The sequence below is a fragment of the Emydura macquarii genome, unplaced genomic scaffold (genome assembly GCF_026122565.2).
Source record: "Emydura macquarii macquarii isolate MOO-44397 ecotype Brisbane River unplaced genomic scaffold, CSIRO-AGI_Emac_v2 contig_374, whole genome shotgun sequence".
In the NCBI taxonomy this organism is placed as follows: Eukaryota; Metazoa; Chordata; order Testudines; family Chelidae; genus Emydura; species Emydura macquarii.
The window spans coordinates 5,373,354-5,503,220 of NW_027130511.1; the positions used below are offsets into that span (position 1 = coordinate 5,373,354).

Sequence of the window (129,867 nt, forward strand, 5' to 3'; positions counted from 1 at the left end):
AACACACCATGGAAGAAAGAGACAGACAGGCACACACATCCCTAAGATAGATACACGAATTCATTTCAGCGTTTGCAAAGTAACCTACCAGACACCACAGCTAACACTCTTCTTTGTAGTAACCAGCCAGCACATGCACAGGCCCACTCTGACATTCAGAGATACTTTCAGAATCACGGACACATTCACACCACACACTGGGCATGTTTCCGACTTGCATATGTTCTCTCCCTTGCCCACAGTGACCGAGGTCCACATGCACTGTGTCACAGGCCGACACTCACCAGCAGTCATACACACATTCCCTCACATGGAAACAAGCCTGCGTCATGGATGGGCTTTCAGACACATGGCAACCAGGAAGTCATTCTCTTTCACAAGCAGCCCCTCCCCAGTCCTTGCTCTCACGTGCTGACAAGAGCCTCACTCAGTCAAACCTGTTGATAGTGCAGGCTGCTCAAACAGCTCCTTTGTACCCAGCGGGAGAGTCGCCTCTGGTGGAGATGGTCCGTAGGGAGGCCTGAAGGGAACTGAGAAGCCCCTTCCTTCCCATGACCCCACATGTAGTTTGTTTCCCAGCATCACCTCTTCAGCCTACCCTGACAGTGGGGTGAGGATCCCACAAATATGACCACACTGAGCCTCTGTCCATCACTGCTGTTTGCAGGAAGCTCCACAGGGAGCAGGAATGTGGGAGGAGAGCCTGTGCCCCAGGGTTCCACGGCCTCTGCCTGAGTTGTGTGCTTAGTGAGCAGGCCCACACACTGAGCAAGGGGCAGGTTTCCGTTTGAGCCAGGAGCTGCACGATGTCACAAGCAGTTCTGAGAGGAATTGCTCTATGGTTAATGCTACAGCAGTGCCGTCTCCATGCTCGTGACAAGGGGGGCTAGCTCTGCATGAATGTGTGGGGCAAGCGTGATGGGTCATCCAGGCAGAACAGCGCAGGTTCCATCTCCGCCATCGACACACATGGCTGAATCAGCAGCAGCTGACCTTGAGCTTGACCACGTCCATCAGACAGGAGGAGGTGGTGGAGAGACCTGAGCAGTGGTGGATTTGGCTTGTAAGGGACTAAAAGCACAGAATGACATGTCACACCCAGGGAAAGGAAGAACAAAGAATGGGGCTGTGGGAAAAGGGATGGGCAGCAATGCACTTCTCTCCTCCCACGACAGGACTCTAATATGACACCCCTACTTTATTTTCCTGTGCGACAGTACAGTACAAATACATCATCACAACAAGATGTGAGTTTTCAGGTAAGACTCCACAGCACCTTCTCCCTGAGGATTTCAGAGGAGGATTAGTAACATCACCTCCATATTACATATGGGGAAACTGAGGAAGGAAAGCACTTGCCCAAAATGACACAGTTGACTCCATGGCAGAGCTGGGAACAGAATCCAGAAACACTGGCTCCCAGGCCCTTGCTCTCACCATTAGTTCCCATTCTCTCTCAGAGCTGGGAATAGTACCCCAAAGTCCTGGCTCACAGTCTCCTGGTATAACCAGTAGATCACACTCCCCTTAAAGAAAATCCTGTAGATTTAACAGGAATTAAACAATTAGAATTCTGTACAAACTATTGAATTTTATAATGAATGATTTCCTCTCAAGAGGGTTTGAATTATCCAAGAGAATTTGAAGGTGGGGATGCATTTCTCTTCAATGCTATAGGATAGTTTAAAACAAAGGGGAAGGGGGATGGTCTAGAAAAAGGTTCTCATTTCCTATTCAAGTCTATAGGATGTTTTCATGATACTTCCCAGAGCTGGGAAAAGAGAGACTCCCAGGCCCCCGCCCTGCCCACTAGATCATACTCCCATCTCTCTCACTGCTAGAATAGAACCCAGGAGTTCTGACTCCCAGAGCCCCTGCTCTTACCTCCCTCACTGCTATAGAGAAGCTTATGCCCTGACAGCCAAGGCCGGCACCACGTGTTACAAGAAAAGAGTCTTGACATCTTTTGTGGAGTACAGACAGAAATGATCAGGAAGGCAAGTGTGCTGCAGAGAACAGAGCGAGCAGTAATTGCCCAGGCTTCTCCCACCAGTTCCTGTCAGTATGGAGAATGGTGCATCCGGCTCAGGAAAGCAATGACCCAGTTCCCCAGCTGGGACCCCTTCAGCCACAGGAAGAGTTCATACAAGTTGATCTGCCACAGGCTCAGGGCTTCTAAGAGAGAGATCTGGGCCTTTCTGTACAGGGAATCGGACTTGCTCCTCTGATACCTGGCAAGGGAGAGAAACAGTTGCATTAATCCCCCAGGACTTAGTCCAGCAGCAGGGTAGCCCATCTTAGATCTTGAATACCAGGAGGCCTCCCCTTCAGGTGCCAATCATCAGCCATTATCCCAGTCTTAGTGTATCCCCAACTCTGAGGGATCCCAGCTGGCTGGCAGGTCAGAGTTTCCTGGGTTAAATGTTCCCCAAGAGGGGAACTGTACCTCCCAGTAAAAATGGGAGAGAGGAGAAAGGCTGCGTGAGTGCAAGGAGATTGAGATCAGGAGTTAGGAACTCCGGGGTTCTGTTTCCACAGCTGGTGCTGACTTGCTCTACGGCCTTGGCCTTCCCTGTTCTGTGCCTCAATCTACCCATCTGGATAGTGGGGCCATAGCACCTCCCTTCCTCCCTCCCAGAATCATTATTCATTAGTCAGAGTGTCTGAAGTTGCAGAGGGCTAGCCATTATTATTATCATCATCAATAACAATAGTTAATGATAAGCACTCACCACATGGTTTGTGTTTATGCAATCAGATCCCCAAACAAAACAAAATTCAACTGGTCCCATAGAGAACCATCACAGCTAACACCATTGCTCCAGAACCTGTCGCCTAAGGCTCTCAATGTGCTTCAAAAGTCCTGAGGAACGTGGGGCACTGAGAAGTTAAGCAATTTGCCCTAAGTCACACAATAGGCCAGTGGTAGGGCCAGGAATAGAATGGGGCGGTCCGTACTCTCCTGCTCTTGTAAATTTAGTACTGTGCCCCTCTCCAGAAACACAAGTTAATGGAGCCTCACAACTCCCTCGTGAGGCAGAGACATAACTGTTATTCTTATTGTGCAGCTGAGGAAACTGAGGCGCAGGGAAATGAGGTGACCAGCCCCCAATCAAAGAGCAAGTCGATGTCAGAACCAGGGATAGAACCCAGGCGCTGCACCCCTAATCACGAGGCCATGCTGCTTAGACAGGCAGCTGTGAATTTAGATTCTTTTTCCATCAGCCACTTCTAGTGGTGACATTAATGACATCCGGGTGGGATTTTGATCCCCAGAATCAAAAATTGAACACAAAATCCCCAATGTTTCCAACTCCCTCCCTATTCCCAGGTCTGTCTGGCTCCAAGTTCCTGCTGAAAGCTCCTTCCCTGTGGAAACTCTGGTGGGGGATGAGTTGGGGGAGAAAGAAGACCAGACTGAGAAAGAAAACGGAGGGGGGGGGGAGAGAGAGAGAGACCTTGACAGACATGCAAATGAGGGGAAAGGTTCCTGTCAGCCGGGGCAGTTTTAGAAGTTCCAGAGCTGCCATCTCTGCAGAATCTCACTAGGGGACAAGAGGCAGAAGGATGCCCAGTGGGGGTCAGGGCGCCTGTCTCAGAGACATAGGGACTCACGTGGAGACGGCTCTAATGCAGCAGCGAGACATGTTGAGGAAGGAACTGGCACTGGCCCGCGTGTGTAGGGCTGACTCAATCCCCCTTAGCAAATCATTGGTCTTCAGCAGCAGCAGCATCTGGCGTGGGACATTGTTGAGGAGCTGGTTGATCTGAGGTAGGTAAGCAGCAGCATTGGTCCGGATCTCCACGTCCTGAGCACCGTCAGAGCACAGAGGTGTGGGGAGAGAGGAGAGAATGGTTAACAGAGCCCTGGGAGTCTGCATTCCTGCATTCCTACATTCAGCGACTGCTGAGCAGATTGTGTCTGTGTTCCAGAAGCTAACGGGCGCCAGCCTCCTCCTGCTGCCTCTCTGCAGAGGCCTGTCTGCACAGGCAATTGGGGCAGAGCAAACAGAGCAGGTGAGGAGCCAAGCTCACCCACGACAGCCTGGACTGAGTCTGTCCTCACCGACTTTGCAATTCATTCTCATTTGCTGCCTTCAACTGACTTCCCAGCCTGAAGCTGGCTGCGGCCCCTGGATCAGCCAGAGGAGTTGTCTCTGCAAAGCTCTCAGTGCTCTATTCCCTGCCCCCACCCCCGAGCCACAGTGTGATACGGAGACTTCCCCAAGAGCCTTTCAGAGTCAGAGGCAGAATGGTCTCTCCTCTTGGGCCCTAGGTGTCAGGAACACCCGGGCCTCTGTAATAGCTCATCATGGCCCCTGCTGCCTTCAGCCTGAGCTGACCCTCAGCAGTGGGACGCTGGAAACACTGACTGCAGTTGGAGAGTGCCGCAGGCACTAAGCGGGACTTAACTGGGTGTCTGGGGGGGATTCCTCACACCTCCAAACATGTCAGATGGCTGCCCAGCCCAGGCATTTTACCATTCTACTCCAGCTAGGAGTTTATGTTTGCTGACTAAGCAATAACAGGGTACGGAATATTGCTGGTCACAAATTTTTCAATGGCCCTGTTTATTGTAGGACATTACCAATTGGTCGAAAATGAAATTTTTCACAGGAAAGAGCCAGTTTCCACTGAACTTGAGTTGAGAAGGATTCTCTCGTCCGGGATGGACTCTCTGGGCAGAGAACAGCCAAGAGCATGGGGCTCAGAGCGCTCACCTTGGAGGTAAGAGGGCTGGGCTGCAGTCCTGGCTCCAAGACAGAAAGGGCAGGAACTTGAAGTTGGGTTTCCCACATCCCATGAGAGTGCCTTAGCCACTGGGCAATTGGCTGTTCTTCTTTGTGGGGGCTTTTTTCACTAAATGTCTCTGTCTCAATGCAGAACAGGAAAAAAAGCTTGGAATCTTTTTTCACAGTGCAGGAGAACTGTGTCCTGCCCAGCTCTAGTACTAAATGGATTGTGCCCAAAGCCTGGCATGAGAGAAGTGTCCCTGAGAAAGCACTGTAACATATACGCTGACACCAGCCCAAACACTCTGCCCAAGAGGAGACTGAACCTGAGAGTTACATGAGGAACATCCTGGGAAAGAGAGGCCATGTGATGAATCCTGGTGATCACCACCAGCCAGACTCTTTGGGGGAGTTGTGAGCCACCAGAGATAGGCTCTCCCTCCAAAAACAAACCAACCCAGTCACAGGGATCATCTGAATATTCCCTCCTTGATAAAGCTGGGCCTGGACTGAGACAGCCAGGGGAGGTTAGAGGTGCATTGGCAGAGCTGCATGTGTGGGAGCCCAGGACTGGACTCACAGGGGGAGCTGCACATCAGGAATGAGGTGCATGGCTGAGCTGTTGGGGAGGAGATTTTCCATTGCCTGCCCGCACTCTCCTGGCTCTTGCTAGAGCTGTCAGTCCTACTCAACAAGAAGCCCAATGAATCTAGGGCAGTGTGATGGATCATCTCACACACATGAGCTTTCCCTGCATCCTCCAGCGGCTATGGCATGAACCAGAAAATCCAGAAAAAGGTCACTGGAGCATTTGAAAGGATCAGAACTCAGCATGTCACATGCAGAATGTAGCAAAAACAGATTCTTACATAGAACTAGGGTTATGGTTGGAAAAGGAAGTGGAAAGGGACTATAAAATAATTTCTCCTTCAGAGTGGATGTGACTGGAGCTGTACATTTCTTCCATACTGGCTTTGAGTCCCTATATTATGCACATAAGACCTGCAGAATAATAACAAACCTATGGTTCAGTTAAGTCTGGTGTGCACCTCCACCAGATCAGACCAGTGGTGCATTTCATCCAGTACCCTATCAGCTGCTGCTTTGTTCAGACAATGATCCATCTAATCTGGTGTCCTGTCTCTAACAGTGACCAATGACGAATACTTCAGAAGGCAGCTTAATAACTCTCAATGCACCTATATGTTTAACATTATCCCATGGAGTGAAATTCCTTCCTGACCCACCTTATGCCTTGAAGCACGAGAATCCTTTTCATTTTATCCCAACTACCAACACTGCAAAGAATATTCTCTCTTATACAAAATATCTAATCCCTTTTTTTTGTTTGTTATTCTTAAACTCATTGCCTCATTGATATCAAGTGGCAAGTAGTTCCACAGGTTAATCATATTGCAAAAAAACCAACAATCCTTCCTTTAGGCTAAATGTTACGAGGTGACAATCTGTAGGCCTTGACACCTTGTGAGATGACAGTTCCAGAGGCAACAAATTCAAAGATCACAAAATTGTGTGTTTGAGATTATCACCGTTGTATTTTTAACCTTTGCTTCCAGGAAAATCTGGGGATTTGATCATGGGCCTGGTTATTCAGTGGGTTTCCTAACAACAAGTTAAAATGGCAAGTGGAGTCTTGAACTTGTAATGGGGCAATGTTAGCCCTTCGGAGTCAGAATAGAAACATGGGTGTTTTGATGCATGGTGGGTGAGAAATTCCACCATGATTTGGTGGAATGGGCACACATTTCACAGGATAAGTACTATTCATTTTCTCTCCCTCTGTAGGGATTGGTGTCCCAGCAGGCTTACTACATTACCATTCTATCTGGGTGTGGATCCCACACAGATCACAATTAAATAAATCTGGTACATCTCAGTCTAGAGCTAAGAAAGGGTGTTTGTCTGCATCACAAAACAACCACATTATGTCCTCATAGCTGGTGTTTTCTGACAAGGACAGAGTCTGGAATAGCAGATGGTGCACAAGATAAGGCCTCCAGTATGTCAGCAAATCTGGAGTAGCAGAGGGTGCTGCAAGACAGGATTTAGGAGCATCATCAGAGCTGAGTGTTACATGGTACCTGCCTCCACAATATCTGGTTCTTGCTGCTGCTATTAACCTCTCAATTTCACCCCAAAACCTAAAGAAAGGAGCTGCCTTCCCCTTAAACAGAAACTCACTTCCCAATGCCATAGGGGAGTTGTATGGTATTTGTGACCCACCAGAGCAAGCCTTAACTCTGACCACAAAAATCAAGCATCAACCCGCAAACAGCAATGAATTTCCACCACATAATTTCACATCAGCCAATTTTAACCCTTCCTTATGAATTCTTACCTACATAGTACAACTGCACAGGAACAGCTTATCAAGCAATTCAAAGTCAGCTCATTCTGTTCTCTACCTCCTACCTCCCCTCACACTTTGCCACTACAATAACACAAGCTTTTACACCCAAATTAAAAGAAGCCAGATGACACAACATGCTTCTCCCCACCTATTACTACCTTAGTGCTGCCTGCTACCTCTGCAACCAACATGGTTGCACATTTACTAGTTAGCGTGATGGAGTGGGAGTTGTGAGTAGTGGACGGACGTAGACGAGTATAGAAGGATTCATGACATGTGGATAGGAGGGAGAAGAAAAATTTAACTGGTGATTTCCTAGATTTTTAGTGATTGGATTAATGGGATTTGCACATTAACAACCATGACTTACCTCCCATACAAAACAATCTCGGTCATTTCCAAGGGTTTTTTATAAGCATGTATCAGTGCTAATAGTCATTCACATGACTAGCAATTAACAATGATATGTATTATCCTCCCCCACTGAGCCCCGATGTCTCCTCTGCCCCTCACCCAGCCCGACATGCCCCCTGCATAGCTGCACTCAGGAAAATCTTCAAAAAAGGGCTAATTTACAAAGGTTTCCCCTGCCAAAGCTGATAATTTATTTAACCAAGCAAATCTTATGGGAAATACAACTGAACCGTGATGAGTGCATGTGAGAGACTAGGAGACTAAATTCAGCCGTTAGAAGTGCACAGCAAAGGGATTCCAGGCCACCTTTAGTTCAACTCTCAAAGCAGCCTCTTGATAGGGCTGTTAGGGCAGCCATTAATGTTAATGTCAATTAACGAGGTGATTATAATGGAGAAAGACACCACAGGAACACTGAGCACAAACAGGACGTACCTCACTGGCTGTGACTGGTGAGCGGTCGATGCCCCTGTTGACAGAGTCCCAAGACCTGGCAGTGAGCATACATGCAAAGAGTGGGTACAGGTCACCCGCGCCTAGCCGCCGGCTGTACTTTTGCACCCTCTTCATATCAGCCTTGATCAGAGACTGCCAGAGGCGGCAATAGTCCAAGCGGAACTTCTGTGTCAGGACCTGGGGAGAGAGGGCGACGTTCCCCAAAGGAAACCAATCAACAGCACCACGGTGGTAGGGGGAAAACCTGTCCCACCCAGCAGGCATTTTTAATCACCTCACTGTCTGATATTTCAAGCTGCCAAACATAAAATCTCGTTAAAGGCGTGTAGGAGCTATAGAATAAATATACAAAGGGGATCTGCAAGCCTAGGCCACATGACATAGGAGGCTCTGACCTCTATTCTAACCTGATACACACAGGCATGAGTGACCCCTCCCCAAATGCAGTGCATAGCATCACCCTGCTGGCTCCCAGCACTCTTCATACTCACATACCTGGTAGAGTCCATGGTCCAGCAGTATAATCTGGGCCTTGCCAGTGGCTGGGCACTTCCTCACGAGCACATTGCCCGGGTGTGGATCACAGTGTACGAAGCCGTTCACGAAGATCATTTCACTGTACAGCTTCCCCAGACTGCGAGAGATCTGAAAAGTGATAGGAGGCAGGCACGGCAGGGGAGGGGGCTGTCAGCTACTCAAGGGTCTAACAACTACAGGGGGGGGAGAGTCTGCCCCCAGCACATATGCCAGGGACGGAGCAGTGAGGAGCCAGCCCTTGGCATGTACACCCTGGGGTCTGAAGGCCTGGGGCATTCAGAAATATGGGGGTGTCCATCCCAGGGACAAACCTGGAGGTGTTTGTGGGGACAGGTCTGAAGTATTTGTCTACAGCAGAACTGGGAGGAATTGGCTTGAGCACAAAGGCTGGCATCCATCTGGGTAGAAAGAGGGACATCCATTAACGGAGAGGAAAGACACCGGGGCAGATGAGGAGGTACATGCTGGAACAGCCATAGAAGGTGTCTGACTGGGGCATCTGTCAGGACAGAACTGGGCATAGAGGGGCAGACACAGGGGCAGCTATCCTAGGGAAGGAGCATCTGCCTGGGGACGGCTGGGGCAGAACCAGGGTGCACATCTGAGGCAGCCAGGACGGCATCTGTCTGTCTGGGTGGGGTCTGTCTGAGGGAGACGTAGCCTGTGGCTGGTTTCTATAAAGGGAACGTCCCTGCCACTGTTGCTCGTCCCTTCCCCCACCCCCTCCTCAGTCCAGTGCTAATCTGATTTATGATGTCTGGGAAGATGAAGCGACAGCAAGAGGCTGTTTAAATCATCCTGTCACAGCCGTGTCCCCTCCCCATGCTGTGGCCCGCCTCATCGCAGGGTGATTTTATTACAGTTAAAAGCCTCCTTGGAGTAAGTAAACAGCCCCCGAGCCAGTGTCTCCCTAGAGTCGGGGGGCACCAGGCCCCCCCACGCACTCGTACAGCCCCTCAGTAACACACACCCCAGACCCAGCCTGGCAGCTCCCTCTTCCCTACCCCCAAAGTTCCTAAGAGCTCATAGCAGGGCACCAAACAGGCAATTAAAAGACAATCATTATAAATGATCCCTAGCACTCCTCCCTCTCCCACCCCTGCAATGCACAGTGTAACCAGCACGCTAACACCCATCACCGCAGGCAGTCCCATTGGAAGGGGGAGGAGAGCCCAAAAAACGGGCAGCAGAGATTCAAATGCCAAACACCATTGTGCAAAAAAAGATTGCACAGTACTTTGCAGGGATCACTTTGCCAGCCACTGAAATGCATCTGTCTCTGGGGTGGGATGAGACAGCTGCTAGCCAGCCACACAGCAACGCTGCGCAGCAGTGTTACACTAGGACAGGAAATGAAGATTCCCACATTCTGTTGACTCCACAAGATGACATCCAAGGATCAGAATGCTACCCAAACTGGAATTTGGAACAACACCCCAGTTTTTATGGAAAGTGCCTAGATGACTCCAAGTGGCCAGGAATCTACGTCATCATCAGTAGCACAGCATCCCTAGCACTATGCTAAGGAACGGGGGCCAGTACTGACCCCTAACATCACGTGGGGCATTATTACTAGCACTGACTGAAGGGAGAGAGCATCACCTGAATCACCAACACAACTCACTGCAACAACTAGGTGATATTTAGAGTGATCCAAGCACTGACCCAGATCAAACTTATTTAGCTTGTGAAAGCTGGTGGGACCAAAGTACAACATGCTGTGGTGTGTTAAAAGGGCCAGCTAATAACTGCACAAAGATCAGGGAAAGTCAGCAGAGAAGGTCCTTCTGAATCTGCTAATTCATTTAGATGATGGGAAAGAACCTACACTGGGTTCACAGACCAGTTGGAATGGATCCAGCTTCACCTCAGATTGTATCAGCTTTTCAATTCAGGACAGCTGGGTCCAAATTTGATCTTGTATCCAAAATGCATTGAATTTTACTGTCTCAGACTAAACTATGTAGATTTTGGAGGCTTGGAATAGCAAGGATTACTGCAGGTCAGGACTGACGGGCATTGGCAAAGCTGTGTGTGAGGGCCCAGGGCTGGAATAGCTGGGGGTACTGTAGGTCCGGGCCCAGGGCTCAAATTTCCAGCCAGTGGCTAATAACATACAGAGTGAGACAGAAAAAGAGCGTAAGTTAGAAGGACAAGAGTCCCAGCCCAATGACTGCTGCCTTAACGTGAATTCCCATCCCCATGGCCCATGTCTTATGTCCCGCCTTTCCTTGCCATGCTTTGCCAGGCCAGGTGAGGACCTACAACATGAGTAGACATTGCCAGTGGGGTGGCAAGTAGCTCCTACTTGCAAGAGAGCTGAAATGCTGGGAGAGGGCATGAAGCAGCCATGTTCCTTCCTAGCAGCACAGTATCCCAAGGGAGCAGGCTGCCTGCACATCTATCACCCAGCCTGCGTACTCACTGCACGACCCGCCCAGGGCGTCCTGCTGCTCAGGGCGAGGAGATCTCTCTGCTGGGAATGCACGTGTGTGGAGGCAGGGAAGTCTCTGAGTGTGTGTGTCTAGGGGGAAGAGGTGTGTGCGTGATGGTCTCATCGTGTCTGTAACAGGAAAATAGGTTGTGTTCAAAATATGTTAGCTAGCGCGTTTAACCTAACACTTGTTAAACACAAGGTACGCAGGCGTTAGCCACTCTGCAAACATGGCAGCCTGTGGTGATTGACCCTGGAGGAGAGGAAAGTTATTAACTCTGGGACGCAGGGTCATTATTAACACAGAGGGGAGAGCATTCCCTATGCAGTCACCAAAACCAATCATGACAGCACAGCGCCCCCTAGTGCCACACTGCAGTACTGACGTTAGCGCTCACTCAGATGGGAGGGCATCTTCTACTGAGTCACCCAAACTACGCCCTATAGCACAGCGCCCCCTAGCACCATACAAAGGCATTAGGGTCAGTACCGACAGACAGAGAGTGCCCCCTACTAGGTCAATCACCATTCATAGATACGTTACCATACGGACCACTCCGTGATGGAACAGAATAACTTTCAGGACCTTCCCTCCCATCCAATCATAAAGAAAGAAAGGGTGGCCGTGGTCCTGTCCACGATTCAGGTTGTGAACCCACGACAGAAATGGATAGAAGGCTACGATTCCATCAGGAGATCCCCTTCCCTTCCTACTGTCCCTACACACCCACTTTACCTTCTCCTGCCAGTGAAGCTCTGAGCCACCAACGTGGCACATCCGAGCCTTTCCCTGAGCCTCCTTTAGAGACGCATAAACCTTTGCCCAGCTGGAGTGTGAGACCAGCTAAGCTGGCAGCTGCATAACCTGTCACTCCCCTTCCTGCCCTGCAGACTCAGGGGCCAGGCAGCTGGAGCTCAGGCCATCCAGCTAGCTGCATGGAGGCCTTCCTGAGCTAAGCACTAGAACTGGGCTCTCCATGGGCTTTGGAGCAAGTGGTAGAAAGGCGTATGTAATGTGTCTGAGTACAGCTCTGTGTGTGTATAGAGTGTGTCATTGGCAGCATACTGTGTGTGTGAGCCTGTCAGTGTGTGTGTTGTTCAATAAGCATATGCACGTGACTGTGGGTCTGTGCCTATTAAAGCTAGCAAATAATGCACACTACACTTCCAGTGAATGTGGCTGGAATTTCAAAGGGAACTCACTTGTTTGGCCACGCTTGCCTTGTTTGTGCTCACTTTCCACCAGTGCCCCCATGACCAAGCTTTCCTCTCACGACCATTCACAGAAGGAGAGTGTCACAGTCTGTGCTGGGAGTGCTCACACACTCATCCAGCCAGGGAACACAAACAACAACATAGGATTTACCTGACCAATTACCACTAAGCAACACAGCTTGATTCTGGAATATTCATGATCAATGCACTGAATATAATTCTTTAAACAAAAATAAAAAACTCTTGGAAAAATCAATTGAAGGAAGTTAAAATCTACCCTGTCAGATTCTTCAGCACTGCTGGCTCTTCCTTCTCTCACAGGCTCAGATGTCCCACCCTTATCACTGCTGACCTTTATCCTTCCCACACTGACATGGCAGCCAGGTAAATAACAGAGAATAAAATGAGATTCACCTTGGAATAATGCAGCTAACAGATATGGGAAAAATAACCCCTGGAAACCAACTACTCACTGGGAGGGAGAAATCCAGAAAGTAGCAAGGCTGAGAGAGTCCTACCATAGGGGTGATGGTGGACAACAAAACAAAGTAGATAGGAGGTTGCAGTGATCTATGGAAGCACAGCACAGCACAAACACAGAGGCATGCATGGCATGGTAACTATGTGATGTCCCACTAGTCCCCAGCTCACTCCAGCTGTTGACAGACTGATCATGCAACTTGGTGCTCAGTGCTTGTGATTGATACCTGGCTCCAGCACAAGATGCAAAAAGCAGGGATGAAAAGAACGTCAGCTCCAATTGCCTACTAAACTGCCACAGCTTTTGGGTTTGGGGCCCTAATTAGCTCTGATTAACTACAAAATGGACATGTAATGAATTTTTTCCCTCCCTGAAAGCTCTTAGCTGGATTTATGGTCATTTAATAACAGCAGAGCATCTCCTTCCAACACAGTGAGGCCCCAGTCAGCAGCAGGATCTTTAGATGTTGCTGTGATATAAACAATAAATAATAATAAAAATAATGTGGCCAGGCTTGGAATCCTGCATTCACTTCTGGGCAGCTCATTAACAGAAAGATGTAGACAAACTGGAAGGAGGTCAGAGAAGAGCAATGTAAATGATTAGGAGGCAGGAGGGATATACTTAGGATGAAAGGTCAAAAGAGCAAAAGATGTCTAGCTTGGTTAAGGGTCACAATTGGAGTCCACAAACATCTGATGGGTGTGAAGGCTGAGGAGGCAGAGGAGCTACTTGGTACAAGGGGTAGAACTGGCCTTTGCCCTCTATCTTTCAAGAGGCATTTGCAGGGTGTGTTACGAATAAATCAAATTCAATCAGGTGTCCATGTTGCACTGGAACACAATGGCACAAGCAACCAAGGGGTATCGTAGCATCACCACATCACAGCACAGCACAGCAGGATTCCACCTCACTGATATATGATATCACTAGCACCATGCTGTGCAAAGACCAGTTTCAACATGACCTTGCCACTTCACTTGGGAGAGGGGTGGGCCATTGGGAAGAGTCTAGCTGAAGAGATCAGCAGACGGGAGGTGGAGAAGGGGAGGGAATGGGGTCTCTAGAGCCTGCTGTGAAGTACACTATGATGGAACAGGCTGCTGCAGGCTGAGACACATTCTAGCAATAGATACATGCCAGACTTTATGAAATTCTCTCAGCACATATGATATGGTAATAATGACCCTAGAACACATGAGCAAACTCACAATAACGAACCAGCATTCCCAGGAGTCATGAGCAACCCTACAACAGTCACCAGTCACCATATCCACTAGTCACATGCAACCCTGCCATAACAAGCCAGTGTGTCCAGCTGAGACTTCATCAGAAGACTACCCTACAATAACAAAACGTTGTATAGCCCATCATAAGTGAGTAATCCTGGAATAGCATACCATTGCACACCCAGTCTGATGTTCACAAGAAACCTGTCAATAATCAGTGTGTGCAGCTCTGAGTTTAAGAGCAATCCTGCATTAGCAAGCCAGCTTGCACAGGTGCATTGCTCACATGTATCCCTACAATAACAAACCAGCACAGAGCATCTGGGAAAAGTCATCAAGATCCATCCAGAGAACCACATTGCTGACACTCTCCCTGTCTTGTGAATCAGCTGAAGAGTCAAGTGAGTGCTGGTTCTGACTGCATCCCTCCATGCTGCCGTGGCTTCAGGATGGATCCGGAAATGCTGTAGAACATGTGATGTGTGCATTGGTGAGCTGAACTCTGCCTGCCGCAGAAGGATTATAGGGGGAGCTGGCCGATAGGGAAGCATCCTTTCCTCTCTCTCCTCTATTTGTTCCTGTCTCTTTAGATCAGGAGCAGATACTAGCTGTTTGCCCTAATTCGTCTGTAATATTTGCTAATTATTTTAAGAGATGGCGACACTAACTTCTATTGATCTCATTAAAAGTAAAGGTCGTCGTGCAGCTCATTTCTCAGGGCTCAATATTACCTCTTCAGGCCAAAAGAATAGCATTGATTTTGGAACCTTAATCGAAGGTTAATTGGATTTGTGAGTGTGTTGGTTTTCTGGTCATTTAAAAAAAAAAAAAACCCTGCCATTGCAGAGACCCAGTTAAACTGGTGTGAAATTAAGAAAGGGCACAGGAGACGTAAAGCCCTGATTTGGAGCTGCTCCATATTGCTGCTGTGAAAAGGTCCTCAATGAGGATTTGGAATGAGAGGCCGTAGGTTTTGAGCTTTCCTCTCCAACACTGAGTTGTTGGAATTACGACACAGCCTCGTTGTGTAGTACAACATTATCACTGCACATTGATACAGTGTCACATTGAGACAACGTTAAGATATAGGGATGGTATTTAGGACTCCTGGGTTCTATTCCTTGCTCTGCCTTTGACTCTCTGTGTCATCTTGAGAAAATAATTTCCCCTCTCTGTGCCTCAGTTTCCTCATCGGTATAACGGAGAGCCACCTCCCTGAGGAGTTGTGAGACTAAACTCATTAGAATCTGCAAAGTGCTACAGAGAGGGCTAGGGAAGGGCTGTAACTTTGTGACATCTGAAACGAAATCAGGGTTCACATTCCCCTAGCTTTATATGAAGTTATATTTCTTTGGATTTAATGTAAAGTGTCTCCTCGAGACTCCTTGGGACCTGATTGATGTTGATGCTTCAGATTGATTTACAGTCTGAACATCCCTCATCTCTGTTTTAACCATTTGCTGGGTGTCTTTGCACTGCTCAGGAGCCTGTATTGCCAGTGGCGGCTCTACCTCTCCTTATCAGTGTCTGGCACTTTTTGCACTAAGCTTTAGCAGGTGGGAAATTAAGATCTTCAAGGAAACTGCTCCCCAAAATGAAGGATGAGGTATAAGCAGCAAGAGCAGCTGATCTCTTCATGGACAGCATTTTTTTCTATGCTCACTTTCTGCAAACACTCCAGCATTACGAGCACAAATGCTGGAGAAATGAGAGGTTCTGGCTCTAGTATACACAACAGAGGACTCCGCCTCTGTGCAGTGGGCTAGCCATGTGTGCCACGGAAATCCCACGTGAGTATAAGCGACGCACAGGCCTTACGTTGACATTGTGCACAGAGAGGAATCCCACCTCAAGAGAACATTTCACATCGTGTATTTTTCAGCACTCAGAAGAGTGCCAGACACTTTACGAAACAAAGAGGAAGACATGATCCCACCCCTGAAGAGTTTCCCATTTCACTGCAGATTTGATTCAATGAGTGGAGACAACAAACAGCAAGAGGGGGATGTGGTGGCAGAGAACAAGGGTTATAGCAACAGGCGCATGCAGTTACTCAGCTCAGGCCCCTTGATAGTTTGCTTCCACTTTTGATTAATATCAATACATCATCGACCTAATGTTATTTGTGACAGTCACAATCTACATGCAGCTGGCTAGTGACAAGAGGCATATGATACCATTTCTGTTCCCCAGCGGGATGGCTTGTGGAAGTAATTGACACAGCACAAACTACAAGTTGTGAGTCTCTCCATGGAATCTACAATTGGACAGTTGAGCTGTGCTACAGTGGCGTACCGAGGGTCCCCGGGGGCCAAGCCTATGTTTGTGGGCCCCCGTTCAGGGCAGTAGGGGTTCCAGCGCCACCCCCAGCTGCCCCGGGGAGGGAGGATCTGAACCTGCAGGGGGATCGTGAGGCTTGGGGGGGATGAAAATGCAGGCTTGGCTCTGCCGCCACTCCTCCCCTCATTTACTCGCCACACAGCACCCATCTCTCCCGCTGCAGCCCTTTAGCCCGATGCCAGCTCGGACAGGGCAGCCACACACCCCCAGCTTGGGGAGGGAGGCTGGGCCAGCCCTTCATGATGCGCGGGGGGAGGCGGTGAATGGCGCCCCTCAGAGCCTCCTTCACTCCCCGCCCATCGTGAAGGGCCGGCCTGGTGCTTACCCGCTGCTCCAGCCCTGCAGCCTGACGCCAGTTTGAACGGGGCGGCCTCACATCCCATCCCAACCGGGGGGAGGGATACTGGGCTGGCCCTTCACGGCACACAGAGAGAGCCTCCTGTGTCCTGTGCCCTCTGTCCATCGTGAAGGGTTGGCGCGCCCCCTCCTGCACTTACCCGCTGCTCCAGCCCTGCATCCCAGCACCAGCTTGGACAGGATGGCTTCACCCCCCAGACTGGGCGGGGAGGGCACTGGGCCGACCCTTCATGACATGCGGGGAGGATGTGCTGAGGGGCACCCCTCAGAGCCTCCCACACCCCCCACTTCCTGAGCATGGTGAAGGCCGGCCCAGTGCCCCCCTACAGGCTGGCACCTGGGAGCCTGGCCCCCCTGCCTCTCCCCTCGATATGCCACTGCTGTGCTAGTTAGTTACACCAGTTATAGTACAAACTGTGAGCTGTATGTTCATTTACAACATCCACAGCTTGCACAATCTGCCGACCCAGAGCTCTCTGGGCAAGACAAGTGACACAACCTCCATTGGGATAAACAGGAGAAGCCCAAACAGAAAGGTTCCAGATAAGAAGGACTGTGCGTTTTATGGGGACAAGTCGCTTTTACTGAGTTGATTAACATCTGTCCGGGTGCAGCATGGGGGCACCTGCTCCATGGGGGAGGAGGTTCTTTAGAGGAATGGGCTCTGAACAGCCTTATTCTCCTTTCTTTTCCTGGATCCCTTTTTGCTCTCTCCCCATCCTAGTCTGCAAATGCTCTGATCTCGTGAAACAGAGACAGTCCCATTTCCAAAACCATCCCAGGCTTATCTCCCCACGCTCCCTTCTTTGTCTCTAGATTACATGAAGCTAATTTCTTTGAGACAGTTCTCCCCATACTCCTCTCCCACTGTCAATATCCCAACTGCATTCTCATCCTAGGCTGTGCTTGCACATGAATAGGTAACTGTTCCACAGGCAGATATTTCAGTGTTTGCACTTGTCTTTAGAAATCAAAGCCTTCCCTGATTAAATGCCATTACAGTCCAGCGCTCGGACAGCTCCAGAGAGAGTAATGTGCTTTTGGGCAGCTTTAATGATAATCCCGCTACAGACGGTATTAAGTAAATGTCAGTAACCTGGTTTGAAGGAAGCTTTCACCTCAGGGATCCTTTCCATTAAGAGGAGAGAGGCTCAGCTTTTTTTCAAGGCTGCGTTACTGCATGAGAGAAATCCTGCTTGGTGAGGACTCCTCTCCCCCACATCCAGCTAAAAATGGTATGGAGGAAGTGTAATTGAGAGAGAGATTTTACCCACAGGTCTGGACTGGTCTGTTGTTGACAATTAATAGTTAGTCATTGAAAACAAAAAACTGCACGTGTGTAACTACATGGTGTCTAGAGGAACCGAGATCACCTGGGCAAATATCCCATCTAAGCACAGAGCTGCAGCAATTGGCCACACTGAACAAGTAGTCTCCGTGAGTTTTTGCACCCTGCAGAGGCAGACCTTTTTTTAAAACCAAGCACTGGAAACGTCACGGCAGTATCTTTGGGGCTGGCACAAAGCCAGCATGCTGTGAGGTTTCATCTCAACATGGCACTAGCATGCTGAGATGCGGTAACACAGCCAGAGGCATAAATATGGATGGATGAAGTAAGAGCCAGCTTGAATTTTCACCAAGACTCCAAATAACCCCTCCCATCCTCCACACCAACCAAAGCTTTGTGCGTTAGGAAAAGTGCAATTATTCTGTCACATTCTGGCACCAAAATGACCCAGAGAAAGGCTATGCCTAGAGAGATTTCAGTCTTACTGAGAGCAGGAAGCTCACAAGAATGCCTGCCCCCCTCGGCTTTCCCAGACAACTTTGCAGCCCCAAGCAGTTAGGCTGAAAGTCAGCTGAACTTTAGGGAGCTCCACTGCACTGACTTGCCAGGCTTCCAGAGCTAAGGTGGATCCACCACCCTAGTGTGATACGACCCGTGCCCAGGGTTGCCAACTGATAATGCCAAGGTCAGGGCAGGCTGCAAAAGGAGAGCAGATTCTCCCCACGCTGGTGGGTGACACTGAAGCCCGGCTTCCCAACCAAAGTCCATTTACATCAGGTTTCTGGAAGAAATGTGGATTTGCAGGCTTGTGTAGTTCTCTCTGGTTCACATCCAGTACCTGGATGGGTCTAAGTCCTTCGGTTCAGTTGCAAGATGAATTGGTCCAGAGATAGGTGTATGTCTGCAGACTGGACAGGAACAAAGACAAAATGGTTTCTCTGGCTCGATCTTATAAACCCCCTCCTCCGGCCATGCGGCTTGTGGGCAGTCACAAGACCCAAAATGGAGTCCATAGTCACATGGGCCAATCCTGGTGACTCCTCTGGTGTACCTGGAGTCCATAGTCACATGGGACAATCCTGATGCTTCATCAGGTAGGCTGCCTGCAATGGAGTCCAGAGTCACGTAAGCAGGTTCTGGTGACTCAGTGGTGAGGCTGGCTTCTCCCCTTGCACCTGGGAATGCCTTAATGGGCCATTATGCAGGCCATTGTTCTGCAGCCTTCCTATCTGGGGTGTTGCCCAGGCAGAACAATTTGAAATACAGATATCTCAAATACATCTGTAACTTCCATTTCAAATATTACACATGAACATAAGTATTATTATCTTACTTAGCACATTATAACCTTCTTAACAGTACCTGACATGACATATCCCACATGGATTATTATGATTCTGCTATACTGATGTCACCCAATATACTAAATGCCCCCCACTCAAACCAGCCCACATGACACCTAGAACCTGGGAAAGCTCAGTTCCAAATCTGGATCCAAACATTGCTCTGGGTCCTGTTTCTAATGAGCCAAAACAAAAGCCCAGATCCAAACTCCCTCAGGCTTGGGAAATGTTCAGATCTGGATCAGAATGTTGTGGACCAGACTCATGTCTGCTTCTGACATTCTCCCATCACCAGGCTTGGTGCAAGGACTATATCTCTGGGGCAAGAGAGCTGCAGAAGACATCTCCCCAAAGGAAGGGAGAAGGCACCTCTGCATGGCTGGTTATTCCTTGTCTGGAAGCAGGCCAAAACTAAGCTGGTAGATGGTCACATCTTTCTAAAGGCTACCCCTACGTCCCCACCCCCAAAATGTCAATAAATCTCCTCGTTGACTTGCTCCTCTGCAGCAGGATCTCCTCTGTGCTGGCCAGACCCTGAGAATACAAGATACAGGGCTCCAGCAGCAGGCAGGGGCGGGAAGGAGAGGACAGTTTTAACCCAGTCTTTAAGAAAGGTCACCAAGTGTCTGGCTCAGGGGCTTGGGTATGAAATACAGAGTCTTGCTCTTCTGGGTTATCAAATCCAGTGCAGCCTCAGGGCAGAAGCAAGGAGCAGGGAGGATCAGAGGGGTCAAGGAATGACAGGATATGAAGCTGTCTGCTCTCTCTCTTGATCTACGGTGTTTTTAAAGTGCCTTTCACTATGGTTTTTAAGTGCCAGACCTCTAGAATTCAAGTCAGGCTTGGGTCAGAGTTGTTCCCAGCTGATGTCTGTTCCAGGACCTCTGCCTGAAATAATCTGCTGTGTCCCAGGCAAACTCCTATTCCACTTCACCAAACCCATCCACACAATTATTCCCCTCTATTCGGCATTGGTGAAGCCGCATTTGGAGTATTGTGTCCAGTTTTGGGCCCTCCACTACAAAAAGGATGTGGACAAGTTGGAGAGAGTCCAAAAATGATTAGGGGACTGGAGCACAAGACTTATGAGGAGAACTAGGCTTGTTTAGTCTGCAAAAGAGAAGAATGAGAGGGGATTTGATAGCAGCCTTTAACTACCTGAAAGGGGGTTCCAGGGAGGATGGAGCTAGGCTGTTCTCAATGGTAGTAGATGACAGAACTAGGAGCAATGGTCTCAGGTTGCAGTGGAGGAGGTCTAGGTTGGATATTAGGAAAACGTTTTTCACTAGAAGGGTGGTGAAGCACTGGAATAGGTTACCTGGGGAGGTGGTGGAATCTCCATCTTTAAAGGTTTTTAAGCTGCGGCTTGTCAAAGCCCTGGCTGGGATGATTTAGCTGAGGTTGGTCCTGCTTTGAGCAGGGGGTTGGACTAGATAACCTCCTGAGGTCCCTTCCAACTCTATGATTCTATGATTCTATTATTCTAATTGGAGCTCTAAAGTTACCAGCCTCAGCAGTGAGGCCAAAGACTGAACAGGTCATGGAACTTGAACTCCCCTCTCCTCCCTAGAAGGCATTACCTCAGTGCAATGAGAGAAGTTTTCCCTCCTGCTACCCATGCTGCACGTATCTGAGGGGGGCTGAGGGACCGTCAATTTGGCACCACACCAGCACTAGCTCGCTCTAAATGGAGTTTCTCTTACAGAGCGGCTTGGATGTTGAGGAACAGGCCCCACCACTGAGATTAGTCCAACAGGAAGGGTTGGATCTCAAGGTTAATTGTGCTGAGATGTTTCCTAGTTATGATTCTGTGACTAGAGCTGGCTGCTCCTGTTTGGAACAAACTGGTGGCCAAGCGTGATTATGCGGATGATCAAAGCAAGGCTCTGAAGTCCCTACTGGGTTATGGTGAATGGAGGTGTGTGCCGAATTTGCTGGCTCTTTTAATCTCCCTTGATAGCAAAGTCATCAGTGCCATGTGAGTCACACTAGGACGGCTCTTCACAGACCAGACATGTCACAGTGATTCGCTTGGTAAACACAAGGTAACTTTCCTGTACCAAAACATACTCAAGAAAGGAAATGTATGTGCTGTGCTGTGCTGATGAGACACAGCCCCAATGCTCGGGGGGAGGGAGAGGAGAGCCACCCTCAACCAGTCCATGATGGGGCATGTACCCCACATGGGGTAATGTGGACATGAGAGGCCAATCAACATACCTGGCAGCACCTGTGAGAGAGAGCGAGCAAGCGCCAGGCTGAATTGATAAGGAAGGCCAGCTGGGGAGAGGATGGGTAGCGAATATAAAGCCGGGAAGTTTGTAGTACAAAGGGGCTGGCAGGAGAGAGTCTGCAATCACTCTAGGGGGGATAGAAGAGGTAGGAAGCCACCAGGAAGGCAACAAGGATTCTGGAGAAGCCGACCTTGCTACCAACTAGAGGGCACCTGGCTGGCACCCGGAGTAGAGGGATCCCCCCTGAGATAAGGAGTGTAAGGACCCCAGAGCAAGATGGGAGACATTCTGTAAGGTTTTTGGACTATAGCTTGGTTGGATTCTTGTTACTCTGGAAGGGGTGGACTAAAGCGCAACCACGCCAGCGACAGGGTGACTGTTGGCAGGGGGTGCCATAAAGGGAGACTGCGCTGTGCCACGCCTGGCCATAGGGAGGTGCACCTGCAGTGAGTGAACCCCTTGACACAGCCTAGGGACACAAACATGCATGGCAAGGCTACGGGCCTGAACCACAGCTCCCCTGCACTCAGGCGAGTGCTCTTAGAGAGGCTCCCCTTGGCTCGGCCAGCTGCACGTGACGTGCAAGGAAGGGTGTGTCTAGGTGAGTGAGAGACTGCGTCGTCACCAGCTGGGGGGAGCTGGGTGAGGAAGTCCTCTGAATAAAAATGGCGGCCTGACCACACATTTTGCAGGGAAAATACAACGTACTCTGTACTTGCCCTTGGCTTTTGGTTTGTCCAACATGACAAGAAGCCTATGGCTAGGAGGGGAGTGTGCCTCCTTTCAAACTCAGCATCAAGGTTCACCTTGCTTTGATCCTCGTGCTTTCCCAGCTGAATTCCCCAGCAGACATGTTTCAAAAGGCAGCTGCCTCCCTTACTGGGCAAGGGACTGTGGGTAGGTTACCAAGAGCCTCTCACTGGCTCATGCTGGCTACAATAGCAAAGGAACAGGTGAACTGCAGGTCAGCTGGGAGGGGTCGGGAGACACCGGTCCTGGCCCCCATCTGCCCAATGCTCCCCTGCCAACTTCGTGTGCCTACAAGGTGTCTGATGCCTTCTGGTGACAGTTGTGGGGATACAGACACCTTCCTAGCTGGGAGAGGGCTAACACACGTAGTTCCCCCTCCCCCTGGCAGTTCTTTGGAAATTCCTTAATTGACGGTGTGTGAACTCTGCCATGGATAAAAAGGCAGAGGAGGGACAAGGCATCCACACTTCAGAGCCAAGCGGACGGATAGATTAAGTACAATTGATTTTATGCTATAGCTCTTTGATAGCTAGTCAACCAAGTGGTGCTTTGAGGCTCATCAATAGCGCACAGGGGAAAAGGCTGGCAGCACCGACTCAATCAACAGTCACAGACTGGGAAGGAGGGTTTGACACATCATTCAATGGCTCAAAAACCTTTCCCCGGGCTTGTCCTCAGCCCTTGCAGGAGGTAATATCTTGCTTTCCTTCAGTCCCTTTCACATCAATGAACCCAAAATGTTTTATCAACTTCATGCCATACACAGAAAACACTTCACCCATCACTGAAATGCAGCCACCTCTGGGATGAAACATGGCAGCTGTTTAATAGTGCACAGCAACATTACACAACTGTTTAGGACAGAAAGTGAAGAGCAAAACTGTATCCAGTTGCAACCACAGAGGGGACTAGGGAAGGAGATTTAGGGAAGCAGAATATAATGATCCAGTTGGAATCTGGGCAGCACAAGAAGGTTAACACTGTGACTCTTGTCAGAGCTGATCGTGGTTATTAAAGAGTCTGCCTCTGTTTTATGGCTCTTTCAAAAGATACTTCTGAAGCCATGCAGAGACCCCTAAAACTGGCTAAGAATGTAAGCTAAATTCCAACAGTGTTGGAACATAAAGACTAAAGTCCCACTTGCACCCCCAGTTTAGAGAAGGTTAAAGTCCTGCCAAAATGCAGAAGAGAGAAGAGGAAAGATGCTGTGTCAGTAGGTGACCCTGTTTCCTAAGGTAACATGAACTGCCATCAAGGAACAAACCAACAGTCTACCTAACGTCAGAGCAAAATACTCACACAGTGTCCTGTCTCCTACAGTGAATCACAGCACATGCTGCAGAGGAAGATGTGAACTCCCTTTAGTCAATCCATACAACTCTGCAGTCCTATGGGGTAGATGAGCTAGGGGGAACCTTTCTGATCCCAGCAAGCGGTCATATCTCATGGCCTGAAGCATAAGGGTTGAGCGTTCTCACAGATGAGTCACTGTCAATGCTGTTCTATTTATGTGTGTGTCGTCCCTTTTTGGCTCTTCATGGACTATCAGTTTCAGCAATACCACATCTAATAACATCACCATTTCCATCTCTATGCAACACCCTCAGTGTCTGACCTCAGAGATGTGTGACAATTTACCTCATTGACATCAATGCTGTTCCTCTCCATATAGGCCCTGTCATTCACCTGCCCGCCTTCCACAAACTCCATAAGAAGGACACGCCTGGTTGACAGCTCCCAATAGATTCTAGGGACCTGAAATGGGACAAAGGAGTATTAGGCCAAATCATGGAACAGCAGCAGCAAGAGATTCATGCCCCAATCAGGAAGAGAGGAAGGAAGGAACTTTATAGCGCAGGTGAAAAAGGACCCACGTTCTCTCCTTACTTGCAACATGGGATGCCATCACATCCACCCTCTTGGTTACTTTAACTGCATTTAATGCTGGTGAAAACCACTGGAAACCACAAGCCTCTCCCACAGCACAGCGAGCGTGGGCAGAGACAATGCACCTACACAGAATACCAGGAAGTCTCAGCAACTACATCTCCTGTCCATATTTATGTCCAAGGCACTGAGCCCCTGCAACATGTGCTGGCGTCAGTGGGTATTGTTAAGATGCTCAGCACTTCTCAGGATCAGGCATTTAACCATTACCTGTTGCATGTGTCTGAGTCACACTGTCGGTTCCTCCAGGCAAGAACCACGGTTCTTATTCGTTGTGCACACTTCACACTTACAAATTACGATTACTTATCATTTATAGAGCTGTGTATCTCAACAGTGCCCTTTGCAACACAAATGCATCCAGGCCAACAAGCATCATGCACTTCAGGCTGTCAGTAATTGAAATGGAAGAAAAATGAAGCCTCACAAATAAGGGATTTGTCATGGAAACCCTGGGAGACCCTTAAGGATCTCACTGCAAATGTGACACCGTAACACAACTTTCTGCAGGAAATCAAACTCAGTGAGATACGAAGAGGTGGAGTAACTGGCCCCAGCATCGCACAGTGATTCAGCAAAACAGGAGTCCTAAAGCAGCTTGGCTCCTTTTCCATAAGCACCAGCTTGCACTGCCTACCAAGTTCTGTGCATGCTGAGGCGCCTGCTGTCACCGAGCAAGCCCATTGGCTAATGCTTCCATTGGAAAGAGCTTCACCTCACGGCACTCTCTGGTAGCAGAGCTAAGCAGGAGCCACCTTAGCGGTCTAGACATTTGCTCTACACTAAAGAGTGGGCCCTCTAACTCCCACAGAAATAGTCCCAGAGGCAAGCCTGGGAGAGGGAAGCAGTGCTGCTCATCTAGTGTGATTGAAGCCAGGAGCACCAGCCATGCCACTGTAGCTCAGCACAACCCCTAAGCCAGCTGCATTTGTTTTATAACTTCCGTTCTGTGGGGCAGTGGTTAGTGAAAGTGCCTCAGATCTCACCTGCAGCCCTCTGCAACTCCTGTTCTTGTTCTCCTCACAGCTCCATGGATGCCCCTCACTCCTGCCCTGCTGTTCCAGTCCTATGCCCACCACTCTACCACCACACCCGAATCCTGTCCCATAGCAACTCCTGTTATTCTAGCCCGGGTCCCTTTCACAGAGCTCTTCCAGTGCCCCTCAGTCCTGCTGTGCAATGCTCCCTACAACCTTCATGTGTTAAACCGTCTGGGATTTGAGGACAGGTGTTGAATATGACAGGCAAGTGCACTTACCCCCAGTCTCCCCTAGATCCATCCCATATGGACTTTTATTATTTTGAAACTTGTCAGGAAGTTAAAAGCCCCACAGCCACTGTACACCAACTCCAAAATTAACAGGTTCCTTAGTCCCTGCAGTCACCTGGAGCACTGGTTCCTAAACACACTGATCCCAATGGCCTTAGAGGATTTCAGCTCCAAGCCGACACTCATCCCCGTCTTGAGATTTACAGTGGTGGGTTAGGAGGGTTATTAAGCCGCACACAAGCATTTGGAGATGCGAGGCAAACTCTTTGGTGATTCTTCAATTACTCACAGATGTTTGGCTGTAATGCCAGTGCATGGAAACAATTTATCTCTGGCTTTAAAAGCTCAACTGGGTTCACAGCAAAAAATCCACTTCCTAGCTTAGTTGTGTGTTTAGGAAAATTAATGATACAGGAGCCCAATTCTCCTGTTGCCTATGTGTTGATGAACACATCACAGAGTTGGCAGGTCAGATGGAAGAATCCATTATTTAGCTATTTCACAGTCATTTGTTACTGTTACCTGTATCAATATCATCATTGCTCTTTAACCCATTGAGGACCTGATTGGCTGTCTCCATGGGAATTTCCTCCACAGTCTCCTAATTAGGACAACGATGGACATAGCTCTCCAAGATGCATCACTTTTGATAAGCACCTGCTCAGCAGAATTCTTGGTCCTTAGCCTCCTGCCACCCGAATGTCCCTTTGGCTTGTAAAATGAGCTTATGGAAAAGCAGTCATATGGTGCCGCCGAGCTCCAAAAGGATCGTCCCATGCCCACAGCCAGAATATTATCAATCTCAGCACAGGTAGGAGGGACAAGGGGAGCAACACACTGCAAAACCTGATGAAAACTCACATGGTCTCAGGCATCTGTCACTTTCACCAAGAAGTGAAAGGCAAAGGGAGAGTGTTGTGCTGATGCATGTGTGCACACATATGCTTGTATCCATGTGAGTGCATTTGTTCATACATCTTTGTGTGTGTGCAAATGCATTAGTGTGCCAGTTGCTGAGTGTGCATATGACTATGTATGTATGTACGCACATGTGGAAGTATGAGGATAGATGTTGTGCATGCACATTTCAGTGTGTGCAAGTGGCTGTCTATATCGTGGTGAGCATGAGGGGAATATGTAGGTGTGTGTGTGAGCAAATGAGTGTGTTGGTTTTTGAAGAGATAGATGTGTGTCTCACCATAGCTGTACATCAGTACATAGGGTGTGCATAGTGTGTGCACAGGGGAGCTGTGTGTTTGGCTGTGGATGTGCACGCATGGAGAGGGGTTCTGTATGTCTGTACCTTGGGTGAGGAGGGGGTCTGTGTGCAGAGGGGATGGATTCAGGGAGAAGTATCCTTCCTCCTGCTGCGATACGCATGGGCTCCCTTGCTCAACATCCCTGCTCCCACCTGATTTCATTAGCTACAGTCCAGTTCTTCTGCTTTAGCTCCATTTCTTGCCCTTGGTTCAGAGGAAATCCAGGAAAGGGGCCATCTGATGGCCCAGCAGCTCATGGCAAATTCACAGAGCTCATGACAAGGCGAAGACCTGATGGACTCAATCTCCCTGGCCCAGGAGGGGACTATCTAACCCACATGCGGGCAGGGCTAGATGGCTCAGAGATGATGAGTCACAGGGCACAGGAACTTTCATCCCCACATCCCAGATCTGACCCACCCCAGGGCGGGAGTGGCAGAAAGCTGTTACCATCTGCCAGGTGTTCAATGGCCTGCCCTATGAAGATGAGCTGGAGAGTCTCAGCTCAGGTCCTAGCCAGTCTCTGCAGAGAAGCCCAGGACCAAATGGGCCATGGGGACTGAACTCCCCTCTCACTTCCCCTGTTCCTTCATGGATGAGGCACACTGATGGGCCTGCACTGTCCCTGATCTGGCCGCCAGTCTCTGGGGCTGCTGATCCAGTGCTTTCACCAGCATTGCATTCACTTCAAAACAGAAGATTGTTGCTATACATCATTGTCCAGCAGCGAGCCATCCCTGATGTGCCATCCCTGACTCTTGCCTGTGCATGTACGTATACATGAGCCTACAGATGCGTCCACACACGTGTGACATGTGCATTCTCCCCTACCTTCAGGAAGTCAAAGTCCTTGAGCATGTGGGCCACCTTTTCTGCATTCATCCCCTCATTGAGGAAGTCCAACTCCAGGGGCAAATTCTTCTTAGCTTCATCCACCAGCCACATGAACTCAAAGTCTGGGAAGATCTGCTTCACAGTCAGCAGGAGAATCTGAAACCAAGAAAGTGACTGATCAGCATCACCACTGTTCCGGAGCTGCTCAGCAGGCAGCATACAGGGCCAGGCAGCAATACAGAGCTCTCTGCAACCAGAGCTGGGCCTGGCCTCTTTCATCTTCAATCAGGAGCCCCTTGCTCCTAATTGACACTCAGTACAACTCCCACCTTCAGTGCTCCCAACCTGGCAAGCAAGAAAATGAGTCACAGAAATGCACTAGCATCCCTCCCACACACTAGCTGCAGGTGTATTCACTATGGAGGGTCTCTCCCCAACCCGCCCCTGTTGTTGCAGGGCAGACCTGCTTTGTTCCATATTGCCTGAGGACCAAAACAAAAAAGTCTCCAAATACCTGTTGGGCTAATGCAGTGTCACAGTGCAACAGGGCGATACAGTGGCCTTACCCTGGAAGACAAGTTCTGGCCCACTGCACCCGCACTAGCTGTGACCAACATGTATGCTGAGCTGTTGAATGGTAGGAAAGTCACGCATGGGAAGCAATGGGAGCATTTAAAACTAGACAAGGTAAGGTGCTGGAGAATATGCTCTACGGTGTGATCACACTGCCCTTGAAGGGGTCAGACTAAGTGACCCGCAAGGTGTTTTCTGAATGTCTAATTCCTGTGATTTGATGAGTCACTGTGCAGTTTCATTTTAATGGCCTACAGATAATGTGAAATAGGAACATCTAAAATAAGGCCTGTCACCTTTACGTTACTCCTTACACTGCTGAACAAGAACTTCGCTGACACAGGAAAACGCCACGGGGCAGTTCAGAAATGAAGGCCAATTTTCTCTACAGGTAAAAGGCTGCTGCAGCAGCCCTTGCAAAACCCACTCCCTATGAGGGTCATGGCCCACCCCTCAGTAATCCTGGTGCTTTGACTTATTAACCTGTCAGAGTGAAATTTGCAATGCTGCCTAAGGGATCTGGATACCCAGTTCCCATTAAAATGAAGAGGTAATGGGCAGACTCTTTACGTGACTTTGAAAATCTCAGCTTAAATGTTTTATGGAAATTTCTGTTGATAGAAATGTTTAATAAAGTACTAGACCAGAAAGAGAAAATCTAGAGGGGCAAATGATGGACAGTCTTCCTAAAGGAAATGGAGGATGGTCCAGCAGGATGGTTCTTCAAATACAAGAGACTGCATTTGGGGGAATAATCCTAGTTATAAAATGTTCCCAGCAAAAAACTCCTGGGTTCAGTTAAGGGACATAGTCAGCATAAAACTTAAGTAAAGCCATGTCAATCGCTGCACTTCTACTCATATCAGTGGCCAACTGACAGCAGCTGAGAATCTGGACCCATATCTTTAAAAAAAAACCATTCCATTTGTTATTAAAGCCACCTGAGAGTTCTAAAACGGAAAGACTTTTTAAAAAGTAATTCACTTTGCACTGTTTATACCATCTGTTTTGTTCTTCACTAAGCCAGGAAAAAGAAAATGGACCTGTCTGAGGGTGAAGCTATACAGTCTCACTTCCTGGCTCAACACAGTTGAGTTAGGGTGTCTGCACTGCAGTGGGAATGTTTGAAATGCATATAGAAAGGCAGCTGCCATTGAAATGTAAAACAAACATAAATGTATGAATAATTTCTGCTCCTGTTCAGCTGTGTGAAACCATTTATTCATCACCCCAACTTCTCTTATCTAAATCTCAGTCCTAAACTCAGTCCAGAGTGTCCTTTTAAAAATATAATCACCAAGTTTCAGTTCTTATTGAATGATTTTCTCCCATTATGTCTGGGGGCATAAATCCTCTGAAATTTATGTCACCCAAATGAAATTTAACTAGTGATATCCATGTACGTGTGCACAAACTTTCCAGGGTTGCAGGATTAATGCACTGGTGCTTGTTATCAGAACATCTATACGTTATTTTCTGCTTTTTTAAATAATGATGCCAGTCTACTTGCTGACTTTAAAATTAACAGAGACATACTTAATTGCAATTTGGTCTGGCCCTTTCCAAGAGCTGTGTAGAATACTGTCCTGGAATAAGAGTGGATGTAGGGAGAATAGAGTGGGATCTCTCTCTGGATTTATCATGTGCTGCTCTGTTTTTTAAAGAGTCAGCACTGATGCTATGAAACCTGCAAATAAAGGCAGTGAAATTAGAAATTTTCCATCTAGCTTTTCTGATTCTCTCTCGTCACTCTCTATAGGAAGCTGTATCAATCAGTATTTAAATGGCACACACAAACGACCCTACAATAACAACAAACCAACCTGTGCAGCCCAGCACTCACAAGAGACCTTCCAAAAATTAGACAATGTATGCAGGGAGCATTCATGAGCAACGGTACAGTAACAAGAGCATGCAGCCCAGCAATCACAAGTGACCCTATAATAACGTAAGTGCGTTCATAACAGATGCTTGCTGGCATCCTGATCAGGGCAAACCAGAGTATGTGAACAGGAAGGAGAATAATAAATTTCAGGGATAAAATAGATTTTTCTGTTTCAAGCTTCCCAAGGGGATTATTCTAAAAACAGAGAAGAAAGAATCATTGTAAATGTATTTACTTTAATGTCTCCTAATAGTACAACAAGCAAAAAGAAATCCAATCCACAGCTTCACACTACACACTGGAGACTCTGCTGGTAACACCTTATGGTAAAGGAGAGAATATGCCATTGGGTGTATCTACACAGCCTGCAGATCCAGGCTTCATAGCCGGAGCTGAAACTTCAAAGCGCTGTCTACACAGCTATTTTTAGAGCACTAGAGTGAGCCCCGCTAACCCAAGTCTGTCAATCTGGGCTGGGGAGGCTTGCTTTCTGGGGCTGTGTAGACATTCTTAAGGGTCTGGACCTTGGATCCTTCACACACAGTCTCCGCTTGTCCCAGTCTCACACTTCCTCATCTTTCTTGTCCTTCCTCCTGCTCTGACTGACTCAGTCTCTTCCTGGTGGTCCCGGGCGTAAGTGAAGCATACCATGATCATCCTGATAACCATTATGCAACTCGCATGCAAAGTGCAGAAGAGACCTTGTCAGAGCGCCTGATACAATCAGAGATATGGTGCAATGATTTTTTCATTGCAACTTTTACAGCTTTGACTGCAAGGAAACTGCAGGCTGAGCAGATCTGGCCTTGCCAGGGGCACTTACCTCTCCTCTTCTCACCTGGGCTATTGCAACTGTCTGATCCTCAGCCTGCCCAGGTCCTGCTCTCTGGACCCCTACATGTGCAGGAGGCCACTGCCCACCTTCTCACATGCACAGGAGAGCACAACCTCTTCAACCGCATGATCAGAAAACTCCAGTTACTCCCCAGGCATTTCAGAATCCAGTCAGCAAATGCCCTCTTTGGGCCACATCTTGAAGTTAATTGGAATTGGGCCAGTGTAAGGACTTCAGGACTTGGCCCCTAGTTTCTGAAACCCTCTGTGGACTTACTCAGGTCTTTCTCACAGACCTTCTCGCTCTCTTCCCCTCCCCCGTCCCCAACTCCCTTTCTCCCCTATCTGCTCATCCAGCACCAGACTCCAATCCCTCCATCTACACAATCCCAACCCTAATAGTGCAAGGGCCTCTGTCTCTGCAGCCCTCATTGATTTTGTGTTTTATTTTTGTAAGCCTGTAACCACGTCATTTATCTTTGTAGAACATTTTGGGATGCAGGGCTCGGGTCACTATGCTCATACCCCCAAAGATAACAGTGGCAGTTTGCCACCTGGGTGAATTTGGCCCATCATGTTTGCAAGGAAGCTGCTCTGGCTTACCTCCATCAAAAAAATGTCCTTGGAACTTTGAGCCTGAACCTTCGGGTGCTGGACTTTCACTGCCACTGTCCTCCCATCCTGTAGCACTGCCTTGTGGACCTGGGCCAGGGATGCTGCTCCCAGGGGAGTGTCCTCAAAACTCACAAAGAGCTCTTTGATCTGCCAGAAGAAGAGAAAGAGACTCAGCATGCTTGCAAGGATTCACAGAGCCAGTCCCACAGGGAAACCTAGAGACTGAAACCCTCCATTCACAGACCAGGTACAGCATGGGCAGCGGCTATGCAAGCTTACCCCTTCGTCTCATCCCTGACCTGGAGGGGCCCCTCGAGAGCCTACTCAGTACTTGCCGCTGTTGTGAAGATTGCCAGCAAGAGAGTAGGGGTGCGATTGTGATGCTGCCAATTGTGAGGTGGGCACCTGTGTCGCTAAGAACTGGGCAGAGACCCAGCCGTTCCTTCACACAAGACACTGAACAGCCAGCAGGTAGTAACAACTTTCAGTCACTACTGAGTCTAATCCCAAGGCTGTTTGTGTGCAGAGTGGGGTGATTACACTGGGCACTGGGCAGGAGTTGATTATGCTGGGTGAGGGGCCCAACTGTCTGTCCCTTTACACAGAATTCGACATTTTTATTGAACATGACACAACGTGGCACACCATCTGATCCTGAACACCTTGACAGCACATGTGCGATGGCGCCTACATTACGGAAACGATGTCAGAAGACTGTAATGTGTTTTGTTAAAGCCAGCTAGGTCAGCATGCGTTACAAATTTGTAGCTGGGGCCCAGCTTGGCTGTTGGGTTACTGAACTGCTCTTGCACCTCTGTAGATCTGCACTTCAAATATTTTATCTCACAAGGTAATGGGTAGCTCCCCAAGGGTCATTTTCTCAGTCACAAAATTAATCTGATTGACACCTCAGCTCAGGAGAGGCCCAGGATGGGATAGCTGAGCATGTTGTGGGACAGACTAGACGTGTGTCGGCAGCACTGTGCGTGAGGAGAGGCCCTGCACTGGAATAGCAGGGAGGGTTGCGGGTCAGGAGTGAAGTTTATCAAGCGTGTGTGTGTGTATAGGGAACCCAGGTTTGGAATAGCACTGGGGTAGCGTCTCAGTTTAGGACTGAGATGCATTAGCAAAGCTAGGTGGGGGATGCTTACCCAACTCCTTTTTCCACTGTGCTCAGCTCACACTAATGGGAACAGTGGAGGAGCACATGATTTATAGGGGGTGGGGAGAAACTGAGTGCCCGTGCGTTTTTAACCTGCTTTTTAAAAGGTAATTAAAGATGGGAGCTGCAGCAAGTTGGCAATTAAATATGAATAAAGCCTTTTCTAAACAGGGCCTTCGTGCAAAGCGTTAAACAGAAATTCTTTATGCTGATGGAGAAGGGGAAAAACCCACTATACCAGGAGCAGCTTGTTCCCTGATGCAGCTGCTGAGAACAGCAACCCCCTCCCAATCCCCGCGGCATCTTCCACTAAAACTATTGGTTTCAATTGGATTCAAAGGGAGCTTCAACCGCCTCCAGTAATTCACTGGGAAGGCACCCTTTTTTATTTATTTATTTTATTCCTTTTGATCCTGGTGGCAAAAGCAATTAAGTAAAACAACTGCATTTAAAAACGACGAGTTGTGTATTTTTTAATTTCAAACTTATCAAAATTCCTGTCTCCAGAGAAAAAAAATCAAGTTTCTTTCTTCCCAACAATTCACTGGGTTTGGGGTTTCTGAATTCAGATTATTTTAAAGAAATAAGGACTTGTCAGAGAGATCGGATGGCTTTGGGAAGCTTAGTGGTCCATATAGTCCAGTATCACACTTTCAGCCACACCAGACAAGATTACTGATCCATCGGATTACTGAGGCAATGTGATATAGTGGTTAAAGCATAGGATTGGCGATCAAATAGCCTGAATTCAGTGTTGAGGCACATTCATGGGGGGGCAGTATGTGGGATAAATGTATACAGGCCCCAACCAGATGGTGCCTGCCCTATAGTTTTAGAGGCCTTCAGTCCCCTGGGCTATCAGCCCAGCCACTTTCACCAGCATCAAATACACTCTGAAAATAAAAATGCCATCATAGGCTCCTCCCAGCAGTAATGGCTGGTGTGGGGTATACACCTCCCCCTGAGCCTGTGGTTTCCCAGTACAGACAGCTGCTTCCATGGAATCTCTCAGACAGAAGGGTCTATTTTTATAAATAGCCTGAACTGCTGTGATTACCCAGCACAGGGAGATCCAGGCTAGCCACAGTGGCCAGCTGAGCTTGTCCAGCCAGAAAACCACAGACATACACACGCATGCGTGTGTGCACGCTCCATGCTAGGGCAGCCAAGGGAAGAGCTCTGGCGTAGCAAGAGGATTGATGGTCTCTCCAGGAGCTGCGGGGAGGGGAGATGTATTGGCAGCAGGGACATCACGTGAGCAGGTGTGAGGATGAGATAAAGTGGCAGCATAATTAGCTTTGGGCCACAGGCCCCCTGCTCAACCAACCGCCCTCATTCATCATGAAAACGTTCTTTCCAGGTCAAGTGCTTTCATAGAGGGCAGCCGCTCTTGCCTCTGCTGCAGGTCACTCTGCTGCTGTGCGTCCCAGAAGGTCCCAGGCAAGTGAGTGTGTGTGTGACCGGGTGCTGGCATACCCTCTGACATCCCCCTCCCATTACAGCCCATGAGAGTCCCTAGATCTCTGCTGGCTCACAGACAAAGCACGCCAGGTGGGGAACAGGAAGTCAATTCCTGCTTCATCTCTTCCTCCAGCAGGAGGGATCAGCCACTCCACAAAGGCAACAGAGTGAGACAGCATGCTCAGCAATATCCTTAGGGGATGGCAGGAGGGAGCGCCTATGTCATCAAGCACCCAGCCCCTACCATGCGGCAGTAACAAGCATCCTGCCCAAGCCAGCAGAATCGTGAAGGAAGGTCTTGCCTCCCTCAGAGACCGTGCTCTAGGATATCTAACGGGCTCCCAGGTTTACGTCACACTACACCATGTCTCATGAAGACCAGTCAAGCTTGCTGATGCCATTTGTGACCTGGCAGCAGGTGTGGAAGCTGTGTAGGAAGAGGAGAGAAAGCAGTTTCCAAACAGGTTTAATAGTAAGAAGGGGAACTTCAGATACCCAACTGCATGCATAGCAACTGCAGCCAGACAGGTGAATGGGATACCTGCATGCGCTGGGGTCTCTGATTAGCCATCTGCATGTGCAGTTACCTGTTCAGCACATACTCTCCTGGCAACTGCACGTGCCATTGCACTTAACTGGCTTGAAAATGCAGCACTGAATGTTTAAGCCTTAAAAATGAGGCTTGTTTAATTTTAAACATGCAAGATCTTTTCATGATTACTACATTAGTATTCAAGCCACAGGGAGCTGATTTAAAGTCTCTTCCACTATCTATCGAGGTACTTATTAATTATTATTATTATTTGTATTGTGGGAGTGCCTAGAGGCCCCAATTAAAACTGGAGCCCCATTGTGCTAGGTGCTATACAAATATGTAGTAAAAAACCAGTCCTGGCCCCAAAGAACTTATAATCAAAATAGACAGAGAAGATACATTTTACAGATATGGAATGAAGGCAGTGCCTCTGTGATTTAGGAACCTAAGTCCCATTTTCAAAAGTGACCTAAGCACTTAGGCATCTAAGTCTCATTGAAATGAAAACAGTTCAAAGCCTCAGTTTCCCAGTGTAGATGAACCCTTCAGCCCCCTCGTCACCCAAGGATTTCTATGTACGCTTCTCTCCCACAGTTCATTAACTCAGGGCTGGTCAGCTTTTGTGGACAAACCAGTGGAGGTGTGCGCACTGAAATGCTCCTCCCGCAGATGTAACTCTCCTGCTATGCACATATAATAAAACCACCTCAATGAGAGGTGTAGGGCAGAAGGTCTGTGGAGTTAGGGCGACACAGTGTCAGTGTAGACACTGCTCTCCTTAAATCTGCTGTCAGCTGTCATTCTTGTAAATTTCACAGCTCCAGCTAGCTGGACAGCTGTGAAATTGACAAGGCTGCCTGGCTCCTGGGGGGCAGCCTAGGAATCACTGGGAGCCTCATGTCTCCAAGACACTCATCACAGACGATGATGCAACAGTGCTGTCATGGGATGACCAGTAGCTGCTAGCTGTCTCCTTTTGGTCCCAGACAGTAGCATAGCCAAATGAGTCTGGGGAAGCTTGGGTAAAGTCATTCAAGAAGTGGGGGATCATACAGTGAGGGGAGGAGACAATGGGGAATCATGCAGAGAGAAGGATGAGAGCATGGAGAATCATACAGTGATGAAGTGATGGGGGGGAAATAAATTTTCCTTATGTTTGTACGAAGGCTATTTCCTATAGTTTCTTCCCAAGCACTGGAAGTTACGGGGACACAGTGGTTGTGCTGACACAGTGGCTGTGCTAATATGTTTCACTCCTGAAACAGACAGCACTAAACACTCTCACCTCAATCACAGCTCTGGGTGTGACTATCTGGATTTCAGGGGGTTACGTGAAAGATCAGGTGCCAAACACCACTGTGCATTCATAATTGGGGGCAGGATCTAAGGCAGTTACTAGTGGGTCATTCACCCAACCAGGTCTTCAGCCTCACTACGGGTTGGACCCTAACAACCCTCTGACCACAGTCAGAATTCTGTTTTCACCAAAATCCACCGGAAAACCAGAAAATGCGGATTTCCACTAATACCAGGCTTTTCTGGTTTTCCCATTTTCACCATGATCAATAGGATTCTGATGGGGGAGGAGCAAGGTGCCGGGCTGAGCGGGAGCTGACCAGAATGGGGTGAGGGGCCCACTAACCCTAACTCAACCCTCACTCTACACCCAAACCCTGAGGTTACTGCCTCACTCCTGTATCCAGAGTGACTCTGCTCTCCTCCCACAGGCCTCTGTGGGGTTACCACCTCACCCCTGTATACTGAGGGACTAAATGATTTTCGTGGAAACCAGGCTTTGCCAATTTTTCAGCTTCCCCAAAACTGAACAGGGTTCTGCCAATTGCTGCCATGAACATTCCCGGAGACTTGGGAATGGATTGGACGCAGTTTTAAAAAGTGATCATGCTACATACAGACAAAGCGAGGAATGAAATGGAGCTGAAGGTATGGCTTCACGTTGCTCAGCAGATCTACGAGGGGTTAGAATTAGGACAGACTTCTTGTGCCTGAGGGACATTTGGGAAATGCAGGAGCTCAGCACATCAGCTACCTTCAGTGGATCCATCCCTCACTGACATGGGTTAGGGTAAGTGGTCAAGCAGGCCTCCCCTACTGAGCCTGACCCCACACACAATGTTCATCTATCAACCCTAGTAGGAGGCAGCACATCTCTCCTCCAATTTCAGCAGGTAGAGTGAAAGTCTGAAAACATTGGGGAACTCAGAGGAACATGGATTTTGTAAGTACTTTAGACACATGCTAGAAGTTTAGATACTAAGAGGGGTGAACATGAGCACCAGGTATTAAATGAGGATCTGGATATCATAGGCATTACAGAAACCTGGTAGAACAATGTTAATCAATAAGACACAGTAAGACCAGGGTACTATATAAGAATGACAGAGTTGTTTGCACTGGTAGGGGAGAGGTGCTGCATGTGGAAGAAAGCATAGTCAACTATAGGAAAAAACTTACATGACTCAAACTGTACCATAGAATCTCTATGGATAGAAATTCCATGCTTGAGTAATAAGGGCATAGCAGTAGAAACACACTGCTGATCAGGATGGTGAAATGCTCAGCGACATTAGAGAGGCTATAAAACAGAAAACCCAATAATAATAGGGATTTCACCTATCCCCATATTGACTGGGAACATGTCACCTCAGGACAGGATGCAGAGATAAAATTTCTAGACACCATTAATGACTGCTTCTTGGAGCAGCCAGTCCTAGAATTCAAGGGGACAGGCACCTAGCAGAACCGGGCACAAAACTGGCTCAGAAAAACTGAGAGGGATGCAAACAACATTCTACAGTACTTTAGGCCCAAGATATATGGGGTTTCTTTTTTAGGCTCAAGATATATGCGGGGTTTCTTTTTAAGCAGAGATTTACAAACTGTACAGAGCCAGATCCTGCCCATGCTAAGGCAAATTCCCACTGAAGTCAACAGGAGTTTTGCCTGAGTAAAGACTGAGTGAGATTTATTAATATTAATTGCTCTTTTTTTTATTGACAATAGGATTGTTGGTTTTTCCTCGTTTAAACGTCCCTTTGCAATGTCACAAGCCCAAACTCAACAGCACCAACCAGTGACTAGGAAACACATCGTGCAAACAAGCAGGCTGTTCCCTGTTTCAAGCAGAGCAAAATGCATAAAAGAACACAGCTTCAACAGAACACAAGTAAATTAGGTTTTTAAAGGGCAACTGGGGTCAGTGAGCTCGTGTTGCAGGAGCCCTCGAGGAGTAAAGGGAGTTCATATAGCCTACTCAGTTCTTGGTCTCGCAGTTGAGACAGCCAATGAGGGGCCCAATTAGTGACAAACATGAGAGTGAAGTTTGTGAAATGGATACCTGCTCACTTGGAAATAGATTGAGAGCCACCAACTCATCTCATTCTGCGGACTGTGGGGGGTCTGCTACTGTATTTCTAAAGCCTCTTGGAGCCAGGCACCTTTGGTATTTTCACTTTTGAGGCTAGCATCTTGTCTGAACACAAAACCTGAAGTTTGCTTGCTGGAGCAGGTCCAGGATATGTCAATATTCATTCTGCTTCTGTCACCTTTTCGCAAATACTTGGCCATCTGTGGATGGCACTGTGGGCTCCTCGTTCCCCGTAGTCTACAGGACTAGGGCTGATGGGGCAAGAACATGTCATTCCAGGGCAGGGCGCCCCATTTCCCAGACTCCAAACCAAGACTTTTATTGGTTGTGTCTGCTCTCTTCCATCCCAGCTAGTTGCGTCTCCCACCCAGAAACAAAAATGTCACAATGTTACTCAAGGAGTTATTAAGACACCAAAAATTGAAAGATTAGATTTATGGCATCAGACAGTGGATTATGAAAAATAATTCATCAAATGTCAGCGCAAACAGCCCACAATTTATAGAAGGCCTGGTGGAGTCAGTGAAATCTGACTGGACTTCTCCCTCGCTAATGAATACCAGACCTAATTGATGGGACCCAAACTCAGCTGTCGACAGTGTGTATTTATTAACTCTATTTTTAATAATAATATCTTATATATCTACAGTAGAGTGGCTTTCATCCCCACCGATCCTGAAGCACTCATATATATTTCATCCCCCTTGGATTATTCATTATGACAGTCTTTAATGACATGATCACACAGAGTTTGTTATACAGGACCCCTGCCTCACTTAGTGCACAGTATGGTCAGTGAATGAGGCAGATTTCAAGAGGAGAAAGGATGATCTCTTGTGTAAGGCACTACCCTGGGATCCAGGAGAGCTGGGATCTAATCGTGATTCTGCTACAGATTTCCCATGTGATATTAGGCAACCCTGTATCATAATTGCAGAATTAAGATTGCCCAGAAAGCCATAAAGCTGACATTTCTTAAATTTTGAGCACTCGACTTTGTATATATCCAACATACAAAACGCTAATCTAAAAGAGTATTAAGACGGCAACTATGCATGCAACTTCAGCCAGTACTGAAATGCATCTACCTCTTGCATGTAACATGGCAACTGTTTAATAATGCGCAGCAACATTACATAACAGTTTAGGACAGGAGACTAGTGAAGAAGAATAGTGTATCAGTTCAAACTGCAGGGAGACAGAATCTGGCCAGTATACTAGGGCCAACACCCCAACTCTTGCAGAAGGTGCAAAGAGATCTTCATTGACAATAAAGAATCAGAGCCTCCATTTTAAAGTCTCGTCTGAAAGATGGTACCTCCAGCACCACAGCATCCCTTAGCAACATGCTGAGAGACTGAGTAGTGACTCAAAGGGAAAAGCACTGAATCAGTAGCAGCATTTCCCGTAACACCTTAGTGTCCCAGAGAATCATCTCCCAGGCAAGGGACATTGACTTCAATTTGCACTGTGAGGATCTGCTACTAAATATTTACCAGTATTTACTAACCTGTATTACTAACTAATACTAACCAGGCCCAACCCTGCTTAGTGTATATGATCTGAGGTGATCACAGCACAAGATGAAATGGCTGCTGGTGCATAGCTGACCTAGGATGGCTTCTTAGCTTCCTTAAGATCACACTTGTTCACCACCCTAAAGATATTCCTTACCCTTCCCTTACCATTCCCTTACCCTTATGCTACAACCATGTTCTGGACTTACTACTTTTCACTGTGCATTCATGACCCAGTCCTATCTGTGTCTAAACACACAGAGGTGTAATTTCCACATCCTGTAAACCACACCCAGATCCTTCCCCTTAGCTAAGGTGGAGAACATCCTGTTTTCTCTCTCGTCATGTAAGGAAACACAGGTGAACAGCCTTTGCCTTTTCCCAGCTCTTTCCACTGGACACAAACTGTTGCTCATCTATATGACTAGAAGTCCCATCTATGCCATGATGCCAATTCCCCATCAGTGGCATATTACAAAAAGCAACACCACTTGGATGGTGTCGTCAAACAGGTAGCAGGACTTCTCCTTTCACCTCTTCTCAGTGTTACCTATTAAATCCAGGGCTACCATGAAGATACAAGGTTTGATTCACTCAGAGAAGTCATTGCAGACCCTGGTACAGGGCCCCAGGCAGCATGATGTCCTCCCATATGAGGATCACATGGTGCTAGATGCTCATAAATACCCCCATTCCACTGGGGGGCCCATAATCAACTGATGCAGCCCCAGAAATGGGTGGTGATGACCAGAAAAGGGTGTGACCAGGGCACCTAGGAACATGTCAATTCAGCATATAGGGGTAGCAGATCCCAGCCACAAGATAAGGCTGCCACACAATGGAAACCCTAGGGAGCGCAACAGTGCAAATGCCATGCATCCTACTGTGGGAGGAAATCCTTACCTGCCTGCCCAGGATTTGTGCTTTGTGGAGCCCTCTGCACCAAATCAGCATGAATCAAGCCAATGGCTTCTTCTTTCCTCTCCTGGGATAGGGCTGCGACCCTGATGGAGCTCTGAGGTTCAACCCCCACCCTATTCCCTTGCACTTCTCTACCCACTTGGTGCCCTGCACAGCGGAAGACAACCAATGGGGGTTCCATCAGCGATGCTTCCTAATCACAAGGTCATCAACAGGAGAGAAGGAACAAACTGTACAAGGTGCCTTCTAATCCACTTCCTGAAGACCAATGCAGGGTTCTTCCCCTACAGTCCATTGTCTAGGATTTTGTCTAGTCTCTGTTCAGTTGCCCTTCCCTCGCCTGTCACCCTCTTCTTCTGGTCTCCTCTTGCCAGAGAGCCTGGTGAGACAGCTTTTGTGCAGCAAGCCCCCTGCCCTTGTCAGTCCACAGTTGGCTGAGCCATACAGCAATGAGCATTAATTATTATCCTGAGTGAACCTCTGACATAAAGCACACGTGCAGCTGAACAGTGGGACATGAAAGGGTGCAGAAATTACTTTCAGGTCCATCCCAGCACATCCTGCAGCACAAACAGTTAAAGTAGGTCAGGGACAGGTAACAGATGATCTGTGATATTTAAGAACCAACCTCTAAACTGGCCTTGCAATTTTGTGCATGCAAAATCTCCACACTTGTGCTCACAAAGTCAGCTATGTCACTGCCCACTCCGCACATCCAGATGGGAGGCCATGAGAGGAAATATGGTCATCAGTCCAGATCAAACCAATACCACTTAAAACATTATAGATGGTTTTCTTTGATGCCAGCACCCCAAGTTCAGGTTCAGATTCAGAAACCCGGCTGGGCTCTTTCTGCCTCATATGGCGACACCAGTAAGAAAGATTCTGTAGCTGGGACTTAGCTGACTGTTTTGCTGATGATGCATAAGAAGGAAAATAATTCAGGTGACTCTTCCATAGCTATGCTGGCTCTGCAGGACAGGCAGAAGGCAAAACTTTGAGTCAGTGAAGTCAGTGGATGTATCCTGCCTGCTGCTGAATCATAAGAGACCAACACGCCATCTCATCTGCTAACCCACAATCTGTTATGCTAGACCAGGCCAATGGTTCATCAAGGTAGTTCTCCTGCTTCCTGCCATACCAAATCAGATCAATGATCCACCCAGTCTAGGACCTCACTTCTTGCCACACCAGAACAGATCTTTGGTTCCACCTATACTGTAATGTAACAGGTCTCCAACAACAGCCAGTATCAGATTCTCCTGAGGAGTGCTAACCACCATTATAGTCCTACAATAACCAAGCAATGGTTTGTGGGGGAGAAAAGAATTCCTTCCTGACAACAGCTGGTAGTCATCTTATGCCTTGAAGCCTGAGGATCAATACCCCTTATAAAGCATATTTAGTGCGGCTTTGAGTCCTATAAGCTTTTTACCCTATATAACATTCATGCAGGTCTAAAAACAAAATCAGAAAGGAGGAGTGTCTTTATGCAGCACCAGCAGGGGTGAACATATCCCCATCACACCCATACCAAAGGGCCAGTGACTTGTAAAGTGCCTTGATCCTTCTAACACTGCCTTCCCCAGCAGGCACAGGCACAGAGGCTCCACACTGCCATGGGTTCTACCTCCCCATTCTGCAAACACACTTGCCTTTTTTCTAATTTGCTCTTTTATCTTGAGCTGTCTCTCACTTGAATCGAACGATGCTCATTAAATCTGCTGCCTTCTCTCTCTCTCTCTTTTTGAAGAAAGCATTTTCCTCCTCTAGCGCAACCTGCACCTGCCCAGAGACCATGGGAGGGGGCAGACCACATAGTCCAAATTGAGATTCTTCTGGTCTAGAGTTCTGGCAGGCTCTTGGCAGCATCCCGGCTCCCAAGCCCCGCACCTGAAGGCACAAACATACCAGGAATGTCCCTGCAGTCTGTCAGAAAGAGCAGAATCTCCTACGAATTAGCTCATAATCCCTCTGGGTCATGTAGGGGCAACTGAGGGGAGGCACCACGCTAAGCAGCAGTGGAAGCCCTGGCTAGAAGCAGAAGGGGAGGAAGCGAGAGGGCCCAGCTAGCTCCTCCAGTGCCTCTCCAACTACTGCCCCATCTCCCTTCTCTCTAAACTCATGGAACACGCTGTTTACAATCACTATCTGGAGTTCTTTCCCCCCAGTTCCATTCTGAACCCTGTCCAATCTTGCTCCTGCTCCTTGCAATCAACTGAAATTGCTCTTGGCATAGTTTCTAATGACCTCTTCTTAGCCAAATCTCAAAACCAGCACTGTACTCCATCCTCCTCCTCCCTGATCTGTCAGCCACCTTGGGCAACATTGACCATGCTCCTCCTCTTGAAATGGTGTCCTCCTTGGCTTCTGTCCTCTCCTGCGGGTTCTCCTACCTCTCTAACTGCTCCTTCAGTGCATCCTCTCATGCACAGGAGAGTAAGGAAGGTGTCATGGACATGTGTGGTTGAGAAGGTGCATGCATGTGTGAGGAATGCATAGATAAATGGTGAGTGAGGTATATTGTATTTGCTTGGGTGGGATGTGTGTGGCTGGTGGGATGACACCGTATGGGTTTGGGAGCGCACGGGGAGGAGCGGTGTGTTGGGTGGGATGTGTTTATGGCACGCGGGATAACACTGAACGCATTTGGGAGCGCATGGGGGAGGCGCAGTGTGTTGGGATGGAATTTATGTACGCCTGGTAGGATGGTGTTGTAGGCGTTTGGTAGTTCCTAGAAACTGAGACAGAGAAGCACTTTCTAGTGTCCAAAATACAAGGGAGTGTATGAGAAAGATATTTCCTCAGACAATCAGGAATGTTTACAGGCTTCTCATCAGAAAACAATGAGTCAAAAGCATGCCTGACCCTGGCAAAAGAAGTAGAGGAACGGCAAAGATGCCATCACACTATGCAGCAGCCTGCCATTGGATCCGAAACAAACAGACTTTGGAGATCAAAACCCAGCACGTGAAGTCTTATCTGAAGCAGATTGCACCCATCTCTGTTCCTTCCTTACACTTTCACAATAGTTATACAGATTGTCATTATAATAAAGCCTTCTTGAATTGAATTGCTAGGGATGTAGGAATATGGAGTTTCATGGTGTATCTGGAGATGTACTGGATTGTGTGGGTTGTCTGTGGTGTGGAGTGCATGTGTGGGGATGAGGGTGTGATAGGGCTACTACCGAAGACATGCGACTTCATAGCTAATTTAGATCTTCTAAGCTAGATACTGAAGATGAGTGGCATCAACAGGACCTTGAAACCTCTCTTTAGAGATGTGCCAGTGCAAGCAATAGAGCCACACCTATACAGTATGCTACACAACCGCTTAGATCAGATGGAATTTAGGGAGGCAGAATGGAATATCCCACAATGGAATCTGACCAAGACACTGAGGTTAACAACCCTTGTGACCTACTCTTGTGAAAAGGGCCCTTGGATCTATAAAAATTACAGAAGGGAAAGTACTCTCTATTGGACCACTCACACCACTACCTATAACACAGCATCCCTTAGCACCGCTCTGGGGCATGGGGTCAATATTGACTCAGGGAAGAGCATTCCCTATTAAGCCATCCACAGACTCCCTGAAGCACAGCACCCTCTAGCAGCATGCTGAGGTCAGTACTGACTCAGCAGGGGAAGCCCCCTGAGGAGTCAGCCACTTCACTCCCTGCAGCACCTGCCTTTTCCCTGGTGATTTCCCATTCAAGTACTGAAGTAACCTCCTTTCCTCTCCTTTTCCCTCTCCCATATCTTCCTCCCTTTCCTGTCTCTGTCCCCTTCTCTCCTTCCCCAGCTCTCTCCATCACTCTCCCTTCCCCCTTCTTCCCTGTCTCCTTGTTGAGCTGCCAGGGCTCTGTTTCAGTGTTGTAACTCAGCTGATTTACTCGCCTTAAAGCGGTGTCTGCTCGCATGTAAATCATCCTCTGAGCCCGGCCTGTAAAATGGGCTTGTTCACTAAACTCTATGAATAGGAAAGTAGGCACAGCTGGCCTATTCATAATCAACATAAAAAATAGATTAGCACTTTACAGATTAAACATTATCGTTTCAACAGTTAACATAAATCAACTGCACTTATGGGCCCAGCACTGCTGCTGCTGCTGCTGCTGCCGCAGTGGCAGGGCGACACTCTCTGCAAGGAAAGGGCTTCCAGGCTGGAGGTCCAGTGAGGCGGATGGTGCATTTCTCTTACCCCTCAGACATGGGTTTCCCCGTGCAAGGTGTGCCGCCAGAATGCATTTCAAGGAGCAAAGCTGGGCTAAGCAGAAGGAGGTGGGAGATTAATCTCTAACTACCTACCTGCCTTTCTATTGCACCCAGCACCATTGCATCTAAAGACCAACATCCGATCCTCCTACTCCCCCATAGCTGACAAAACTGAAAAATATTTCCTGGGTGAAGCAAGGGAGGGGCCTGCCAGTCACTGGCTCAGTGGCATACCGTGGGATGTCCGGCGCCCAGGGGTCAATACTTGTACTTGTGGCCCTCCTCCCTCCACATTGGTGGTAGGGGCAGCAGCAGCAGTGCCTCGCAGGGGATTGGGGGGGCTTTGCGGGTCCATTTCCCGCTCTCCCCCATTCCCCACCCTCACTGTGGGGGCATCGGGAGTGGTGGGGAGCGGGAGTGACAGGTGCAGATGCCCCCGAGCCGCCCGGTGGTGGAAGGTGGGGCTGCCTGGCCCCTGCACGGCTGGGATCCCCGCGGCTCTCTCATTGCGCCCAGCATGGGGACAGAGGGGCCAGGTCGGTGTGGCTGCCGGGGATGTCAGCAGGGGGCAGCTCCTCTGTGGAGGTCTCTTCCAAAGTCAGAAACCAAAAGATGGACATCAGGAAGTCAGGCCATGCCTGCCACACAAAGCTGGGCTTCCAGAGGCAGCTTGGAACACACCAACCATTCAGAGGCTTGGATATGGAGCTTCATTCTTTAGCAGGGATGAAGACAAGATACGGGACAGCTCCCAAGGGGAGGGGACTGAGGGAAGCACAATGGTTACCTACAGTTGAATTTGGCCTCATCAGCTCATCCTTCATAAAAGGGCCCTAGGAAATTTACTCACTCTAGGCCTCTCCAGGCCTCTGACAAATAAGAAAACAAGGTTACTTACCAGTAACTGTTGTTCTTCCAGATGTGTTGCTCATATCCATTCCAATTTAGGTGTGTGCGCACCCAGTGCACAGATTCCCGGAACCTTTTTTCCTAGCAAGCCCCGCAGGGCCAGCTCAGGCGCCCCCTGGAGTGCCGCGCTCATATCGCGGTACAAAGGGCGCTGCTGGCCCCGCGGGTCCCCAGTCCCTTCTTTCTGCCAACTCCGACAGTGGGGCCGGGGGGTGGGTTTGGAATGGATATGAGCAACACATCTCGAAGAACAACAGTTACTGGTAAGTAACCTTGTTTTCTATCTTCGAGTGATTGCTCATATGCATTCCAATATAGGTGATTAATTAGCCATACCTTGGAGGTGGGTAGGAGTTATCGGTGACCTGCTCTTGACAGCACGGCTCTGCCGAACCCCGCATCCTCCCTGGCCTGCTCCACGATGGCGTAGTGCGACGTGAACGTATGGACTGACGACCAGGTCGCTGCTCTGCAGATGTCCTGCAGGGGAACCCGCTCCAGGAAGGCTGCGGAAGAGGCCTGGGCCCTAGTAGAGTGTGCTCTTACCGCACCTGGAAGGGGCACCCCCGCCTGCTCGTAACATGCTCTGATGCAGGCAGTAATCCAGTTGGAGATTCGCTGGGTGGAGACAGGAGAGCCTTTCATCCTGTCTGCCACAGTCACGAACAGCTGTGTCGACTTCCGGAAGGGCTTTGGTCCGCTCGATATAGTAGGCCAAGGCTCGCCTGACATCCAGCGAATGTCCTCTCCTTTCCTCCTCCGAACCGTGGGGTTTTGGAAAGAACACAGGAAGGAAAATGTCCTGATTACAGTGGAACTGAGACACCACCTTAGGCATAAAAGCCGGGTGAGGTCTCAGCCGGACCTTATCCTTGTAAAAAACTGTGTAGGGGGGCTCAGAGGTCAACACCCTTAGTTCGGAGACCCTCCTGGCCGAGGTGATGGCCACCAGGAAGGCTACCTTCCAAGATAAAAGGAGAAGGGAGCATGTGGCCATGGGCTCAAAGGGGTGACCCATCAGCCTGTTGAGGACCAAGTTGAGGTCCCAGGGTGGCACTGGGTCCCGCACCTGAGGGAAAGTCCTCTCCACCCCCTTAAGGAACCTCACCGACATGGGGTGAGAGAACAGGGACCGGCCTTCCATCGGCTGGTGGAAAGCCGAAATGGCTGCCAGGTGTACCTTGAGGGAAGCCAGGGCCAGGCCTTGCAGTTTAAGCTGCAGCAGGTACTCTAAGATAGCCTGTATGGGTGAGAAGCTCGGATGTAACCCTCTCGATTCTGCCCACCCCGAGAACCTCCGCCACTTAGCTCTATACGTTACTTGCGTGGATGGTTTCCTGCTACCCAGAAGGACCTGCTGAACCTGTATGGAACAGGCCCTCTCTCCCTCCGTCAGCCACAGAGTCTCCAGGCAGTGAGGTGGAGGGAGTCCAGGTCGGGGTGCAACAATCTCCCGTGGTCCTGGGAGATCAGGTCGCATCGTCTGGGTAGCGGAATCGGTTCGGTGATGGAGAGGTCGAGCAGCATGCTGTACCAATGCTGTCTCGGCCACGCTGGGGCGATCAGGATGATGTTTGCCCTGTCCCTCTTGATCTTGAGAAGGACTTGGGGCAGGAGTGGAATGGGGGGGAATGCGTACATCAGGTCCCCTGTCCAGTCTATCAAGAAGGCATCGGACAGCGAGCCTGGCTCGCGACCCCTGAGCGAACAAAACCTCGGGCATTTCCTGTTCCTGGCTGAAGCGAACAGGTCTAGACGGGGAACACCCCACCTTTGGAAGATTAAAGCCACTATGTCCTGGTGCAAGGACCATTCGTGGCGGGGTGAGAATGATCTGCTGAGGCGGTCCGCCTCGCTGTTCCGGACCCCAGGGAGGTGAGAGGCAGATAAGTGAAAATCGTGCCTCACCGCGAAATCCCACAGGCGGATAGCTTCCTGGCAGAGAGCCGAGGAACGTGCCCCCCCGCCTGTTCACGTAGAACATAGCTGCCGTATTGTCCGTGAGGACTTGGACCATCCTGCCCTTCAGGAACTGAAGGAAGGCCTTGCAGGCCAAGCGGACCGCTCTGAGCTCGCGTACATTGATGTGCAGAGCTCTCTCCTCTGGTGACCAAAGCCCCTGGGTGCCCCGGTTGCGACAGATGTGGGCTCCCCATCCCATATCGGATGCGTCTGTGATGAACGTCACAGATGGGGTAAACTCTCTGAAGGGAACGCCCATCATCACTTCCCTTGGGTCCCTCCACCAATTGAGAGATGACAGCACCTGTGGGGGAACCATGACCACTCTAGTTAGAGAATGCCTGTTCGGTACATACACCGAAGCTAACCACGCCTGGAGAGGTCTAAGCCTCAATCGGGCCAGCCTCACTACATACGTAGAAGCTGCCATATGTCCCAACAGCTGCAGGCAATGCCTGGCTGTCGTCGTGGGGGACTGGTGGAGATCGGATATAATAGCCATCATTGCCTCGAACCTCGTCTGAGGGAGGAAGGCTCTAGCCTGTACCGCATCCAACTTAGCTCCAATAAACTCTATACATTGTACCGGAGTGAGTGTGGACTTTTGCTCATTAATAAGCAACCCAAGTCTGGTGCATATCTCGTGGGTGAGGAGCAGACTATTTCTCACATGAGTTCTCGACTTCCCCCTGATTAGCCAATCATCTAAGTAAGGGAAGATTTGAACTCGGCTGCGGTGCAGGTGGGCTACCACCACAGCCATGCATTTAGTAAAAACTCTGGGTGCTGAGGAGAGCCCAAAGGGTAAGGACCGAAACTGGTAGTGTCGCCCAGCTACCATAAACCGTAAGAACCTCCTATGGGCAGGCAATATGGAGATGTGGAAGTATGCGTCCTTCAAGTCTAGGGCAGCATACCAATCCCCAGGGTCCAGGACCGGAATAATCGTGGCGAGGGAAACCATATGGAACTTAATACGTCTGATATACTTATTCAGACGATGTAGGTCCAGAATGGGCCTAAGGCCTCCTTTCGCCTTGGGGATTAAAAAATATCTAGAGTAAAATCCCCGACCTTCCTCGGCCACTGGGACTTCCTCCACCGCACCCAACGTGAGAAGCGACTCAATCTCCTGCACCAGGAGTTGAACAAGGGCAGGGTCCCCAATGGGGGACATCCTAGGAGGGGCGTCGGGGGGAAGGCCGTGAGTTGGAGGGTATACCCTTTGGCAATCACCTCTAGGACCCACCGGTCCGTAGTAATGGCTTCCCATTCTGTAAGGAAGGGGCGAAGCCTGTCTGCAAACGGGGTCAAGATACCGGGGAGAAGGAAAAGTACTACCCTCCTGCACAGGGTCAAAAACGTTTATTAACATTACCCCCTTTAGACGGCCCTTGTTGGCCCGCCGCAGAGGACCCTTGCCGGCCTCCTCTGCCGGGACCACGGTAGCGCTCGCGACCTCTCCTCTGCTGGGCGGGTCGAGGAGCCTGCCTAGGCGGGGGCGGCAGTTGCCTCTGGGCTTGCGGCCTGGACTGCCGTCTTGAGGCCTGGGGGGTATACAACCCAAGGGACTTCAGGGTGGCCTGAGAGTCCTTAAGAGCATGCAGCTTTTCGTCTGTCTTTTCTGAAAACAGACCTAAGCCGTCGAAAGGCAAGTCTTGTATGGCCTGTTGAACCTCCTGGGATAGGCCAGACGCCTGCAGCCAAGAGCAGCGGCGCATAACAACCGCAGAGGCCATTGCTCTACTAGCGGTGTCCGCCGCATTGCTAGCAGACTGCAGTGCAGCGGTTGCTACCGCGTCCCCCTTCTGGAGTACCGTGGCGAAATCCGCCGCTTGGTCAGGAGGTAATTGGGTTGCAAATCTTTGCATCGAGGCCCATAAATTTTGGTTATATTTGCCCAAGAGGGCCTGGTGGTTTGCTACTCTAAACTGCAGTGCTGCAGTAGAGTAAATCTTCCTCCCAAACAAGTCTAGCTTTCGGCCTTCCTTATCCTTGGGAGTATTCCCCTGGTTCCCCTGGCGGTCCCTCTGATTGGCCGCATCGACCACCAAAGAGCTCGGCGCGGGGTGGTTATAGAGGAACTCGAAGGGTTCTTCGGGAACATAGTATTTCCTCTCCACCCCCTTGGATGTGGAAAGTAGAGAGGAAGGGGTCTGCCAGAGATTCTTGGCAATCTTCATGACCCTGTCATGAACCGTCAGGGTTGCCCGTGATGGCCCAACAGAACTCGAGGGCCCAAAGAGGGGGTCCTCCTCCTCGGACATGAGTTTGAACTCCATGCCCAAGTTCTCAGCAGCCCTTTTCAAAAGGTCCTGGTGGGCACGGAAATCAAACAGGGGAGCCCTGTGATCTCTGGCCGCCGCCTCATCAGGTGATGAGGAGGAGGATAGGGGTAAGGGTCCTGTGGAGGGTCCCTCCCCTGGGTCAGAGTCCTCCTCCAAAACCTGCCCTTGAGTCTTAGGGAGTGGGGGCATTGGAGGGGCCGCCGCTGATTGTGTAGATATCGAACCCTGGGGCATAAGGGCATTCCAGGGTCCCCAATATGGCCACTGCCAAGGCACCTGGTTCCAACCCAGGGGCTTGCAAGGGGGGCGGCTGTTGTCTCGTGGCCCTTTTGTCTCCCATGCGTCGCTTGCTCCGTCGACGTGGGGAACGGCCAGATGATGAGGATGATGTAGACCGTTGCCGATGTCTGTGGTGCCGGCGATAAGAGGAGACTGGGGACGACGACGAGGTGGAGGACCTGCCCCTGCGGCGAGACGACTTGCAGTGCCGCTTACCCCCTTGAGATCGTGAGTAGTGCCGACGATGGCGATGCTGAGGAGACAATCCTCCCAGTCATCGGTGCCGGGCCCATCGGTGCCGGGCCCACTAGCACGGACGGGGGCTCTCGGGCTACCGGTGCCGCTGGGTGTGGGCTACTGTCCCTTGAGGCCACGGACAGTGACCTGGATCGGTGCCGGGACGGGCTCCGTACCGGAGTTCGCGAGCCCAAAATATGGTCCCTGCCCAGGTCGGAGCTGGACCGGCGGCGGCTCCGGCGATGGACTCGGGACCGCCCACGGTGCCGCGGTGCCGAGTCGCTCGACGACATAGAGTCGGAGCTCGGAGGGGAGCCGACGCTCTCCACCCTCCGTGACCGTCTGGAAGGAGACCTAGATTGAGAGCGTCTCCAACCACCGGGACCACCCAGCGCGGGTTTGCCCCGAGACGCAGGTCCCTTGTCCCTCGGCCGAGGGGGGACGGAGGCGTAGGCATGGCCATGAGGGCTCGTGCCACGGTAAACGCCTCCGGCGTCGACGGCCCTTGCAGGTGCACTCCCCCACCCCCAGGAGTCGGGGGAGGCAACCTGCGTGGAGACACCGGGGCCGGAGTGATCTCCACGGCCCGTGGCTGGGGTGTCTCCTTACTCCCTCCGCTCTGCAGTGGCCGGGGAGAGTCTTTAGGTGCGGCCAGAGGCCGTGCCGTCTTCTTCGGCCCTTTCGAAGCCTGCCCCGGTGCCAAGGACGGTGCTGGTGGGGGGGGCGCTCCGCACCGACGACACACTCGGTGCCGACGGTGACTGAGAAGGCTCGGACGCTGGTCGGAGCGCTGACTCCATTAAAATCGCCTTCAGCCTCGCGTCCCTTTCTTTTTGGGTCTGAGGCTTAAAGGACTTACAAATCCGGCACTTGTCTCGTCGGTGTTGTTCACCAAGGCACCGGAGACAACGGTCGTGTGGGTCGCTGACTGGGAAGGCTTTAGCACACAAGTCACAGTTTTTAAAGCCTGAAGAGCCCGGCATGACTCCAAGAAAAAAACCCCGTCCGGGGTTTTACTTATCACTTATCACTAACTAACTATCTAACACTAACACAACTACTCAACACTAAACTCTAAAGAACAATAACAACAGCTAGGGAATGAGCTACTTGCACACAGCAAGAGGCGATAGTTCCAGTAACCGTCACAGGCAGAAAGAAGGAACTGGGGACCCGCGGGGCCAGCAGCGCCCTTTATACCGCGATATGAGTGCGGCACTCCAGGGGGCGCCTGAGCTGGCCCTGCGGGGCTTGCTAGGGAAAAAGGTTCCGGGAATCTGTGCACTGGGCGCGCACACACCTATATTGGAATGCATATGAGCAACACATCTCGAAGAGAGAATAGCTTTTAACAGACGTGAGCCAGTAATTCACATCCATTACTGTAGCTGAAGAATGTAGCTTCTTTTCCTGCTCATAGTGAATAAATTTTGAGGAAATAGCTATCTGAAATTATCCAGGTAAAATTTTTTGCTAATTATTTTAACTTTAGAGGGGATGATGGGGAACAGCCCTTTGCAAGAATTCACTATTCAAGCTCAATTGGCTAGCTGTGATTGGGAAAATAAATCGTGCTGTATTGTTTCGGTTCCCTGATTGGAGGAGCATGCACACGCTTCCTCTGTGAATAGCAGCGTATGTGAATTTATAGTTCCACTTGCTGCAAATGCTCAGGCGTGACTCTGGAATGTGTACGGTGAACTTTCCTGCCGGAAAAAACAGATGACGCCAACGTTCATGCCTGGCCCAGGCTGCAAACCCCATTACCATGAGGGAAAAAAATGTTCATGGCTCATGAGATTGTATGCATGGGATGAGGGATTGTGGAGTGTGTGTGGGAGAGGGCCCGTGTTACAAGTTTGTACTGGGCCTGAAAAAATTATGCTTGGGCCATGGGCCTGGGTCTAGCCAATCTCCAACTTGGAGGACCACCTGAGAATCCTTTCAGAGCGTGTCAGCAGCATGCTTGGACACAGAATCCAGACCTCAGCATGACAGCTGAGCATGCTGTTGTCCCTGCCCTGGGCAGATGACAAACCCAGGCCCTTTGTGTATTAAATAGATATCCAGGTTCCTGGGCAGGTGAAACACACACTTGCGAGCCTGATCAGCTGGAAGTATTATGGTGCCACCATTTGAGGAATGTTAGCCCCAGCTAGACACAGCTACTTCCTATTAACACTGGGGATAGAAAGGGTTACCCATGGGCTGAGGCAGATTTAACGAGGGCCCTGTCTCAGACCCAGATTTGGCCATTACCCTACAGCACATACCATCTAACCAATGCCTAATCTGTCATGCCAGAGCCCCAAGGGACATGGATGCCAAGAGAAGAGGTTTAGCATGGTTGTGATGCACATCAGCAGACAAGATGTAGCACAGTGACAACACATCATCAAGATCATGAGCAATCACAAGTTAAGGAGACTCCAGTGGGAAACCCATCTCCCACACTTGAGAGGGTCAGTAGCTGACAAAGCCCAGCAAGATTATTGTATGCTACAACATGGGCCCCTAATAGACTTGCAAATTAGAGAAGGAAGGGCCCAGTGCATCCCCCAAGGAGCCACGGCAGGATTATTCCCTATCGTCTAGTCCCCAGGACTTTTTCTGATCTGATTCCAAACGTCCCAAGAGATGGGGCTTTCACTCTTGCCCTTGGGAGACAAGAAGACCAAACTCAGAAAAGTTACTGGCTGCTTAATCAATTACCAACATCCCAAGTGTTAAACCGTTGACAGGTAGGAAGAAGGAAACCAAAGGAGATTATCCCCCAGACAGTTCAAAGTCATCCTTAACTTGGGTGATGGGAATGGAATGGCTAGCAAGTGACTGGCATTAGTCACACTTGGCAAGATCTGCACACAGTAGTCATGAGCCAAAAGAATGAGTCCTTCCAGGCCCATGCAGCCAGAGCTTGTCATTAGGGGTGCTCTTGTTCCAAGGGTAACAATGATAACAGGGGTTGCAAGGCTGCCATAAGCTGTGATTGTGGAGGTGTCAAGTGCCATGTTGGACAAAAGGTCAGTATCAGTAGCTGCTACAGAGTGAGCAAAGAGGATATAAAGAGACCAATTCATGGGTCCAACAAGAGACATACAAAGTCCTGGCAAGCAGCATGGCTTTCCTCGTATGCTCAGCGCTCTGCTGCAAGACACATGCCATAGCTCTGTGGCACCAGAGAGGTTACTCATTTCTGTGAGGGCCCAGCCACTGCTGCAGGCAGCTTCTTTGAGAATTGCCATCAATAGACATCGCTTTCCTGACAGGCCGGTAAGAGCAGAGGCAGCAGAAGCAGCAGCACCAGAACAACCAGCCACCGCCGCCTTTCAATTGACAGGCCCATTTGTTCTGGATGACATTAATGTTTCTCGCCATCTATCTCAGACTCTTTAAATTACTGTTTTATGGCCAAAATCTTTTCATAATTGATAAAAATCTTTTTAGATTTTGGGTTATTGAAAAAAATGTGAGGTTTTTTATTCCTCATTATACTTTTAATATAAATATGTTTTTTTATTGATAGCCGCTTGGAAGAATAGTACAGAGAGTGGGGGGGGAGCTAGGACAGTCACACCCTCCTCTCCCATTTCCTCATCATCCTCATCTTCATCACCTCCAGCTGTCAGGGTAATAACCCAGAAATCCCATCCTCTAGAGAGATGAGTGATGGAGTCAGACGGTCATCCATAATGGGAAGGATCCTGTGATTGGGAGCAGAAGGAGATGAAATACAAACAGAACAGCTTTCTGGGTTCAGCTCCACCCTAGCATTTCCCCACTCGGAGGGTCACCCACAGTTAAGATGATGTCGATAGAGGGCCAGCAGAGCCCTCAAGTTCTTGATCAAAACTGAAAAGAATCTGAGATTTGGGCCTGGAGGTATTACGGTAGTTGTAGCACAGAATACACAGCACAATCCCCAGGGTCACACAGCAATGTAGGGCATACCACGATGCACCCCCTAGAATAGTGTGACTGACCGGGTATTCCCTCAGGCCAAATGACAATGCTACAGGGTATGAGACCCACTGCCCCAAGCCTGTGTAATAGTACAGGAGCTGTGTCAAATCCCTTGGAGTTGCAGATGGGCCTCACTGCAGAATCAGCCATGCTCCCCCAGGGCTATGCAACACAGCCAGACATGCAATGTGCTCCTGGGGCCTACCGCAGACTTTGCAGCAGCCTGCCCTAGGGACCATGTGACTAGCCGGGCATGTGGCTCCCTCCCTAAGGGTAGCCTACAGGGCCAGCTGCAGAACGTGGAACATATACCCTCAGGGACAACATGACTTTGTAGGACATGTGATGCAGTCCCCACGGGCCATCTGAAGGCTGAATTGCTCTCCCGTGGGGTGGTACAGTGCTTCAGCAGCTCTGTAGATCAGGAGCAAGAAAAACCCCTGCCAAGGCTTGAGACTCTGCTGATGGGTTCCAGAGGGAAGAGAGTCCTTCCTCCCGCCCTTCTCAGCCACAGCAAAGGCTGCCAAGATGTGGAGCACAGAATGTGGTTTGTGGGAAAGAGAGGAAGGAAGAGAAGCACTGAATAGGAGCCCCAAAAATCTCTGTACTTTCTTCCATGCTCCAGCCTGCACCAGCTCGGGAGATACACACTCACTCACCCATGAAGTTGTTTGACCCTTTCTGTAAGCTGATCCTGCAAGATACATGAAAAGCCAAAGGAGATATAAAAGCAAGGTCCTGGTCACACAGGGTTATTAGAGATCTCATGGAAAAAGCCAGGGTATCATCCCAGAGCATGAGTCCATGCAGACATTAAAAGGCCACATGGTAAGAGTCAGGGTGTTAGTCCCATTGTCCTGGCCCCATTCCAACTTTCCCTAGACTCCTTTCCCTCCTCCCCCAACAGCTTCAAATGGCTGTGGGGATCTTTTTCACTTTCTATCAAAAGACTCCGTGTAGTGTCACCGTTTGTTGTTCAACAGCGACTACGTTCCACCACAGATATGGATGTAGTTCAGTGCTGGGTGCATGATCCTGGTACGTATGGTTGGAAAACACTTTGGGGTCCTTAGAAGCAAAAGCAGCTTCTGAAATGTAGTTCCCTGTCCTCCCAGGCCACATCTCTGCCAGTAGGGAAGATGATCTATCTGGTGAGGAAGATTTCACTTCACACCACCCAGCCTCAGTGCCATGACAGGTACAAAAGAGAGGAACATGACAAATGCAGGGCCCTTGCCTGAACCATTGTGACCCCAGAACTACAGATTTCTCTACAAAGCCAGCCCACTTGAGCTACAGCATAACATGTGCTTCTATCCTACCCACTCCATTGGCAAAGAGGGGAGCCTGGCAACTTTCCCCATGACCTGCTCTGCTCGGCATATGAGCTGGCTCATTTCATAGCTGCAGTCGGGAGCAGGGGCTCCTTGCAGATGGCAAAGCAGCCTTTAGACAACCGGGAGAAGCTGCAAGTAATTGAGGGTGAAAATGATGGGCTACTTGCCAGAACTTGCTAACCAGGCAGAGAGACTGCTGTGTTCCACCACCTACTCCCACAGGCTGGGGCAGGGTTCAGGCCCCTTACAAAACTGGGCCCTTAATCTATGGTTTGGGTCCTGGCTTTACTTGAGACAAGCCTCACTTCTCATGCACTTCCCCATCAGCTGAGATCAGAGCACCTGAGGTAACAGCCCCCAGGTTTAAATATCGGAGGTGGGGGTCTTCTCAGAGAAGGGGCCACATGCACTCACACAGAGTTGTGTAAATCAACCCAGATGTGCATGTGCGCATGGCGGGGTCGGGGGCTGAGAGTTGACATGTTTTCACGGGGGTCCCACATTCAGTGAAGATAGAGTGACGAGACATCCCAATATTATCAGGACCGTCCCGATACTAGGGGCTTTGTCTTATATATGCAGCTATATCTACCCCACTCCACCCCGCAATAAAGTGTCCCAGTTTTTCACACTTGTTATCTGGTCACCCTAAGTTAAGAGCACTGATCTGAAATCGCCCCAGCTCTGGCTATCAGTTCAATCCTGTTAGCAATAAAAGTGAAAAATTCACCAGGACCTTTAGTTATTATTAATATGGGGCTAGAGAAATGTTGCAGGAGACAAAAGGGGAGGAGGAAGGGCCAGAGTCCCTCTTCACACATCCCAGAGCCAGACAAGGAGTTTCGCCCAAGTCCCTGCAGTGCCTCCTCTGTAACAAGATGCTCTCCAATAGGCCAAGGCTGGTCTGCCATCTACCGGTCTTTGGTGGCAGAACTCCTGGAACAGCTGGGCAGGAGCAGGCCTTTACCTAGGAAAGGCAGCCCCTTCAGTCTGCACTTAGGTGGGTGGCAGGGTTTGGAAAGTCTCCAACTTTGATTTCTAATAGGGCTGCTCGATAGTTCTGTTTGGGGGCTAAGTTAAACTCCATCCTGGCTCAGAGCCAAGCTTTATTAGAGCCCCCAGGACAGGTTCCAGGACCAGGGGTGAGTGGACTGGGCTAGCTGGAACCCTACCAAAGGAGATTGAGAGGAGCTGACAAACTTCTGCAGGGATCAGGAAAGACCAGAAAGACCTACTCATCCCAATGGGAACATGATCTACAGATGAGGAAACTGTGAGTAAAGAGGGCATTTGGACACAATGGGAAAGAAACAGATAAGTAAAATGGTCTGGACCGATGCCTAGATTTGTGTCTGGCAGAGGAGGGGACTGAAGGGTCTGCGGGAAAGGCTGAAAGGTGAGATTCAGACTGATTAAAAAGGGTCTGTGTGAGAGGATGGGCGGGACAGAACTGAGCTATGGGGGACAGCATTTCAATCTGGGGCAGGAGGGGGACCACTGTGGGGCTGGATGGGAGGGGGACAGTGTGCTGGCCTGTTGGGGTGCACAAGAGGGCCAGATATGTGCTTGCATTGGGATCAGACAGAGGTAAAAGAGTGTGTCAGGACATGCAGTGCAGCCAGAAGGGAGAGATGTCAGGGAGTCTAAGCCACTTGGCAACCAGAGGAGAGGTCCTGAGGTGTAACCTATAGGTATAGGTATTTGCTAGGTAAGGCAGAGGTATAAGTTGAGGCAGTAACGCAATGATCCTACAAGCCTCAAGGCCTGTAAGACAATAGCTTAGCTAAACTAATCAAGGCAAAAGGCCCCAAGAGCCTTAGCATAAGCAGCTAACCAGGAGTAACCCTAAATCATAAGACAGAGCACTGTAATAAACAAGTCTGACTCAACTGCTGACAGGTAACTGTAACATGCCAGTTTATACCAGCTTTAGATATTTTAAGTTAGGAATATCAGCAGATGTCCAACCACAAGAATGCCATGGAAACTAATTGAAATATTTGCTAATGAACTTGAGGTACAAGGCCTACTAAGCTATGAAGGAAGGGCACCCCAACATTAGAAGGGTGAGGAAATACAGCTAAGGAAAAGGGGCTGAAACCCCTACTGAATATTAGGGATAGTGGGTGTCAGCGTAACACATTATAAAAGCTGTATCGCAGCCTGCGCACCTTGGGAGATGCCAGGATGACCACGCTGGTGGCGATGATGATGAGGAGGAGGAGGAAGAGGAGGAGGATGACTAACATTATGGGTTTTTCTAAAAGGGAGGGTGTGAAGGTACTGATGCTCAGACGCGGGGCATTTTGATCATCTTGTTTTATCTACTTTGCTGGGTTGGGGTATTCGTAATTTTGCTAGCCGTGCTAATAAAAATCTTACAAAGGCAGAACGCCTTTCTTAAACTGTCTCCTTCGTGCATAACGTGGCTCTTATAATAACTTTGATATTTCTGGGTCTGGTCACGAGGCAGAACCCACCCAAACCACAGAATGCTAACTGGGAATTACTACATCATCAATAGATCAGGCAATAGAGGGTCAGATTCGGGTGTGGGTTGGACAGCATTGTAGCCAAACGGAGGAGACAGATATCAAAGACATATGGAGGAGACGAGCTGTTGCACAGGCTGCCAAACTGGTCCCCATCCAGCTGGGAGGTTTGGATGCTACGGTGAACGAAATGCATCTCTGGAAATGCACAGGTTAGAGCAGAGAAAAACCAACAGACCCCCTCTGGGGGTAAGAGGGGAGAGCCGTCACAATGGTTCAATCAATCTTTGGCCCATTAGTGCCCATGCTGAGGGAGGGTTATATGACAGAGACACCTGCCCATTGAGGTCTGCATGCAGACCCACTAACTCCTTTCTCCCACTGAACAGCTGCCAAAGAGAATGACCTGAGCTGAACCTAAACAGGTGCTCTAGGCTCCAGACCCCATATTCCCTACCTGTGACCAGATTGGAATACGTGTCCTAGAAAGGAAAGGCCTGTATCACATTCCCCAGTTCCCGAGCCAACCTGTCCCCCTGTTTCTAGAGCACTTTTTTTTTTTTTTTAAATAGCTAGTTTTAAAGTTTAGTGATCTGGTACTACCAGAAAAGATGCACTTTCCAGAGCAACTCATAAATCCATCACCCTTTTATCTGGTCTCAGGTTTCACCCAAAGGTGCTTGGCTACATTCTGAAAGAGGTGTGGGGGAGAGGAAAACTTTGGGGATGGGGTGCTTGCCTGTTGAGTTAGGTTAAAAGGATAGGTACAAATCACAGAGTTGAATAAACTTTCCTTCCCAGTTTGTTCATTTGGGGGCAGAGAAACTGGGCTGAGTTTGCCCTGTCCATCAACTCTGGCACTAGCTAACAGATCCCACCCTTGAGTGTTTCCTGAAATTTAGTGTAAAGGTTCCTTTGCTTGGTGTCATCCCATTACTCCTACTCATGCCCTCCTGGGAAGGCCCATCGCCAAAGTTTTCCTCTCTCCCACCCCTCTTTATAAATACTTTCAGATAGTTGTCACTTGACATGGTCATTTAAGCAACCTACTCTGGCTGACATTTAAAAAGACAGCATTTGCTGATGGTGCCCACACTGGGATATTGGAGATTATTTATTGTTTTTATTCCAGTAGTGCCTGTCAAGCAGTGGGCAGTGGTCCAAATACACCCAAATCTGAGCTGTTGCAGTGTTCCCCTGTATTTAGAATAGGAGATGACAATCCGATCATCCTCCTGTGTCTGATCAGCAGAAAATAGCCATCTGCTGCTGCTCCAAGCTAACAGATTTAGTCCTGTATCTAAAGTGGTTGAGTTCCATGCTGCAGTGCTGATGGTTCTGGGTTCAAACACAGCTTATTGGCCCATGGTAGGAGTTCTTACATCCCCAGAATTTCCCATAACGCTGCATGGTTCCTATAGGAAGTGCTGACCACTGTATGCATATTGAACTCTTTTCATCTTTGCTCATAAATCAGTCTCCTGATTATTTATGCTGCTCTTTGAGAACCTAGTTTATTTATGTTTCTCAGGTACATGGGGCTTTAAGAAGCTATTGTAAGTGGGGGTCACATCCAGGCCACCTAGAGAAGGACTACTCCCTCCCTGCACCATGACATGATGCCACTGCATATCCAACTGAGTATTATTATATCGCCTGCCCCCTCCCCCTGCACACCACATCCCATTGCAAGCTCCTGTCTAATTTGCTGGCCACTCTCACCCTTAGTCTCTTTAGCCTTTGCTACTTGTCACATTTCTCTCTGAAGTATCAGTATTTCTGGTGATTTTTCCTTCCCAAATCTGTATTGATCCAGGTTGAATCTCATTTCATTACGTCCGTCTGTATTTTGGACCCATCCAGGAGCCCCTGCTCCCACTAACAGCAGTTCAAATTCTGTAAATGAGTTCTACAGCAGCAAGATTGGGCCCTAACTCCATTTGGATTATTTCTTTGGATCTCTCCAGAGTTCAGGTTCACTTTCTGCTGCAAATCAATTCCAGCTGCAGTCCCAGTTGTGATGCTCTGGTCTCCTGACCCAACAAAGGGATATTTCAATATTTAGGTTCCCGCTCCCTCCCTCTTACCCAAATCCCTATTTTCAATTCAGCATTTTATTTTTAAAATGTAGTGAACGTATTTCTACGCATGGACTAACTTCATCCCTGGTGTAATTCCACAGCCTCCAGCGAGGAGGTCTTCAGCAGATTATGTTTCTCAAAACCCTTCTTTTTAATTACCTTGACTCAGTTGCTTATAACTAATGGACTCAAGCAACTACCTCTGACCTCATTATGATCCGGCCTCAGCCGCTCCTTTCTTTTCTCCATTTTTCTTCCCTTATCTTTTTCTCTCTCTCTTTTAATACTTTTTCTCTTTCTCTTTAGCATTCCCTCTCTCCTTTCCTATTTCCTTTCTCCCTATCTCTTTAAAATTAAAGATCACCCCAACACTGCCCATGTGGGTGAAGTGAATGCTAAGAGGAAAGGCTGCTGCTGAGAGGGGGATTCGAGCTGCCTCGCTGGGAATCAATGAGGCATGGAAAGCTCATCTTGCTCCTGAAATGCTGAAAGAAAGCAGGGCAGATCAGCGGCATCTGAAAATGCATTTGAGGGAGAAGAAAAGGCCCCGTCACCAAGTGCCCCATTCAGCTACAGAAAGAAGCAGCGCGTGCTGAGCCAGAGGCAGCTGCTTTTGTGTTTTAATACTGTGTAATCCCAGTGTGGCTTTCTCCTCCACCCACCACAGGGGAAGGCTGTCTGCAGCTTTACTCTAGGAGCAGCTGGAGGATGGATACTGCAGGGAGTGGTTATACTAGCCTGTTTCTCTCCCTCCATCTATTTGCTGAGCTATGAATCCAGCTGGTACTAACCCTGCTCTGAGGCTGGGAAGGTCTGTCTCACACACAGGCAATATGAAGGCAGATCAGAAGCGGACATTAACTCTTTGCAATCAAACTATGGGGAAATGCTCACTGTCATTCATGAATATCCAACCCCCTTGGGTTATTGATGACTATCCAACACCCCCCCCCCAGCTTACACAGAGCCAGACCCACCCCAACTCCCTACATATCTACCCAGAACACCCTCACCCACACAACCCTACAGACTCCCATGCACACACACCTAGCGACACTTTCCCCAACACAGCCCCACACACCGAGCCATAACATGACGTACCTGACACGCACACGTTGCTCCAGCAGAACCCAACCCAACCCTTGCCCAGCACCCTGACCCATTTACCCCCACCTACATCCTCTGCCATTACCCAGGCATAGTCTGATCCTCCTCCCCACACATACTCCCATCCCCACTGCTTTACACCACCCCCACCCTCCCTATGGCTTCCTTCTCCCTATATCCCAGGCATGCCTCACCAGCGGGTGGGAGCTGTCACCGTGAGGGATGAGTTGAAAAAGAAGTAGGATATCACACCAGTCACTCCACTCCCAAACCCCAAGGGTTAATGGAGCAGCCTCCTTTGTTACCCTGTTGCCTTAGTGTCAGCAGCAAAAGCGATGTATGCTGTTATTAAAGGGGCTTATTTATTTTTGTCATCTGGGATTAATTAGGGGCTTGTGAAAGTAAAGGGCTGTCAGTGCCAGCTAGACATGGGAGAGCAGAGACAAGGGCAGAGCTATCTGCCCACACACAGAGCTGCCAATGCACCTCACTCCTCTGCTGATGCCCCTCATTCCTGCCTGGCAATCCTCTCCCTCGCCCCTGTAATTCTCACTAGACTTTGCCAGCCATGCCCAGTAATGTGTGGGAAAACTACACTTGCTCCAGAGGTAGGCTAAGATAACTCTTAGGTGGCACAGCAGTCTCTCTTGTGATCTAAGTCTTCCACCAGGCCGATGTCCTAAACTCCCTTGTCATGTTTCCTTCTGTGAAGGAAAATCACCAAGCAGCTTATTGCTCCTGTTTCCTTCTGGCTAGCTGCCCAGAACTGCCATGCTACAGCTGGCTTGCCCAGCAGGTCAGCGAGGGCTGCTGTCTCTCATACCTCTTTGCCCAGGTCCTCACGGATCACTTGTTCAATCTCCTGCATGCTGCTCTGGGGGGCCTGGCTGTGTAGTACCTTGAGGGTGCGAGTGTATTCCTCAGGTAGAAGGTAGTCGAGTGCCCCCAGATGCTGTCCCACTTTGATGAAGGTGCCTCTGTTGGCACAGCACAGGTCCCGGAGGCGTTCTGCAGAACGCAGATGCACCTGCAGAGAGATCAAAACATCAGCTAACCCCCTTCCTCAAACTCTTTGCTCCTTATTCCACCTTCATCCGCAACCTCCCCACACACATACACATCCCTAGGTTTCAAATGCAGCTGGGATTTTTATTTATTTATTTTGCGCTTCCTTGGTTGTGCACCTGCATCACCTATTGTCAGCTAAATCCTGGGAATGAGGTTTGTTGATGAACAGGAGCTACCAGAGCCAACAGGGGGCGTGCCACAGCATCAGGCAAAAGTCAGGACCCTTGCTCCTGTTGATGACACACGTGTGGCTATGTTCTCAGTCAGAGTGCAGTGGATTAAAGAGGGGAAGAAGACAGATGCCATCCTAAGGGGGTCTCAGCACAGAAGGTTCCTAGGGGGAGGACATTCTGTTTAAAGACACAGCAAAACAAAAGCTATTTTCTTTCAATTTAGCACTGATAAATTATGCCTGGATGGCAGCCCCTCAGCAAGCGGATCCTACTTATCAGCAGAATAGCTACAACCTGGGCAGTGGCAGAGCCAGTTTAGCACTCATGCTGTTCCACCAGCCCACCTCACCCTACCCTAGCGCAAGGGGGAGATCAGGGCCCATTCGGTTTTTGCCTCTCTGATGGGACAGCCATCAAGAATCCCATTCATGCCACCGTGGTGTGGTTTCAGTGAAGTAAATACTAGAAATTAGGAGACCTACCAAATTAATTTCACATTGGCCAACAAACAGTCATCAAACGACAACTGTCGATGGCTACAACAACACTGCAAACAACTGTCAATGTCCACTGGCCAGGTCTGGATTTCAGCCGGTGACCCTGATTCTGTATCACAAACGTGTACCAGTCACCTGACCCTTTAATGGCAACAATTTATTCTGCCTTACACTATTATAAGGAAATCTCCCTGTCTGGGGCATAGGCACATTCAACATTCAAGAAGGTAATAAATTGTGACTGACTATCCTGCTACATTATTAAAATTCCAGCAAATTTACAAGTAAAAAGCCACTCATCCATTTCTATGCTTTTCTGCTAGCTGCATGCACGTGGTTAATATACCTCATGGCATGAGGTGTCAGCAGTCAGTCAAATCTAAAACAGAATTGCAATTCAGGAATGAGCTCCCTTTTCCAGTGGCATGGCCACAAACATCAGCTGCTAGAAGTTTACACCCAGTCGCTCAGATATTCAGAATACCCAAGCTGGAGGAATGACCAGCAAAAAACTAGCAGTAGTGTAACTTTAAAATGTTTTAAAACAAACAAACAAACAAAAGCAACCCCAAAGCAAGCACTCAAAAATTAGGAAATACAGAGTTTAGGTTGAAAGCTCAACCTTTACTCGGGCTCACTAACCCACTGCTTGTGTTGTAACATATAGGGTATGTCTACACTGCACCCGGGAGGTGTGAGTCACAGCTTGGGCAGATGTGCATATGCTAGCTCTGATCGAGCTAGTGTGCTAAAAATAGCAGTGTAGCCACAGTGGCAGAGGTAGCATCTAAGGCTTATACCTAGGCACTTCGCCCAAGCCACTGCCCCTGCCATTAGAGCCACGGTGCTATTTTAGCCCACTAGCTTCATCAGAGCTAGCATGTGCACATCTGGAAATCACACCTCCCAGTTGCAGTGTAGTCATACCCTGTATGTTAAAACATAAGTGGTGGGGTAGTGGGCAGAGTTAAGGTGGAGCTTTCAACCTAAACTCTGTTTCCTCCCTTTTGAGTGTTCGGCTTGCGTACTCTTCTTACAGCATTATGATTTATTGATCAATGAATACAACATATAATACAATGTGGGATTTTGCATTGAATAAACTGTATTGCAACATATTGTGTCTCAGTCTTCATCTTCCAGGTGCTCCATGGCCTAAGCCCAGCACATCTAAAAGATCACCTAAAGCTCCAGAATGAAGACCACAGCTCAACAACTCTGCTCCTCTGGCACAATGGAACTCTTGACCATAAGGGTAAAGCTTGTCTGTGCAGGAGATGGAGTTTTCTCAGGGGCTGCTCTGAGGCTGTGTAACTCAGGACCTCACAAGCCTCATGACCTTCTGCTTCAAGAGCAAGATGCATTTCGTGGACCCACCTTCTCCACTATAAACATAAAGCAATATGTACATTTTTTAAAAACCAGAACCCTCAGACTCAAACCTGAAGCTCAACATTGCACACACTCTTCTCCTCTCGGGGAAAGGCTAACAGAGAATGAACCACACATGACAGATGTTAGTCATGTTGCTTAATGTGCTACTGGAAAGCACTCAGATGCAATGGTAATTATCGTGGTATAAAAATCTATGTAGAAAAGAATAGTAGAATAGGGAGTCCTCCCTGTGATCATAAGAGCTCCTCAATGCCAACTCGAAACATGTCATGCTTGAAAACTGGATCCAGTGTCTCACTCAGGGAGTACAGATTTGGGGCCTGAATTCATCAGTATACTGGAAGAGCACTGGAGTCATAAAGAGACAGAGTAGGGCACATCCTCCAGTCCCTTGCCAGCAGCTGAGGGGGCTCTGACACAGAAGTGCCTGGAGGGGGCTCAAGAAGTTAAATATCTTTGGGGGAGGTTGCAATATTAAACAATCATTTAATGATTAATCATTTAATGCAATCATTTAACACCCCAAGGCAGATCAGTGCAGGCAGCATTTTGGCACAATGTGTTTCCATTCTCTGAATTCATCAAAATAAGTAGCATACACACACACACACGCACCCTCAACAGGAGGGACTGCTGTAAGTGCGATGTCCCTGTGCACCAATCCCTCCACTGGCTCCCAGTCCACTTCCCTTGCCAGTTCAACACCTGGCCCTGATCTTCCCAGCCATCACGCAGCTACGTCAGTGATAGCATTTCTCCTTTGGGACAATGCACCCCCAAGGCCAGAGGAAGCAAAGTAGAGTCAGAGACAAATCACTCTCAATCGAGGGGATTCAGCTGTGAAACGAGCTGCTAGAGGAGGTCAGAGTAATCCAGAATCTGACCCCTTTCAGGGCACCCTGCAAAACCCTCTTTTATGGCAAAGCATTTCTCACTGTAAACAACAACAATACCTCAAAGAAGGAGAAAGGAGAAGAGCAGAAGACTCAGGAGGGACAAGAGGGGTTTTGTATGCAGATCTCATTGACCTATGAAGCACAGAGATACCATGGTGTTGGGCACTCCAGAAAAAACACAATAGATCAGACAGGTAGATGGATGAACACACCCCCGCACCCTCCATCCCCCTCCACCCCCACTCCCCCACACACAACCTTTGCAAGTGTAACCCATACCAGGAAAGTGCACACACCTCAAAAGTGAACTTGGACTTACATACACAAAATGCTGTCTTCAGGTTACTTGGGCTGCAATCACAGGTAAGAATGTGCAGCATTTTATGAGACTGATTTTTTTGTTGTGGCAAATAGGTCCATGATCTGGCTATTTCCCCTGCCTCTTCCTTCTGTGTATGTGTATGGGGAGAGGGGGAGAGACAGGCAGAGAAAGGGAGTGAGGAATGGAAGGAATGAAAGAGAAAGAAACAGCAAAAGAGGCAGAGACGGAGTAATAAGGATGAAAGAGAAAGGGAGCAGGAGGGAGCCAGAGCAGCTGGGCAGTTTGTCACAGTACAAGGAGTTCAGCCCATTATAGGAAAACAGCTTTTATGCAGCTTGGATAATTGTCCTCAACACTCTGTCTCCAGCAGAGGAGAAAAAAAAATCCAACAGCAAGTGAAGGCAGCGGGAGGCAATTGCTGTCTATAGCTCCCCAGAGTTTGCCTGTATTCCAAGGGAGAGGAAAGGCAGGCTGGGGGCAGCTGGCTTGTCTGGGGGACACGAATTGACCACATCCAACCCCACACTCGTTCTAGAACCTCCAGTACGGGAAGAATGTCAGGCCAGGGCCCTGTGAGCTCACAGAGACACAATGGGAACCATGAATATGCAGCCCATATTCAACTCAGCCCCTGCCAGGCCAGAAAGCCAAAACAAAGCCTCCTGCATGGCTTACTGCAGAGCACTAAGCACTGGGATGATCAGGGATTGACACATGAGGCTGGGCATAAAACCCATGTCTCCTGCATGGCACTGCAGAGCTTCATGTACCAGGCTGGCCTGGAAAGGGAGAGACTGGAACTCCGGACTGAACCCCAGTCGCTTGTATAGCAGGGCAGGGCTCTAGTCTCTTCCACATCACTAAGCACTAGGCATGCCAGGGGAGTGAGAGATTGGAGCTGGGAACGGAATCCAAGTCTTCTGTGTAGCAGGACAGGGCACTACCATGGGAATCATTTACTCGCAGAAAGCTCTCCCTAGCCTCGAAGCAAAAGAATGTGAGAATCAGTGAGGCACACCCGTTCCCGACGGATGTTTTAGCCCCGAAGCACCCTCTCCTCCCCCACTGCCTGCACAGACCACCATGATTATTGAGCAACCTGAGACAAAAAGCCATCAGAAGAAGAAATTTGAGCATAGGGGACAGAAAATGCAGCCTGACTGAGACACAAGGCATGTCTGCACACCTGAGCCCTTGCTGTGAAGGAAGCAAAGTCAGCCCACCTCACCTCTGCCCCAGAGAGAGCAAAGGCATGCCCTGCAGAACTTTGCCACCCCTTAGAGAACACAGATTGCCTCTTGCACACAACACCACCTTGCACTGTGAAGAGTTTTCTCTGAGAAGTAGAATGACAGGCACCCACATCTGGGATGGGGTCTCAGAATGCCAGGAGAAGCAGCAGAAAACCAAAATAGGTGCATAAGCGAAAACAATGTCCTCTTCCTTCCACAAATTTGGCCCATTTATGCTTGAAGTACTGATGGAAGCAGTGTTGGCTCCCAGGGCCACTGTCTGGTTCTCTGGCCCCTTCCCTTCCTGGGTGGTGAAAGAAAGTGAAGAATGCCTGAGAGCCCCATAACAGACTATTGATGAGGGAAATCTACCATTAAAAACAGGCAATAGTCCAGTCAGTACTAAGGAGACCACAGTTTGATATAGAGGTCTTGCAAACCCTCCATAACTTCCCTTTTCTTAGCAACCTAATAAAAAAGCTAGCAAAAAAAATGGTCTCCAATGCCCACTGTTAGCTGCCAGGATTTTGAATTCCTGCCAGTCAGGATTCAAACCAGAGTATGGGAAACAGAAGGCACTTGTTCCTCTGGTGGAGGATCTCTTCCTGACTATAGACCAGGGGTGGGGAACGTCCGGCCCACGGGCCGTATAAGGCCCGCAAAATCATTCGGCAGCGGGGGGGAATTCGGCGGTGGCGTGGCTTCACGGCGGCGGCATGGTTCCGTGGGAGGGGGGGCAGTGCCAACCGCCGAAACCCTGCCACCGTTTGCCCCTTTTCGGCGGCGGGGGGGAATTCGGCGGCGGACACTCAGCCGTCTTCCGCGTACCACCATCAGGCCCTTGGCACAAAAAAGGTTCCCCACCCCTGCTATAGACAGTGCCCTCCGCAGCATTTGATACCACTGATACCACTGATCACCAGATCTTTCAGGTGGGACAGAAGTATGCTGTAGGGTTTAAATGGAAATGCCCTGAAATTGCTCACTCCAAGACCCAACCTATAAAGTTGTCATGGGCAATGACGTGTCCCTCCACCTCCAAAGCCCTCACCTGCAGCGCCCCTCCAGGTTCAATCCCCTCCCTTTCTAATATTGCTGAATATCTAAACGTAGCCCTTTCGGACCGCTGGGGAAACATGGGCTGAAGTGCTAGCAGAACGCAGACAACACTGAGCTCCATCTCTCCTTTACGTCAAAAACAAGCAACACCATCTGCCAGCTCTCTCAGTGCCTGCCCAAAACCAGCACCTGAATGAAGATAGCTAAAGCTAATCCCAGGTAAGATTGAAATGTTGTTGGCAAGAACAGGGAAACATGGCTAAGAAACCTGCCTCCTCTATAACATCCCCACTATTAAGAGCCCTTTTGGACTCCTCAATGCTATTGTAAGTTCAAATAATCAAAGTGGCATAAAATGCACACATACATCTGCAAGCAGCCAGAAGATTATTTCTGATCCTATCAGACACAGGCTGGTCAACGTGACCCATGTGTTAAAAACCTCATGTCTACTAAGAAACAAAGGTTGCCATGAACATTAAAATAACCTGGGGTTCTGCATTGGCGCCCAATTATACCCCAGCTCCTGCAACACTAGAGTTAATGGGAGCTTTTTCATTCCCTTCCACGGATACAGGATCAGGCCCTAAATGCAGAGTCTCTGTCTAATACTCAAAGACCTCCATGGGATTGGCCCTCACTACTTGAGAGTTCTTCTGTCCCTCTGCAACCATCACCTCCTACGACAGCTACGTTCCACTAGAATACAGACGCTGTTGACCAGCTTGTGAGTGCAGGAGACAGAATTTTCACAAGAGCAGGGCCCAGACTATGGGACTCACTACCGCAAGGCTGGCTGGGCTGGTTTAGTTGGGGTTGGCCCTGCTTTGAGCAGGGAGTTGGACTAGATGACCTCCTGAGGTCCCTTCCCACCCTAATCTTCTATGATTCTAAGGCATAAAAATGAGTGCCAACCTCACCATGTTCAGACCTGAATGCAGAACTCCTCACTTTGACCTGGCTTCTCCTCAGTAAGCCAACCCACAACAATTTAGCTTGTAAGAGACGGTGATTTGAGAACCCTTTTAGAGCAACAGGTGGCTAAAGTCCTCCAGAGGGGTCACCATACCCATCAGCAACAGGACATTGGTGCCAGTCCTGCCTTCGATCCTACGCTCAGCGCTCTGGGTGGGTTTGACAAAGCTGACGACATTCTGCTGAATGTAAGGGAGGAGGCGGTTGTGATGTGCTCTGGAGAAATTTTGGCCTAATACAGAAGGGCTTCCCATTGGCGTGGCAGGAGGAACAAGATTTAGGAAAGAGGCAAGTGGCTAGACATGGGCGTGTACGCACACACGTACGCATGCACGCACACACAGAGTTGGTGGTTAGCAGGGAAATTGTACATTTAAAATGCGGAGAATCACCAAGATTAAACCTCACTTGAACAGCGCTTCAGTACAAATGTCTCCCCTGCATGTCTCTGTGTATGTTTCTCTCTCTCTACTCTCATCTTTGAGTCTCTCGCTGTGTCTCTCTCCCTCAGATTCAGCAGGACAAGTTCTCCATGTGCCCCACAGTAACCACATCAGACACACATGGATTGGCCCTAATGCTGGGTAAACTGAATTGACTTGGATTTCCAAAGTGATTTTGATATGGCCCTTCAAAAAAGGCTGAAAGAAAAGAAATAACCTCAAAGCGGTGAAGTGAGGCTCCTCATGGCTTAAGCATGAGACTCAGCAAGTGGAGAGAGAAGGTAACATTTTCAAAAGCACTTAAGTGACCCACTGAGTTTCAAGGAGACTTATGCTCTTAAGTCGCTTAAGCTCTTTTGAAAAAAATTTACTCAGAGAGTCTTAGTGAACAACTGCTCCTCAGATCACACAAAGGCTAACAGTGAGATGTCTGAAATGGGACCAGTGCTAGTTTCCTTTTAAAGGCAAGGAATGGAGTTAGAAAGAACCTAAAAGGCCAAGTCAGGAAATTAAAAAACTTAAACTCCATGAAATCAAGTTTGTGTCAAAGGCCAGAAGGGACATTAGAGCATCTAGGCAGAATCCCAGGTCTGCATCCCCCTGAACACAAAAGGCAGCAAGGGAAGACAAGAAAAGGCAGTAGGGTTAAATGGCAAGTTGCAGGAACGTTCCTTAAATAAAACAAGGATCCTTTAGAAAGGGTAATCCAGCCCAGACAAAAGCCATAGGAAGATGCATAAACCATAGCAGGTGCATAAGCCATAGCTGGCAAAAATGTACGATGGAAATTAGGAAAGCTATGAGGGAATCTGAAGAACAAACAGCCAAAGACACAGACACAAGTAACTAGAAATTCCTGATCCTGACTGACATCTCTAGGCACTAGTACAGATACTAATATTTAAATAATAGTATCAGAAACTGGAAGCTTGTGAGTAAATTGGTGCATCCACTGGGCAACCAAAACTAGAGGGAGGACATTGGGGAGAGAACTACCCCAGAACTACTCTTTTCAGGTAATAAAGATAAGACACTGACACACGGTGAGGTGTGTTGCTGGAAAAACTTCTGCATTTCCATTGTGTAATGCACCAAGAACTGTGAAGCAATTTTAAAAGTGACTGAGCTGCTAACAAAATACACCATTTCTCATTAAAATCAGCTATTTTACCAGAGAACTGGAGGGTAACAAATGTTGCACTTGTCTTTAAAAAAGGATCCCAGAGTAATCCTGGAAATTATAGCCCAGTTAGCCTTACTTCTGTAGTAGGTAAATTAATTGAAACAATAGTGACAGATGAGCTATGTAAACCACCTAGCTGAATGGGATATGATTGAGACAAACCAGCATGGATTTTGGGATGGAAAAAATCATTTCTCTCCAACCTCCACATACTAGAATTCTTTGAGCATGTTAACACAGGAATAAATAAAGAAGAAAGAGGAGAGAGATATTTGAATCTTCAAACAGCCTTCAATGAAGTCCTTCACAAACAGATATTATGAAAACTAAGTAGTTACTGATAAGAAACAAACAAAAAAAATACTGTAATGGATCAGAAACTGGTTATTGCCTTGTTTGCGTTAATCTATTCCCTGTCCCAAAAAATGTCTCAGCTTTGCTACACCCCAGTTCAACTCTACTGCTGGTTGCAATGGTGGGACCTTTAGTTGAGACAAGGTTCCCATGTTCAACACTAGACTGCCTTAAAGGCCTGCACTCAAGCTGCTAACCCGAGTTGCTGCATCTTCTCTGCTCCTTTATCCAAATTAGCTAATGCTAACACCTCTTCTTTTTCCATTGCAGACATACCTAAAAGACAGAAAACAACGAGCAGAAATAAATGGTCAATGTACAGCATTGCCGAAGGTTAACAGTGGAGTTTCTCACTAAGCGCAAACTATTGCTGGTGTTTAATGTATTTATCAATGAACTGGCAAAGTGATGAGCGGTGTGGTAGCAACGTTTCTGGCTGACACAACATTACCGAGGTTATTCGAGAACATAAAAACTGTCAGGAATTCCAGAAGTTTCTAACAAAGCCAGGTAAATGAGCAACATTATGGCAGATGAAATTCAGTGTAGACAAGCACAAAGTTATGCATATTGGAGGGAACAATTTGTACTACTCATACATTGTGATGTGTTCTAAATTAACTGTAACCACTAAAGACCTGCGCATCATTGTGGACAGATCAATAAAAACATCTCCTCGCTGCGCAGTGGCAGTCAAAAAAAAAAGCAAATGAGCTGTTAGGTTGTATTAAGAAAGGGATAGAGAACAATACTAAAAATATCATAATACCATCATATAAACTGATGGTACATCCTCACCTTGACTAGTATGTTCAGTGCTGGTCATCTCTTGTCAAAAAGGATAGAGCAGAAATAGAAAAAGGTCCAGAGAAGGGCAACAAAAATGATTAAAGACCTAGAAAAACTTCTTTACGAAGACCATTTAGTTTAGAGAGGACATGCACAAGAGAGGATAGGAAAGAGCTATATAAAACAATGAATGGTACAGAGAAGGTAAATCCACCACTTCTATATACCCTGTCATGGTGTAACAAACAAGGGGGAATTCAATGAAAGAGAAAAGCAAAAAAATTAAAGCTTTTTTAAAAAAAAACAACCACACATACATAGTTAAACTATGGAATACATGGAACTCCCTGCCACAGGATATCAAGGCCAAGAGCTTAGCAAGATTCAGAAGGCTTTAGATATTTATTCAATTTTAAAAATAATTATATAAGACCTAAGTCTTAGATAGATCTCAAAACACTTTACCAAGGATCTTCATATCATTATCCCCATTTTACAGTCACAATAACATTTGCACTTACATTATTAGACAGGATAAAAATGAATAAATTCTTTAAACTTTATTTCTCAGGGCATAAGCCAACTTCTAACGAATAGGCTCAAGAAAAATGGCCCCCTATGGCAGTGGTCCCCAAATTTTTTGCTCCATGGCCCTCCTTACCCGATCAGTGCCCCCCTACCCCAGGAGTCAGGGCTGCAGCCAGCAGTCAGGCCCACAGCCGGTGGCAGGAGTGGGGTGAGGAGCACGGCCAGGGGCCCAGAGTGGGACCGGGAGCTGGGGGCCGAGGCTGGGGCCAAGCTACGGGCAGAGCGGAACTAGGTGATGCTCCCCCATGTGGAGACTGACCTGGGCCCTGCCTCGCCCCCAGCACGTTCTTCCGCACCCCCTAGGGGAGGCACACCCCATAGTTTGGGAACAACTGCCCTATAGACAGATTAATTCATAATTATCCACTAAGGGGTTTAGAGCTTCCTCTGAAACATCTGGTACTGGCCACTCAGGCAGCTCCTTTGCCCCATTTCATGTATTTCTGAATTATTTGGAAGAGGAGAATTAGGACAAAGAAGGAAGGTTTTATGGCTAAGGCACTGAAGTGGGATTCAAGAGATCTCAGTTCTGTTCCTGCCTCTGCTACAGATACTGTGTGACCTTGGGTAAATGATTTATTGATCTCTCTGGGCCTCAGTTTAGGAGTGTATAAAATGGGGCTATTACTACTAACCTACCTCACAGGGCGGTTGTGAAGCTTAAATTAATTAATATGTGTGAGATTCTCAGATACTATCGTAACGGAGGCCATATAAATGACCTAATTAGACACAAAACATTGGTCCCCAGATGGTGAAGTCTGATGATGATACCGCCAAGAACCGGATCCCATCTGCTAATATGTGCAGGGGTGGCAGAAGGAGACAGCCTAGAAAGCCTTCCCACCTTCACTGAGGGCAGCCAGAATCCCAGTGTCATGAACACAAGGTGTGCAGGAGTCAGCGACACTAACAGCACTAGCTATTCCAAAGGTTATGTGGAAGTGATCTGGCCCTGGTCCCTCTGAGGAAGTCCAGGTGGATTCAAACACACTGGGAGATCGGGCAGCACAGTGGCAGATGGAATTCAGATCAGTAAAGATGTTTGCCTAGGATACAGCTACAGTTAGAGCAAACAGGGTGTTTGAGTGCATTAAAAACAAGAGATAGAAAACATGGAGCCTATTACAATGACACAACACTTAGCAGACACCCCCATCTGGGGCCCGGTGTTCAGCTGGGGCTGCATTAACATAAAGAACCCCTAGCAGAGATTATAAAGATTCAGAGAAGAGATGCTCACAAGTTTGGTTCAATTTATATACATGACAGAAGTCAACTAAACCAGAAAGACCTGTGAATTTAGGACAAATTAAAAGGATCTATATATTTTTTAGACAGCACATAGTCATAGTCACCCTGTGGAACTTACCGCCAAACAGTCAAAAACTGGGGCTAGGGCTGGATCATTTTATCACCAATACAATATACAGCCACGCATACAGCTGAAACAAGGGCAAGCAAATATGCATTGAGATCAGTGCTAATCCACTCTGGAAGAATTTTTCCCATACATGCCCAAAGACAAAGGTGCACACACAGACACCCAAACTCATGCACATACAACTGCACAAGTGGACACTCCAACTTACATGCACACCAAACAGAGCCCTGAGCTCACATGAACATGCAGACACTAGAACGGACACTGAAGGTACATGCACTCGGCCTCACACTGTGCTGACACCCATATTCACACCACCTCTGAAACTTGCAAATCGGTAACAACCCACACTTTGACTAGAACGGGGCCTGGCCTAAACCCCCAGTTCCGAAAGACACTGGATCCTGGAGACATTTGCACGGATCCTGGGAATCCTAAATTTGCGGCTCAGGCCCATCTCTCCAGCTAATCAGAGCCAGGAGAGGTATGAGTGGGGGGAAGTGGCACTTGATGATAACTGCAGCAAAGCTCTCACAGAACCCCCAGCCACCTTGCTGAGTGTCATCCCTCCCTTGCAGTTTGATGCTTATACAGCTGGTACTGAGTCCCTGGCTCATGCTCCATCTTCATTTTGCTCCAAGCATGGTCATTTGCGCTCTGATTATCTCTCATTACCAATGACCTTGCTGTAATGAGTTTTCATCTGCCTCATATTAATTAGAAACATTTTCATTAGCCAGCTCAATTTTGGGTAAATAGCTAATACAAGCGGCTGCCTTACTATCAGTGATCAATTGGGCTGTTAAGGGGGAGGATCAAAGTGAGGGGAGCAGCTGTTTCCCTGCTAACCACCTACAAAATGCAATGGACTTTCTGTTCAGGCCTCCTTAGATAGGTTGGTGGCACAATGAGGCCAAGGGCTAGATGGAGTCTCAACTGTACAGACTGGTTCGAGTTGAGAACTTGCTCTGTGACAATAACAGTAGATTCCACATTTATTCTCTCCTGATAATGATTCCAGATCATACTGACTTTGTTTCCAAATCAAAAAAAGAGCTTTTCCAATTCCAGCACCAAAAACTGAATCTGGGATCTGAGAGTCAAGCTGGGTCCTTTCCACATCATAACATCATCCCCAATAATAAGGATTCTGCAGTAGAAACTCAGGGCCCAAATGAAATGAGTTTGGTACTACAGACAGACATAACTACTAGATAATTCACACACCCCTTACGGGATCTGAGACTAGAACCATGTTTGGTCACTTCCAGAGGCCTCTACCACATGAAATAAAGAAGAAGAAGAACTTCTTTAGCCAGTACTAGCAGAGGATCCCTTATATGCCGCATGGGCCAGCCACTAGCAGGCTATATCAATCATGCTCTCCCATACACATATCCAGTATATTATACAACCCAATGAGACACGTGCTTATGTTCAGTAGTAGCTAAACTTTCCCCTCCAGCCTGGGGAACCAACACTGAAAAGCCTTGAGCTACTACATAGGAACTAGAAGGGAACTTGACTAGGAAAACAAAGTGAAACTGACCAGGATAAGTTTCAATGCCCCATGCTGAGACAGATGCAAAAAGTAAAAGCAAATGATATTTTTTACATTTCATTTAGTTTTTGTAATTCAAGGTCTTATTTTAACACAGGGAAATGAACTGCCCAATCCCGCTCTCCTGTCAGTGCAACCCACCCAAATCACTGGGAACAGACTGATATAAAAACCCAGTTCTGAAGCTGTTGGGTGCCTTCATCTCTCAGGACACTCAGCACCTTGCAGAAACAGGCCTCAAGTGACAGCATAATTTGGCTCATCATCAACATGGCAACAGTCCTTTCAGGTTCTTTTCCAGTTGGAGGGGACAGAGCGGGGCGCATGCAGGTGAAAGGGCCAATCTGTTCCAAGCACTGTCTCTTAAAGGTACAGACATCAAGTTACTGTCTTCGCTCCCAGAAGCTGATTTCAGCCTCAAGAGGAATCCTCTCAGAAAAGAATGAGGGATCAGGACATTTGACCACTTCTGTTCCTATGATTGTGCCCTGCGGTCCTTTACACTGGCTGTGCATAAATGATTCAATTCTGTAAGGCAACATATGAATGTTGGCTAGTGACCCAACCCTGCAAGGTGCTCAGTGCCCTCAGCTACCACTGAAGATACGTCAGCCTCTCATAAGAGCCATCCCCATGTGCATGGATATCAGTGGGATTCCACACTAGGATGAGCTCAGACTAGATAGGTAGATGACAGTGCTGGGTCTATTGGTACAAGTATATGCAAGCCTAGAGGCCTGGTGCAGCACAGCCATTTGCGACATGGCTATGCTGCCAATTGTGCCTCTGGTGCCCTTTTGTCATGGTGGGACTGGGGTGCATGGAGATCTCTCTCATGATTCACTGTGGAGTATCCCTTTAAGAAGTAACACAACAGCATGACTGCAGAGGACACAGGGGCATTCACGGAAGTTGCAATGAAATCAGACACGTGTTTCGATCCATTGATCGCAGCGCCTGCAGCTCCTATTTCAAGGCAGGTGAAACGAAAATGAATTTGTCACAGCACCTCTCAAAATCTTCCTAGCAAAATTAATTCAACCTGGCTTGGATAAGAGCATGAGGATGGGAATGGAAACAGGCTGAAAGACTGTAAACAAAGGGGCATAGGAAACAGCCTTATATTGAGCGGGAGGCCACATATTTGATGGGGTGCCCCAGAGATTGGTGTTATCATTTGCCATCTTTAACGATAAATATGGAAGAGATTAATCAGAAAGTTAATTAAATTCCCAGATGCTCCTAAATTGGTAGGTGCAGCCAAAGCCTGCAGAAATAATAGTGTGACCTAGAAAGGTCAGGAAGCAACAAGAGAACCTGGAAGTAACAAACTGAACACGTGGCAAATGGATCTGAAGGGAAATTGTCCCACATAGATATTTAAGGTTGGGGAGACACTGGGAATGCAGAAGAATGCTAAAAGAGAGCTAGTGTTGGGATGTTAGAGAAGAGCAGATTAGACACGAGCTTGCAGTGGGAGATGGCTGCCAAAACAGCCTACACAGTTTGTGGCTGCATACATGGAGGCATCACATCCTAAGGTAGAAAGGCTTTGGGGACAGACTTTCTGCTGGAAAGAGCCCCTCAGTACCAGGGAGATGTAGACAAGCTGGAGAGAACTGAAACAACATAAAGAATGAAGGAGCTGGAGTGACAGATAGTGCTTTTACCCTTTGTCCTATCAGAAGCCAGCGGGAATATTGTCTGAGCCAGGATGGATTAAAAATTGAGAAAGGGCTTCAGGATTTACCCTAAATATATGACAGCTGACATTAGAGGGGGACTTGATAATATCCTCCAGATACCTAAAGGATCTAAACACCAAGGGAAGAGTGAGGGAGATTGTATAGGCTGCTACAGAGATCTAGCATGGAGAAGAGGGATGAAATGAAAGTACAGGAAACTTCAGGTTAAACATCAAGAAAATCTTCCCAACACTGAAGATTCCTGGTTCTGGGAGCAATGTGAAGGAGGGTGAGAGTGGAGTCCAGAATATGGGGTAAGGAGTCTCTTCACCCAGCGGGAGGATTTCACTCTGAGAAGTTTTCAATAGTTGGAGGTCCTAATGTAACCAGGAGCTAGAAGATTCAAGTTAGGCAGATGGATCAGAGTTCAAAAGGATCAAATACATCAGTATATGCACAATGTGCCCAGCCATTTAATGGCATCATCAACAGCCAGGTGGAGAGCTGATAGCCCACCGTCGAAATAAGTAGGTGGGCACTTGACAATAATATGCAACGTAGTCTGGAGTTGACTGAAGCTGCATTGTGAGTCATTAGAAAAACCCCATTTAAAGAGATTGGCTGCACAGTTGCCCTGTCCTGTTTGAAAACGGTTCAGAGATGACGACAGGTGCCTTGGCAGATCAAAATCTGGTGGACAGATAGTTGGGTCAGTGACAAGAGAATGATTAACAACTGTCGCCATTGTCCACTTGTTGCACCAAGAAGATTCCACTGTCATGTCCTGTGGTGGCACAAATGACCATAATGGGTGTCTAGAAGACAGGGTAGTTGAAGAGGTTTGCATACAATGGCAGGTTGCTATCCTCGCAGATTTTAGCCAACAGCATGACAGAGGTCTTCTCGTGGCGAACGTGGGACAGTGTTATGTTACTAAGTATCAGTAGCCATGGCAACTGAGTTGCCCATAAAATCCTGGTAACAATATGCATAGCTTTGTTAAGCTCTACATCAACTAGCTTCCTGTGAGACTAGTGACACCAGATGGGAGCATAGTATTCTGCTGTTGAACAGCAGAGGGCGAGGGCTGATGTTCTAAGCATCCGGGTGTTCACACCCCAGGTTTAACTGACAATTTTCTGAGCAGGCTGTTCCAAGTTCTGACTTTGACTGCCATCTTCCTCAAGTGGTTGAGGTACATTAAGGATCTATCCAATGCCACCCTGAGGTAAACTGGATTTGGATCATGCTGTAGACATTGGCTGTTGAGGAAAAACATTTAACTCATGGCTTGCACTTGCATTATGGAATACACTAGAAACCGTCTAGTGGAGCAGCCAATGACTACAATAATGTGCCATGAGCTTCATATCTTCATTCAAGACTTTGTCAATTTCTGAGGACTGAGCTTGGTAGCTGCAGCAGATATCATTGGCATAGATAAACTTGTGCAAGCGTGTAGCTGGCAGACGATGTACACATTGAACAGTATTGGTGAAAGAACTGAGCCTTGAGGAAGGCTGTTGATCTGACACTTGCAAGAGATACAGCAGTTGCCCATGTGTACTCTAAAGTGCCTGTTTTGTGGAAAGAGCTCTACTACTTCAGCCACCCAGTGTGGGGCAATTTGAGAGAATTTAAACAAAAGGTCTCAGTGCCAAACTGTGTCATAGGCTGCAGTCATATCTAAGACGACAGTTCCGATCTTCAGATTTTGTTGAATACTGTTTTTGATAAAGGTGGTCAAGTCCAGGACTTGGTCACAGGTGCTGCATACTTTCCTAAACCCTGCCTGCTCAACTTGCAAGACATAGTCCAAATCCAGAATGATTAGTTGGAGGTCCAAATGCTCAAACACCTTGAAACATGCTGACAGCAAGGATATTGGGTAGTAACTCAACACATTGTATGGGTTCTTGCCCGGCTTAAGAATGGCAATAATCTTTCCTTGATACCAAGTGCGTGATAACTTCTTTTCATTAATGATCTACATGTAAAAGCTAGTTAGCCACTGTGATGTCTTTGGTCCAAGGTGCTTGAGGAATTCTGGCAAGATGTTATCATACCCCGCCGCTTGATAGAGTTAAGGGCCTTATCTAGCTCATCAACCAGGAATAGCTCTGGTTGACTCCTACCCACATTCTGATGTTGAAGTTGGTGCCATTCATCACATACTTTGCATTCAAATCTGGGTACAATGGATCAGCGTTCACATCATGCTCCCTGTCAGTACCCAGCCTGGTCCAAGAAAGCTAATGATCCAACCAGTGGACCAAATTCGGTGACAATTCCTAATCACATGCCATCTGACTGCAACCCCAATGTATCACAATCCTTCAACTTTCAAGCCATTGGACTGGCACTTCGAATTCTTCAGCTTAATGTTGAGGGCTGTCAGCAGTCAAACGCAGCATCATTAGTGGATTAGCACTCGTCACAGTATCGACGTAATCTGTTTTCAAGAAACTCATGTTGCTAATAGCATAGCAGGACATCATGGTATAAAAGGCTTTGACCTCATTTCACACACCCCAAATGCCAAATATGGCCATGCAACATACGTGCACTCTGACATATCTGATGCTGTTCCACTCTCCTCCTCCAGTTTTTATGACGTGATCCAGGTTGGTGGCTTTAGAATTGCCAATGTATATAAGCTGCCAAGTGTGCACTGGGACCAGCAGGTTCTTCCAACTCCTGATCATCTAGCAATCTTTGTTGGTGATTTTACCAGCCACCACTCTGAGGGGGGGTATGCTGATTCAGATGACGACGGCAAACGGTTGATGGACTGGGCGACTAATGACGACTTCATGCTGATTCACGAAGCAAAACAATGTGGCACATTTCTTTCAGCTAGATGGTTGAAAAAATACTCACCCGACCTTTGCTGGGTCAGTTTGTCAGCAGCTATTCACAACCAGTGAGCCATATAGTACTTGATAACTTTCCTCATAGCCAACATAGACCATCACTTATTCACATCGGGCTCCAGCTAGCCATCATTCGAAGCTCAATCAAGCGTCAGTGGAATTTACGCAAGGCAGACTGAGAAAAGTACTGCGATGCACTAGAATGTAGTGTGGTTACCATTCTGTCACATTGTATCCCAGTCGATGAAGCCTATCGCCAATTCCAATGAGCCATTTATAAAGCCGCATGCTCAGCTATACCATGGGGCTGTCATCCAATTTACTCTCCCTGCCTGAGTGCCGAATGCCAAGCCTTGCTCAGGAAATTCAAATTATCTGTCAACCTGGACATAGCTGATCGTCTGAGTCTCTGGGTGCCACCAGCCTCACTCAGTGGAAGGAATCTACAGAGAAGTTTGACTTCACTTATTCCAGGCGGAAGTGCTGGGCCTTGATCCGCCAGCTGGGCGCTGCTCAACAACCTCCAGGTCAAAATCACCCCATGGTTAAGTCCAGCGAGATTGCAAGCCATCTTCTGCAGGTAGCAAAGGTCCCACTGAAGAGAGATCCACAGAATGAATGGAAGAAGATGCAAACCTGGGCATCACATGCACAGAAGGGAAGAGCAAGGCTGAAGCTAGTAATGAGACAGCAACATTATAAAAAATAAGACTTTCCATAGGGAAGAGAGCCAAGAGCTCCCAAGCCAACAATACTCTGGGGTCAGATGTTTCTTTACTCTACTTTCACAGAATCAAAGCAATTAGGAGATGGCAAAAAGTCCTATTAAATCCCACCTAGTCCATTCCACAGGGACCAAGGTAGGATTGCTCCCTCCAGTCCTTTCTCCAGGGCTTTGGATGAATAACATCACTCAAGTGATGGGGTTTCCACCACTTGACTTAAGAGACAATTCCACAGCTTGATGAATCTCACTGTCAGGAACAAACCATGCTGAGATAATCAGCTTGCATCTCCCCTTTCTCACTTTTAACCCATCGCACCTTGTTATCACCCTTAATAGTTCCTCTCTCTTTGGTGTATACATCCTTCAGAATTGTACCAAAGCAACCATCTGTTCTTACTACTATAACCCACCCCCTTCCCTTTACTCCTCTCCCCAGAGTCTATTATCATTAAATTAGGTTATGTGTTAATTTTGGCTCAATCTCCAAATCGTCACTCTGACAATATTTCCACTGAAGTTAATGGGAGTAAGGACTGAGTAAAAACTGTATAAGAAGCTCAAGATTAAGCCCTTTGACTGTAAACTCATCAGAGTACAGACATTGTATTCTATTTGTCTGCTAAGTACCATGCACATTTATGACGATGTATAATCAATCACGGTCTCCGCTTAATCATTGCTCAGATGAGTTACACACAGACTTTTTTTAATCCTCCTCGTAAATCAGTCCCTCCAACCTCCTGATCAATTTGTTGCTCTTCTCTGAAACCCTCCAATTTGTCAGTATGTTTAAGTATGTCTCCATGGCACTGAATATGCTAATAAAGAAAATGATTGGAATACAGTGGATAGCAGCACATCGAATAGCTGACAACTGGCTTCTTCTGGGCTTCTGTCGGATTGCACTGCTGGCACCTGGGCAGTTCAAGGGCTCGGAACACGCTTTTGCTGATGTGCAACTTTGTCCCTGATCAACATGAGCAGCTCAGCTGATATGATGAAAGTGTAAGCACCTCTTTGCGCATGCTCAACACTGTATCCAATGTCACACCCACATACCCAAACTGGTAACTCTTGGAAAACTGTGCTCAAATGGTTTTTATACAGAGTTAGCTAAACCTGCTGTAGGCAGGTGGACAGATATTCAATAGCAACCACTGTGGCTATTTAACATTTAGCACACTAACATTTGATTCCATGGTATTTTCTATTCTTAAAATCAAGTCAACCTCAGAGCTGCAGCACATGTTGAGCACTGCATGACAACCACTGGATACCTGCCTTGCAATGGTGTCTGAAGCTACCCTCCGAGAGCACCAGTAACAGCAAGGAACATCTTCAAGAGTCCCAAATGATTTAGGACCTTAAGTCCCATTTTCAAAAGTGACTTGGCCACTTAAGAGCCCAGGTCCCATTGACTTTCCCCAGACCCAGCTAGGCAGTAATCTGTATTGACTCCTCCCTTTGTCTACAACTGTCATGCATGCTGCTGAGTTGGGAGAGAACACAATGGAGCTTTATACAATGTTTTCCAGGTGCCCCAAATAGCTTGTCCCCTACATTTTTTTGAGAGGTACTGTGGGATTGTTCATTTCCACTTGGACAACCATACCCCACAAATTCACAGAAAAGACTAGCAGGTTTAACATCTCCTCTGCAGAATGGCATTTTCCTCGCATTGCAAAGCAGTCAGCATCTGGGATGGGCACAAACTCTGGCATGGGACACGAACCCATGACTTTCTGGGGGCATAGGAAACAATCTTACTACACAGTCAATCACACTAATGTGGGGCAGTAAGAATGCAACAACTGAGAGCATTACAGGCTTGCTCTTCGTCCCAATGAAATGAAGGCAAGTTTTGCCTTTAATGGGAGGATCCCCAACCTTCCGCTGAACTAGGATTAGTTGAAACCTTTCCCCAAACACCTCTCCAGTCTCCTGTCTCTTTGCAGCCTTAAGAACGCCAAGGACAAGGGTGGCAGACACTGCTGAAACACAGATACTCAAGGATGCTAACAGCTTGATGCACCAGTGAGACTTCCACCATCCTCTAGGGGAGGGGACAAAAATGCATATTTGCTTGGGAGAAGGGAAGGATCTAATGGTTCTTGTGATGCCATGGGAGCAAGGTACTGTCTGGAGCAAAGGTCGCTGATGCTCTGTCCCCATTAGCATGTTAGCATAGTGATCAGGGAAACTGCCTACTCAGGTACTGCTGCAGGAGGGAAGAAATTGTCATACCAATTTCACCTGCACAGAAGAATCCAGACTGACATTATCACCTTTCCTATCTTCCCATCAGTCTAATCCCATCCTACCAGCTGTCTGTCACAAGAACAGCCATACTGAGTCAGACCAATGGTTCATCTAGCCCAGTATTCTGTCTTCCGACAGCGAATGGAGCCAGATTCACTTCAGAGGGAGTGAACAGAAGAGGGCAATTCATTGAGTGATCCATCCCATCGTCCAATCCCAGCTACTCACAGTCAGAGGTTTACGGACACCCAGAGCATGGGGTTGTGTCCCTTACCATCTTGGCTAATAGCCATTGACAGACCTATCCTCCAGGAACGTCTCTAATTATTTTTTTAACCCAGTTTTGGTCTCTACAACATCCCCTGGCACCAAGTTCCACAAGTTGACTGTGTGCTGTGTGAAGAATTACTTCTTTGTGTTTGTTTATAACCTGCCGCCTATTAATTTCACTGGGTGATCTCTGGTTCATGTGTTATGTGAAGGGGTAAATAACACTTCCTATACACCATTCATGATTTTATAGGCCTCTATCATATCCCCCACTTAATCATCTCTTTTCCAAGATGAACAGTCCATGTCTTTATAATTTCTCCTCATATAGAAGCTGTTCCATACCCTTAATCATATTTGTTACCCTTCTCTGCACCTTTTCTAATTCTAATACATCTTTTTTTGAGTTGGGGAGACGAGAACATCATGCAGTATTTAAGGTGCAGGCATACCATGGATTTATGTTGTGGCATTATGATATTTTCTGTCTGAGGAAATAACATTATTAATAAGATTTCCTAATGGTTCCTAACATTCTGTTAGCTTTTTTGACTGCTGCTGCACACTGAGCAGATGTTTTCAGAGACCTATTCATGATGACTCCAAGATCTCTTTCTTGAGTGGTAACAGCTAATTTAGACCCCATCATTTTGTATGTATAGTTGGGATTATGTATTCCAATTACTTTGCATTTATCAGCACTGAATTTCATCTGCCATTTCCTTGCCCAATTATCCAGTTTTGTGAGATCCCTTTGTAATTCTTCGCAGTCTGCTTTGGACTTAACCATCTTGAGTAATTTTGTATTGTCTGTAATCTTTGCCACCTCACCGTTTACCCCATTTTCCAGGTCGTTTATGTATATGTTGAACAAACGTTTTTCCAGTACAGATCTTTGGGGGACCCCTCTATTTATGCCTCTCTACTGCAAAAACTGCCCATTTATTCATACCCTTTGTTTCCTATCTTTTAACCAGTTACTGAGCCATGAGAGAACCTTCCCTCACGACTGACCTCCAATCAGGACCAAACAATCTGAGTCTATGCCAGACAATTAGGCCTTCAAAGGCAGCTACCTCTTGTATGTAACATCACCTCTCCTAGCAAATAACTCCATTGATGAGGCTAATGCAGCAAACAAGCTCCAACAGCTACAGCTGCCCAGCCATGGCAATGGCATGCAGTACACCTGCCACCATCTTAGCAGCTGACAACCAGAAAGAAGACAAACTAAAGGCTTCCACCGTGGTCATGCTGGAGCTCTTGATGTCCCAATGAAATGCTCATTTACCAAACTGGAGGGGGTAACAAATACCTTTCCCCTGTTACTGCCTCCTCCTTTAGGGAAGCTCTGACCTTTCTGAAGTGTTTCGGAAATAGCATACTATTCACCATCTTTTACCTTGAATACATTAGTTCCCAGAATGCTCAGATACTACAGAGATGAGTATATTAGAAATGCCTCCATGACATTAAATTAGATTAAGCTGGTGGCTAGGGGAAAGAACAACAATGGGATCAGACTGCCATTCTACAAAACTATAACTATAGTTATAACATTGTGTCTTAGTGGTAAGACCGTGGTACTGGTACCAGTGCAGTAAGAAAGTAGTGACCACTAAAATACAGTTCTACTTTTTAAAACAACTATGTAAAAAAATAAAAAGAGGCCCCTTCTTACTCAGCAGATCTGTTCCCCATCCAGCATTAGTGACTTCAGTGACAAAAATCAGTTTCACCAGCTTCTTGCTTCTGCTAGCTCTGCGCAGCCAGCCCAGCAATGGGAAAGGAAGCTGGAGTCTATTGGCCCTGCCAAGCCCACACAGCTATGGAAGAGTGAGTGACCTCTATTCTTAGTCCTGTGCAGATGAGACAGCTACCGGAGAGTTAGCTGATGTCTATTCTGACTCACACATCATCAATAGAATTGTTAAATTGCAATTATAAAATCAGAGTCTGCCCTCAGTTGCACCTTTGTATTCTCACTGAGACACCGGGGTTGCATAGGTGTAAATGAAAGCAGAATCTGGAGACAATCGGGTTACCCAGTGTCACTGGAAGGCAGCATTTGCCATACACAATCTTTATCAGTGAGAGAGATGCAGAAGCAAGAGAGAACCAGGCATGATTTCAGATCTCAGGTAAGTCTGCTGAGACAGCAGCTACAGATAAATCATTTTACTTGCAAGAATATTTGACCTGGATGATTAAAGTAGCATCCTGGGGCGAGCGGTATGGGGGGGAAGCTCCATGTTTAACAGTCACTTTTCAAAGCAGACCACATTGCTTCCATTTTGGTGCCCGTGTATCTTCACTTCCCCCCCCAGCACCACATAGAAATGATCTCCACAGTAATACTGTGCGCCCATTGCTCTATCACTGCTGTGACTGCAACGAACTAGATCAAGCCTATATTTGCCACGCTTTGACTTGGTTCAGCTGAACCATGAAGGGAATAGAATTTATATCCTCCTCGTATATCTTTATGGATTAAAGATTTTGCCCTTTCAATTGCCAACTGTTGACTTTTCCCACCTACACCATGTCAGAGATGAATGAACCTCCAAGATCTAAGCCTGCTGCATTTGTAAATGCCAAACACGCTACAGGAGCTTTAAATTCAACAGTCAGTAAAGCTATCCAGATGTCTTGTCCAATTCTTACGTCAAGAAGATTGGGTGTCTCTCTACTGTGCAGACCCATCGTCATTACTTGTTCTGTTTCTGAGGCCCGGGGCTGTATCCTGAGAAAAACACCAACCTCTGGAGAGCTGGCCACGCTCAGACAATTGGTAAGGGGATATAAAGTCTTGCCCATTAGATCACCAATCAAGCCCAGCTCAAAAAGGGCCAAAAGTTGTTACCATCTAATGGCTGCTCAGTAGCCTAGGAAATGAACGGGTGGGTTTCCACCTAATCCAGGGTCAGCAACCTATGGCACACGCAACAATTTTGACTTGCACTTGCACTGCTAGTCCAATTAACACAGGGCTCCCGGCCCCGCCCCTCTTCCACATGGGCCCAGCAATGCCCTGGCCGGAGCCACGCCCAGCCCAAAGCAGCGGCCACTCCCCTCTCCTGGCTCCGCCCCTTTCCCACATGGGCCCTGCAGAGCCCTGGCCAGAGCCATGCTGCTCCCGGCCCAAAGCAGCGCCACATGGCTAATGCTTCCCCTTCCCAGCCCCACCCCTCTCCCTTGTGCTAGGCCCACGTGACATCACTCTGTCACCCGACACTTTAAATTAGAGTGAATCAATGAAAACTCAGCACACCACTTCTGAAAGGTTGCCAACCCCTGTCTATAGTGGCGAGATGCCCCCACTGCAAAAAACCCCACTATAAATGACCTCTTGGGAGGGCATTTCAGGGCAAAGGTCAGGACTGAAAACCACGGAGATGGAACTTCCTTCTCACTACCAGAAGCGGCTGTCACTAGAGAGGGAACAGTGGAGGCATCTTGATGGGGCAAATTAGGAAAAGCTTGCCCTACTTCTTCCCATGTTGTACCTTTTTTCCACTCAACAGAGGTTTTCAGAGCTGCAGTCCAGCAAAATTCACCATAATTTAAAAAAAAAAAAAAAAAACCAACAAAACCACAAAATCCACTAATCCAGAGATTTTCATCAGATTCTCATGCGAAGCAAAGGTCATCATACCATCATCAGGAGTGACAGAGAAAGGCATGGCAGGCCCCTTGGACAAGAACCAGCACTTTCAAACACCAGAGAAGAGAGCATATCACTAATACATTCTGGAGTATAGACATCAGCCATGAGACAAAGCCAACACACTGGACCAGAAACGACCAAACCCTACACTGGCCAAGAGTAAACAAAACTGAGTTTTGCAGAGCTTTGAGAGTATAAGCACATGGTGATACTGTTCAAGATGTAACCAACCATCACAAACACACACAGGCCAGGAGGCAACCATCTCCAGTGGCGGGAAAGACAATCCTAATGATTATCACAAAGACACTCCAAAGAGCTAGCTCCACATAATAAGCCCTCACTGGCAAAATGTAACCACTGTGAACTTCCACAAGGAATAAATCTTCATTCCAAAGAACCACACAGAATTTGTAGTAAACATGAGAGGCACCATGAAGCAGAACAGATGAGAAGTCAGGAGTTAGTGGCCTAGAGGTAATGCTACATTGTGCCACGTAGAAGACGACAGTTCAAGTTTCAGATTCATCCTCTTGTCCTATACATTGACTGGTACAACATTTCTGAATTTCACAGAGAGACCATCAAGATGGATGAAGTCACAGTGACAACAGAAGCCTGTCCACTATAGTGAGGGAGTGTGGAAAAGGGGGTAAGCATTGGACTCTCCTTTGCTTTGATCACTGGCAAACATTGCAGCCTCCCTGCTCTGGTCAAAGTACACTACATGAAAGGCTGCACCATAATTAGCACGGAGGGCTTGAGTCTGCCCAGGGCAGGTGCACAGTGTTGCATGCATAAGCACAAAGAGATACTGATCTTGCATCAAAGAGAGTTCTGCTACATGGCGGCCAAATTACTCCTGCCTAGTAGGTGGAGTGAGGCTGAAGACAAGGGTCCAGAGCTAAGAACCTCATCAGGCTGATGAGGATCGTACTTAAGCCCATATCTTCTCCTTAAATATCTATGATATGCCCATTCTCTGCCCACATTTTGCCCCTTGTTACCCTATGCTCAAGAATATGCAGGTGACTTGACAGTCATTAGCACTCAGCAATGAGGACCACATACACACACTAATGAGGTGCATGTCTAACTAATTGGTCCTTTGAAAGCACAATGACCCAATTTATGTGCACAGTAATGGTAACAGTGTTTGCAAGTTAGGTGAGCAGTTAAGCCCAAGTGCATTCATGAGTAGAACAGATCTCTCAAAGACACATCCCTTCAAGCTTTTATTAAACACAACAACGACATGGAGACAGAATCGCACAGTATTGTGTGCATGTGTATGCGTATTAATACACACCCAGAGAAATCATTTTCACAAGAGGAATGCAGAAACCTCTGCGGTAGTAATCAACGGATGCTTAATAGAACACACTAACAATAGTTTGGCCCAGGAAGTAAAAAAATTGTATCCAATATCAAAACTTCAAGAGGAATGTAAGGAGACAGAATATAATTAGCCAAAATGGAATTTGACCAAGGCACAAGATCCATGATGCCTAACTAATCATGCATGGTACCTGTATGGCCATAAAGTAGTCAGGACCTGGGCTTTACACCTCATCCAAAAAGACAGCAACTCCAGAAACACAGCACTCCCTAGCAACACTCTGGGGCCTACGATCAGTAAAGACTCAGAAGACATTGAACCATCACCACCATTTACTGCAGACCCTGGGATTTCTTTCAGCACTGCCTGTCCATATGACATGACCAGACCTGAGCCTGCTTGGCATACAAGATCTGAGATCGCAGCACAAAAAAGAAAAAAAATAATCCAAACAAACAACTAATCAGTGACAACAACTCTAGAAACCCATTACATTTGCTATCCTTATTTTTGTAAATCCCCATCTGCAACAACATTTTGTTGGCTCGTATAGACAACACATGCTATTAACAGATATCTGGGAGCCGTTAGATTTTAGTACCCAGTTGCTCAAAAGAAGAAGGAAAGTAAAGAAATCTCCTCCATAGGCTTATTAATCTACCATAACAAGATCTTCATAATTAATTTGTCCCTAACAGGTGCTTTGTAATGGTAGCAAGAGAATATTTCAGGAATAGCAATTACCTCTGGTGTCAAAATGATGAGGAAAATAAATGTTCAACCATCAACAAAATACCAGCGCCTTCCCCACCCCTCCCGATGGTGGGTGACAGCACTGCACATTGGAATTACAGTGCAGTTAATTACTAGGCATGTTGTGACTGAGAATTCATTTTCCAACTTCAGATGAAATTTGTTGAGCAATGTGGGTGGAAGGGTAGCGGTGGGGCATCTGTCATAGGGATGGGGGTTGTGTGGGGGAGTAGTCTAGTCTATGCATTCTTTCTTCTTTAATTATCTGCAATATGTCCCACAATTATAAGCAGTCAACAGAGTATTTATATATTTGAGGAAATTTCTTTCATTAATTGCACATATGTCCCATAATTCTATTTCTTTTTTTTCTAAAGTAAATGAAAAAGAAGTCTCATCGCAAAAGGAGAGTGTGTCTTTAAAAAAAAAAATCCTACAAAAAAGCATTTGATTCCATTAGACTTAAATAATAGGAAATATAATGGGCTTCCAGGGTGGTTTAAAAAAAGGTCCGTTTCTTGGGCTGTGATTTCATCAGATTTCATCATGCTAAGCAAGCTGAGGTCTGGTCAGTTCTCGGATGAGAGACCCAAAGAGAACACAGGATGCTGCAGAAAGTGGTGCTGGTGATATGACACGGGGCACTCTTCCCTTAGTGTTAGTACTGAACACAGTGAATGCTAGGAATTCTGCTAAAGAAAAGGAGCTTTGATCTGTCAGCTTGGATACATGTGGTAATAAACTGTAGCTTGGGAGACTAACATTCAGTGATGGAGAGTAGGAGGGCAGCTCCAGATGAACAGATGATGAATTTACTTTTCACCTCAGGACACCTGGCCTCAGATCCCAAGTGAAAATAAAGGATTTGATGGATCTTAGCCTAGTTCCTAATGAATGCACCAGGAAAAACCACTGTACAAGTGCTGGGAACACTGAAACTGCAGGGTGTGCTGCAGGTCCAGACTGAGGTGCAGAGTTGGGGGATGGGGCTGGAATAGGATGGGGGTACATGTGCATGTCAGGATTGAGGGACATTAGCAAAGCTAGGTCAGGGATAAAATAGACGGGGTGCCAGTCAGGATTCAGGAGCAGCAGCACTGAAATAGGATGGGGAGATGTACCAGCATAGCCGGGCGCAGGTCAGGCTGGAATTGGAGGAGGTGCAGATGAAAACTAAGGAACACCAACGGAGCGGGGTGCAGGAAGCTTGACCTGCATTTGGTGTTACCAGCTTTTTACTTTCCTAGGCACCAAATAAATAAATAAATAAATAAAATCAAACCTCCCCGCTCCTCCTGGTACAGACTAGTCCTCTCTCGTCCCCCCCGCCCCCCAGAGAAGTCACTGAAGAACAAAGAAAGTCATGGATGAAGCTGACCCACCCTGGCCACAGACAGTACATCTAAACAGCAATCTATCACCTGTGGCTGGCCCGGGTCAGCTGACTCAGGCTGTAAAATTGTTGTGCAGCCAATCAAGCTCGGGCTAGAACCTGAGCTCTGGGAACCTGCGAGGCGGGAGAGTCCCAGAGCCCAGGCTCCAGCCCAAGCCTGAGTGTCTACGCAGCAATTTTACAGCCCTGAAGCCCAAAACCCGCAAGCCTGAGTCAGTTGAAATGGGCCAGCTGCAGCCATGCCACGCATCTATTATTCCAGTGTAGACATACCTGGAGGCAGGCTGCTGGTATTGCTCTGGGGAACAGGAAGAGCGTTCAGCCAGGAAGCCCCTGGAATGCGTCGGGCTGCAGTCACCCCTCCTCTCTGAGCACATGGGCAGTTACAGCATGGCAAAGAGGGCACAGGGCTCACTATGGAGGAGACGGTTACAGCTGCCACTAGCCCTGCGGTACACAAGGAGACAGCTCCAACCCCTTTCTCAGCTCCCCCAATTCTGAAGCCAGGGTTTCATTGCAGTGTTGTCCCTTGGTCAGGGATCACTGCTTCCTGCACTGACAGCAAATAACTCTCAAAGCATACACTGCCAATCCGCAGCCAAGGCCCACTGCAAGAATGAGGAGTGAGGAGGCTGCATTGAACAGGGAGAGGAGAGGGGAGGCTGAAAGGAATAAGGAGGGAGATGCGTGGTGGGCATGCAAGTCACCTCTTGTTGGGCTGTGGAAATCCCTGCTATTGCTACCTTGCAGTGGGCATAGAGGACATTGTCTTTTCATTGCTGGGCTGCTTCCAAACCCCGCCTCTAAAAGCAACCCCAAAATTACAAACCAGTTTGCAAAGCCCAATGCAACCCTACAATAAACATCCAGCCTGCAGAGCACAGGGGTCAACGATAACAGTGGATACATGCTGACAAACCCATAATAAACGCTTTGAGTGGAGCCCAGCACCCTACAATAAACAAGCCAGCCTGAGGCGCTTGTTGCCCTTGAGCAAACTTACAATAACAAACTAGCATGTACAGTTATAGCATTCCTGTGAAACCCTACAACAATAAATCAGATTTCAAATTCAAGCCCCAGGGGCAGTAATTATAAAGAAAAGTTACTTTACAATTATTTTTTAAGATACCTTTGCCAGTGACCCCTTTCAATGCACTCTGAAATTCAGCAAAGCCGGCAAGACTGTAAATGGATCTGTGTTAAGGGGGATAATTCAGAAAGCTCTCTGAATGTGCAAGTCCATCATTAAAATGTGACTATGACCAGAGCAAAGCCTGTGTAGAGATGACCTTTGTCACTGTGTTTATCTATTCCCCGTGGTCACTTCCAAGTCACACCAGCTCAGTGTACTGACAAAAACAAGTTGTTACTGGTGTCAGCCCTGCCCGAGTAATACAGCTGTGGAAGAGGGAGGTGATGCAGCAGGCAGAACAGCTTCCAGCAGACTTCACGGCCACAGAGACAGGGCTTCAAAGGGCTGAAGCAACATGGGACCAAACTCTCCCAGGGTTCCACGGAAGCTGGCTGCCATCTTGGACTCACTCCTACCGGGAAAGGGGCTCTTCATGGCCACTTTGTCAGCTAGGGCTCTGAAAGTAAATGGCTATTTCAACAGGAACATACAGACCCACATAGGAACGCACACATAGATGCCCACAGACACATGTACAAAGGCACACAAACGTTTGTCCGGATGCTCACATGCGTACACATTTGCTTACACCAACACCTTTCTAGACCTGTCACCCAAACAATTCCCTTATTCATTAAAAGCAGCCGCCAAAGCTGGCAGTGAACTCTCCATTTTGTTTTGTCCCTGAACTAAGTCGGCAGCTGCTGTAGCTCAGAGCAGCACAGATTCCTTCATCCCAGCCCTTGGACTCTTACTCTGCCTGGTGCAGACAAAATCCTGCCTCAGCCCTGTGGTGCTCAGTGGATGGGAACGAAGGCAATTTCCCTCAGGACAGGCCTTTCACTCAAGTGTGCAAACAACATGGCTCCCACATTAGCCCCCAGTGCCTGCCTAGGACCCACTAAAATGCCTTCAACATCCATGCCAACCTCAGAGAAGTGTCTGTAAGTCACTGCCCATTAAAGCTATTCCCTGGGCACTGACATAACAGGCTAAATGAAGACACTGGTTTGACAGGTAAAATAATTGTGTGTTACCCTCCAGCACATTCCTTTATCATATAGAATCTGATAAGGTCACTGATTTAGCACAGTAAGTCTACAGTATTTATCCCGGATATCCGATGCTAGCCTCATCCCTGGTACTTAGAATATCCCCAAAATCCAATGCCAGCCTTGTCACCAGCATTTATACATCCCCATTATCAAAGAGACATCATCTCAGCACCAAATCCTGAGCAGAGAGTGGTTTGACTTTGTGTGAAATGTCAATCTCATAGAGGTCTGGCCTTCCTTCAATCACTCATTATATTCAAAAGTAGCACTGCAGGTTTTTAAGCCATGTCCCCAAGGTGGATGAAAACACCTCAGCGCACTATGCTCTCAAACTCTCCATTGAGACACCAAGGAGTGCACATCCTGACCCTATCTAGCACTACCCACGGAGCTGCTCTAGAGGTTCCTGAATCGCAGGACTGAGGCAGATCTGGGAACCTCACTAAATGGTGCCTGCCACATTGCCATCCACCATGGTCACTCTGGCTGGCGCAACGGCCCTCAGAAGACTATGTGCATTTGATAATAATCATTATCCAAAGTCTCTGGCATCCAGCATACTAGAAAATGTACCTCTCCTCCCTATTTCTCAGGCCACTCCCACCTTCCTAGTGGCATTTGGGTAGTCAGTACTTTTTTCCTGGGAGCGCAATGTGTTAACTGCACCCTTCCAACATGCACAACCTGATTCTTATCTATAGCGATTTTAATCTGGCATCAAGTTGCTCAATTCCCTCATTGTCTTGAGTCCTCACAGGACTCCCTCTAATCTTGACTAAGGTAAATCATTTTGTCACTTTGCCTCCTTTTCCAGATAGATAATAAATATATTGAGCAACGGCACATTTATCAAAAGCCTCTGGAAAAATCTAAAGGAATTAGGGCCGCTGGTTCCCCTTTAACTCTTTCAAAGATGCTCATCTCTGGAGGAGAAGAGGCGATGCTGTGGGTAGGCAGAGAGGCTGTCTGACATTGTGGTAGAGAAGGTTCACTCACCCTTGTTAATCAGCCACACAACCATAGGAAATTTTTTGTATCCTCTGCTGCTTCAGGACATCCAGAGAGCAGCAGGGACCAGCACAGTTTTCTTTCATCTTCAGCTGGCAAGGAGATTGTGACCATTGCTTTACAAGGGACTCTCACCTCTTGAGGGCCTCTGAGCAGAGGGATGCAGTGCCAAAGTCCTTTTCTCCCCCCTGCTGTTCCTGCAGGCTGCCAGCCGACCTTGGTGGCCCTTCAGTGGCTTGGTCCTCAGGCCAAGTCACAGAGACCAAATTAACCTCTTTCAGGGTTCTAAAGGGTCCAATAAACAAACAATCTCTTTGCCCTCGGCAGGGTCTTCAGCCTCGGCTCTGGGCCCTTTAAATTCAGCCCTTTGTTTGGGTTCCCATGTAAGCTCTGTCCCCTTTCGGGGATTATGCCACTTTACCTCTGGTGGTGGGGGAACCCAAACCCACCCACTACTCCAGGTCCCAACCCAGGGACCCTATAAATAGCAGCCATGTGCTGCTCAGCTCAATCCTTTGCTGCTAGCTCCCTGGGCCTCTTCCTGCTGGGCCCTTTTATCTCCAGCTCCTCTGCAGGCCAACATCCTCAGGTCCTTCTCCCTTCGCAATCTCAGGGTCAGTTCAGCCAGCCATAAACTCTGGCTACCTGCCAGGCTCCTTTGGCCCAAGACCAGCACCCACCTTCACTCCTCTGCTCCCAGCCAGGAACTGACCTGCGAAGGCCACTGGCCAGGCAGCTCCTTTTATCTGAGCCAACAGGGCCCTGATTGGCTGTTGCTAACCCCTCTAGCCCTGGGAGGACCAGGTCTCTGGTTTCCAAAATGGCGGCTCTGGAAAGCCCACTCTAGGTATGCTTGGAGGATCCATGTTTGCTGCTCTTTTCCAAAAAACTTGCTGCCTCTTGGAGCAGGGTGTCATAGGTAGTGGATCCAAATCTGTGGATATCCTCTTTATATCTGTGGACCATTTTTGCAAATCGCTGTTTGGATGTGGATACAAATTTTGTAGCCGCAAAGGGCTCTAGTCATAGGATCACAGAGCCCCCAGCAGGGAGCCGCAAGGCTGAATTCACCCTATCACAGATGGATACACCATTGGCCACCCTCTGGGTTTTCTGTTTTAATAGCTGCTTTCAGTTAAACCACACAAGCTGCCAGGAGTTCAGCCATTTGGGTCCTCAGTTCCTTCAGATAGATGCCATCTGTTCCGGGCGTCTGATCCGAAGCCCACTGATGTCAGTGGAACAGGCCCTTAGACACTGACTGCAATTTAATTTCTCAGGTGGTTCCATTACCTTCTGTCTTGTTTTTGGTGCCCCTATCTTTAACAGTCACCCCTGGAATAAACCAGCATATGTATTTGCAACCTCCTCCTCTGGGGTGAAAACCAAGGTAATGACTCTCAACTGTGAGCTTTTCAAGGCAGGAACCATCTCTCAGTGTTTGGACAGTACCTAGTACAATGGGACCCTGATCTCAGGTGGGGACTCTAGATGCTGTCAAAATACAAAAACAATAAAACTCTTTCTTCCCTCTGATTGCTCCCTTTATATGCAGGAGTTACAAAAGGATCCATGGACTCATGCACAGGCTTTCTGCAGCTCATGTCTTTTAAGAATGTCTTAGTGCTTCTATTCCTACATTTGGATAGATGTTCCTCAAATTTCTTCCGGCTATTATTTACCTTTAAGCAGCTGTAAGGAAACAAAGCCACCAACAGTCTGAGATCCAATATCAAAGGAACAGCCCCACCTGGAGGCAAGGAGCGAGAATGCATGAGAGACACAGCCTTTTTGTTACTATGAGGGTATAGGGGAAAGGAGGAGACACAATCACAAAGGAACATGCAGATAATCAACAAATCAGACAGTTTAAGCTGGCTGAATGATCCAGTTTGTGAGTGACACCCTCACAATCTGCTCCTAGGTTCCTACTGCTGGAATGATGTCCAGTTCAGACATGAGGGTTCAAGACCAGGAAGCCAGGTGCAGACTAAATGAGGTGCCATTTACTGCCTCTCATCTTTCTCCGCCCCTCTCAGGAAGTGACAATGGAACAGAGCTTTCCTCTGAATAAAACACCTTAGAGGGCTTAAGAACATTCAGCTAAGCCCACAACCAGATTGGCTTGACATTCCTAGCACTTCAGAGTTCAAGACCAAAGTAGTAATCACACAACGGGCAGTTCCGTTAATGGGACTGAAAGTGGGGAGGAGTGTCTTATTATAGGATTTATTTTAGCAACTGTTACATTTTTCAGTGTAAAGTTCTCATGTTTCACACGTTGGCAGGTGGTTTACTAAGCAGTAGCACTCACACACACACACACAGAGTCACCAAACCACCAGCTGGCCATTCTGCATTGGAGCTGGTTATGTAATAGCACTCACAGGTGATGAAGAAGAGACATAATGGGGAGCACATAATATGGCAATTGACTGGCGATGGGGATGGGATATGATGCTTTTCTCCTCTCTGTCATGGATTTCAAGCCAGTTAACCATCTAAAGGCAGTCTGATCTCACAGGAAATTAATTTGAGGTTCTCAGACTACTAGTTCACCACAAACTTGTGACGTCACAAAGAACCACAACCACACCAACTCCCTTCTCAGCAGCTGATCATAGGCCACAGAGACTGAACTCACCTCACACTGTAGAGAGGGTACCTTCAGCTCATGGAGGAGACACACAGGCAGGGGATATCTGTGTGAGGATCTTATGCTCATGAAGCTGCAAGGGGATGGTGCATTGGGAAGTCCCTAACAGATGTTCTGGAGCAGCACCCTGGAGAGCTCCTTGGAAATTCCCTTAGCAGGTGCAGGAACTCCTCTGCAGGATTAAGGGCATCCTCTGTCATCGTTCAGGATACAAACTATTATAGAATCACGAGAAATGATCATAGACACAGGCAACCTCTCCAGCCTGAGCCAACTGCAAATCTTAAACCATCTTTACACACACTTCCCTCTTCCTTCTAAAGGCAGGCTCTGGAAATCTGGCCACTATACCTAATGCCAATGCTCTCTTTATAAATGCCTTTCTCGTTTTAAGAGACAAACACTACAGCTGCCAGGAACAGACTCCCAGGAGCGAGAACTCTATTTTATATAGTGAAAGCAGAAGCTTTTGGAAGCTTCCAACAAACTGCCCAGGTACTGACAGGCCAATAACCAGCAGCTTGAGTGAGGAGAACATCCCAATTCTCCTCTCAAAAGTAATTAACCTCCCTGAATGATTTTTCCTGACAAAGCAATTCTGAAGCCAATGAAGTTTACTCATGGACAGACTCTAAATATCTCCAGAGACTTGCTGAATGCAGATCCCTTCCCTCCTCACCTTCCACTGCCTCTCCATTAAGACATGATGACATCAAGGTCCTCAGGAGCCATGTTATACATTAAACTGATGCATCATGAGATTTTGTCCTATTCGAGACTATCAGCCAGTTCTGTACCAATGCACTCACCACACCTAATTGCTACTACCACCACACTTTGATACCAGCCCTGAAACAAACTTTGGACTTTGTGACACTTTCTGCTCTGAAGGTGGAACCTGCAGAAAGACAACAACATCCATTTATGAAATGTCAACCGTGGCACCCAAATGCTATTGTGATGAGCTTGATAGAAATGCCACCCGGTAGGTAAAAGGAGAGATTCAAGAGAAAGAGAGATTACGGAGAGGCTGTGTTTTCCCAGAAGGAGAGGGAACCTGAAGAAATGTCACTATCCAGAGAGGGAAGGAAGGGGCTGGGGAGAAGACATCAGGTAAGAAATCTCCAATCTGGCAGAAGTGGCTGAGCTGCAATCCCTCATCTTCCCTATCATTTGAATTATACACAAGAGAATGAGCAGGTGGCTATGCCCACTTTAGTATGTGTCCCACCACCACCAATTTAAGCAAACTAGCAGGAATCATCAGGACCGTATTATACACCTGTGACGGTACTGATCTCACTGGGTGCTGCTGACACTGGACACACTTTTACATCCTATTAAGCATCCAGTGTCTCAAGAGCTAAACATGGCCACAGATTACCACAACCTCACTGGATCAACACTAACTGGCATTAGCAGCAACTGAAGGAAAGTGCCAGGAGTCCCATGAGATTCCTCCCTGCAAACTAAGATTACGGTTAACCTGCTTGCCCAGCCACCAGCATTGATTGGAAAGGTTGCTCTGGTGGGTGTGAAACTTACAAGGCTCATACCAGTTTCACTCCTGGCACTGACAGCTGTAAGTATCGGCAGCAGGAGTAGCAAAGACAGGGCTCTTATCTCACTTAGTTGCTAGGAAAAGGCTAGGAGGACTAGCAGAGAAGTAGCTCCCCACACTTCCTGGCTGGGGCAAGGGGTGAGCATAGAGAAGTGAGAGCATCAAGCCTAAGCTAACAGATCTCAGAGACACAAGGCTACATCCCAGCTCACACTGTTGCCTCACAGAAAGTAGTAAATACTCCCCCAATTTGCTGATCATAAAGAGGTGCTGAGAACTGCCTGGCTGAGAACATTAGCATCAAAAGTGGCCCATGAGGGACAGAAAAAGAGAGTGAGATTGAAGAGGTTTCCTTGGAGCTAAGTGGGAACCTGGCTAAGAGCCCCCAGGGAACCTGTTTCCTTCTTAATCTGCTTTGTATTTAATTGTTTCCTAATGACTATGTTCCTGTTTGGCCCCAACAGGCTCAGGAACTGGTGCTGCCACTGCAGCTTCCTATCTCTCAACTGAGACAGTGGGTAATTCCAAGGCTCCTGTTTAGCTGCTGAACAGGAATTATTATTTCAGAGTATCATATTATTTGTATTCCAGTCGCACCCACAATGTACTGCATGCTGTCTACACTCACAGACAGACACAGTCCCTGCCCCATGGAGCTGGCAGTCAAAGCGAGTGAGCAGTATATACAGGGCAGAAGATGTGAAGGAAACAGCCAGCCAGAATATACATACAATTTTTAAAATAAACACCAGCTATCCCCACGTCACTCTTTATTGGGCCATTGTTAGTTGCCTTGACAAGGGACGTGAGGAAGAAGGTGGTAATGGCTGTTTAGATCAGTGCAAGCCTGGATGATGAAACACAAAAATAGTTGTGGGAACAGCCCATAAACAGGGGGTTGAGGCTGGCATCACTGCCAGAGTAAAAGGTCGGGGTGGGAAGCTGACAAGACAGGAGATGTTTGTGGCAGATGGAGAGCCTGAAAGCCTCTGTTTATCACAGAACAGATGCAGCATGGGCAACATTAGGGCAGGTGTCCCTCAGACACATACTGCCCCATGCCAGTGCACCATGCCCCTGACCTAGAGGGACGAAGCCTAGGTTGAGAAGGGAATGCAATCTCTCTTGGCCACTGCAGATGGCCAGCAAGGGGCCAATTAGTGCCAGCTCTGATAGTGGATTTTGTGAGGACTCATCCACAAGGCGCTAGACTGAGACCCAACAAACCTAGTTCACAGAGACCACTGAACAGCAGTCAGGTGGTAAAACCTTTCAGTTACTTCCCACCTGGGGCTGGATTGGGACCAGTGCCCTAAAGATGAAGGGCTCTGTATGCAGTTCCCCAGGCTTCCCTAGACAGAGAGGTCATTGCCTTCTGTATAGCTGACACTTTGCTAGCTCCGCCATCCCAACAGTGTTGCTAGAAGGCCACCTTCCTAGTTATTGCCAGGCTAAAGATACTCCTCTCCTCTCCATAACATTCCCCCAACAGCAAGACAGGTCAGGATCCTATGTTCACTGAAGGAGTTTCACCTGTTCATGCTAAGCCTGAATTTGCTTCACAGCCTCCATATCCCTGACTCCTGCCTCTCAGCAGCCTAAGGCTTGAGTAGAATACAGGCCATGGCGCAAAGCACTCTTGCATCGCACTGACTTGCTCCCCTAGCCTCTCGCTGTGCCAACGCACAAGTGCTGACTCAACCAGTCTTGGTTGCCAAGTGGGGAGAGCACAGCACCGAGCCAATGAACAGGGCCCTTTTCTGCTGCCCAGAGCACAAACCGGCAAGCCATCAGAAGCAGCACGACAGAGGTTAATGAGGCCATGGAGACACAAGGCAAAAGGTCGGAATTTTGCAGGAGCTGCTGGGAACTACAAGCACTCTGCAGCAACTCCACCACCTCTGCTGCTCTCAGAGCAGCTACACCCAGCCCTTCTGTAGACCCAGGCTTCATAGCTAAGGTCTTTCCAATACATTTCTAGTGCTGGTGAAGGTGCCAGATTAACAAACCTGCAATCTGAAGGCTTCTGATCCAACAGCTACAACTTGGGCAGCAGCAGAGCAAGCTTCCTCCCACCCCACTGCCCATAGGCCTGCCCAACTCTAGAGGAGTTCAGTCTCCATGACCCACTCAGTTCTTGGCCACTCTATTGAGGTTGCCAACGCAGATGGTGTGCTGTGCACATTTGTCCATTAGGAACTGGACTGAGAGCCGACTAACTCTATTCACACAGACTATTGGACAGCTGCTAGAAGGTTGTGATTTTCACTCACTACCAACCAGTGCTGGATTGGACCCAGCAATCAAGAGGGAAAGTCATAGTCCTCAGATCGACTGGAGAGTTATGGAGATGGCAGAGACATGGGAAGATGAAGAGAGAAAGCGCCAGACTCCAAGTTTGTCAATCTGGCTCTATCACCAGTTTCTTCAAGTCCATCACTAACACCCGCCTGTGATTAGAAGAGCTCCAACAGAGCAAGGCTATTTCTTTAGTCAAAGGGGAAAGTGAGAGCAACCACAGGCAGGCTGCTCAGTAAGACACTCCGATGCACTTTGCATTAGTTAACGCCAAGTATGTTACTATATCCGAAGAGGGGTTGTGTGGTGCACTGGTGATGGCAGAACGGGGGGGGGGGGGGAGGGGGAGGGGCGGCCCAATGCACTAGCTTTTCATCTCAGGACACCAGGGTCTAATTCCTAGGTGTGTTAGATGAAAAATAAAACGGGCTTGGTAGTCCTATCACAAAATTACTGCATAATTTTCCATAGACCATATTCTCTACTCTGAAGAGGCCCCAGGACTGGTACAGCAGAGGGGCTGCAGGGCAGGACTATGGTGCATTGCCAGAGCGGTGCTTGGCAGGAAGGAGACAAGACTGAAACATAAGGATCTGTGGGTCAGGTTTGAAGGGCATTGGCAGTGCAGTTGGGCGGGGGCCCAGGACTGAAAAGCAAGAGATCTGCAGGGCAGGTTTGAGAGGCCTTTGCAGAAATGTTATAATGTACGTCTTAGTTCCTGTCACTACGGATGCTATTTTTATTCATATTAATTAGTTACATCAGAATACAGTGACAGAAAGCCTGGCAGTGAAGAGTCCCTTAGTTTGCCCAATTATTTCTCAATTTCTTCAAGGACGCTCTGCAACCCTGACTGATCCCAAAGGATTCACTACTCGTCCACCATATCTGCCCCATTTCAATTGATTCAAACCTTGTATGACAGCCCCCACCAACTAACTGGCCACGCAGGACAGAGACAAGACTCTCTTGCCATTGCTAAGCAACACGAGATCACCTATCTTCCCATTCCCCCAGCAGATGAGCGCACTACTTCTGTAGCACTCCACTTCATCAATCTAAGCAGCAAGGAGCCTGATGTGGGAATCAAACCTGCTTTCACCCAATGGCTGATTGACTAAGCCGGCAGCTTGGTGGATTGTTTTAGAGCAGTGGTTCCCAACCTATGGCCCAGGGACCAAAAGTGGCCCGCAAGGGCTTTCAAAGTGGCCTGCCGCTCCCCTCCCGCTGGCTGCAGAAGGGAGCTGCTGCCTAAGGTCCCAAGTGGAGCGCGTTGCCCCGGGAATAAAAGACGGTGCAGGCTCCTTGCTGCAGCCATGGGGATGGGAGGTCAGCGCTCCCCTCCCCCTGGCTGTAGCAGGGAGCACAGCAAAGTGCTCCTCCTGGGTACCTAGGCACTGGTGTCCCTACTGGGGCCAAAGGGAGGGGAGTACTGATCTCCCATCCCCGTGGCTATAGAAGGGAGCCACTGCCTAGGGACCCAGGTTTCCCTGTTGCAGCCAGGGGGACGGAGTTCAGCGAGGAGGCTCTCCCGTCCATCTGGCTGCAGGGGGGGAGGAGGACTGCTGGCAGAGACTGGTGGCCCTTCAGGTTAGTAAACATTATATCCATGGCCCCCCGAGCCAAGAAGGTTGGGAACCAGTGTTTTAGAGTATTGCCTTTGGTAGAGCTCTCTTTGCTTGCCGAGCATCTGAGAAATAGAGCCCCGTGCCGTGGTCACCTTACCTGTGATTTAAGGTAGGCATACTCCTGGGATCCACATGGGACACTCCGGAGAGAAGTGAGGTAGTCATAGGTGATGACAGCTGTCTGAAAACCAAGCCAGAAACAGTGTGAAGACTCTGCAATAGTCTCTGATCAAGCCAACAAAGCATTTACTAAAGGGACTCTTTCTATTTAGCTTTAGGCCCTACATTCATGTTTAGTTTAAAATAAAAGGGTCCTGAGGAACAAAAAGTAATACAAATAAAAACATTCATGAACTGAATGAAAATCAGTGATTTACACTTATGGAAAATTTCCCTGCAGGGCAGGAAACTCAGTAACATGGAGCTATTAAAAATAAATAATCCTCTGGACTTCTAGAGCACCTTCCATTCCAGGCACTCAAAACACTTCACAGGCATTAATGAATTAAACATCCCAAGCCCCTTGGGAGATAGGTCAGGATAATGTCCATTGCCCAGAGAGAAAAAAATCAAAGCACAGAGAGGGGAAGTGACTTGGCCAGTGTCATACAGTGAGTCAATGGCAGAGCCAGGAACAGAACTGAAAGAAGCTTTGATACCCAGTCCTGTGCCTTATCCACAAGCCAGGCTCCCCATCTACATGATGACCAGGATGTGAAACTAACTAGAAATAGCCTGATGTTTGCATGTGAACTGGAGCCTTCTCTTTCCTTCCAACCCAATCCCTGCAGCCAAATCACAGTCCAGGATTGGCAATAACAGAACAGCTGCCTGCGTGTCAAATTGTGATGTCTAAGCTATCACTGAATGAATGGTACAGGAGGGGTTAGACTAACACCCATCCACACTGCCACTGTGGTTTGGTAACTGATTAGCATTACAGTCACCTTCACTAGTTACAAATAACACAGTTCAGTTTGTGTCCATGCAGCAGCTTTTCTGCCATTGTACTCACACCTACCACACCGCCCAACCATATTTATATCAGTGTATGCTGGGAAAACCTGGGTAGCTAGTCCTCCTCCTGGCTTCAGCTGGGGAGAGAGTGGCCAAAAGCTATGCGTGCAGAGCAGCGCAAGGGGCAATGTCCAACGCACAGAGAGCTAAGAGGATCAGACAACCAGATTACAAAGATATAATATGGGGATCCAACTACATGCAAAAAAACAAACAATGCTATGACCTACTTAAGGAAGACAGCCATGTGCCAAGTTACTGGCAATGGTGAAACACTCTTAGTTACCCCACTTATTAACCCTGTTAACAATGTGAGTGAGTGGAAATAAACCATGCTGGGCGTCAGCCATGCAACTAACTGGTTACAAACTAAGTTAAAAGTTGTAATGTAGACAAGGTAACCTTTTTCAAGTGCCTAAGTGATTGATGGGCCTAAGTCCTATTTCCAAGAGACACTTAGGCACTGAGGAGTGTAAGTGTCAGGCTTGGTCTACACTTACCCCGGCGATTCGGCAGCAGTCGACGGGAGTTACGCAAACTACACAGAAAACTTGTGTAACTCCCATTGACTGCTGTGCTTCTCTTCTGCGCGCCGTCTTCACTGCACTGCGCCACTTGCGGGGGTGGATTAATAGCATCGACTTCTAGATCGACTGAGTGGATCTTCACTGACCGCTCAGTCGATCCAGATAAGTTGATCAGCGGCGACTTTGCTGCCAAATGGGGAGTTAGAAGAGTCTAAATCACTTTTGGAAATGGAACTTAGGTGCTTTTGAAAATTTTATCCTAGGCCAAAGTTCCTCTCTCCAGAGTCAGGAAGGAATGGGGATAGAAACATTCAGAGACCTTTCATGAAGTTTTAGCAGCATTTGGCATGGGTCACTTGCTGATATGAACCAAAGCAAATAGCGGATTCTCTGTAACTGAAAGTCTTTAAATCATTATTTGAGGTCTTCAGTAACTCATCCAGATATTACGTGTCTATTACAGGAATAGGTGGATGAGGTTCTGTGGCCTGTGATGTGCAGGTCAGACTGGATGATCACAATGGTCCCTTCTGTTCTTAAAGTCTGTGACTCTAATTATAGTATTTGATAGAAGCTCGAGCTGCAGAATTCCCATCTGGATTTTAAACCCAACCGCTACCTTAAGGTTCAGTCCCTATGCAAAAAAACAGATCTGGAATCAGATTTCCAAAAACGTCAAAACTTAAAGGGCATTTGATTCTGTGATGGGATGAATGTCCAGTTCCAGTGTAAAACTTGATGAGCAGAGCAGAGGCCCTTTACACAAAATACAATAAACATGTCCATAAGCCCAGATCTCTGGAGGCAAAGGAGAAAACATAATTTCTGCGACAGAAGGAGAGTCACTAGAAATGAGCAATGGGGGAACTGGGGAAAGATTCAGAAAAGCCTCTGTCCAAAGTAGTGTGCTCTGAGGTGAGGTTGGGGATCAGATAAAACAGGGGTTTTGGATAGAGGTTACTGATATTTCCTGGTTTTGAAGTTGGAAACCTGTTAAGAAAAGGCTTTTCTTGTGGATTTTCAGCCTTTCATGTCCCTGCTGAAGCCAAGAGTTGCAGAAGTACATGAAGAAAAATTTGGAGAAAGACTTTACCAAGCATTTTCCAACTTCAAAAAACAGCTTTGGAGTGGGGAAACCTTCAAATCAGCTTTGGGTGAAGGTTTGGGTTGTTTCTTATGTTATCTCTTGTTCATCATGGTAATTACCACCTCCAACTTGAAAAGAACCAGCTAACAGATTGTCCTGCATTAGAGAGGAAGAGGGAATTAATTAAGCAGTTGCTGATAACATCATAATCTTGAACACCAAATTAGTATTATGATAATGGTGATCGACAACTCTGACATTGCTAAATCTCTGCAAGTGTCTGAGATGCACTTCGGCGAAGTTATGTTAACTTGATGCACTCTGAAAAGGCTGAGTCAATGTTAGACCCCTGAAGAGGCAGAGCACAAACAAAACAATGACGTCAGATTTCTAATACTATCCAGAATGCAGAGATTTTCCGTGACTTGCTCCTGTTCAGGCCACAAAGAGCACCTCACTGTCATCAAACACTAGTTCTTTGCCCTCCATCCTCCAGTGTGGAACTTATCTTCATAGGCATCAGAAGACCTATGAAATCATCCAGTCCCTCTTGCTGGCAATGCAGGATTGGTGCCCATAGTGCATTTTCCCACCTTTTGTCGAGTCTAGTTTTAAAATTCTCAGAGGATGGGGCTTCCACCTTGAGTCCTCCAGCTGCTGACTTCCCACATCATTCAAATTGTCAGCTAATCTCCCCATCTCTTGGAACAAGGTCCCCACTCAACGCTCCTGTATCTAAGTGTTTTCTCTTTGCTGGGCCCTCAAAGGCTGGCCAAGTATAAGCAAAACCTGATTCCCCAAACCTGGGCTCTGGCAGGAGTTTTCCTCCAGACCACATAAGCAAGACCCAAGGAAGTTTAATAAAGACAGATAAACGACTGTGGATAAATTAAGAACTCATGCAAACCTTCTAGCAAGACTCAACCTGACCACAGGTTTGAAAATATAGTACCAGGTCAAGCTTGTTGTCCTCCCTTTCCACGGCTTTTCTTCATGTTTACCACTATTGCTGCTGAATTTGGCCCACAGACGTCCAAGGAGACAGCCTCCCTAGCTGCAGCCTGGCATTGCCCCAGGAGGTTGAGTTAAGCTTCCAGACTGCTAAGGAAGGGTCTGCCCAGGGCTGGATTAAGCGATAGGTATTACAGGCCCATGTCTAGGTCCCCAGCTACCAGAAGTCTCCATCCCTCATGGTTGTGGAGAAATGTTTGAAAACAAAGGAGTTAACACCCTCTGACCCTGATTAAGAGCAGATCCTTGTGGCTGGGAAGGCAGAAGTCATTAGTGCACCAGCATGGCAGAAGCTCACATTGGAGCAACCTAACCATACAGGGCCTTGAAAATATGAGAAGAAAAAAAAACATTTTAAAAAGTATTTCCCATATTTAAAAAAAAAAAAAAAAGATTACTACAGTACTTACAGAAGCTAGGGCCACCAGCAGATTTTTCTATGGGATATTCTGTTTGCAGCAGCTGCTGCAGTAGAACCCTGTAATATGTGGAGGCAGGATTGAACCTGTGAGACTGGGAGCAGTTGACCACTGAGTTCTAACAGCTCTGCCATTGATACTTGCCACAGGCAAGTCACTTTCTCTCTCTGTATCTCAGTTTCCCCTGCGTTGCAAGGGTGGTCAGCAGTGTTTGTGCAGTGAACATGGACAGAGAGGGGGTAGTAGATGTGGTATATCTTCACATTGGTAAGGCTTTTGATACTGTCTCGCATGACCTTCTCGTAAACAAACTAGAGAAATACAGTAGAACCTCAAAGTTATGAGCACCAAAGTTACGAGTTGACTGGTCAATCACACACCTCATTTGGAACTGGAAGTATGCAATCAGGCAGCAGCAGAGACCAAAAAAAAAAAAAAACCCAAATACAGTACAGTACTGTGTTAAACACACTACTTTAAAAAATAAAAAGAAAGTTTAAAAAAGATTTGATAAGGTAAGGAAACTGTTTCTGTGCTTGTTACATTTAAATTAAGATGGTTAAAAGCAGCATTTTTCTTCTGCTTAGTAAAGTTGCAAAGCAAATGAAAGTTCAGTTGTAAACTTTTGAAAGAACAATGTTAATGTTTTGTTCAGAGTTATGAACAACCTCCATTCCTGAGGTGTTTGTAACTCTGAGTTCTACTGTACAACCTAGATGGCGCTACTATAAAGGGGGTGCATAACTGGTTGGAAAACCATTTCCAGAGAGTAGTTATCAATGGTTCACAGTCAAGTTAGAAGGGCATATCAAGTGGGGTCCACAGGGATCAGTTCTGGGTCTGGGTCTGAGCAATGTCTTCATAAAATGATTTAGATAACAGCATGGAGAGTACACTTATAAAGTTTGTGGATGATACAAAGCTGGGAGGGGTTGCAAGTGCTTTGGAGGTTAGGATTAAAATTCAAAATGATCTGGACAAACTGGAGAAATGATCTGAAGCAAATAGGATGAAATTCAATAAAGACAAATGCAAAGTACTCCACTTTTGGAAAGAATGATCAGTTGCACACATACAAAATGGGAAATGACTGCCTAGGAAGGAGTACTGCGGAAAGGGATCTGGAGGCCATAGTGAATCAAAAGCTAAATATAAGTCAACAGTGTAACAGTGTTGGAAAAAAGTAAACATCATTTTGGGATGTATTAGCAGGAATGTTGTAAGCAGGACACGAGAAGTAATTCTTCCGCTCTACTTCGTGCAGATTAGGCCTCAACTGGAGTACTGTGTCCAATTCTGGGTGCCCCATTTCAGGAAGGATGTAGGCAAATTCGACAAAGTCCAGAGAAAAGCAACAACAATGATTAAAGGTCTAGAAACCATGACCTACGAGGGAAGATTGAAAAAATTGGGTTTGTTCAGTTTGGAGAAAAGAAGACTGAGGGAGGACATGATAACAGTTTTCAAGTACATAAAAGGTTGTTACAAGGAGGAGGGAGAAAAATTGTTCTCTTTAACCTCTGAGGATAGGACAAGAAGCAATGGGCTGAAATTGCAGCGAAGGGTGGTTTAGATTGGACATTAGGAAAAACTTCCTACCTGTTAGGGTAGTTAAGTACTGGAATAAATAACGTTGTGGAATCTCCGTCATTGGAGATCTTTAAGAGCACATTAGACAAACACCTTTCAGGGATGGTCTAAATAATACTTAATCCTGCCTTGAATGCAGGGGACTGGACTAGAAGACCTCTTGAGGTCCCTTCCAGTCCTACACTTCTATGATTCTCTGATTCTATAAGAATGGCCATACTGGGTCAGACCAGTGGTCCATATAGACCAGTATTCTGTCTTCCTACAGTGGCCAATGCCAGGTGCTTCAGAGGGTATGAACAAAACAGGTAATCATCGAGTGATCCACTCCCACCTTCTGACAATAAGAGGCTAGGGACACCTAGCGCATGGGGTTGCATCCCTGACCATCTTGGCTAACAGCGATTGATGGACTTCTCTAATTCTTTTTTTAACCCAGTTATACTTTTGGACTTCACTACGTCCCCTGGGAACAAGTTCCATAGGTTGACTCTGCGCTGTTTGCAGAAGTACTTCCTTTTGTTTGTTTTAAATCTGCTACCTATTAATTTAATTGCCTATTAAATTCACTGGTTCCTGTGTTATGTGAAAGAGTAAACAAACACTTCCTTATTCACTTTCTCCATACCATTCAGGATTTTACAGACCTCTATCATACCCCCCCTTAGCCATCTCTTTTCCAAGCTGAAAAGTCCCAGTCTTTTTAATCTCTTCTCACAAAGAATCTGTTCCATATCCTTAATCATTTTTGTTGCCCTTCTCTGTATCCTTTCCATTTCTAATATATCTTTTTTGAGATAGGGTGACCAGAACATCATGCAGTATTCAAGGTATGGGTGTACCATGGATTTATATAGTGGCATTATGATATTTTCTGTCTTCTTATCTATCCCTTTCCTAATGGTTCCTAACAGTCTGTTAGCTTCTTTGACTGCTGCTGCACACTGAGCAGATGTTTTCAGAGAATTATCCACAATGGATTCCAAGATTTCTTTCTTGAGCGGTAACAGCTAATTTAGACTATCATTTTCTATGTATAGTTGGGATTCTCTTTTCCAACGTGCATTACTTTGCATTTATCAATATTGAATTTCATCTGCCATTTTATTGCCCAGTCAGCCAGTTTTGTGAGATCCCTTTGTAATCCTTCAAAGTTTGCTTTGGACTTAACTATCTTGAGTAGCTTTGTATCATCTGCAAATTTTGCAACCTTACTATTTACCTTTTTTTCCAGATCATTTATGAATATTTTGAACAGTACTGGTCCCAGAATAGACCAGCAGGGGACATCACTATTTACCTCTCTCCATTTTGAAAACTGACCATTTATTCCTACCCTTTGTCTCCTGTCTTTTAACCAGTTACTGATCCAGGAGAGGACCTTCCCTCTTATCCTAGGACTGCTTACTTTCTTATGAGCCTTTGGTGATGGACCTTATCAAAGGCTTTCTCAAGTGTCATTACACTGTATCCACTGGATCATGACTGTCCACATGTTTGTTGACTCCCTCAGAGAATTCTAATAGATTGGTGAGGCATGATTTCCCTTTACAAAAGTCATGTTTACTCTTCTCCAACAAATTATGTTCATCTGTATGTCCGATAATTCAGTTCTTTACTATAGTTTCAACCAATTAGCCTGGTCCTTAAATTAGGCCTACTGGCCTGTAATAGCTGGGATCACCTCTGGAGCCTTTTTTAAAAATTGGTGTCACATTTCTTGGCATGTGTCAGTGAGAAAGAGGTTTATATATTGGGACCAAGCATGAAAAAGCATGTAGCCAAAAATTGGTGTCCCATTTGCTATCCTCCAGTCATCTGGTACAGAAGCTGATTTAAATGACAAGTTACATACCACAGTCAGTAGTTCTGCAATTGTATATTTGAGTTCCTTCAGAATTCTTTGGTGAATACCATCTGGTCCTGATGACTTATTACTGTTCAATTTATCAGTTTGTTCCAAAATGTCCTCTGCTGACACCTCAGTCTGGGACATTGAAATGATAAAGTGCAGAGTCCTATATTTTGCATTATTTTTAATAAGGTTGTGGCAGTTGATGTTTCTACCATATGCTTCCAAAACAAACACCCACTCAGTTCCCAGACACTCCTCACATCACTTTCTGCTCTGGCCTATGCCTCTCAACCCTGCATGTGTTCAAAGTAATGGATCCTGAGATCAGCCACAGAACCTGCTTCTTACAGTGCCTGCCCTCAGGAGGAGGCTCCCTATAATTCTCACTAATGAAGCATTAAAAAATGCAGGAGATGCAGGCCGACAGCTGCTTAGCACCAGGGGCCTGTAAGTGATGGAGTTCCAGGCCTGAAGTGACAAACGTGCAATACAACAGAGGTGCAGGGCAGACTGATCTCTACACAGTTTCTGCTCTACATTGTTTCTGGCTGTGAATGGATTCTCCAGAGAGGGCTCTCATGCAGAGGGTCACAAACTGTCTGGCTATCAACTGCCATGCTTATGTTTTTGGATGCTGTGATCAACATCTGTGGTGAACTGAAGGGGACATCCACACAGGACTAGTGGGGCTCCTTGGGATTTATTTTAGAAACAGTGTGTGTGCTTCCCCTATATGCATCTCCTGCCTCACCTCTCCCACTCCCCTTTATCCCTCTCCCTGACAATAATCCCCTTCTTCCTCCCCGCCCCAAACATATTCAGACACACACACCCAAATTCCTAGCACTGAGGATCCCAAGACAAAGATCACAGGCAGGGTCCCAACGCAGTATTCATTGAGCAACATGGTCCTTTCAGTGAGCTGTTACTGTAGGAGAAAGATCAGCCACCATCAAGGATGCGGTAAGCAGTTTCAAAGCAAAATGACTGGAAGAAGCAATGGGGTGATGCACAGGACTGAGTTCTGGATGAGAAGATGGTGAAAGGGATATGGGGTAAAAAGACAGAGCAAAGTGGGTGCAGGCCCCACAGGGCTATCTGGATAGATTCCTCAATAAGTTATACAGTCACTCATTGGCACAGTGTCTCTCTGCCTCTGCTTCACTGTAAATTACCCTCTAGCCCTTCCACGTTTTCACCTCTTTTCTCGCACACTAAAATAACGAAACAGAGAAAAACCCAAATTCCTAAGGCTAAAAGCCAACTATTCACTTGAAACATATTAATACAGTAAACTCAGTGCCAGGACTGAGCTCCTGTGAACTCAAGTTCCATCGTAAGGATCCTCCTAACCCAGTCAGCAAATCTCTCATGCCTCCCCTCACACAACCTGCCAGTGTGAAACTTACTGTGGCAATGGCTCTGCCCACCCGAACAGCTCCAAAATCATTCAGATCCAGGTACTTGCTGCTGTACAGGTAGAAGCCAGAGGTGGCTGCTACCAAAGAGACAAGTTTCAAGGTCCTTCTGGCCATGCCGGCGACCTCTGCAGAGATACAAAACAGGAACCATGAACACTTGAGTGGAAGAAGGGAGTACATCAGGAACAATCTCAGACCAGCCTTGGCCAAAGGTTCAAAGTCATCCAAATGCTTCCTTCCATAATCCAACCAAACCTCATTTTTCATGTTGATCAGCTGTCAAATGAGCATGGGAAGTTCTGTTGGAGCAGAGGATTCATGGGTTCTCCCTTTTGCTGTGGAAAAGTTGAGTCTAGTGCTTAAAGCAGGGGCCCTGGGAATCAAGTCTTTCAAGTTTTAATCCCTGCTCTGCCATTGACTCGACACTAATGCTTCTCTGTGCCTTAGTTTCATAGTGATCATTAGGCAGGTCAGGTGCACAAGGAGCTCTGTTCAAAGCTCGTTATTATACTGCACTAGTGTCTAGTGCCTAGAGGCCACAAATCAAGGATCAAGGCTTCACTGTGCTAGACACTATACATACATATAACAAAAAGATTGTCCATAGCCCTAAAGGCTTTACAAGCTAAGTATAAAACAAGAGACAACGGGAGCATAAAACAAACAGCAGGAGCACGAGGTAACAGTGAGTCAGTTATGATTAGTGTAATAAGCAGTAGTCACAGCACACCAGCTGCCTAACCATTATCATGTAATTTGTAGGCTTTAGTAGTTTTTAAGAGGAGATTTAAAGGAGGATAGATACAGATTTTTAGCTGGAGCTCCTCTCATGGTAGGAAGCACAACGGTGCCTGTTGGAAAAAGTGTGTCAAATGGACAGCCAAAGCTGTCATTGTTGATTGAGCGGGGGGAGGGGATCTCAATGTCTCAATGGATGGTAGAGATAAGCCATGAAGTGCCTGAAAAGTAAAAACAAGTAGTTTGTGCTTGACACAGTGGAAAAGGGAAGCCAGTGGAAGCAGGCAAAGAAGGGGATAACATGGTCAAAGCAACAAGCCAGGAAGATACCTGCTTTCTCGTCGTCATGTGGGGAAGAGGCAAGAAATTAATAATAATTTATGACCCTGCATAACTGAGACAGTATGGTCCAATAGTTAAACTATGGGACTGGGAGTCATGATCAGAGTTCTAGTCCTGATTTTGCTTTTGGCTCAACATATGATCTTGGGCAAACCTTAACTTCTCACTCTCAGTTTCCCTATAAAATGGGAAAAATAATAATATATCTAATTTCCCTACTTTAAAGGGCTTACTTATGTTTGTAAAATGCTTTGAACATGTATTGTATGACTTCTAACTATTATTAATTATTATTATTATTATTAATTGAGGGATTTTAGGGTTGGGCAGTTTTGTTTTAATGTTAAGCTCTAACTAGATTCCCCATCCCCGCGAAGGATTTCATGATGTGTCAGAAGCACTTTTAACATTCTCTCTTACCTCTAACAGTGTTCTTCCCTGCTTTATAACTGACACTTTTGATTATTCAAACCTGGGAAATGTATACAAATCCACTTTACCTTTTTTCCCCCCTCATTCCACTGATGCCGTTTTTCTTTTTGTACTTCATTCATCTTGGGCAAAGGAATTAGGACGGGCAGTTTCATTTTCTGTTTCTAATCAATTTCACTCCAGTTAAGAAAGCGTAAGGCTGATGTCTCAGATATCCAGCAATTAAATGAAAACATTTATTCAAATTTATTTTTTAATTCTGTCAAAGATCCTTGCACCTCTCCACAATCTCTTGTGAGTGCGCTCTTCCTAATGATAGGCCTTGGGGCCTCTACTTCACTCCAGGGGGAGTCCTGTGACTCTGCCACTCTTAGGCCATGTCTACACTTACCTCGGAGAGTCAGCGGCAGTCGACCCGAGTTATGCAAAGTACGGAAAAAACTTGCGTAACTCCTGTCGACTTCTGTGCTTCTCTTCTGTGCGCCATCTTCACTGTACTGTGCCGACGGGAACCGCGTTCCCGTCGATGCAGCACTACGCCACTTGAGGAGGTGGTCTTAGTACGTCAACTTCTGGATCGACTGAGTGGGTCTTCACTAACCGCTCAGTCGATCCAGATAAGTTGATCTGATGGCGGTGAATTTGCCACCGTCAGGGAAGACATAGCCTTAGACTGGAGGCTTCAGCTTCCCTGTTTCACAGAGGGGCTCCTTTAGAAGAGTCAGTTTGGCTTGATTCCCGCAGGGGTCATCTCTCTTGGAAACTTTGGCCTGGATTCACAAAGCAACCGAGGAGTTGCAATGCTGAGCATCATAGTGCCTAACTTTCAGGCACCTAGAAAAAAGTCACAGAACAACACTGCGATCCACAAAGCCTGAGTTAGGCATGTAGGCTTCCTATATAATTAAGGATAAGATTATATCATGGAGATCAAAGAAGTCACTGATTTCATGACTTTCAGAGACCTCTGTAACATTTTCCGTGTCAGCCTGGGACAGCGGGACAGGAGCTGTCAGCTGGCAAACCCTGGAGCTCTGAGCCACAGGGGGGGGGGAGGCGGGGGCGCCCACAGCTCCCAGCCACAGTGGCAAAGGGTGCTAGACCCCACTTCCTGCAGCGGGGCTTGGGCTCTCCTCCTCTCCCCTCTCCCAGCTCAGGCTTCAGTCATCCCCCATCAGCCTCATTTTGTCACAGTTATTTCTAGTAAAAGCCAGGGGACAGGTCATGGGCTTCTGTGAATTTTTGTTTATTGCCCGTGACCTGTCCCTGACTTTTACTAAAATTAACAATGACAACATCTTAATCTTATATAATATATAATGAATATGGAGAGGTAGGTACCTTAGAATGAAATTCATAAAAGCCAGCAAGCTATACAGGGAGCCATAACCAATGGGAGATGCTGACGACAGGAGTGTGTGCTAAGCTGTCTCTCCCATGGAGTTAGCTATCTCCATGTTCATGAATCTGGAGGCAGATGGCTTAGGCACCTAAGTGGTTTCTTGAGGGAATGAATTAGGCACCTGCCTTGCTCCACACACAACAACCAGAGGAGGTGACACGGGGAGAGACAGAGAGAGAGAAAGAAGCAGAGGGGAGAAAATGGACATCCTAGCTAAGTGCTTGGTAAATTGTTCCAATGGTTAATTGCTCTCACTGTTAAGGCATAAATCTTTATCTCCAATCTGAATTTTCCTAGCTTCAACTTCCAGCCATTGGATCATGTTGTACCCTTCTCTGCTACATTGAACAGCTCATTATTAAATATTTGTTCCCATGCAGGAACTTACAGACTGTAATCAAGCCAACCCCTTAACCTTCTCTTTGTCATGCAAAATAGACTGAGCTCCTTGAGTAGATCACTATGAGGCAGAGGTAGACAATTATTTTTTGTCCAGGTCCAAATTTCTTGGTCAAGGTATAGTCAAGGTCCAGAATCCAGAGAAAATTAAAAACAATGATAATAATAAGTAAATAAAAAGATTTTGGGGTCTGTTCAAAAATGTCTGGTGGTCCAGATTTGACCTGTGGTCTACCCCTTGACTACCTCTGCTATAAGGCGTTTTCTCTAATCCCTTCATCATTCTGGTGGTTTGTCTCTGAACCATCTCCAATTTATCAACATTCTTCTTAAATTGTGGACACCAGAATTTGACACAGTATTCCAGGAGCAGTGATACCAGCACCAAATACAGAGGTAAAATATCCTCTCCACACGTACTCAAGATTCCCTTTTATGCATCCAAGGATTGCATCAGCCCTTTTGGCCACAGTTTACCACTGGGAGCTCGTGTTCAGCTGATTATCCACCACCACACCCAAATCTTTTTCAGAGTCACTGCTTCTCAGGATATAGTTCCCCAGATTGTAAGTATGGTCTAGACTCTACATTCTTTGTTCCTAGATGTATGTATTTACATTTAGCTGTATTAAAATGCATATTGTTTGTTTGCATCCATCTTACCAAACAATCCAAATCACTCTGTATTAGTGACCTGTCCTCTTCATTATTTACCACTCCCCCAATTTTTGTGTAATCTGCAAACTTTATCAGTGATGATTTTATGCTTTCTTCCAGGTAAAAATGTTAAATTACACAGGTCCAAGAACAGATCCCTGCGGGACCCCAGTAGAAACACACCCGCCCAATGATTCCCCATTTACAATTACATTTTGAGACATATCAGCTAGCCAGTTTTTAATCCATTTAATGTGTGCCATGTTAATTTTACATTGTTCTAGTTTTCTAATCAAAATGTTGTGTTGCACCACATCAAATGCCTTACAGAAGTCTTAGTATATTACATCAACACTGTTATCTTTATCAATCAAACTTATAACTTCATTTAAAAAAAAAAAGATATCTAGTTAGTTTAACAGGATCTATTTTTCTTAAACGCATGTTGCTTGGCATTCATTATATTACCCTCCTTTAATTCTTTATTAATCGAGTTCCACATCAGGCAGTCCATTATCTTGCCAGGGACCTCCACCAAGGCCATATCTTCCATGGGCCCAGATCCAGTAGGCTACCTCTAAGCATGACTACTGGATCAGACCCCCACATGAGGTAGACATTCATCCGCCTATCTTCCTCCAGTTTGTGGACTACTCTGGGGCCTAGGCAAGAGATAGGCATCAGGCTGCCTACAGGGAAGCAGCAGTGCACATGCTCAGAGGCAGCAATTTAGGCACCTACGGAATTTTCACCCTGAAAATTTAGGTGTCAACACCTACAGCATTAGTCAGGAGTTTTGTGGATTGCAGTGGCACCTAAATCCAGGGAACCGTTCATCCTTTTCAAAACAAAGCATTATCAGTCAGCAGAAATGGGTTAAAACAATAAAGGCCTCCACAGCATGAATCTTACTTACCCAAAACTTGCAAGGAAAGAATAAAGGTTAACTGCCACCCAGCCTAGATACCCTTGCAGAGACAATCCCTCACATTCTCTCAGCATCTCCTTGCCAAAGACTCACCCCCCTTCCTTTCTACATAGGTGTCTTTAATGGTTTAGTGTCCTTTGATCCTAGGTTCAGGCCAGGAAAAATAACCTTGTTGCCTGGCTAGAACCAAGCAAGTGGCCATTTCCCAATTAATAACTCCCCCACTCTTCCTTTAAGGACTTGGTATTCTCTCCAGAAGCTCCTTATCTCTGTCACTGCTTCATCTCCTCTTTGTTTCTCCCTAACCTCCTTTGATTTAACTCATTGCAGTCAGGTAGAATAATATCAAACAGGTAAACTGAGACACATACACTTTTCATAGAAATCTTATAGAAATGTCCCATGTTCTCCACAACTTCCAAAATATTTTCATGGAATAGTTTTAATTAATAAAAACATTTCTGTTCCTATTTTTTAGTAAATTGGAGGCCTAAACTAGTTGACAGTGCCTCCTTTTAACACAGAAAAAACACTTGTGTCTTTTTGTTTGTTTTCCTCCCTTCTTTATTAAGAACATTTGCCTGAAAACAGAATGTAGATGTAGATCCATCTGTTCCCACATCTTATTCCCACCTGAAGCCATAATCTGCAGTTTGTGACATCACAACTATTGCCATACCCATTTTCCATACTGCAACATCACAAGCAGATGACGACAACTTTAGCATGGGAAATAAACAACGGGAGCAGCTGAGCTCTTAAGCAATAAAGATCCTGTTTTCATGCTAATGTCTCTTAGTAATAAGAAGGGGGAACTAAAATAACACCAATATAAGATTTAGAAATAGAATTGTCAGAATCAATTGTATTTCAAGATTTTCCATAAGGTGTTAGTGAGTCTTTACCATGTAAATGAGCTATTATGAAGAACCGAAGGGTATCTTAACGACTGTCAGCTGTGAAATACACCTCTCAATGTAACTGCCTTTCATTATTAAAATATTTGCTAATGAATCACCTAATGCTCTTCCTCTGTAGAGGTGAACTGGCTTCTTTGACTTTCACCTGACTCAGTCCATAATGCAGCTCAAGTACCATGTTTATCACTTACAACCCAACTAACCTGAGCTCCCATTTTCAATCATTTGATGTATGTAATTATAGTCCCTGCACTGTGTGTGTGGAATAACTATGAGCCTGCTTGCAATAATAATAATAATGAAATATTTAGCATCTTCACATTGTTTTGTGTTAGTTTTGTTTTAAGTGAAATTAGTGAATTAGTGAATCTAGTGAAAGTTGCGGGACTGACTCGGAGACTGACAGTATCCAATTAATCAGCAGACGGATACTGCACAAGCAGCAACAGAGCCAGCTTCTCGGGAATGTTTATTCACCGAAATGTGAGAGCCTTGCCCTACAGAGATCACTTCTAAAGAGGAAGGGGGAATTAAGTCTCTGACCCCTGCAATCTGTGGTCTCTCATCCGAGATGGAGAATGACAATGAAGAAGCCAATGATGCTGGTGAGTTTTGTTTTGTGGAAACCCACAGAATTAGACAGACAGACATCACCCTGTGACACCTGTATAACTTTTCATATGGGCCATTAAATAACCACCAGATAATGACGACTTTCAGTCACTTCTGACCTCAACAAGGTGCAGACTGGAAAGCCTAGTTCCATTGCAATGTTTGCAATACTATGAGTGAAAGGAATAAATGTTAAACTGGTATATGGTTTATTTGTGACTAGATTTTCAAGACGTTCCGAGCACCTGCAGCTGCCTATGAAGCCACTAGGCCTTGAGGTGTTGAACACTTCTGAAAATCGGGTCATTGATTTTTATCTCAACTCAATTAAACTCTGTGGGAGCGTACAGCTTTTAGATAGGGGTTCTCAAACTTTTTTTCTGGGACCCCCAAAAAAGTGACAAGTCCTCCCATGCCATGCCATGCCATTCCCTCCTCCCCCATGCCATAGCCCCCTTACTTCTGCACTGCTGCTGGGGGCAGTGCTGCTGCTCTCAGGCCACACAGCTCTGAAGGGACTCTGGCTATCAGCCATAAATGGAGCTGCCAGCTCACGACCCCCACGTAATAACCTCATAACCCCTTGAGGGGTCCCAACCCCCAGTTTGACAACCCCTGAGATAAGGCAACATGCAGAGCAAGGAAATGAAAACCTGAGGTTGGCACTTTATGGGGAACCCTAGAGCTTCCGGCCACAATCACAGCTGGCCCAGTTACCCTCCCCGCAGTGAAATTAAGAGTCCAGAGTTTTGTACGTTTCTCTGGTGCCCGACACTACATAGTCTGGCCAGTGAAGGAGAACTCAGGCAACGCGGCAGTAATTCAAATGCTAAGCACGGGGCTGTGATGTAAGCCACACTGTCAGTCTGTCTGTCTGTCTGTGCCACCAGGGCTGCTCTCCTGGCTTTTAGCAGAATGACGGAAGATGGGATTTTTCCAGCGAGTAACAACACGGGGGGGAATTAAACACAGGATGGAGGCTCCGAGATCGACCCTAAACTGAGGACGCCTCCTTGCAAACTAGTGCCATTCTGCGGGTCTGCTTTGGACTTGGAGGCGGGGCGGGGGGAGCACAGGGTGGGTGTGGGAGTGGGCCCCGAACGGCACACGGCGGGCTGTGCCGGAGAGGAGCCGGAGTGCGCGCGGCACACGGACGGGACGGGACGGGACGGGAGCTGGGCTGGCGTGAGGGGAGGGCAGAAACGGAGGTGACCGGGGAAACCAGCCCAGTCTGCCCGGGGCCAGAGAGGGAGGCTGTTGGGCCGGGAACTGAAGAGAGAGCGGCAGAGACGTAGGAGGACTGAGAAGCGAAGGACGAGGAGTGAGGGCCGCCGGCCCGGCCCCCACCGTCCCGAGAGTGTGGGGGGGAGGGGTTTTCCTCAGCCTGGCTCCTCCGAACTGGCCGCCCCGCTTAGCTACACAACGCAACGTTCTAAACGCCATCACGAGGCGCAATCCCGCCCCCCCCGCTCCCGGTTGCGGGGGGCTCCTCCCTCTCCCCCAGGGACCACCCTCTCCACTTGCTTACCGGCACCTCGTTGCTTTTACCTGGATAAAAGAGGCCTCCTCCCCGCGCATATGGTACGGCCTCGCCCCCGCACGGCATGCTGGAACTTGTAGTCCTTTGCTGGTCCCAACCCTGTAAGCCCCAAGGATGGTGACGGCCCTGGAGAACTACAGGAGCTAGGCCCGGGGCGACTTAATTGAAGAGATCAGGCGGGGGGTGATTTGTCACGTGTGCTCAGCTGCTTAGTCTGAGGCCGGCTCGAGCGTGTGTTCCTCTCAGCTTGGATTCTGTATAGAATGTGTTCAGAAGTAGTATCTCGGTCTTATGGCTAAGATCAACTATCTCTAGGGCAGTGGAGGTTTATGGGCAGGAGCAGCATAATCCACCCTCTGCAGCTGCTGTCTGTTTATATCAAACAAAGCAATAATCTTTCCCAATCAAGTGTCCACTGAAACACATGCACCTAGAGTTAGAGTTTTGTCTCATTAAACATCATGAACTTTCTGATGGTTTGGTAGAATTAAAAGTGTTTCTTCATGAAAAGCCCTGAAGCAAGTAGGCAGTTAGCATGAAAATATAACGAGCCACTGGAGTAACCAGGAGACAGGCACCTTAGAACTACCATAGACAGACAGGATGGATCCTCCATCTCAATGCTAGTGTCTGTCTGAAATATTGGAGTGCACCACTGCTCTTTATCAAACAGAATCAGAGCTGCTCCTCTAAGAAAGATTCAGATCTGTTCTCCAGGCTACCTATATTTGTAACCTGCAAGCTTGACTATTGCCAAAATTTGCCACACACTGTTAATTAGACACCAAGTTCTAGAAAAGTTTAGTGTAATCCAGAACACAGCAGCCTACAAACTCGATAACATTGGGTGGTGTCAAACTACCCCCCTGGTGTTCCAGACACTATTGCTGTGTTTTCAGTAAGGTTTTGGGGCAAAAGTTCTCCATTATTGCAAACACCAATGCATTTGTACCAGCAGTAACAATTGTAGACATGGTAGGGTCTCCAGGTGGCCATTAGCACTGTGTCATTTACCCATACTCAGAGCAAATCTATATGATATGGTGGTTAAAATACCTGTGACCAGAAGAGCTTTGTGTGTGTTAGTCTCCCACTATTGACACTGCCAACTGAGTTACAAGAGAGCTAGGCACCATGGCCAACATTGGCCAAAAATACCTACTTGGGTCAGATCCTCAGCTGGTTTAAATTGATGGTGAAGTCAGTGGTGCTAGGCTGATTTGCACCAGTTTATTATCTAGCCCCTGCTATAGACAAGGCCTGCATTATTTCTCCATCAAATACCAATTTAAATCCAAGGTCTTAGTTTCAAATTTCCAAAGCCCTCAATGGGCTGATCCTGAAAGGATTATCTCGGAAATTGATTCTCTCACTGAGTTGATGATCTAGCATAACAACTGTGCTCATTAGTAACAATGAAACTGTTAACAACAAGGGAAAGATTTGCAGGAGTGAGGGGAAAATGCTTTCTCTGCAGCTGGCCTTCAACTAGCAATCTCCTTCCTGTGAGAAATAAGAATGATGACAAATATTACCATATTCAAGAGTAAATGTAAAACTAAGCTCTTCACCAAAGCCTTCCCAGAATAATTATGATGATGATAAACAGAAAAACAAAAAAGCCTAAATACTTGCTTGGGGACAGAGAATCAAAGAACAGAATGTTAAAATCTTGCTGAGTTAGCATAACTATTGTGAGGCACTCAGATTCTATGGTATCAATATCTAGACAGATAACCATGCACTGAAACATTTAATAGGTATCATTTCCAATAAAAATAATTTTTTTCATTGGGAACTAGTGACAATCAATTCCATTTTCCAACCAGTGTCCCTATAATGAAGATAAACTTGGAATTTTATAACATCTGTATAATCCATACTGGGAAATAAAAGTATTTAGCATAAAGTTAAGGAGACAGCAGTTAGAACTGATCCTACAAAAAAAAAGGGGGGGGGGGGGAAGTGGAGGAGGATGGACAAATCAATGATAGCTAAGCAAGAACGTAAAAAAGCAGAATGAGAGAAAAGAGGCCTTAATAATACAGTCCACATCTCTCTGAGAAATACTGTTTCAGGCTGTGTGCCGATTCAGGCAAACATCATTACATTGACTGTACTCCATATTTTCAAGCTTGCTTTTGCAGGTTAAAGAAGTAGAAACTTTTTCTTTTATGAAAGCTTAGATTCTGGAGCACAAAGTCTCAGCTTCCAGAAAAACCATACTGCAGCAAACTAGCCCAATTCACCTCCTGTACCCGAGTAAGATTCCCACTGGCCAGCTTCTTTCCTAGATATATTAGTCTCACAATGAATGTAATTTTCACTAAACAACTGTCTGTCAAGCACATGACTCAGAAAACCTTCCTTTTGGGATCCCTGAGGTACAACAGACAATATACTGTTCATTTTCCTTAGTGTTCAAAATACAATCAAGAATATTTCTTGGACTCCTGCTACTCCAGTTCCAATCTGTCACTGTCCATGTCTAACCCATACACACTCAAAATACATGTATGAGTGCAGTGAGGATTAATGATAGAACATTGCCTATAAGAAATTAAACATCTCAAAGTCAGGAAGGGCAGAGTTAAGGCTAAGTGCTCTTGTGTAAGTATACAGGTCAGCTTTTGAGCTGGGGGGGGGGGGGGGACGACAAGCAAGACATCCCAGCTGTGTTAACCCCTCTCTTCATTATGTTTATAACAGTGTTGATAAGGGTAAGCCCCATAAGCTGGCAGGTGATGTTAATAGGAGAGACAGAGCAAACAATGAGAAGAGAGATTTGGATCATGTAGGTAATAGGGAAAATAGAATGGAAATTATGGCAAACTAAATATAAAATAATGAGTCTGGATCACAGAAGGAGATAATCTAGGGAATATGGGCTAAAGGTCTGATTCTGCTGCTGTTAGAGTCAGTGCAAGTTTTGCCATTGGTTTTAGTGCAAGCAAAATCATGACCTCATTTGGGCTCATTCCAGATCACTGATCAGGAACAGATTTTTGGGGGTGACAAATGGGAAATAATGGATGCTATCAACCTACTGCACGGCTAGATCTGCAGTAAAGAAGGCAACCCCCTCCCCTCAACCACCCCACAATCACAGCTTCCTGCTGCTAATCAAGATGGTGAACAATAGCAGACCTGACTACCAATCTTTTGCTCTAATCACCAGATCACAAGCCTTGTTAATCATGCCATCATAAAGGGATGTCAGTAGGCATGTCAGTATCTGACTTTTATTGGCCTTCCCAGCAGAAACTAGGTGATATTGCTTCAAAATAATCCTCTTTCTATAGTTAAACAGCCTGAAGCTGGGGCTGTGAGGGAGAAAGAACAAGACTTCTGTAACATAATGTCATGTGCCCAAGTGCACTAGGCAATTATGTAACCAAAGATAAACCATTCCATAATTAGAATAAGCACCTACTTAGAGTGATTAGAGCTCTTTTGTATGAGCCTATGCTGGGGTACACAAGAAAGAACTTGGCATATAATAAAGATGCTGTCTTGATTTCTGTCTTCCTTTCAACCGGTGAATAAATCTCCGATTATCCCAAATGGCCAAGAAACAGGAAGAAAAATTTCCTTTGATTATGGCAAATATGCATCCCAAGTGTGAATAACGCAACCAGTCTGCGACTTTGAAACACACCCACAGTGTGAGTGCTCAGAGCCTCCTCAGAGCTGTCCCAGACCCACAGTGGGAAGAGTTCAGTCAGATCGTTAGAAGAGAGGATGGCAGGGCCTAATGCAATGAATCAGCCTCATTCACTTTTCTCTCTCTCTCTTAAATTCCCTTTGATTAAAGAAATATCTAAAGATACCTGAAAAGTCTCTCTGCGATCAGCTCTCCCTGAAGTACAGGGAAAGGAGAGATCAAAAGGAACTCACAGAACAGGTGTTCCTGTGACCCTGGTGTCCTAGATGAACAGTCTGAGCTCTAACCAGAGAGCATTCTGGAGTAGATGATGATGACTCTGCAACTAGCATAATGGGAAGGACCGAATGACCTGGGAGGCCCTTCCTAATGTCTGTGATTTGTCATGATCTGCTGTGGGTGGCTTGTATGGTAAATATTGAGCCAGATCCTCTTCTGGTGTAAATTATGGTAGTTCTGTTGAAATCAGTGGAGCTAAGCCAATTGACATCAGCTGAAGATTTGGCCCCTAGAGTCCATGGTTACTAAAAACCTGTGTTTCAGAAATCTTTTCAGGCTCTGTTAATTCAGGTTACCAGAAGATATATTACAACATCTATAATACTATAGCACTGCACAGCTGCAAGACTGATAAATGCACAAACCAAGGTGGGTAAGAGGGAACAAAGCCATCTGGATATTGTTCCATAGTACAGCCCAACATGTCCTCAGAGGGCTTTCACTGGGCCAAACTTACACAAATTGTAGGGCAAAGATACAAAAGAAGGTATTCAGTTCATCTGGGTCAACTTTAAATAAAAGACTGAAATGCGTCATCTTTACATAGCAAATGGAAAGCACACAGCTTTCTGTGTTATGGCAGCCATCCCATTTCCACTGGGATCTTGTCACAACTAGGGCTACACTACATCAATACTTGGATGAGGCATCTCCAAAGAAAACATACCTGCTGCATTTGGTAATTCAGTACTGAACCCAAGCCTGAGTGTGGCACTAGGGATGCTTTGCTCTTTGATTTGATATATTTTCGATGAGATGTAAAACCAATCTTGTGGCTTTTGAATAGCCTCTGGCACTTTTCATAAGAGTTGGCCAAGTTCTAGCTTGGGTAATTATGTTCCACCTCCATAAATTCCCCCTATAGTTTCAATTGGTTAAAGGATTCTCCTTTACTTCCTGTTCTAAGCTGTTCCATGGTATTGCTAAGCCATCATGTTCCACTTTAGAGGAGGCTTCATATTGGCAGTGGGTGAAATGCTACCACCATCTACTTTACAAAGCACTCTGGAGTCCTGGAAGAAATGCACTAGATTATTATTACTTTCATGAATTATTTCACTTCCTTCCAAAGTGTAACAAAGTACAGAAATTAAACCAGCCTCCCTTTCAATCATCCCAGATAATACAGATGCTGCTCAAAGAATCAGAGACTTTGACAAAAGCACTAATAGGCCCTGTGACCCTATTTTTCCCCAGATGTAATTATTCCTTTTGAATGCGGCCTGTAACCTTTGGAAGAATGTAAAGCACAAGAGTTGCCAATGTGGCTGAGCCCTTCTGCCTGAGATAAGCTTTCTCTTTTTTATTTTTCTATTTGGCAGTTTATCCATGAAATAATTTATCCCCTGACCTGAGAATTGTAATTTATTTTGATCATTTTTATGCTACTAAGCAGAGTGACTGCTAAGAATACAGATATTTTATATCAGCAATAATTTATTACATTACATTATGTTGTCATCATTCGTTACAAGATATTTAATGAGACACTTACATTCTGCATTTGCAAGATGTGAAGAGTACTGAAGCAGAGACCAAAGGTACCTGTAATTTAACAGCTCTGATCTATCCCCAAAGGATTCCATACAACTGTTTTGTGAGTCAAAAAGTTGTCCACCAACAAATAGGTATACCTCAGTCCTGTTCTGGTGTCTGCACCACAAAAAACCACCTGCATAACTGGTACTACAAAAAAAAAAAATCAACGAGAGTCCTGTAGCATTTTAAAGACTAACAAATTTAATTTCTGCAGGCATAAGCTTTTGTGGGCTGCAACCGACTTCGTCAGATGCAAGAAATAGAAATCAGATAGGGGGTATATATATACATCCAAGGGTAAGGAACAACAATGGGGAGGATAGGTGTTAGCAAAGTCCATTCAGTTACAGTAGATGAGGCCTATTCACAACCATTGATTAGAAGGTGAGAATGTGTGAACAGTGACAATTACTTCTTGTAATGAGATAACCATTCCAAGTCCCTATTGAGATCCAGTTTGATTGTGTCAAGCTTGCATATGAGTTCCAGCTCTGCAGTTTCTCGCTGAAGTCTGTTTTTGAAGTTTTTTTGTAGAAGTATGGCAACTTTCAAGTCAGCTACAGAGTGTCCTGGGAGACTGAAGTGCTCTCCGACTGGTTTATGGATGTTACCATTTTTTATGTCTGATTTGTGTCCATTTATTCTTTTGTGTAGTGACAGTCCAGTTTGGCCAATGTACATGGCAGAGGGGCATTGCTGGCACATGATGGCATATATTACATTAGTAGATGTGCAGGTGAATGAACTCCTGATAGTGTGGCTGATGTGGTTAGAACGTGTGATGGTGTCACTAGAGTCGATGTGCGGGCAGAGCTGGCAACGGGTTTTGTGGCAGGGATAGGTTCCTGGGTTAGTGTTCTTGTTGTATGGTGTACGGTTGCTGGTGAGTATTTGCTTCAGGTTGGGGGGCTGTCTGTAAGCAAGGATAGGTCTGCCTCCGACGGCCTGAGCGAGTGAGGGATCATCTGCTAGGATAGGTTGTCGATCCTTAATGATGTGTTGGAAAGATTTTAGCTGGAGACTGTAGGTGATGACCAGTGGTGTTCTATTGTTTTCTTTGTTGGGTCTGTCCTGTAGTAGGTGACATCTGGGTACCCATCTGGCTCTGTCAATTTGTTTCTTCACCTCTCCAGGTGGGTATTGTAGTTTTAAAAATGTTTTATGGAGATCCTGTAGGTGTTTGTCTCTATCTGAGGTATCGGAGCAAATCCAGTTGTATCTTAAGGCTTGGCTGTAGACAATGAATCGTGTAATGTGTCCAGGGTGGAAACTAGAGGCATGAAGATATGTATTGTGGTCAGTTGGTTTTCGATATAGGGTAGTATTAATGTGACCATCCTTTATTTGTATTGTAGTGTCCAGGAAGTGGATTTTTTGTGTGGACTGGTTCAGGCTGAGGTTGATGGTGCCACTGACTTGAAGGTATAGATTGCCTCCAAATCTGAAGTAGTTGTGGATCAGGACAAAGTCACAAAGTTCAGCTACCAGATGTTCCATATCATCATCAGGGAAAATATTCCTGATGGCTTGTAGTCCATCTTTGTGTGGAATGTTGGTGTAGAGAGCTTCTACATCCATAGTGGCTAGGATGGTGTTTTCTGGGAGATCACCGATGGATTGTAGTTTTCTCAGGAAGTCAGTGGTATCACGAAGATAGCTAGGAGTGCTGATGGCATAGGGCCTGAGGAGAGAGTCCACATAGCCTGACAGTCCTGCTGTGAGAGTGCCAATGCCTGAGATGATGGGGCGTCCAGGATTCCCAGGTTTGTGGATCTTGGGTAGCAGATAGAATAACCCTGGTTGGGGCTCAGGGGGTGTGTCTGTGTAGATTTGTTCCTGTGTTTCTTTAGGGAGTTTCTGAAGTAGATGTAGTTTCTTTTGGTATTCCTCAGTGGGATCGGATGGTAGTGGCTTGTAGAATGTGGTGTTGGAGAGTTGTCTGGCAGCCTCCTGTTTGTAATCCAAGTTATTCATGATGACTATGGCACCTCCTTTGTCTGCCTCTTTGATTATAATGTCAGAGTTATTATTGAGGCTGTGGATGGCGTTGCATTCTGCATGGCTGAGGTTTTGGGGCAAACGATGTTGCTTGTCTCGTTGTTTTTGCTGTATATAGACTAACACGGCTACCCCTCTGGAATAATCGGTACTGATTGTCCTTTCTGGCAGCCGTGACAAAGAAGCCAGGGAGTGAATGACCCACAGAAATTGAACTCCATAGAGAAGGTCCCTTTGAGTATGGGTGAAATACACTGACAAAGCTTTTTTTCTAGGGAAAGGAACTTGTGCTACTGCTGTCCCATAATGTCAAACAAATCAGATCATGGGAAAGGTGACACTGTGGAGTCAACCTTTTATCTTCACGGAAGTAGGTTTACATCTGTTTCAATTTGCAAGAGAAAAATAATTTGATGGTCTCAGCCCTGTCCTTACTAGCTGTTTCATATCTACTAGGCCTGACTCCGTGTGTGTGATTGGCAGACTCTGCTCAGAAGAAATCCAGAAATAGGGGAACAGGAAATATGTCAAGTCAAGGATGGAGTTCATAGAGTTTAAGGCCAGTAGGGAACACTAGATCATCTAGTCTGATCTGGGTGTCACAGACCACTAAATTTCACCCATTTACTGCTGTACTGAGCCCAATAACTTGTGTTTAACTAAAGCGTAGCTTTCAGAAAGGCATTCAGTCTGTATTGGAAGACATTAAGAGATGTGGAATCCATCACTTCTGTTGGTAGTCTATTCCAATGGTTAACCACCTTCACTGTTAAAATCGTGTGTCTAATTTGAATTTGTCTGACTTCACCTTCTAACTATTGGTTCATGTTATGCCTTTCTCTGCTAGATTAAAGAGCCCTTTAGTACCTGGTATTTTCTCCCCATGAAGGTTACTCATATACTGTAATAAAGTCACCTTTGAATCTTCTTTCTGATAAGATGAACAGATTGAGGTCTTTAAGTGTCTCACTGTGAGGTATTTTTTTTCCAGCCTTCAAATCATTTTCTGGCTCTTTTTTGCACCTTTTTCAATATCCTTTTTAAAATGTGGTCACCAGAACTATACACAGTATTCCAGTATCAGTCTCACCAATGCCATATACAGAGGTAAAATCACACACACACAAAACTCCCCTATTTATACATCCAAGAACCACATTATCCTTTTTTACCACAGCTTTGCACGGGGAGCTCATGTTCAGCTGCTTGTCCACTATGATGCCCTAAATTATTTTCAGAGTTGCTGCTTTCCAGGATGCAGTCCCCTATTCCATAGATATGGCCTGCATTCCTTGTTATACTTATGAAATAAACAGCAGGATCTTATTTAGTGGATAAGGCAGTATTCTGCATTTATTATGAATACAAAAACATATTTGTAAAAGCAGTTACCTAAAACACACTTTCACACACACACACACACAAAGTTCTGCAGGAGGGATATAATTACCAGTCCCTTGTTGCTCAAGCTGAAGCCACTGGCCAAGTGGTCCAGGCACGAGATTGGAGCCGGGCTCTTGTCAGTCGCAATATGCTGCTCCTTAGGGTATGCAGAACGAACCCAAAGTCCAAGTTTCTTTTCCTCACTTTTATGTTCATCCATCCCCATTCGGGTCTATGGATTTCGTCATGTCAGATAGTCTCCTTGTTTGATGTAATCATCAATTACATTTGATATTGCAAGTGTGACAGATTTCGCATTATTTCTTCGTTCCTGTCTCACGCTTTGGCTGTTCCTGTTCTTGGGTGTTAACTCCCTGTTTTCCAGGGTTATCTTCATCTTCGGTCATCTGGGTTGTAAAGGTTCTTTAAACAAAAGCATCTTCTCTCCCTCCTGCCCTTGAAGACTGAGAACATTACCTCAGCAATTAGTTTCTTGCCGTCTTATCTTAGCACTCAAACTGCATTCACACTTCATTCATACTTACTAAAAATCATTACATTCTTATTCCATTACATTGATAACAATTATCTTATACTTACTGACTTAATAAAATCCTTACACAAACAACAATCTTATTAATACCATTTTACTAAAAAGAAATACAAGAAATCTTATTTGCCCTCTCATTGCCCCATGATTTACACATCAACCACATTCCTGATATGCATTGGGCACTTTCCTTCACTTGTAAATTATCACACTTAGATTCCAGGATGTTCCCAAACATTCATTCTTAGATATTTACAAGCAGGGCCCCAAAGTGTCATAAATGTTAAATCACAAATGTTTAGGCAGGATGTTCCCCCGCGTATGTTCACAAGCAGGCAGTTATCGTAGTGGAGCCTGGGGTGTCATGAACAAACAATCAGTGTGTCCAGAACATCTTTATCTATAATGCCCATGCCTAGTTTTGTTCTCTTTCTCAGGGTGAGGATTTAACCCTTAAGCTTCACATAGTATCCATGGTTCAGACCTGCTTTGGTTCAGGCCTATATTACAGTATCACAGCGCTGGGGCCTGCTGGAGCCTACATCCTTATTCCTAGATGTATAACTTTGCATTTGGCTGTATTAAAATGCTTTTAGTTTAAATGGGGCCAACTTTTTAGTGTAGACCAGGCCTCAGTTGCAAAAGGGATAAGCAGGGAGAGCAAAGAACCCAGTGGAGCATTTCCCAAGTGTTCAAGTAGAGGCAGATTGCTCAGACACAATTTTACACTCTAACAACAATTTTTAGCAACAGCTTTCATACGAAGTTGCATAATATACTTACCACACATCATTAAACAATATATCAAAGCAGAGGGAGAGATTGAAAGCCAGAAGCAAGGGAGAAAAAGTATTTTTTCTGCTGAGTTGTGTAAGAGGATTTGAGAGGCAAAGAGACACGATAAGCTGCCTGTTTCAAATGGCAGAGATACAGAGGAGGTGGTTCTTGAATGTGTAGTGAGATTATTGTGTGAAGGTACAAACATATTGCTTATTGCTAGAGGACTGAACGAATTGGGGAGGGAAGAGACAGACGAGGGCTTGGAAGATGATTTGTCTACCTAATCAGCAGCTGTAAAGTATCTGTGATAGGAGCAGTGGGAAGAATCCTACTGTGATGGGATCCCTCAGGGTGCAACTTGGAACTGTAAGACTGCTGTGCCCCCTAACTCTCCAGCCTGGGCTGTCTCTCACAATGCCTTTTTTATTTTATATAAGGTCATGTTCTGCTACCCCTACTCACATTACATAATACCCTACTCCATCATGAGTTCCATTTAGTCCAGTCCAATCCATATTTCACAGGTTAACAGAACTCACTGGAGAATTTTTTCCCCAATGGTGTTTTCTTTGGCTTAACTACATCCCCAAAGATTTCTTCTCTTACAGTCTTTTGGAAACTTTGATTTAAAAAACCCACTTTGGTATTTGAACACATGCCCACCACACAAATACAACACAGTAGCTTGCACTTTGTAATGGATTAATTTCTTTAAATCTAGTTAAGGACAGTTTAACTGTGACAGAATTTCATATTGATGCTCCTAATACTCACCACTTTATAGCACTTTTCATCATCATCCTAATCTTGCTACCTATTTCTAATGCACCAACCCATAGTTCCTAGGTTCTAGATACCAGAATTAGTAGAAGATTCATAGCAATCAAACTTGCATTATATTTTCTGTCACTCCCTAGAACAATTTATCCTGCTAATAGATAATTAAAGAGTAAACTTGCTGGGCTCAGCAGCCATCATTGTGGAAGAGAGGTCTGAGAAAAGAAAGAGGTGAATATTTTATTGCACACCCTTCCTTTGGAATTGCCACCTAAAGCAATTTTCCCAGGATTATCCAGATTTTGTTGGATTTGTGACATTCTCCTGGCAGTAGCAGTTTGGAGACGCCAGGTATCCCAGGGCAGGTGTGGGGCCTGTAGTTTCATTTCATCGTCCTGGCTCTTTTTGACATGTACTGGTTAGTCGAACTTGACAATGGTGCACAGGGCCTGCAACTGCAAGCATGAAAAGGCGGCAATTCCCATCATCACTTTACTTCAGCAGCAGCTGTGAAAG

General features: G+C 46.9%; 1 protein-coding gene across 3 annotated transcripts; it reads right to left on the reverse strand.

Moving 5' to 3' along the window:
* Window positions 1-1,178: 1,178 nt before the first annotated feature.
* On the reverse strand, window positions 1,179-118,633 carry ADCK1 (aarF domain containing kinase 1). Of its 3 annotated transcripts, none has more exons than XM_067532501.1 (11): window positions 118,390-118,633; window positions 110,400-110,536; window positions 101,582-101,665; window positions 62,082-62,285; window positions 31,388-31,546; window positions 27,490-27,648; window positions 23,821-23,937; window positions 8,470-8,619; window positions 7,954-8,151; window positions 3,616-3,809; window positions 1,179-2,231 (listed from the first exon to the last, which is right to left on the reverse strand). In XM_067532501.1, exons 1-11 carry the CDS (start codon window positions 118,445-118,447, stop codon window positions 2,060-2,062), a joined length of 1,632 nt encoding a protein of 543 aa, XP_067388602.1. In that variant the 5' UTR covers window positions 118,448-118,633; the 3' UTR covers window positions 1,179-2,059. The 3 variants fall into 3 exon arrangements, with proteins under 3 accessions (XP_067388602.1, XP_067388611.1, XP_067388620.1); XM_067532510.1 differs by having other exon boundaries at window positions 118,370-118,413; XM_067532519.1 differs by lacking the exons at window positions 7,954-8,151; window positions 8,470-8,619.
* Window positions 118,634-129,867: the final 11,234 nt, after the last annotated feature.

Bases quoted from the DNA above. Each gene is read 5' to 3' on its own strand.
- ADCK1 (XM_067532501.1), bottom strand. From the start codon at position 118,447: ATGCCGTGCGGGGGCGAGGCCGTACCATATGCGCGGGGAGGAGGCCTC. The intron at 110,537-118,389 runs GTAAAAGCAACG...GTATCTCTGCAG, and splicing joins AGGAGGCCTCTTTTATCCAG to AGGTCGCCGGCATGGCCAGA. The intron at 27,649-31,387 runs GTAAGCCAGAGC...TCTTGGTTTCAG, and splicing joins AGGACATTTTTTTGATGGAG to ATTCTCCTGCTGACTGTGAA.